The 142,831-nt window shown below is 37.4% G+C and overlaps 15 protein-coding genes and 1 long non-coding RNA gene across 17 annotated transcripts; 4 read left to right on the plus strand and 12 right to left on the minus strand.

The window, feature by feature from the left end:
* The first annotated feature begins 14,585 nt into the window (after positions 1-14,585).
* Positions 14,586-15,606, plus strand: LOC137722035 (uncharacterized). Its single transcript, XM_068461037.1, has 2 exons — positions 14,586-14,897; positions 15,286-15,606. Exons 1-2 carry the CDS (start codon positions 14,586-14,588, stop codon positions 15,604-15,606), a joined length of 633 nt encoding a protein of 210 aa, XP_068317138.1.
* Positions 15,607-23,677: 8,071 nt separating this feature from the next.
* LOC137723385 (ATP-dependent zinc metalloprotease FTSH 10, mitochondrial-like) lies at positions 23,678-28,533 on the minus strand. The gene is made up of 8 exons (XM_068462576.1): positions 28,244-28,533; positions 27,902-28,142; positions 27,719-27,790; positions 27,486-27,619; positions 26,672-27,145; positions 25,784-26,551; positions 25,312-25,539; positions 23,678-24,395 (listed from the first exon to the last, which is right to left on the minus strand). The coding sequence occupies exons 1-8, from the start codon at positions 28,301-28,303 to the stop codon at positions 23,925-23,927; spliced, it is 2,448 nt and encodes an 815-aa protein (XP_068318677.1). The 5' UTR covers positions 28,304-28,533; the 3' UTR covers positions 23,678-23,924.
* A 14,314-nt stretch (positions 28,534-42,847) lies between these two features.
* LOC137722258 (probable WRKY transcription factor 49) lies at positions 42,848-44,767 on the minus strand. Its single transcript, XM_068461227.1, has 3 exons — positions 44,514-44,767; positions 44,240-44,386; positions 42,848-43,340 (listed from the first exon to the last, which is right to left on the minus strand). Exons 1-3 carry the CDS (start codon positions 44,765-44,767, stop codon positions 42,848-42,850), a joined length of 894 nt encoding a protein of 297 aa, XP_068317328.1.
* Positions 44,768-49,931: 5,164 nt separating this feature from the next.
* On the plus strand, positions 49,932-50,279 carry LOC137722036 (cyclin-dependent protein kinase inhibitor SMR4-like). Its single transcript, XM_068461038.1, has one exon. The coding sequence runs from the start codon at positions 49,932-49,934 to the stop codon at positions 50,118-50,120; it is 189 nt and encodes a 62-aa protein (XP_068317139.1). The 3' UTR covers positions 50,121-50,279.
* A 2,126-nt stretch (positions 50,280-52,405) lies between these two features.
* On the minus strand, positions 52,406-53,455 carry LOC137722037 (uncharacterized). The gene is made up of 2 exons (XM_068461039.1): positions 53,431-53,455; positions 52,406-53,022 (listed from the first exon to the last, which is right to left on the minus strand). The coding sequence occupies exons 1-2, from the start codon at positions 53,453-53,455 to the stop codon at positions 52,406-52,408; spliced, it is 642 nt and encodes a 213-aa protein (XP_068317140.1).
* Positions 53,456-54,276: 821 nt separating this feature from the next.
* On the plus strand, positions 54,277-57,663 carry LOC137723318 (laccase-17-like). Its single transcript, XM_068462481.1, has 6 exons — positions 54,277-54,396; positions 54,548-54,699; positions 55,876-56,120; positions 56,227-56,355; positions 56,481-57,464; positions 57,533-57,663. Exons 1-6 carry the CDS (start codon positions 54,277-54,279, stop codon positions 57,661-57,663), a joined length of 1,761 nt encoding a protein of 586 aa, XP_068318582.1.
* Positions 57,664-58,204: 541 nt separating this feature from the next.
* LOC137721773 (protein FAR-RED ELONGATED HYPOCOTYL 1-like) lies at positions 58,205-60,022 on the minus strand. The gene is made up of 3 exons (XM_068460792.1): positions 59,882-60,022; positions 58,482-59,092; positions 58,205-58,358 (listed from the first exon to the last, which is right to left on the minus strand). The coding sequence occupies exons 1-3, from the start codon at positions 59,923-59,925 to the stop codon at positions 58,279-58,281; spliced, it is 735 nt and encodes a 244-aa protein (XP_068316893.1). The 5' UTR covers positions 59,926-60,022; the 3' UTR covers positions 58,205-58,278.
* A 4,486-nt stretch (positions 60,023-64,508) lies between these two features.
* LOC137723035 (probable protein S-acyltransferase 16) lies at positions 64,509-69,388 on the minus strand. Of its 2 annotated transcripts, none has more exons than XM_068462187.1 (7): positions 68,921-69,388; positions 66,412-66,504; positions 66,231-66,332; positions 65,887-65,964; positions 65,709-65,813; positions 65,503-65,598; positions 64,509-65,194 (listed from the first exon to the last, which is right to left on the minus strand). In XM_068462187.1, the coding sequence occupies exons 1-7, from the start codon at positions 69,386-69,388 to the stop codon at positions 65,081-65,083; spliced, it is 1,056 nt and encodes a 351-aa protein (XP_068318288.1). In that variant the 3' UTR covers positions 64,509-65,080. The 2 variants fall into 2 exon arrangements, with proteins under 2 accessions (XP_068318288.1, XP_068318289.1); XM_068462188.1 differs by having other exon boundaries at positions 64,523-65,194; positions 65,709-65,807; positions 68,921-69,330.
* Positions 69,389-70,038: 650 nt separating this feature from the next.
* Positions 70,039-77,780, minus strand: LOC137722038 (laccase-17-like). Its single transcript, XM_068461040.1, has 10 exons — positions 77,643-77,780; positions 77,422-77,485; positions 77,172-77,340; positions 76,554-76,667; positions 74,555-74,705; positions 72,277-72,428; positions 71,945-72,189; positions 71,627-71,755; positions 70,559-71,527; positions 70,039-70,322 (listed from the first exon to the last, which is right to left on the minus strand). Exons 1-10 carry the CDS (start codon positions 77,778-77,780, stop codon positions 70,192-70,194), a joined length of 2,262 nt encoding a protein of 753 aa, XP_068317141.1. The 3' UTR covers positions 70,039-70,191.
* Positions 77,781-83,933: 6,153 nt separating this feature from the next.
* On the minus strand, positions 83,934-85,814 carry LOC137721757 (aspartic proteinase PCS1-like). The gene has a single exon (XM_068460779.1). The coding sequence runs from the start codon at positions 85,743-85,745 to the stop codon at positions 84,411-84,413; it is 1,335 nt and encodes a 444-aa protein (XP_068316880.1). The 5' UTR covers positions 85,746-85,814; the 3' UTR covers positions 83,934-84,410.
* A 3,390-nt stretch (positions 85,815-89,204) lies between these two features.
* LOC137722269 (uncharacterized) lies at positions 89,205-90,366 on the minus strand. The gene is made up of 4 exons (XR_011066750.1): positions 90,098-90,366; positions 89,854-89,897; positions 89,680-89,740; positions 89,205-89,577 (listed from the first exon to the last, which is right to left on the minus strand). It is a non-coding gene; the product is annotated as an uncharacterized lncRNA (long non-coding RNA).
* Positions 90,367-93,381: 3,015 nt separating this feature from the next.
* Positions 93,382-94,098, minus strand: LOC137722268 (uncharacterized). The gene is made up of 2 exons (XM_068461234.1): positions 93,784-94,098; positions 93,382-93,675 (listed from the first exon to the last, which is right to left on the minus strand). Exons 1-2 carry the CDS (start codon positions 94,020-94,022, stop codon positions 93,534-93,536), a joined length of 381 nt encoding a protein of 126 aa, XP_068317335.1. The 5' UTR covers positions 94,023-94,098; the 3' UTR covers positions 93,382-93,533.
* Positions 94,099-95,292: 1,194 nt separating this feature from the next.
* LOC137722267 (probable E3 ubiquitin-protein ligase RHC2A) lies at positions 95,293-97,021 on the minus strand. The gene has a single exon (XM_068461233.1). The coding sequence runs from the start codon at positions 96,756-96,758 to the stop codon at positions 95,691-95,693; it is 1,068 nt and encodes a 355-aa protein (XP_068317334.1). The 5' UTR covers positions 96,759-97,021; the 3' UTR covers positions 95,293-95,690.
* A 1,930-nt stretch (positions 97,022-98,951) lies between these two features.
* On the plus strand, positions 98,952-101,278 carry LOC137722915 (uncharacterized). The gene is made up of 6 exons (XM_068462034.1): positions 98,952-99,281; positions 99,372-99,514; positions 99,638-99,688; positions 99,866-100,087; positions 100,218-100,320; positions 100,509-101,278. The coding sequence occupies exons 1-6, from the start codon at positions 99,196-99,198 to the stop codon at positions 101,086-101,088; spliced, it is 1,185 nt and encodes a 394-aa protein (XP_068318135.1). The 5' UTR covers positions 98,952-99,195; the 3' UTR covers positions 101,089-101,278.
* A 452-nt stretch (positions 101,279-101,730) lies between these two features.
* LOC137722039 (protein LATERAL BRANCHING OXIDOREDUCTASE 1-like) lies at positions 101,731-102,197 on the minus strand. Its single transcript, XM_068461041.1, has 2 exons — positions 102,060-102,197; positions 101,731-101,970 (listed from the first exon to the last, which is right to left on the minus strand). Exons 1-2 carry the CDS (start codon positions 102,195-102,197, stop codon positions 101,731-101,733), a joined length of 378 nt encoding a protein of 125 aa, XP_068317142.1.
* Positions 102,198-105,664: 3,467 nt separating this feature from the next.
* Positions 105,665-109,682, minus strand: LOC137723526 (protein LATERAL BRANCHING OXIDOREDUCTASE 1-like). The gene is made up of 4 exons (XM_068462730.1): positions 109,399-109,682; positions 108,934-109,181; positions 106,293-106,617; positions 105,665-106,186 (listed from the first exon to the last, which is right to left on the minus strand). Exons 1-4 carry the CDS (start codon positions 109,624-109,626, stop codon positions 105,935-105,937), a joined length of 1,053 nt encoding a protein of 350 aa, XP_068318831.1. The 5' UTR covers positions 109,627-109,682; the 3' UTR covers positions 105,665-105,934.
* Positions 109,683-142,831: the final 33,149 nt, after the last annotated feature.

A 142,831-nucleotide genomic window follows, 5' to 3' on the forward strand; every position in this document is an offset into this window, starting at 1 on the left:
ATTTGAAAATTAAGAAATGGCACCTATACCTACTTCGACACATGCCTAAACCGCCTAGGCACCCCGCCTAACCCGCCTAAACTCTCGCCTAGGCAACTATTAGTTAGATAGAAAATAGATAACTTTATTTTTGCATTATATTCTAATACTTTATAATCTATATGTCATTCTATTTTGCAATTTAGGTATCCCAATTCAATTATGTATTTTTTTTTAAGTAAAACTAGGCACTTATGTATCTGATATATAATAATTTTTCTTAAATCCACCTAGTCTGCCTAGGCTCCCTCCTAGCCACCTAGGTGCTAGGCCTCAGTCCACCACCCAACTAGCATCTAGCGTCTTTTAGAACCTTGCACGACACAATCCGTTAAAATATCGGGTATGTCATGAAAATGACATGAACACAGCAAACACGACACAGTCATCATGTTGCACTTACCTACAAGGACCTAAGGTGGTCCTCTTTCTCTATCCCAAGCTGTGATTCACAAATTTTTATTATGCACATGTTATAATATGAAATGTTCATTTTCATAAATATCATTTAAAGATCACTTCTAAAAAGAAAATTGTTTTGTCCTCCCCAGAAGGTAATTTTAATGTGGTCGGTTTCCCCTCTTTTGCAATCAGTTTCGCTATAGCACCTGCTGCTCTAGCTAATTGCCCACCCTTTTCAAGTGTGATTTCTATGTTATGTATGGCCGTGCCTAAGGGCATATTGGTTGAAGTAGATTCTTCTTTTTAATCAATCAAAATCCCTTCCAAATCAATCAAACTAAAAATTGTTTAATAATCTATATGTATGAACAAATCAATGGTTTTGCAACATTTAAGATCTTTATAATGAACCAACCATTTTTTTTTATACATATGAATGACTACACAATCTCAAATTTAATTGATTTTTTTTCAAAGATGCTCTTCAAAAGATGTGTAAGAAAACGAGCAGTTATAATTATGAGATTTATATGATGCAAATTTGTTAATTACAAGTACGGCTTATGATATTAATTACAAAGTACTTGGGCCGTCTCCAGTGATATTCGTATATTTAGCCCCTATTCCTAAATATGGTACACCAAAAATATAATATTTATAGGAATTGTGCCGGACTATAATTTTTCATCTCCGATAGTGCTAACTCACACATCAACTACTATGTATTGGTTAGCATGTTCATCTCTTTAGTGCTATCTTTGAGGTATTGATGGTAAGCCTTGCAAAAAGCTCGATCATCATTTCATGTCCAATTTTGACCCTTTGTAGTGCCATCCATGTTTCAAGCAAAGTGGAGTATGACCCTTTGTAGTGCCATCCATGTTTCAAGCAATGTGGAGAATGAAATGACGGAGGAGAAAAAATAAAAAGAAAGTGTTTGAAGGAAAGAGTGAATGTGAAAAAAAAAATTTCTTTTTTTTTTGGGTGCAAATGTGTGAATTTGTTAGATAGCAAGGTGGCTATTTATAGATTTTTATTTGGGAATTTTTTAAATCAAACGGCATATTACATGTGGTTGCAAGATTTTAAGGTGGGATCATTGCAGCCCATTTTCTCTCCAACGTCAACACATGTGTGTGCACCATAAACAGTGTTGGCGTGGGAATGAAATGGGCTATGTTCGTTTAGCATGTACCTTATTGCCTACCCTATTGTGATGATCAATTCTTGATGTAAACATGTCATATCACACCGTTATTAGCACTTAGAAGCATCATCCTACACTTTTTGGTTACAAAGTTGTAACCATGAATTTGTAGTTGGAGCACGCTTAAGGTACTAATAACAATTATTTAGTTAATTAAATTAGATTGTAACAAAAGAAAATTGGGCTTGCTTGATTTATTTGGTACCCAATAATCTATTTGCTCTGGACACAGGTTGCGTCTAGGTGAATCTCTATCTTATTTGGATCACTGTATGCGGAGCCTACAAGTCAAATAATCTCGACCATTGAAACTAATCCTGGGGCTAGAAAGCAATTTCAACGTTCAGAATAAAATTCATGCAAAACAAGGCAAAAGTTGAGCAACAACTCCGTCTTCTTCCCCCATTGGCCGATGTGCTGCACTGTACGATGATCATGGGGTCGATCCCAGATCCTGCCAAGTTGACTCCGCCGAGCTTCGACCAATTCCAGCGGCGGACCTCTCTCATGACTAGCTGCACTCTCCTCTAGTTTGAAGGAGCTCTACGACCACTTTCTTCCCTCCAGCTGAACCTCCTGAAGAAATCCGAGACCATCAAGCTTAAAATCAGAGGCCACCAAGGGATCGCTCGACGAGTTACAAATAACTGGAAGGAGCCATGGATCCATGGAAGAACAGAAGAGAAGATAACAGTGATAGCTTGAAAAAATAAAATTAAAAATTAAAAAAAAAAAAAAAAAAAAAAAAACTAATGAAAATAGTTTGAAAATTTTGAATTTTAATTATAAGGATAAAATAAAAATTAAAATGAATAGTACCATAATTGATTTTTTACTTTAAAATTTTGATTTTTCGTTAATGTGAACAGTAACAAAAACTTTTCTTTATAGTTGCCATATAAACTAGAAAAAAAATAAAAATTCAAAAAAATTTCTGATCACGTACAGTAAATGGCTAAGATTAAATCATCCCTACAGGATTCGCAGAGACGGATCCTGATAAGAACTGGTCCGTCTCTTTCATTCTCCACCTTCACTCGTCACAGCTTTAATTTTTACCAAAACAAACTGGTGCACAAGCTACAGTTATGAGCCTGGAAACGTCATTGCATATGATTTCATATTTTCGCTTCTCTTTTTTTCGTTGGAAGAAGGCCAATTTCAACAAGGCAAATCATACGTGAAATAGATTAACTTTAGGTCAATAAGAAAACTGATTATTACATTAAATGGTTTAATTTTACCCTTTAATTAATTATTATATTTGTGGTTGAAAATGCAGCTAAATTTCCAGCATTTGTGGTATGCATAAAATAATGTTGGTTAAATTAACGTGTAACACATTTTCCACGCCCCCAACGAATAGTGAACCTGTCTAATCCTAATTTATTTTTAATATAATGATAGATATTTACGCTAAGTAAGGATTTTAAGTTAAATTAGATAATGTATTAGTAGTCATAATAATTTAGTATCAAAGTTGTCAATAGCTGAAGCTGAACATAAATCTTTTTATTTACAAGTGAAAAAATAATAACACTAAACCAAAATATAAATGACTCCCGAACCCTAACTTTAAGTTTAAAGCAAACCATTGCGTCATCTACTTGAGGAACACGCACTAGCTTTGCATATGCCACAAATATAAACACTTCAATAACTTGTATGATATGGATCAAATATTGCCCAAAATTCAGTGGATTGTGGAAGAGGTGTCTGTATCTTCGATATGTATGAATTATATATCATAATTTTGAGTGCCTAACCTCCATAATTGGAGGATGGTGGGGAAAGTCGTATCCAAATATCTTTTAAATAATTATAGAGGAGATATAGCCTTGCGATCTATCATCATATACATAATTGTATGAATAATTGTTCAAATTAACCCTTAAATAATACAGGTGTCACTACAACGTAGGAGATATACGCGATCGATTTGGAATAGTTTGCATGCCCTTAGCTAGTTGCCAACGCAAGATATATTGGATTACTTTGTTATCTACCTTGCTTCCATTAAATTGATCGAGATACATTATTGATAGCCTATTACGAGACTCAATCCACTCTTCCATCCCCTTAGATCATCTCTAACCCTTAGGTATAAAGCTTAAAATTTTAAATCATAAAATTTTAAGTCATAATCCAAAAACTGCAATGGTTATTTAGATTATTAAATAATTATTGGAAGAGACGTTATGGCCTAAAAAAAAAATATTGAAATATGACAATTTGGTGGGTCTAAAATAATTTAAGCTAGGCTTAATTTCTGGAAAGAATCTTGCCCAAATATATATTTTCTCTCCAAGGCATATTTTAGCCCAATAGTTGGAGATGTTTTTTTGGGGGAGGGGGCTAAAGCTTTATCCTATGTGTTGGAGATAATCTTTGTATAAATAATATCATTTGTTCTAAAAAGCAAAAGTGTTAATTAATTAATGATTTAATAACTATACTTATTTTGGTGCACTCTAGAATGTATTCATATGCTAGACTGTTTTGGCACTAGCATATGGGCACACACAAAGTGTGTGAGAAAATTTATTGTTTTTGTTTTTGAAATAGAAGGAGAGAGGAAGGGAGTGATAGAGAACATGGGAGTGGGAAGTTTTTTATTATTATTTTATTATTTATAATTAGAGATATGTTAGGATTACATGCAGATGAGGCTTTGAAAAAAATAGCAAAATTTGGTTGTGTGAAATTACATTTCTGCCCCATATTTCTTATTCATGTTCTCTTTTAATTAGAGGGTTAAACTGATAATTTCATAGAGTTTTGGTTGACAATGAGTGTTTTATTAATTAGTAGAGATTTATATGATTATATTTGTGAAAATTTACCGAAATTGAAAATACGTACGTTATCCATTTTATAATTATTATGAATATCGTCAAGTTTACTAATACTATGTTCGCCTATTAATTAGTTAACATAACGACTTTGTAATCAAGTAGTGATATTTTGCAGAGCTGATATTTCAATGAGGATCTACAACTTAGACACACGATTTGATCATATAATCACTTGAATGCCATCAGATTTACTGAAGATACTTTGTTCGCCTATAAATTAAAAAATTGAACGATATTTTAATCCAGTAATGAAGTTTATTAGGGTTGATATTTCAGTGACAACTTAAACTTAAACATGCGATTTGGATCAGTATGATTCATCATGGAATAATCGGAAACGAGTAATTAATACCGTGTTAATTTATTAATTCGTTTGCGCTTGAATGCTACTATATAACTATGCGTGTGTTATGCGTGACATCAATAGACGTTTTCTAAATTGGCTTGATTGAACTTTTATGTTATTTTATTTTAATATGATGTATTTGTATGTACAGACATGTATCCAAGATAAAAAATACCACATAGAATTCAAGTTTGTGCCGCCACTGACACTTGCAAATGCCACCACAACTTATAGAGTGCCATGACACATGAGCCTTGCTTTTTTTTCTTTTTTGTTTAATGTGCCAAGAGGAAATGATTGGAGGCCAAATATTACATGAGAGAGGAAGGTACAAGACAGACTAGATGAAAAGGGCTATAAAGGGAAAAAGAGTAGACCCTTGTTAAGTCATTCTTTCCCATTCACTAAATCATCAAAATAAAGGGCAAGATAGCTACAACTTTTATACATACATATATATGTATATATATATATTCATTGGAAGGAGGTATAAATGGGCCAAACAACAAATTTAGGAAACAGATCTTTTAGATCTCTATTTTATTTTTTATTTTTTTATTTTATTTTTTGAATTCTCTAATATTGCATCGTAATCTTTTTTCGTATATACCTTTATTTTTATCTTAATTATCTTCCCTAAGTGGATTACCTTGAGTCAAGCATATATTGCGTCAAGTTAAGAATATGTAACTAGTCAATGATGGTCTTCCATGGATTCGCATATATAAGTCGCAGCTAAGGTTGCAAAAATAAGAGCTTGAATACCGCTTGTAAATAATCTAAGGAACATGATAGGTGTATGAACTACTGAAGATACTAAAGAAACAAGAACAAGACCTACTAATTCATCAGCTAAAATATTTCCGAAAAGTCGAAAACTAAGCAATAAGGGCTTTGTGAAATCTTCTAAGATGTAAGCTTGTCTGAGGAACACTTAGACGATATATTCTATGTTGTGCTTTAACGATCAAATCGTTCATATTTCTTAGGTCTTCTTTCAAAGATTATCTTGGTAAAAAATTTAGCAAACTGAAAATCATATGGTCATTGGATTAAACAGTAGCTATTTTAATGTTTTTTAAAGCACCATATATTCATCTATTTTCTTTGCCACAATATGTATTGGATTTGTATAAATTTTTGTAAAAATGATGTAGGAATTGGTTAAGTCATCTATATGAAAAAAATATTGAAGAACTTGGTGGTGGCTTACAACCAGATGGGTCTTATGAAAGCAGCATTTCTGACTCTTTCCCCCCTCAATTATTTGAACTGCCTGGGCTGGCGATGACCACGACCCTTGTATTGTTGTTATTACTTCTAATATACTATGATTTAAAATAGTATTATTATTTGGACTCCTAGCCTCCAGTTGGTGAGGTTGTTTAATTAGGAGAAAGCTACACCAACGGAGAGTTGTAAGAATCATGATCTGGCAGTCAATATTTTACTGTTGCATTCGTTTCTATGCACTCGAACCAGGAGTTGTTAGGATTTTTAGATTTTTAATTTGTCAGTTTTTTTTTTTTTGCATAAAGTCAAACATGGTTCGCAGAGTTTTTTGTTCCTCGACATATAATTTGGTCTCGTCACTAAATTTGAGAGAAACGTTTAATAACTTTTTCTATTACGTGAGAATACGCATAACAAAACTTTGATAGTGCAAAATGACAAAACAATCTAATTAAATTGCACGGTAGACACAATTCCCATTTAAATATATGTCCTCTTTATACATTAAGATAAATATAGTGTATGAACGTATAAACGCAATAACGGTAGCATACGCAAAAATATCTTGGGATTAGGTAGTGGATTTATTGGCCTTACATCAAATGCAAGTTCTGTACGGCAACATCAATACCAAAAGGCCTTGCATTCCCAAAGTAGTTTATTGATTTCTTTAAGTAAAAAAGTGGGAGTTTAATATTTGATTTAGCAAGAGAATTTCTTTGGCAGAATGGAGAAGTAACATCGGGGTCTAGTTTGTACTATATATATAACCAATTGGAAGAGCAGCTAGCATAATAACGATCTTTTAAACACAAAAAAAAAAAAGTGCCAATTAAACAATAGAAACTCACTTATTTAAATCCTCCAATTATTATGAGAGTTTTAGAAGTGCTAAACTTTGATGCGTGGCCGGGGTTTGGTTGATCATATATATAATCAAATATGTTTTGGGCAACTGCGAGCATAATGTGATGGTACACGCCATAAACTCTACGATGTGCTCCGATCCATGACATGATGCGATCACCGGAAACCCTAGGATGTGCCCCTTGACTATTAATTATGATCTCAACCATTCAATTTTCTCAAGATACCATCATTTAATCCAAGATATGTTCACTAGCACTATTGCCTTGTAGAAATTGTGTTCATTCATGTAAGATGTCATAAGTTTGACTCTCATGAATAACAAGTTCATTATCGATTATTGATAGGCCATTGTGTGACTAGTTCCATCCCTACACTAATACCATTGTATCAAAACTTCGGATGCGATTATCTTGTATATATAAACTCTTTAATAAGCTCTTAATTAATTTGATAATTAATAGCTGATCACAATAATTTATGTAATAAGTACAAATCAACAATCATGCATGTACGTAATTGAGTAACGTGATTCATTAGTCTCAAATCATATATCGACAACTCAGAAAAGATCGAAACTGACATACAATTACATGATATGTCATATTGTCAATATGACTAGTCTATCCCCACAAATTAATTATTGGTGATGAAATATCTCATCACCATCCTTGTTTGCTTTCCAACAAGGAGGCCATTGGGGTTTGGATTTTGATGAGGCTGTTTTTTAGGCTAAAAAAGCTGTAGTAGTTTGTCCGTTTTGATTCACTAGGTAGCCAATCAACAGCCTACATTCCATCTAAAATCCCTAGAAAAATTCAAGTCCCACAAAACAGCTATCATGCATATATAGATTATGGAGTACCATCCTACTCAAAAACAAATGCAGTACTATCGTTCTCTGATTCCCATTTTCACATTCTTTGCTTAAAAAGAAAGAGATTCCCTCACTGACTTTATTTATTTACTAATCTAGGTCAAATATATGCAACTAATTTTCCTTATTCAGAATCCCAATGAAATGTATGTTCATTGTTAGAAGAGCCAAATCAGAATCATATTTAGAAAAAAATCAGATAATTGTTTAAGTTGGGAGACTGGTAAGTCTAAGTACTCGTAGCATTAACGTGTCAATAGATCAGAGTCATTTGATTTTAATTAAAAGATCTTATTTGGTATACAAATTGGATTGAAATTCGTAAAGATTACGTAAAAGATATATTTAAAAATACTACAGCGAGCCGCATATTTGTAAATTTACCATCAAACTTTAGAACTTAGTGAAAGGTCCAAAGCAAAAATATAAACAGCTGTATGAGACACACTTTTGTTATATTGTATGTGAGCTCAACATCACAGTCTACACGTAAAGTCAGTTCCCCCAAGTAATTTAAAAAAGGCATTTGTCCATTTCTCCACCAAATAAAGGAGAAAGCAACTAAGTCCTATATGGTCAGAATCATCACACATTCACTACAGAACACGCGTGAAATTGTTTGCCCTCTCATGCGGAAGAAAAGAACAAAGCAAAAAAAAACAAAACGTAGCCCGTCGCTCGTCCTCTATTGAACTCAAGGTCCATACCTGGATTAGCAGCTTCTGACTTCTAATCCAAGTGTCAAGTCCTAAACCATAGATATAAAGCCACGAAGTTCTCATTCATATAAGCTTTACGACGAGTATAACTCATCATGATCCATGACCCTTTTCAACCCAAAAATAAAAAAAAATCACGTGCATGAGGGCACGAGTTCAACGATCGGAGTCCAAGGGCTTCAAGTCATGACTAAATGCTTTTAACCACATCAATTATAAATAATTTGTCAAGAATTCAAATATTTTGGTATTACTTTTGGGTGGTTCTATGGCTACCCCCAATCTATCAAAGGAGAAGGTCTTGAGTGTGGCTACCATTGGTAAGGTGCCCCCCACCCGGCATTATGTGAGAGAGGGTGGGACCCAATGGGGCCTGGTGAACCCGGAAAAATCGAAAAAAGGATCCTCGCAAGATCATTTTTCTAGGGATTTTAGGAATCCTGTGATCTCACCCGTTCATCGTACATCGTGCGGTAAAAAATTATTTCAAAATTTAAAATTTAAAATTAAATATGAATAGTACCTAACGAAAATTGATCACACAATATACAATGAACGGCTAAAATCGCAGAATCCCTAGAAAAAGAATCCGGCGAGTAACCTTTCCAGAAAAATCAGGGCTAAGGTAGGGTAAGGATGATTGTGTGTGTGGGGATATGGCCACCTGGTCCGGTCTGTATGCCAAAAAACTTCTCCTATTAAAGACACTCCTTACAATATTAATAAGAAGATACTTGTTTTCTCTAACATGACTTGACTATGGAGGTCATCATGAGTCGCATTATTAGCTAGAAACCATCTGAAATTATGTAATAATTTAGTAGCCAGCAATAGAAAATCTTCAAAAGATTTGGTTGATCTCCTTTAATACTAGAAGTCCATCATTAGTCATGGAATTCGGTAGCAACTAATCAAAAACTGTGCACATGTTGAGTAGCTAGAAGCTTAATATCCTCACCTAGTTTCTATTGCTCTCTATGAAACACATTTTCAGTGGTTAGCACCATTGTCACCATAAGTCGTCGTGATCTCCAACGTCGTCTTCGTTCACAATGGAGGATTTTTTAGGTTTAGGTAGCGGTTCACGAGCTAAGTACTAAAGTTGTTGTATAATGTAATTTATTTATTTTACCATGGTGAGTGGATAGTCTCTAAGGGCCTTTTGGGTAAGTTGAGCGGGTGATTTTAGTTAATACATGAATTTAAGTGTACTTGGAAAGTATAAATGGTGGATTGCTCTAGTGATTATGGCATCCTTTTCAACCTATGTGTCTCGGGTTCAAACATTTCCTTCTTTTCTAGTGTAAACTGACATAGTAATATCATTTGCATTGTAAATATTTTAATTTTTTTAAATTGAAGTTATGTGGAAGGTGTTTAGTATGGAGCTTTACCTATAGAGAAAAAAACATAAAATATATTTCATAGAACTCCACTAGTTTTGCAACATTTCAAGGAGAAACAAAAACACAAACCACAACAAGCCTAGCCAAAAAATAAGCAAACCAAAACGTCAAAATTTCAGCCATGCCCCTAGTAGACTTGTTACTTAACCAAGCCAAAACTATAAACCAATACTATCTATAAAAACTTCAAACTGATTTTAAATCCATAAAAATTAATTTCTACACATCTGCAAAATCAGTTTCACAACTCATGCACTTCTCCTACATTAGTTTCAAATTTTGTGCACTTATGATTAGTTTCAAAATTCTAGCACTTCAGCAAAATCAATTTCAAAATCGCAATACTTCTAGATCAGTTTCAAAATTCCAACATTTCTATAAGTACATTTCAAAAAATTCTGCTCTTTTGCAAGATCAATTTCAAAATTCCATCACTTTTGCAAGATCAGTTTCAAAATTCTTCTTGCACTTCTAGAAGATCAATTTCAAATGCATCAAAATCAATCAAAACCTCAAAATCAACTTTCAAAAAATGCTACCATAAAAAATCAAAATTCTAAAATCTCAATCGTTCTTAGAAAGAAGAAGAAAAAGAAGAAGACTTTTGCAAGATTAGTTTCAAAATTCTTCTTGCACTTCTAGAAGATCAATTTCAAATGCATCAAAATCAATCAAAACCTCAAAATCAACTTTCAAAAAATGCTACCATAAAAAACCAAAATTCTAAAATCTCAATCATTCTTAGAAAGAAGAAGAAGAAGAAGAAGAAGAAGAAGAAGAAGAAGAAGAAGAGAGAATGACGAAGAAGGAGGAGTAAAGAGAGAAAGGTAGGAAGAAGGAGGAGAGAGAAAAAAGGACGAAGAAGAAAGATGAGAAACAACAAAGAAGAAGAAGAAGAAGAAGAAGAAGAAGAAGAAGAAGAAGAAGAAGAAGAAGAAGACGAAGAAATATGAGAGAGAATGACGAAGAAGGAGGAGCAAAGAGAGAAAGGTAGGAAAAATGAGGAGAGAGAAAAAAGAACGAAGAAGAAAGATGAGAAACAGCGAGAAAGAAGGCCGATGAAGAAGGAGGAGAGAGAGAGACACACACACATAGGTAGGATGGAGAATGAATATAAAGAAAATGACGAAGAAAAAAGATGAGATAGAACGAAACAGTACGAATAAGGAGATAAAGACTCCATCTTTCAATTACATGGAATAAATTGTAAATGTAAATGCAATTACAAAAATAATCATGACATCACCTGCCACATGAATAAGTTATGTCCTCTCTGAAATAAGTAAAAAAACTTAGTCTCTCCTCAAAATATAGTCTTACGATTTGAATGTATGGATAATTGTGTTGCAGTCATATTTAGAATATGAATGTGATTGTGTAAATCTTAGGGAATCTGGGAAAGTATTATATATTCCTATTAGGATTAGATTACCTATTAAATGTTGTAATTCTAAAGGAAAAGGTTTTGCCCTTTCTACTACTATAAATCAAGGCACAATGGGGTGAATCAAACACACCTCACAATTAAATCAATCTCTCTTCTCTCTCAATATTGCCAAACCCCTCTCTCTCTCTCTCTAAACCCTAGATCGTTCAACCAAATAAGCCTACAACACATTATCAGCACGCTCTTGCCAGAAGCTGAGGAATTGAGGCATCGTACGAGGAGGCTATCATCCACCACATTCAAAGCTTGTTCGTTTTCTGCTAATCAGGTATGCTTAAAATAAAGGAAGATATTTGAAACGTCCACGAAGTATGAAAACATTCTCTATGATACATGAGCCCCCCTATGTTTACATTTTCCTTCCGATATATATTGTATATGTTCATATATTTTTCAATATATATATATATATATTTGTTTCATGCATCGCTCAATTAAATTGTTATGTAGAAATTGTGAGTCAAATTATATAAAATAAATTAGAAGCATATTTAGGGTTTCCTAACCCTAAGGCTTTTTTTTTTTCGAAAAAAAAAAAAAGGGAAATTGGACATTGGATGGCCTTACCCCTACAGCACAACATCGGTAACAGCCCTCTGGGCTTTGCTACACCAACTTGGACCCACAGGCCTTCGGCCTGATTGATTAGAATAGGCTTGTAGCCCTAGTTCTATCACTAAGGAGGCCCGCAACCTTTATGGATCCAAACCAAACCCACGACAAGCCTTGCTTGCTGGGTCCTTGTCCTGCACGCATCCAGGCCCACAAACCTGCTCTCTCTGGTGCCAGCCCACTCGATTGGGCCTTGTTTCCTTGCGGCTCGTAGCATAGGAAGGCAGTTTATGCGGCTGGGCTCTCATTCGAACCCACACACCAACCCATAGGGCTAGGTTTTGTTCCCCAGTGCATCACCCACGAGGCTAGCACATACTGGGCCTTGTCCCATGCACCCCCTTCAGCCCAAATTGAAACCCAGCCGCAGTTGGGGCTTCTTCCTCACCTATGTGGCCTGCAGTCCACCCCTGAGGTCTTTTGGGCCTTGCCTTATACTTAAGGCACCCAAACCCATGTCACTTAACCCACGGCACCAAGCCCAATATTATTTTGGGGCTATATTTCCGATCCAATAATATTATTTTAATATTATTTTGCTTCTACAATCGACCCGGTATGGCTCGATTTATTGAATTAATTAAAAGTGACATGCAGTCCATTAATCTGATAATGAATCCAAAAACATTGACCTGAATATCACTTTTGGACATTAACGATTCAATAATTTATTTTTATACTTTGAACCGTCACATACTTTCGTAGTAACGAAGCTCTTACACTTGAGTTCTCAAAGAAACTCAAATCCACTGTACTTAAATCAGCATATTGCATTATATGTTTCTTGCAGGAACCTCTCATTATGAACTAATTGTTCATAAAAACTAAATTGAACCTGTAGTTTCAAATTTAGTGCCTTTGAAACCTGAAGTTTTCATTCAAAACATACCTCATGAAACCCATAGTTTTCATGCATAAATTAAACCACTACATGTCTATAGAACATGTATGTTTTACGATATATGTTTATGGCTTACTATATGACTAATCACATTTTCTCCCTCTATTTTAGGGACATGTCGAACTTGAACAAACTCGATTTCTTAGCTCTAGAAGTCTCTGGAAGAAACTATCTAAAGTAGGTACAAGACATGAAGCTTCATCTCACTGCAAAGGGCATTAGAGCCACCATCAAGGCACCTATCGCCGACAAACCTGTTGACGAAGCTCAGAAGACTACTGCAATGATCTTCATTTGAAGACACATCCATGATGCACTGCAGATTGAGTATCTCGCTGAGGCCCACCGCTACTCAACCACATTCACTGTTATAGTTGGTCACTGGATACGAGCCTGACGTCTTGCATTTACTGGTGTTTGGGTGCGCCATTTATGTGCCAATAGCGCCACCACTACGTACTAAAATGGGTCATCAGAGAAAAATGAGAATCTATGTCGGTTATGATTTGCCATCAATTGTTCAATACTTAGAACCCTTGACAGGATATCTCTTTACTGCATGTTTTGCGGATTGTCATTGTGATGAGACAGTCTTCCCGTCGTTAAAGGAGATAAGCATGCTAACGTTCCCGTAGAACGCCGCGAATTGTCATGGTATGCTCCCACTATGTTTTATTTAAATCCCCGCACTGCCCAGTCTGAAACTGAGGTGCAATGAATTATAGATCTTCAGAGCATTGCTCAAAGCATGTCGGATGCTTTTAATGATCTAGCAAAGGTGACAAGATCACATATACCTGCTGCAAACACACCTGCAAGAATAAATGTACCCCGCGTACGTCAATTGCTCGTCTGGGAAGACCAGACCATCCCCGAAGGTAAGGAGGCCGTACCCTCCACACGGCAAGGTATATTGGCGGCTAGCCAATCATCTGCTCTGACCCTAAAGCATGGCAGACCCCTTAGTTCAAAGGATTCACAACCTCGAAAGAGGAAAATGGCACCAACTAGTGACCCGTTTGAATCCGACCATCTTTCACTCATCCGTTCCAACGTATGAGGTTATTCTAGATTACGGTGATGCTTTAGACGAAACATGCCAGCCTCCTGAGAATTGCGAGATTTCGGTCCACTACACAGTATTGGATAAGATTTGGAATACGAAAGAGATGATCGTCGACGATGCATTCTCATACTCAGTAACTACTAACATCCTGCTTAGCGATGACATTGAACCACGTTCCGTCGATGAATGCTGACATAGAATGGATTGGTCAAACTGGAAACAAGCAATCCAGGTAGAACTCAATTCGCTCGTGAAATGTAAAGTGTTTGGACCTATCGTTCCTACACCACCACGTGTAAAGCCTGTTGGCTATAAGTGAGTTTTCGTGAGGAAGCGTAATGAGAAGAATGAAATAGTGCGATACAAAGCATGCCTCATAGCACAAGGCTTCTCTTAGCTCTCTGGGATTGATTACGAAGAGACATATTCCCTCGTAATAGACGTTATAACGTTCCGCTACCTAATCAGTTTGGTAGTTTCCGAAAAACTGAATATACATCTTATGGACATGATAACCGCGTATCTCTATGGGAATCTAGATATGGAAATATACATGAAAGTTCCAGAAAGACTTCCTTTGATTGGTTTAAATAATTTATGTCGATGACATGAACCTCATTGGGACTCCCGCAGAGCTTGAGGAAATTGCTGCACACTTGAAATCGAAAATTGAGATGAAGGATCTTGGGAAAACTCGATATTATCTCGGCCTGGAGATTGAGCATTATTCAGATGGAATCCTAGTACATCAATCGAACTACACCCAAAAGGTGTTGCGTTGTTTTAATGAGGATAAAGTGAAGCTTTCGAGTACACCCATGGTCGTTCGGACTTTAGATGCTAAACGAAATCCCTTCTGTCCAAAGGAAGATGAGGAAGAGATTTTGGAACCCGAAATTCCTTACCTAAGTGTAATTGGGGTACTCAGCTCAGTGCACTACACCCGACATCTTCTTCGTTGTGAATTTTTTGGCTAGATATAGCAATGCGCCCACACGCAGACACTGGAATGGTGTTAAAGATATTTTTCGCTACCTCAAAGGTACTATAGATTTTGGCTTGTTCTATTCTCTCGAATCTCTAAGTGATGCGACGTCCTATGGCCTTCAGATTGATTCTCGCCTTGTTGGTTACGTAAATGCTGGATATCTGTCTGACCCACATATAGTACGTTCTCAAACGGGTTATGTCTTTACCGTTTAAGACACCGCTATATCTTGGAGGTCTACCAAGCAACCGCTAATTGCATCTTCGTCTAACCATGTTGAGATTCTCACCCTCCATGAAGCATCGCGTGATTGTGTTTAGCTGAAAGAAGTTATGGGACATATTCGAAGCACTAATGGTCTTACATCAGTCGTTGACTTTCCTACGATGATCTTTGAAGACAATGCAGCATGTATCGACCAGCTAAAGAAGGGATACATCAAGGGAGACAACACCAAGCACATAGCGCCAAAGTTCTTTTACTTGCACCAGCAGCATCAACATCAGAACATTAAAGTCAAGCAAATCCATTCCCAAGACAACTTGGCCGATATCTTTACTAAGTCATTGCCCGAGTCTACATTTCAGAAGCTCGTCCAAGGAATCGGTATGCGTAAATTATCTGAGTTGAATCGTTTGTAATTCCCTTATTTAGAAGTTATGTCTAACTTAGGGGGAGTGTCTTGAAGCATACTCACATGATATTAATGTACTCTTTTTCCCTACGATTAGGAGCATTTTTCGCTATTGGGTTTTTGCTACCTAACTAGGTTTTAATGAGGCACCCATCCCAAGATGATCATACTCCGTTGAGTTCACTACCTTCGTTTAGTTTGACGAGCATTTTAGACATTATGCATATTTTCTTACTTTTCTTCTTAGTTTATGGGTTTTCTCCATTCCTTGGGTTTTACGATAGCAAGGTTTTTGTGTGTTTTTACAAATGCATACTTCAAAGTAAATTTGAGATTCGCGACCACCCGTTGTGCCGATAACTTCATCAACTATTCTACCTTATCTGCTGAAGATCTGATGTGATGGTTTGTTGAGTATTTACACACTCAAGGGGGAGTGTTGCAGTTATATTTAGAATAGAAATGTGATTGTGTAAATCCTAGGAAATCTAGCAAAGTATTATATATTCCTATTAGCATTAGATTACCTATTAAATGTTGTAATCATAAAAGGAAAGGTTTTACCTTTTCTACTACTATAAATAAGAGCACAATGGGGTAAATCAAACACACATCACAATTAAATCAATATCTCTTCTCTGTCAATATTGCCGAACCCCTCTCTTTCTAAATCCTAGATCGTTCAATCAAATAAGATTACAACAAATTGTTGTTTTTTAGTAAGGAATGTCTTCAATAGGTTTTTTATTTTATTTTTTATTATTGGTCAACGGATACCTTCATTAGACTGAGGGTAATAGAACCAAACTATTTTACTTCCAGTTTAATCTGTTTCTAGTAAAGACGATTGCCTAGAGAAAACCAAATTTTGCCTATAGAGACATGTTATAAAATCAACGGTGTGTGTGCAGTGGAATAAATAAAACAAGACACAAAATATACGAGGTTCCTCTACAGTCAGTGTGACTGGAGTACATCCTCGGGCAGCAGTGATGCTTTCATTATAATTTGGAATAATAGGAGTACAAGGATAACTCTATTTATTCTCTCCTCTCCTCTTCCTCTCTTTCTTTCTCTTCCCTCATCTCTTTCTCTCTTTGCTCTGTATTGAAAGCATACGAAGTGCTCTATTTATAAAGGCGCAACTCCAAGCACACATCTTTGACAATATGATCTTCCTTCATCTCCCAAATCAAGATTAATTTTATGGGTATTGAAAATCTATCCAATGTCTTCAGTTTCTATGTGGGCATTCATTACCCACTATTATTTTCAACACTCCCTCTTGGATGCCCATATATCAACATTAGTTACCTCGTTAAAATCTTGATCTATTTTTGGATGCTCCCCCTTGATGAGTATCTCCCCTTGATTTCAAATTATTTAGGCTGATCATTGATCATGCTGCTTTAGTCTATTAGCGATGATATTTGCCAAATGAGGTGTTTTACTTGTTGTTAACTTTCCACAGGCTTGTTCTTGAACTAGGTTGGAGGGACTTCTGCTAGACTTTCTCCAAAGGTCTGAATTTACCTATTTTATCTGGAACAGAATTTGATTCAAGTGTGGTGGACACTTGATCTTGAATCGGACTTGTGATTTCTTCAAAGGTTGTCTAGGCTTGATCTTGAATAAAATTGGACCATGAGAAGCTTCATGTGACAAGTGATCTTAGACTTTGTCGATGATGAACTGACATATGTTTGTTGTGCTTGTCTCCACATGTCTTATTTGTTCTCCTTGCAAAAGTGGTATATTCCCTAGTTTTTCCCCATGCATGTATGACATCTTCTCTTATAGTAGTTGCTCACTGATGCAGGAGTTAAATGCAAACCTTGCATTTGAATGGGCCATCACTTCTTAGTGGCAGCAAAAGTTTGAGTGGAGGTTTTGACATATTGCTTTCTCTATCCTTGTCTTGGCAGGTAAGAGTAAGGGCAAAAGAAATGACAGGGAGATTGCATGATATGAGATACTCTTACTCTCGTCCCTCATGATATGAGATACTCTTGCTCTGGTGTGACATGTTTGTAGAGGTATTCTCGGAGAGGAAGAAAACTGAGTATTTCGAGATACTTTGTGAAAGATGCATTCTCGGAGATGAGGAAGAGTTAGATATTTTTCAATTTTGCCTTGCCATGGAGGACAGAGGTTGACATATATAGAGATTTTCCAATATAAGGTAGTAGTGCTCTACCTTTACTCTTGTCAGCAACTGTAGTGTAATTAGAACAGTAAGATTCACGCGTTTTCAACTTTATCAGAGATCTTTGATAAAGTTGCACGTGATATCCAAGAGCTGAGATTGTGTCTGAGAAATGTTGACAGACGTCATGCAGGGAAATCCAGCTTTTGAAATTCGAAAACCGGTGTCTCTTCGATTTTTGAATAAGTGGCCATGTTGCCTCTCTTTTTATAGAGATATCAATTTTGTTCAAAAACACTCAGAAAATTGTTGCTTGCACAAATTTTCCTTTCTTGCACTTCTGAGATTTTATCTGACTTCCTTCATCATTTCTGAAAATGGTTTGCCCATCTAATATTTGCTTAGATTTGAGTTTCAGGAATGATACAGACGAGCAGCGTCAGGCTAACATATGGCGCTCATCCTTCTCATCTTCTTATGGTTCTCTTACGGTTGGGGATTCTGTGATGAAGAATAACATAACCGCTACAGTGGTAGACAGGAATCTTCTCACTCCAAAGGATAACAGAATCCTTTCAAACCGGTCTGATGAGGCGGCCGTTCAAGACTCATTGGCTCTCAGTTTTCAATATGCAGGCTCTGTATCTAATATGGGCCAGCGCCTACTTACTCCAACTCACCAAGTTAAATCATTAATGGCTGAGGTGGCAAGTCTTAAACAAGATATTATAGGGCTTAAGCATGAAAATAAAATGTTACACATGCTTGCAAACAATTACTCTACGAGCATGAAAAGAAAGCTCGACCAGCTACTGGAATCCGAAGGTCGGACTCAAAATGACAATCAGGGGTTCGAGTCTTTATTCCAAAGACATCCATTGTCTCAGTTGTCTAGAGTTCCACCAAGTATTGAGACTCCAAATAATCAATCTATGGTGTCTCCCCCTTCTAGGGTACTTCCGAGTACTGAGGCTTCACATGAGCAACCTTTGTGAAGGTTCCCTCTTATTTGTTTGTTTTAACTCATGTGTATGTAATTTCTCAGAGATATTAATAAATAAGTTTTATTTCATTCAGTGTATTGTGTTAAATACAATAAAACATATATTTCACTAAGATATGGTATTTATGGACCAAATATCAATTTATCTTTACCCTCGCGAAGATAAATGATCATTCTTAGTGTCTAAATTATTTGAGCATTCAACTCATAATCTTCAATTCATATGATTCTTTAATATATAAACATTATGGATAAGATTTGTGTTGGCATATTGTTTGATTCTGCAGTTCAAGACAATATTTCTCTCAACACTTTATAATCTTTCTTGACTCTTCAGGAGTCCCAATTTAATATCATTAACTCTTGCAAGAGATTTTAGTATGTTGCAACAATATCATAATGAAAGTACTCACTAAGGCAATTTATAACATCCATTGGTATTGAGTACATATTTTATACTTTACCTTTTGGAGGCTTTCTTCAAGCAATTTGAATCCTTCAGGGATTTTCTACACTTCATGACACATTTTCCCTTAGAATTTATACAGAGCAATTCACTTCCATGTATATTTGAGGGATTTACTAATGGAGATATGATGTGGGCGACTCATAACCCTTCATATATAATTCTCCATTCATATGAACTCCTTTACAACCTTGTGTCATATCATGTGAGTGTATTTCACGGTATTACAAATGCCTATATGTAACCTTCTAGGCTCAACATCCTTTGGCTATTTGTATTGTATTCAAATATATAGGTTTATTTTTCAACATTCTTACAAAATTGTAATGGAATTGCCTTTCTCTATTTTGGCTAATAACTTTGTTGATAGAAAACGAACGGGATTCAATATCAACACAGCTCATTAATGAATTTAGTAGATACTTGTAAAAACCAAAATTACCATAGGTTATCATCAATCTGTGATCCCATATTCTCATGTACATGCGCATGCATAAAAGCTTTTCATTTCTTTTGGATATCCATTGCCTCTTCAAGGACATTACACTATCTCTTCCAGGATAGTCATAATTTAGAGAATGCGGATTATAACTACCTCTTGAGCGTTATAGAGCTTGGATTGTAATCTTCACTTTTGGGATTTGAGTCATTGGAACCTATAAGTCTATCATGCTTCATGCATGAGATATCAACATTCCCATGTCCGCAGATTGTCCTTTTTGGGACGTGTATCCATGCGGCAATTGTCATGCTTCTGGCATGCAACAATTATGCTTCGGGAATGCAATAGCTCAGTAGTGTCATATTCTTCTTCTTTTGAATGACTGAACCTTTTAAGTCTAAGGGTCTGCCATGCTTCAGGTATGCAACAAATAAATCATTTACTGCATCACTATATTTTATCCAACAGGAACATTAATTCTTGTAAGCACATTTGCAGCAAATATATGTGATTTTATCACTTTCGTTGCATCATTCAATTATTCTCAATTCGTTTTTATATTGATTACTTCATGAATCAAAATAAGACAAATTCTCTTCGTTCTTTTGAAACGGACTTTTCTCATCATTCTTCTGGAATGATATTTTCTCATCGTTCTTGTGGAAAGATGTTATTTTCTCCCCCTAATGGTTGGAAAATTGTCTTATCAAGATGACAGTCTGCAAACCATGCGGTAAACATATCCCCAGTCAAGGGTTCTAAATATTGAATGATAGATGATGTTCAACATCAATGCCTAATCCGCAATGATGCTTCATTTCAGTATGTTGTGGCAGTGCAATAGACACATAAATAACACAACCAAAAACTCGTAAATGTATAATGTTTGGCTGGCTCCCAAACACAAATTGTACTGAGAAATATTGATGGTTGGCAACATGTCTCAACCGAATTAATAATGCATCATGCAAAATAGCATGTACCCATGTAAAAACTGGCAATTTTGTTTTCATGAGCAGAGCACTGGTAATCTATTTCATCCGCTTAATAAATACTTCTATTAAACCATTTTTTAGTATAGACATAAGGAACTTTTGGTTCTTATTTAATAGTCTGTAGACTGAGACTCTTATGGCTTTTATTACAGTGAAGTTGAGACACTGCAGCACTTCAAACTTATTGTACTCATCAAGGAATTTTATGTCCTGATCTTGAAGATTAAGGGACTTCATGCCCGATATTTTTGTATGATGGAACTTTGGGTCCAATCATTTTTATATGATAAGGATCAAGAAACTTCATGTTCTGATCTGATCAATGAACTTCCGGTCCAGTACGTACTCATCGTAACAAAAAGAAGTACAATAAATAAATTAAAGCAATAGACAGTAATTCCAGCCATAGTGAATAAATTGCATTTAAATAAATAAAGTTTGTGACAAGGACTTTAATTCAGCACCATTCACATAAATCAAAACTTAAAGCAGTAGGCGGTAAAACTGTCCATGATAAATAAATTGCTTTAAAGTAAATAGAACTTATGAAAGAGTTTTAAACCAACACCAATTCACATAAATAACAAGAAGTATCATACCTTCTTTTATTTATTATTTTTCTTTCTTTTGTTAGCACTTATTCAAACCTTATTATTATTATTTTTCTTATTTCTGCAGCATGATGCCATGCACCAACAGAAACCTTTATATTATTTTGACCAAATGGTGTTGTGCACCATTCAAATCCCTTTATATTTTTTTTTCCCTCTTCACAGGTGCCTTACCATTCCATCAATCCCCTTTTTCTGTTATTTTTCTTCCTTCTCTGTCTCTGCCAGTCTCAAAACGCAGGGCCAACTGGGTAGTTGTGGAGGTTGTCCAAATTCAATTCAATCCAAAAGGCTACTAGAGACTGGCGTTGTTCTTGCATGACCCAGGGAACATGGCATCGTTAAGCAAGAACCTCCCTACAGAGACATAGATGACAGTAGGGTTGACGAAGGCACAAAAGAGGGAGGCCTGTGTGGATTCATTCTTGCCATCACCATCTCAAACAACCAAGTATTCATGGGAGTTCTCAAGATTCGTCGAAAATAACGTGATCTGGATTTCCAAGTCTGATGAGATTTTTTTGGATCTCTGGAAACCAGTTATCAGGTACGAGTTTTCTCATCTCGTGACGATTTCAAGTCGTAAATTTCAATTCTCATCGGAATTCGATGAGGCACTTCTAGCGTAGTGGGAGAGACGAAAAATTGACATATCTTTTATTCTGTGAGATTTTAGATGACGGAGGTGAGAGGTAGATAGTGCTTCACCGGATTTATGGCGTTGTGCTTTCCACTGACATGAGAGCTTCTCGTGCTGATAACGTGTTATAAAATCAACGATGTGTGTGCAGTGGAATAAATAAAGCAAGATACAAAATTTACGAGGTTTCTCTACAGTCAGTGTGACTGGAGTACGTCCTCGGGCAGCAATGGTGCTTTCATTATAATTTGGAATAATAGGAGTACAAAGATAACTCTATTTATTCTCTCCTCTCCTCTTCCTCTCTTTTTTTTCTCTTCCCTCCTCTCTTTCTCTCTTTGCTCTGTATTGAAAGTATACGGAGTGCTCTATTTATGGAGGCACAACTCCAAGCACACATCTTTGACAATATGATCTTCCTTCATCTCCCAAGTCAAGATTAATTTTATGGGGATTGAAAATCTATCCAATGTTTTCAGTTTCTATGTGGGCATTCGTTACCCACTATTATTTTCAACAAGACATGTTTTTAGTTACAACTCACATCTGGGCTGTCCTATTTTTCAGTTGTCCCCAAAATATCCAAAAAGTTACATTTAATTGCCTAGTGAGTTATGACGACTTTATAAAAATCTTTCGAGACCAAAGAGTTATTCTTGTCATGTCCCTCCATGTCAGGCTCCATTTCTAGAATTTTTTTAGAAGACTTATTTACATTAGCACCCCTGAGATTATTCTTGGTTCAAAATTCCTTGCGCTTTCAAAATTTACACTACCACCCACTAGAGTTTTGAAATTGTTTTCACGAAAACCCCTTTTGCTAAAATTTGGTCAAAAAATGATCTAATGACAAGGTTAACTGTAAGTTGATTACATGTTTTCGCACAACCCCTGAGGTTTTGAACCTTAGGGTCCCGTAAAGGTTTAACATGCTTTCATATGACGCTTTAACTCAAAAATAAAGTGATAATTTGTATAATGACAAAAAGTAATCTAGCAAAGGTTAAACCTCCTTTTTTTTTTTTTTAAAGGTTAAACCTCCTTTTTTTTTTTTTTTTTTTTTTTTTACAGTAATATGCTAGCTTACTCCTTGAATTATATTATCCGAGTGAAAATTAGGTTAGGTCCCAAAACTATTTTTTTTTTCCAAAAAAGTAATCCTTTAAATAATTACAATATGTCAATTACATTCCTAATATTAAATTCGAAGAAATTCTATTCAATTTTTCATCGATTTAAGTCACATGATTTACATGTGATACACTTTCGAAGTAGATTGGTAGTTTTCTATGAGTTTAAGAACTTTGTTATTTTTTTTTGGAAAAAGAGTGAGCGGAGTTAGCCTTGGAGGTAATTAGAAACTAGATTTGCAACCAATATCCAACATCAAGGACTTATAGGCTAGTAAATAACAGTATTACCCTCCAAAATGTATCACGTGCAAGTCACGTAACTTAATTTTATGAAAAACTAAATAGAATAACTTTGAATGTCATTGTTTGGATAAAATTAGCAATTTTTAATAAATATAGGAACTTATTTTACCAAAAAAAAAACACAAACAATAGTTTAGAGACCTAATTTTCACTCATATAACAATTTCGAAGACTAAATTAGCAATAATAAACAAGATCTTAAGAATTTTTTTAATTCACAACATTCTATATTTTTTTCCATTTTACGAATGAGTTATTTGAAAACTTTGCAAATCCTCGGGAGGTTCTTTGAAAATATAAAGACCTCAGACAGTTAATGTGTACGTTAAAATTTGTTCCTGTAGAAAATCTACAATGGCATTGGCAATTTCTGAAAGAAAAACTCAAGGACTGTTGGTGTAAATAACTCTTTTCTAAAACCGATCCAACCAGACGTTCCTAAACGAAATCAACAAGAAATCGTAGGCGAAACCAGACCGCACCTATGAGATATACAGAGCAGTTTTACAATCACTTCCGGCGAACGACGTAGGCTTTGACCGGATTCATTTTATATAAACACATAATCCCATGAAATCACTATGCATTATGCAGGCACAACGACATCCGGTTGAATAGGTGGCGACCGACCATCCTTCGCATTGGTCTCTTTAGCCTCCTTATCTTCTTCTTGGAACCCTTCCTTGAATCTGTCATAGTTTGTGGGCTCATTCGACTTGAATGGGCGTTCTCCCAGTACTCGAATCAAATCCTCTTGGTGAAGGACTTCCTTTTCCAGCAACAGCTCTGCAATCTGTCCTACATGCTCTTTGTGCTCCTCTATCAACTGGACAGTGCGGAAGTATGCTTTACCCACCCATTCTCTAACTTCACTGTCAATTATTGCACCGGTTTTGCTACTGTATGGCTTGGTCATCTCAAATGAATCCTCCCTCTGAGGAAACGAAAGAAGACCTACCTTGTCGCTGAAGCCATACACTGCAACTTGAGCATAAGTCATTTTGGTCACTTTCTCCAAGTCGTTCTGCGCTCCAGTTGAAATCTTCCCCAACAAAACCTACTCCAAGAATACCAACGCAGTTAATGACAGTTGAAAAAAGTCTCATAAGCTGCAAAGACGCCTTTTGTTATAAAATTAAATTGTGGTGCCATCATGCCATCATAGCAATACCCCGACTTCAGCTTTCTACATACAGGAGCATGATCATGCAAACCAGCCACAATTTTTGTTTCTCTAGTAAACTAAGATCTACTTCACAGAAATTAGGAACTTTAATTTTCTTTTCAATCTAATGATGAGTCTCCAAAAAATATTATGCCAAAACTGAAATTCGAAATATTAACCCATAGGTATTGACGAATGGAAGTACTACTAAAAATTGCGTGCACAAATTACTTCAACACATCCGGTGCACACGCACACACATGTACAAGCTAATGGAAGTTGGTGACAATTCAAAAATGTGAACACCATTACCCCCTTTGTTTTTGGGAGCTACAAAATACCCCTTGACGTGTTTTCTTTTCACCTTTTGAGTCTGAAGCATTGCGCTTGATCAATTTAAAACAATTAAGTTATTGTGAAATAAAACAAGACTATCTGCAGTCACAAACTATATGAACAATGCAACACAACATAAATATTACTATCTAAAGATTTAAAGGACAAAAGGCATCATGTACTTTTGCCATTTATTAGAAGTTTTCTTTGTTGCCAAGATGACATTCTTAAAATTTTAAACAATGTTATATTTCAGTTAAATTCGTCATACTTCAATGAGTGATAGACCACACTAAGTTCCTTTGTAATGTTGAAGAGTTGAGGCTAAATACTAAATTCAGTCTCAATGAGTTAGGAGGGGGTGGAAGCATACAAGTACCACTCTTTAATAAATCAAGATTTTCCTTCTTAATCATGTGATTCTATCCCTACTTGCTTATTTAGTAATTTTGGGAAAGAAAGAGAGCTTCACCTGCTCAGCAGCTCGGCCACCAAGGGTCATGCATGTCATATCAAAAAGCTGCTCTTTGGTCATAAGAAGATTTTCATTGGGCACATACTGAGCAAACCCCAGTGCTGCAGTGCCACGCGGAACAATAGTTACTTTAAGCAAAGGTTCTGCGTGTTCCAGGAACCAACCCGCAACAGCATGACCAGATTCATGGTAAGCAACAGTCCGTCTTTCCAGCTTGCTTATAACCTGCATAAAGACCACTAAACAGTGAAATATCTTGGTAAAAAAACATTTAGCAAGTCTCTCATGATCAAACAGTTGTTTACACCACTATTTTAGGTTGCACAGGTACAAACTTAGATTAATGATGCCAAATTAAATTATCTCACTTTTGCAGGTTCATCAAAAATCTTCTAATTCTCAGCTATTAATTGTTGAATCATAAAGGAGTCGTCAACTGCACAGATTACCATGCAGTGGCAACAGATACCTTGTTCTTCTTTTCTAGGCCGCCTATCACCCTGTCTATAGCCGCTTCAAAATGTTTCATGGTGATCTTTGGACTCTCATTTCTTGCAGCAATCAAGGCAGCTTCATTGCAGACGTTTGCTATGTCTGCTCCAGCAAATCCAGGAGTGAGAGCAGCAAGCCTCTCGGAGTAAAATGATGGTTCCAGATCCAGCTTGAGCTTGCTCAGATATATTTGAAAAATCTGGTTACGACCCTTGATGTCTGGTTTATCAATAGTAATTTGACGGTCAAACCGGCCTGGCCTCAAGAGAGCTTTATCCAGAATATCAGGCCTATTAGTGCCAGCAAGTACAACAACTCCAGCAGTGGTTCCAAATCCATCCATTTCTACAAGCAATTGATTGAGAGTACTTTCACGCTCGTCATGGCCACCTGAAAAGCCTCCACGCCCTCTTGCCCGGCCAATTGCATCAATCTCATCAATAAATATTATACTGGGTGCGCACTGTCTTGCCTCTTGAAATAAGCTTCGAACCCTTGACGGACCAACACCAACAAACATTTCCATAAAATCTGACCCAGATATAGATAGAAAAGGCACCCCAGATTCACCAGCAGTTGCCTTTGCAAGAAGCGTCTTTCCTGTTCCAGGAGGGCCAACAAGAAGAGCACCTTTTGGAATTTTTGCTCCCAATTCCTCATATTTCTTAGGATTTTTTAGAAAGTGCACAAACTCCATTATTTCTTGCTTAGCCTCATCACAGCCAGCTACATCTTTAAAGTAAACCTGATTCAAAAAATGGACACTAATGAATTGTTATGTAAATAACTGCATCTATGTTTCACTTTATTGCTAAGATAAGAAACATGATAAAGGCAACACTAGGAAATGAAATGCATATTTAACCTTGTTTTTGGCATTCTTGTCCAACTTCGTGATCTGTGCTTTACCTATGTTGAATATTCCTCGGCCACCTGTTCCACCTGGACCACCAATGTTAGGCATTTTTCGGCTCATGAACCAAAGGGCTCCCAGAAGCAATACTGTTGGCCCATACCTTAACAACTCTTGCAACCACATTACTTGGGATGCATAAATTACAGGAACAAAATCATGACGGTCAATCCCTAAAGCTTCTTGAGCTTCCTCCAACTTTTCTTCAAAAGATTCAACACTCCCAATGTTAAAATAATATTTATACTGGGTTACATTTCCTTCGGAAGGAGAACCTTTAACAGGACTACTAACAGAATCATCACTATGAACTTTTTCGCGTGGGGAGCTCCTCACATACACTTTTGCAACTGATTTGTTTGCCACTTCAATGTGATCAACCAACCCAGGTTCCAGTAGCTTGTTTTTAAATTCTTGGAAACTTATCTGGGAAACAAGTCAGCTTGAGCAGAAACTACTAATGAAAGCAAAATGGGAAAAAATAAGCCGAACAACATTGATGTATAACAATTAACTAGAGCTTAGACACATATAGGTATAGAGGAGAAGACACAGAGGCCTCAGGGAGGAACATCTGTTTATTCCATCATTCAAGGCTCCCTCTACCGAACTATAAAGCCTCTATTATAAAGACCTTTTTGCTAGAAACACCGAAAGTAAAACCTATTCAACATGAAAGTACTTTTTTGGTCGAAAACAGGACGGTAATCTCAATCCTACTCAAAAGCAATCTAAATAAACAAGTTTCTCTAAGCATAGTGATTACCTCCTTCGCTTGATGAGGATTAAGGAATAATGATGTGACAATAAAGCAAATGAACATTAAAGGAGCAATTAAATCTTGAATCTGCTTCGAAAACTGTCCCTGGGCATTCCCCTGACCACCTGCACTTGAGCCCTCTGAAGAAAACTGATACTAGTAAGCTTACTTAAACAATGTTGCACTTACCCAAAACACATCAATTTCTAAAAAACTAAAACAACCAGAAAGTGGCACACCTTTGGACTCCGTTTTCTGTTCTCCCCCTTTCGGAATTTCCTTCTTATTTTTCGGATAATAATTTTCGTAATCTATAATAAGAACAAACCGTTGCAAAAAATCAAGCATAAACACATTAAAGCTAAGCATCAAAAATCATCAAACCAAACAAAATTTCATAACTTTTGGGTAGAAAGCCTTACTTTTCTTCTCGGGACCTTGGCTGGAGAACAAGCGACGAATTCCAGGGATTCCGAAAACAGACTTCACATTCGACATGTATGCTTTTGAAATGAGCTGCTTCCCAGCTCCATTGTCAGCTATATATCCCCTCAGAATCCCTACGCCGCCATCAACGCACGCATTACCGAGCAGCGTCGACAACTGCGGAAAGGAATCGTGCAGCAGCGTGTTCCTCCTGTTGTAAGTACCCGAAATCACATTCTGCGCAGAAAAATATCAAATTTATCAACCAACTAAAAAAAAAAAAGAGAAATTGAGATAAAAATTTCAAAAATTAGAATTTTTCGTGTTACAATTCGTACTCTTTTGAATTTGGAACGAGCCGAGTGGGTGATCGAGCGTCCGATGCTTGAGAAAATCATTGTATCGAGCCGTGGGAATCGTTTGAGGTGGAGAATGGTACTTACGAAACCCTAGAAAGAGCTATACGGGTCCGCTTGGTTGCCGAGAAAATTTCAGGTGGGAAAGTTTCTAGGGTTTGGAAATGGAGAGAGAGAGAGAGAGAGAGAGCGAGAGAGAGAGAAGTAACCGGAATTCGGTGGTGGGAAAGAGCAGGGGCGGAGAAAGGGAATGGATTCCTGTCCAAAATCAGAAACCGGCGAATTACGTTTTTCACCTTTTCTAAGGGACGATGGGAGGTGGGTGGAGTAAGGTTAATTTGGTCATTCTGTAGTGTTTCTTCAAGGTTTTAGAGCCTGAAAATTAGTACAATATGTATGGTTAAATTGGAACATTACATTTTTTTTTTTTTTCTGTCAAATGATAAATTTTATTACATTAGATGTTAGATTAGTTAGTTTTCAGGTTTACATTCACATCGTCATGTAAGAGCTCAACTCATTTCCACCATGTGCAGTATTTTTTCAAGGTTTTAGAGCCTAAAAATTGATAGCAATATGTATGATTAAATTGGAACATTTCATTTCCTGTTGAAAAGAATTTTTTTTTTCTTTTTGTTTTTTTACAAACTACAGTTTGACGTGCGCATATAAAAGAGATTTTAAATACAAATAATAAAAATCTTGTACACATATCGCATTATTATATGTTGCTTGAAAAGAACAATGTTTAAAGCCACAGAGCTAGGTATTTCCTAAAGAAAAAAGAGAAATAATAGATGCGCCTTAACTTGTTACATTTTCTCGTAACTCACACATGAATGCATTCAGCTAACATTGTGTGTTCTTGTGTTTTGTAGTCTTTGTAGAGAGTTTTCGTTAAGCCTGCTTTTTGGGTATGGATCTGTCGGCATAAGCCGATTTGCGCCAATATGTACTGGCGAAAGGTATCAATTTGGTAGTTGAATCGAGTGCCTAATTTTTTATTTTTTATTTTTTATTTTTATTGTTTGTGGTTTTGTTAGACCATACTGAAATATTACAAAACCCTATATCATGATTTGGTCAAGTGTATAGAGATTACTTGAAGAAAGTCATCACAACGGCAAGGGAAAAAGAGTCTTCTACTCACTCTAGTGATAGTTCTAGTAATCTGAGAAAGCGTTTCTTTTGTTAGCAGAGATCTTTCTTGAATGTTGGAAAATATTAGTATTGATGGTTATTTGATTATTTGAGTTTGCTTCTTAGTTGGTATATCGGCTTAGCCTATCCGAATTAGGTTTTCTAGGTTTTGCTCTTTATGAATATAGTTTATAGTTTAGTATGAAATTAAGTTAGTCACAATGTAGTTTCTTGCGGTTTTGTAACCATTTTGGCATTCTCGTTTGTTTAATAATATTCCTATTAGTTTGTAGTCTTAATTGTCATACTCCATTATTCAACTAAATATAAAAATAACAAACTTCCACCTATCATGGAGAATTGACTAGTAACCCATGTATTAGTTTCAAAAATAGTGGGGAAGTGCACAACTCATATCACGTCTGAATTGATAAACTTTAGCAAGCAAATACTCAATGTGCTTAGATTGAGATACAAACAAGCATAGAGAATAATATAATCTACATACATAAGTTTTACAATATATTGACGTGTTTATAGTGTTTCACAAACAGTGAAGGATCTACGGCTGAAGCTTTGAAACCATACAATACTTATGTAATCAAGATAGCTGAATATGTTTTAAGAAGAGAGGTAGAGGAGATGAGAGAGTTGTATCAGTAGAGAATGTTTTTCTTCATTAGGAAACCATACGATTTACATAGTTCATTTATATAGAAGTTTGCCAAACTTGCAGAGCAAGTACTCCTCTTTAACTACCTCCTTATACCAACTAATTCACTCTAACAAGATTCTAACTAACCAACTATATGTATAACAACCTATTTAATCTTTTGACAAGTGGCTTTGTTTTGGCCATTGATAACTTCCTCACATGGATCACACTTTTGAACTTTTATTCTTCTTACATCCCCCCTCAAGCTGATGCTCGAGAACACTAAGCATCAGATTGTTGCAATGGTGTTGAAATAATGGTGCAGACAAGCCCTTTGTTAGGATATCCGCGGATTGGTCTGTCGAAGACGCATGTTGAACTTGAAGATCATCCCGAGTGACTCTCTCACGGACAAAATGGTAGTCGATCTCAATGTGTTTGGATTTGGCATGGAACACAGGATTTGTAGAGAGGGCAATAGCTGAGACATTGTCACAATATATCAGCGGAGAGGAATGTAAAGGTATATGCATATCACAGAATAGTTGTCGAATCCAGGCAAGTTCTGCAGCCGTGATTGCCAAAGCTCGATACTCAGCTTCTGTGGATGATCGGGATACCGTGTGTTGCTTCTTTGATGCCCATGACATGGGGTTGGAACCAAGAAAAACAACAAAGCCTGAAGTGGATCTGCGATTATTTGGATCACCTGCCCAATCTGCATCACTATAAGATTGCAGATGCAATGGTCTGGGTTTAAAATGAATGCCATAAGTGGATGTCCCTTTGAGATAACAGAGGATTCGCTTAACTGCAATAACATGAGAAATCATAGGATTGTGCATAAACTGACAAGCTTGATTGACAGAGAATGCTATGTCAGGTCTTGTGAAAGTAAGATACTGTAGAGCGCCAACAACACTTCTATATTGATCCGGACTGTGATACGGCTTCCCATCATCCTTGAGAAGTCTGTGATATGGGAGACATGGTGTAGCACAGGGTTTAGAGTCCTGGAGGTCAACTTTATCAACTAACTCATTAATATACTTTGCTTGAGACACAAACAATCCTTCTGAGGTGTAACTGATCTGCAATCCCAGGAAGTAGTGCAGAAAACCCAAGTCCTTCATTTCAAATTCTGCAGTGAGAGCTGTGATCACTTGGTTGATCAATGGAGAACTGCTACCTGTGAGAATGACATCATCAACATACAAAAGCAATAACATCGTGCCCTTGGAAGACTGTTGTATAAACAGCGAGGGATCAGCCTGTGAAACTTGAAATCCCAAGCTTGGTAAGAAACTGGTGAACCTTTCATTCCAGGCTCGAGGAGCCTGTTTGAGACTATATAATGATTTGTGAAGTTTGCAAACATAGTGTGAAGGATGTGTGACACTCGCAAACCCCGGAGGCTGTGCCATATATACTTCCTCTTGAAGAATGCCATGTAAGAAGACATTTTTGACATCTAGCTGCCTAAGAGACCACTTGAATTGAGCAGCTAAGGCAAAGATCAGCCTTATAGTTTTAGGTTTTACCACACGGCTGAAGGTCTCCAAATAATCGACACCCTCTTCTTGACTATACCCTTGTGCCACAAGTCGGGCTTTGTACCTTGCCACAGACCGATCTGCATGTTTTTTTATTTTGTAGATCCATTTGCACCCAACTAAATTCTTATTAGGTGGTAATGGAACTAAAGACCAAGTATGTTGAGAATGAAGAGCCTCTATTTCCTCTTGCATGGCAATCTGCCATTCAGACACTTGGGAAACAGTTTTGAAAGTTTTTGGTTCAGAAGCAATTGTAGCTAACAAAGCCTTCTTTTTCAACACCCCATTCTTGGACCTTGTTTGCATAGGATGCATATTCATTGGGATAGGCAGAACCACATTGAGTCTCTCAGGGTGGAAATCAGGATCCACAGGGATAGGGTGCTGTGGACTGGAGCTAGGTGAAGGTAACTGCTGTAAGGAAGAGGCACAGGGTATGTGTAATGCAGGTGTGTTATGTGCAGGGAGAGAATCAAACTCTGGAGCACAAGATGCACCGGGTTCCAAGGATTCTGAGGTTCGAGATGCAGAAGAAGATTCTGAAGCACTGGATGAATGCATAGACAATGACTCTGTGGTGGAAGATGAGATGGAATGAAATGAGGGTGTGACTGCTTGATTTGTTGATGTGATGAATGGAGATAACATGGGTGGATGCAATGTAATAGGTGATGCAGAAGATAATTTTGAAGTGTGTGACACTGTGAAGGTTGAGTATGGAAAACTGGCTTCATCAAATAAAACATGTCTGGACACTCGAATTTTCCCAGTGGCAATATCTAGACATAGGAACCCCTTGTATTGACTGGCATATCCCAAAAACACACAAGTTGCTGTCTTAGGTTGAAGTTTAGAAGAAGTATATGGTTTGAGCAAAGGAAAACATGCACAGCCAAAAACCTTGAGATGGTTAACTCAGGAATAGTGTTATATAGCATTTGAAAAGGGGACTTCATGTGTAAAGAAGCACAAGGCATCCTATTTATCAAGTAAGTAGCCGTAGCACAAGCATGAACCCAAAATTGGTTAAGGAGTTTGGCAGTTTGAAGAAGGGTGACTGCTGTTTCTACAATATGCATGTGTTTTCTCTCTGCTAAACCATTCTGTTTAGGTGTATAGGGACATGATTTGTGATGTAAAATCCCATGTTGTGCTAAAAATTGGTGAAACTTGGTACTTGTATACTCACCACCACCATCACTTTGAAATATTTTAACTATAGCAGAAAATTGTGTACTCAAATAGGCATGAAAATGAACAAAAGTGGCAAACACTTCTGATTTATTTCTTAATGGAAAAATCCATGTGTAACGAGTACAATCATCTATGAAGGTTACGTAATACCTAAATCCTTCATAGGATAGTAAAGGGGCAAGTCCCCATACATCACTGTGGATTTTTTCTAAAGGATGTACAGATCTGTTTACAGGGAATTGAAATGGTAATTTGGTGAACTTGCCCTCTAAACATGGTGTACAAATGGATGAACATGTGTCTAGTGATGCAGGTACTTGAGATTGATGTAGAATTGCAGAAGTAATTGCATTGGATGTGTGCCCTAGCCTTTTGTGCCATATGCTTGAGTGAACTGGTTTTGCAAGGAAACATGAATGAGATGTAGGTGATGAAGCTTGCTTCTGTGAAATGGTGAATGGTATAGGATAGTAACTAGCTCTACACAGCCCCTTGAGTAGGATTGTCCCTGTGGATTTGTCCTGAACCCAAAAAGACACATCATCACAAATGAATCTGCACCTATTGTCTTTGCATAGTTGATAAACGGATAACAAATGCTGAGAAAGCTTTGGAACATGTAATACATTCTTAAGAGTGAGGGAATGATGAGGAACAACCAATTTAGACGTGCCAATATTGGAAATATGCAAACCTGCACCACTTGCAATGGTAATTGTATCAGTTCCTTGATATGAAGTAAAGAGGTCCAAATTTGCCAAGTCAGATGTCATGTGTGATGTAGCACCAGTGTCTGCAAGCCAAAATTGGTCAAATGATGCTGAAGCTTGATGATTGGCATGCATAGCACTGAGATTAGTGGTTGGAGGCCTCCCTTGATACGCAAAATTACTTCTGTGATAGCATTGAAGGGCTGAGTGTCCATATTCCAACAGATCTGACATTGAATAGGAGAGCTCGAGGCAATGTTGGTATGTCTTTTAAAGCAATCTGCAGCAACATGACCCTTTTTGTTGCATATTTGACAAGTAGGAATCTCAGAAGGGTGATCCAAGCAGTGAGATTGATATGGCTTTGGAGTACCAAGAATACCAGGATTACCATTGGAAAATCTAGGACCTGAATTGTATTGGAATCTGCCTCTCCCTTTGCCCCTGAAATTGTTACCCTTAAAGTTGCCAAAGTTGTGGTAACTCCTAGTGTTGTAAGATCCAGTAGTATGATTGGAATTAGGAAGACTGGATCCTCCATTGTGCCTGAAAGATGGATCAGAGGAGGATCGTGGTTGATCTTGATCAAGAACAAGTTTTTTCCCTTTGTCAGATTGAATTCCAGCAACCATGGCACTACCAAAGGACAATCCAGAAAAACTGTCAAAAGACTGATCAATGATAGCTTCTTCAGCCAGGAGTTGAGACCTGAAGTCTTTGAGCGATATCTCATTCTCCCTTCCTCTGATCACACATCAAAATGTGTTAAAGTCTGCAGGTAGTCCTTTTAATGCAAGAATTATAATATCGTCATCATCAAAAATTACTCCAGCTGCAGCAAGTTGATCTCTTGCATCCTTAATCTTTTGGAGATAAACAGAAACCGATTCTGACCCTTTCTTGATATTCTGAAGTTCTGTCTTCATCTGAAAGATCGTTGCTTTTGTCACAGCAGAGAATCGCTCAGTGAGATTCAACCACATCTCGGCAGAACTGCTGCATCCAATGACGCAGGAAATGGCAGTGGTTGATAATGTGGCAATGAGCAACTGCATTAGTGCACGATCGTGCATTTTCCAAACCAGGTAGTCATCATTTTCAACCCCTTCAACTTTAGAATTGTTGTTGAACCGTGGAGGGCACTTTCTTGAACGATCAAGAAATCCCATAATTCCATGGCTTTCCAGAAGCAATCGGACCTGAAAGCTCCAAGTAAGATAATTGGAATCATCAAGCTTTACTGTAACAGAAGTGGAGACAATGGAGAGAAGACTGGTAATCGGCGACTGAATAATCTGTAACTGAGTTGCAGTGACCATGTTGCAGATTTCGTGAACAATCGTTGGTTGAGACGTTTGATCAAACAGTTGGTGGGCAAACGAGAAGAAACCAACTTTCTGAGCGACTGGTTTGTTTTCCGTCGCCAAAAATATCACAGAGAGATGCAAACTAGAGGGTAGAGAAGAGAAAAAAATGTTTTAGAGGTTGAGCGGAAGCACCGGATCGGCCGGCGATGATACCATATCAAGATAGCTGAAATATGTTTTAAGAAGAGAGGTAGAGGAGATGAGAGAGAGTTGTATCAATAGAGAATGTTTTTCTTCATTAGGAAACCATACGATTTACATAGTTCATTTATATAGAAGTTTGCCAAACTTGCAGAGCAAGTACTCCTCTTTAACTACCTCCTTATACCAACTAATTCACTTTAACAAGATTCTAACTAACCAACTATATGTATAACAACCTATTTAATCTTTTGACAAGTGGCTTTGTTTTGGCCATTGATAACTTCCTCACATGGATCACACTTTTGAACTTTTATTCTTCTTACAATCTGTAGACATTACCATGATGCTTTATACCATTTTTGCAGCAAGCCATGAAGGATTTTTGACATCTAACTGTCGTAAGGACCGATTGAAATAATTAGCAAGGGCTAGATTAATCTCATTGTTGTTGGTTTAAAACATGAAGAATTTCAAATAAACTATGAGAATTTACAAAGAAATTTTGATACGAATTACTGTCGAACATTTAGTGTAGGATTCTAACTTTTAAATCTTCACTAAATTTGAAGAACTTAAGATATCGAATCGAAAGGTTGAGTGAGTTAAAGAAAAAAAGATGCAAAAATAGTGAAGACCGTGTCAGAGTTAGACATCAATGCTCTTAATACCATGTTAAGATGAAGAAGCGAAAGAAGGAAAGGAAGCAAAAGGAAATGAGAGAATACAATCGTGTATCAAAAATAGCTCAAATGATTAAAATACGATTCTAAGAGATTATAAGATTAAATATAAGTCTAAGTTCCTTATAATCTCTTAGGTACATGAAGGCATAACCACTCTTCTAACAATGACTACCAATTGGCTACTGTGTGTTTGCCACTAGTAGTCAGCTAGCTATACTTTTTCACTTCCTTCTCTCAATAGAAAACGAGTGAAATTCTCTCTGGTTTCCTAACCTGCAATCATCCTTGCCTCCGGCCTTAGCCTTTGGCTTGGGTGTGGGTGGCACCTTGTCAATTCTCCTTCCTCTTTCCCTCCTTCTTTCCTTTCTCTCTTTTTCAATTTTCCCCTGAGATTTTTCTCAGCTTCCTTGAGCTTTGTCTCCAATTTTCTCGTGAGTTTGTCTCATGTTTGGACTTCATGTTCCTCATTTCCTCTCTTCTGGCCGTTACTTTCCAAACCCAAAACTCCACCTCCCCTCACATTTTCCCTCTACCTCTCTTCCTCTTATTTCATCCCCACCCTATCCTTTGCTCTAATATGCGAACTCCTAGCCAGATATCGTTGCCAAATTTAATTTTGTTCCTCACTTTCCCTACCCTAACCGGTATGTCGGATTTCCTTCAAGACCAAGTGTTATGAGGCTATGGCCAAAGTAAAGGTATTTTACATAACCCCTTTGTCACACCCCGATCCTGACATACGTCCATGATCGACACATGACGTCACCATATACTTGTATATCTAACATACCCCGCCTCATAGTAATTTTTCGTATACTTTATGGCTGCATCTAACCTCCTCGTTAGACTACCTATGTACCCTAAGAAGAGATCAAGGCATTTGTATTTCACCATTCGCTGCAATTAGACATATATCATAGTCTGTTCATGCCGAAAGGCATAACATTCCTCAATCAATCAATTGGACTTAACAAGCATGAATTATTCGATTCAAGCTATATAACGAACCACATGACAATCAAGGTTTCCATTTCATCCATTATATAAATCACTATGTTTCAACATAAAATCGTAATTCATAGCACATAATAGATCAAAGAATCAACAAAGCACAATAGTAACCTCTAGTCACATTGATCAACTAATCTAATCGTATTAATAACATTCATATCCAACATCATTACACAATCACTTCAAGTAACCAATTCCACGAATCAAGGAGGCACGATATTGACATTTAATTACGTTAATCAGTCAACAAGATCACATATCAATGCCCGTAATTTAATAAAGGAATTCTACATAATTCCCTGCCTAGATTCCAAGTAATAACATGGTAATTCTAATTTACAGACATAACGTCTACTGTGAGCAATTCCTACTCACTCGAATCTAGGGTCAAACTAACTTTATGGAAACGAGCAAGAGTAGGGATTCCGAACCACTCAATGGAATCCAACCTGAAATACAATCGTATATCGAAATGTACCAAGTACAACTAATCCTCATCGTGCAGGTAGTGATTACCTAATGCGGATATATGAAGTATGATCACCCCTGAAATACGTATGGTCCCCCAATGCAGATATACCAAGCATAACTATATGCATAGTCTAATAATGTAGGCAGTGATCACCCAACGCGGATATACCAAAGCATGATCACCCCTGACAGTCCCCCAATGTGGATATACCAAGCAGGACTGTATCTTATAGCTCTAGGTAATGATCACCCAACGCAGATATACCAAGCATGATCACTCCTAGAATATGTATGGTCCCCCAACGCGGATATACCAAGCATAACCATAGCATAATCTCATTATGCAAGTAGTGATCAACCAATGCGGATATACCAAGCATGATCACCCCTGAAATACGTATGGTCCCCCAATGCGGATATACCAAGCAGGACCATCCATGTACCACTACTACATGGTGCAATAAATTCAACACACAACCTATCCACAACTCAACCCCTATGAGTTTCAACGTAGTCACCTATATCATTAACTTCTCATGGCCACCAACTAATATATCACACAAGCATATAAGTTATACAAAATACAACTAATAAGATTCTAAGATCACATTGTCATAACATTTATCGTACTTATCATTCACATTATTAAGAAGATAAATAAGCACATATATATATATATCACAATATGGCGTCCCATACACGTAAACCGATGTATATATTATCTGGGATAACTCACTAGCCAATATAGGCCCACTAAGCCCTACATAGTTTCTAGTAATACTGATTTTTAATATTTAAGATCAATTCATAGCATGTTGACCAAAAGTAAGCAGTAATTAGATTAATACATATAAGGTTTCCCAGAACCCCCTACCTTGAATTCAATTAATTTTGTTCCTTTGAAGAACCTAATCGGAACATAAAAGTACAATCAAAAGTATAAATACAAGTAACACACATTAATAACCAAACTAAGTGTTTAATCACAAAATCAATATTATCTAAAGAAAGTACATTGATTCTGTAATCTTACCACTCACATAGTAGTAAAGAATATTAGAAAGGAATCTGGAAAAGAAAATAGGTGTGGCAAAATAGTACTCTGCTTCTTCACCAAATCTGCAGAAATACAGCACTATTGGACCAAGTTTAGGCTCCCTTTGGAACATTCAAAACTAAACCAAATCGTGTAATATTATATGGGTTTTGAAGCTTGTGTTCTGTACTTTAAAAGCATATAAAGTTTGTAGAAACGGATCTCTAAATTGGAAGCTATGCCAAAAAGAAAAATGGACTCATGAAATTGGAAACCCAGTTTTCTGCTGCTGTTTGGCAGCTCGCGACCCAAGTTTAAATAAGGTTTGATCAACCAAAACTCAACGAAACTGAGTGAAAACAATTGGGTTATGATCATGAACATATGTACTTTAAACACACTAAAAATTTTCTCCAAAGGAGCACACAAAGACCTAGAAATTAAGAGCCAAAGAAGACTACTCGAAACTTGAGTTTTCTTTGCAAAGAAATGGTCCACTTCCAATTCATATAACAAAAATACTTCCAGGTAGTCCAGAAGTCATGTATACAACATCCAAAACTAACATGACTCAAAATTAACAAGAACTTGACCTTTTGAACCAAAACCTTGATCAAGAAATTTGATTTACACACCCAATCCAAATTACCCAACTCTAATTCATGTTCAAATTGGTTCATTGAATGATAGAAAACCTTATAAAACTAAGAACTCCAAATATATAATAGCAGTTTCAATTCAACTTAAGGAAATTAAATTCGAAAATCAAGATAGTCAAGGAACAAGGAATTTACCATTCAAATCTTTGAATCCTTCCTTCACAATCACATTCTCTAACTCTCAATTTCTATGCCCCCTTTTCTATTTCTGATGTTTTGCCCCTTCTCTGCAGCCCCTTTAACCCCTTTTATAGTTACTCTGATCCTACTCAATCCTATCACAAGATTTCGTCACCTTTCTCCGATTTTTCACTGAAGAAAGAAGAACTTCTTCCAAAAGCTATGGAAGAGCCACCTCCTCCCTGTTTCTTTCTTTTTTTTTCCCTCAAGAGAAAGGAAGAATGTGAAAGAACGTTCCTCTCCTTTTCTCCCTTCCTGATTGGCCTCACACTTCCTCTCATTTATCTGATTGGTCCCTTATCTAACATATATGATTGGTCACTTAAACAATAATCTGATTGGGGCCTCTTTCCCACAAGGTGGAAGTTTATTTAATTTATAATCCATAGTTTAGTAAAACAACTTTAAATGTCCGTAACTATACCATTTTAATCCGGACACGCAAACAGTTTTCGCTTATGCGCTCATGGTTTCGAGATCTATTTGAAAACATTAATTGTGACTTCGGAAGGTTAACGAATTTTAAAAATTAATTACGAAAATTCAAACCTGATGATTTAATTCCTAAAATTAACAGAATTAAAATTAACTAATAAAGATAACGTAAACGTGAAATACGAACTTAAATAACGAGATACGTAATGAATAGTGAAATTCCGAGGACGGGATTTCACACCCTTAGCTTCACCTTCTATCCATGTGTTACTTTGTTTGTATATATTTGCAAGGACTAGTGAATGAGTTTTGGATCCGATGACTATCTTTTGGTCCAACATCTTTGGTGAAGAAATCTGGATGTGGCGTGCTTTTGGTTATGGGTTTGGTACTTTTGTGCAACGATGTCTTGGTCGGTTTCACCACTCGGTTGTTTTCTTTAGTGTTAAAGCTTCATCAGCTACTAGCATGACTTTGTGGTGGTGACCGTGGCGGACACTGCTTTCTGCAATTGGACATTAAGGATTTCGGTTTTCCTTTTCACTTATTTAATTGGGTTGGCCTTTTATGTATCTGGTTCCCCAATTGTATTTGGGTTATTTCTGTTGGCTGATAAACTCATATTTATATATATTTTACATCAAATTCACTTGTCTTTTCTTAGTTAGTTCCTTATATTTTTGAGCTATTTACTTTGTTTTTTTATTTTGTAGGATTTGTCAAGCAAAGAAAAGAAAAATAGCACAAGTGGGGTTTTAAGTGACAACTTCGTCAAAACTGCCTGTGCAAGTCAGCTGACTTTGGAAGCAAGTTGCAGACAGCTCAGACTGAATTAGAAAATGAGCCTTATATGCTTAGAAATCTATGGATGTCTATTTTCTGGAGCATTTCGTGAATTGCTAATATTATGTTTCTAGAAGAAGTTATGGCCATTTTAACACTGAAAGGTTCCTAAGAGGCTGAGCAATTTGTAACTGACAATAAAACATTGAAAGCAATAAATCCAATAAAACTAGCAGCCAAAACTGATGCAGCCAAGAATAAGCCAGCTGACACCTATTCAAATATCAGATGAAATGGAATTAAAGATGAGGATTAAATGGGAGTAATTGGCATAAAGGTTGCCCAAAAAGTTACAATTGTTTTACCATTTTCTCTCACTTATTGTCATCACTAAATGGCTGTTAGTGGGGTGAGTTATGGAGAAGAAAATGTGGCAGCAAGCAAGAAGAAAAAGGATGCAGGTTGCAACGGCAAAGAGAGAGAAAACAAAAAGATAGAAAAAAGGGAAGAAAATGAAGGAAAAAAAGGCAAAGCTTCTGCGTTGGGGAAGGAAGGAAAGGAATGAGGAAGTCTTGGCATTCTCTTCTTTCGGTTTTATCTTCTCAAACTCATGTCTTTCTTTTGGTTTTATTTGAGAATAATGTGTAACTAAATTTTTAGTAGTTAGGGGTTGTTTTGCAAGTTTATTATGACATTTTGTTTGAATTACTTTTATGAATAGATGAAAATCGGTTCACTACTTGTCTCATTGATGAATTCTTTATGTGTTTTCTACGGATACATACTTAGTAACCATATCTAGGATTCTAATGCTATGAATATGTGTGTGTCTGCCCTTGTCGAATGAGGACCTACATATGTTCTAGAGTAGTACTTGTTAATTGCGATTAACATGTGAATCAATTTCTAGGATAAGTAAGACAATGCTAGTACTTACGATGCCTTGTGATGACTCAAACTTTTTTCGTTCTTAATGATTTCTACTTGTTAAATCTATAAACACGTCATTCTAGATTGTATGATAGGGACTAAGTTAAGTTGAAAACGTCATTCTCTTAACATATCGCATAAGAAAGAGTAATAGGTTGAGTTCTAACATTGAGCCAACTTGAGCATCTTCATCCGAAAATGAAAGGAATTTGAATGAAACATAACATGTTTGTATGATTATTTGGTGGTGGATAGCAATTCCCCTAACTCGTTTTTCTTAATTTGTGAACTACTTAAAATCTGTTTCTGTTCTGTTTTTTTTTTCGATTTAATTTAAACAGAAAATCAACTCCAAAAATCCCAAAATTTTGTGTGAGTGTAGCTCTGTGTATCTAGTGTCTGTATATAAAATTTTGTAGACATTAGATCAGTATAAGTCGGTCTAATAATTATTTTTCGGTGGCTGGTTAGTAGGGACAGTAACCCATTTTTTGTGACATTTTAAATAGTTAGATAAAATAATTTTCTGCGGGAAAGATCCTTATTTTCATATGCTACAATTGACAAATCTTAGTGTTAATAAGGAAATTCAATAGGACATTTGTGAGCTACTTTGTGGTATGCTTTTAATCCTATCATTGGCATGAACCTTCTTTTGATTTAATGAAGTTTACTTTTCGAGTAAATTGTAGCAATGGTCCCTCAACTAAAAATCCATTACCATTGGTCCCTCAACTTATCAAAATGTGTAGCTATAGTAATTTTCATCAATTTCGTCAAAATTTTGTCAATATAAATTATGTTGGAATGACCATTTATACAATTAGGGTCTTTCAATTCATCAAGGTGTGTAATTATGGTCCTTTTCGTCAACTACGTCAAAATTTTTGTCAATACGAGTTATGTTGGAAGAACCATTACTACAATTAGGTTAAAGTTAAGGAACCATTTTTCCAGTTGAATTAAAGTTGAGGCACCAATGGTAATGGATTTTTAGTTGAGGGAGCATAGCTGCACGTTTTGATGAGTTGAGGGACCATTGCTCTAATTGAGTTAAAAGTTAAGGGACCATAGCTACAATTTACGCTTACTTTTCAGTTCAAAAAAAAAAACCCCACAACAACAACAATGACTAACAATTTCTCTAAGGGTGATGCTATTAGCACACCCCTTGTTAATTTCTGTCATTTGATTATCTTCAATACATTCAATTCGACGCCCGAAAATTGATAAGGATGTAAAGAAGATAAAAATGGGTTTGTCAATAGCACCACCATTTCTCTAATAGACTAAGAATTCTCATACAATTATCTTATGACAAGTGTCATAATCTTAGCTTTGTATATCCTCAGTTTAAGAATAATATTTGAGATTGATTGTTCACCATAAAACAATTTGTGAGAACATTACTAAGTAAACTTTCATTCAAATTGTTGACATAAGAGCAAAATAACTTATCTACTATCGTGTGGCTTCAAATATTTTATTGCCTCCTTATATTGACAAATAAAATCTACATCGCATTTTTAACATACATATCGTTATTGTTCAACATTTTATAGTTCACATATATATATATAATAACAAACTAGATTAATCATTAGGGTTTAACCCACAGAGATATCTATAGATTCATCCAAAACTATGATTTATGCCAACGTCAAGATAGGAAGTGGCCCATGATAGAGAAGAAGGAGACGTTGGAGATGAACGATAAGGGGAACATGAAGAGTTTGAAGAAGCACTTGTTGGTTTAGGGTTCCTAATCATGAATGGCACCATATCTTGAAGCAACCCTTGTGAGCTTCTCTCTTCTTCCACAAACTCTTGATGCTGGTCCGGAAACGGGCCGGGCGGCAGATCCGGAACTGGATCGGGAGTAACACTTCGCGGGCTCTCTTGCGCTTCTCGTTCTTGGTCTTCGGGTTGGGGATCCGAGGTTTTCTTCTTGGTCTTCTTCATTGGTGGAGTGGAGTTTTGGGCCTGGTTGTTGAGGTTGAAAAATGGGTATGTAAAGTGTAAATGGAGCCCTTCATAGGTGATGATGAGTGTGTCTGGGTCCTCACTGGACCTCTCTACTTGCTTTTTGGCACTGCATCTTGGATTTGTGCACCGGTAGTAGCTCCTGTATCACAATCCAGAAAAAGAGCTGGGTGACAGATGTAAATTAAAAGATAAAAGAAAATAAATCGTTTGAAAGTTTTTTTTTTTTTTTAAAACAAGCGATATTATTACTTCAGACTACAATAAAAGGAGGATGAATGGTTTGAACGTAGAATTCAGTGAGTTGAAGAGGAAGGTCTTATCCACCAGAATAATCCTCCGGCCACATGCAGTTGAAAGTTTAATGAACTTGTGTGATTGTAGCAATATGTCAACCTTTGTCTAATGCCCTATTACTAGGGTTAGACCTCATTTAGGCTATAAGGTACTGGCGTTGGTAGGCATATTTAAGGATAATCTACTTGCTTAAGGTGTTGAATAGGGTGGTTGGCTTCATGCTGCAGTACTAACTAGAGAGCATTTCGTGAACTAATCTACTTAATTAGTATTAAAGTCGTCCGAGTCACGCCGATTAATTTCGACTCTTAGACGCATAAGATAATGAAGTGGTTTGGGATGCTTATAGATTTTTCAATGCAAAGTTGAATTGTTTAGGTGCCTAATACACAAATGATTTGACAATGTTCAACAATTATCATTTCAAGTTAATTAATAATATATAGATTTGGACGTGTTATCTTTTATGAAAGGTAGCGTTATTCATACTTTTCTTATATTTTGCCTTGCATTATTCTTTGCAAGAGCTTATGAACAATGAGATTTCTTTCATATACAAGCGATATAAAAAGGTGGAGAATCGATGCCCTTAGGTGTAGAACTGAGTGCTCGTAACTGCTTGAGCTACGCACACTCATAGGGCTGCAATAATATCAATACCCTAAAGCTTTTAAAAACACTTAACTCCAGATAAAGGGGAAGAAGAAGGAGATATATATATATATATATATAGTAAATAGTTACCTAGGATTAGGGCTATTCTTAATGGATTTCTGGCCATACTTCCTCCATTTATAACCATCATCAGCCATTATTCCATTTCCACAGCTTTTGATCTTCAGAGTGTACTTATGCTCAACCTTACTCAGACCCCTTTCTAGCAATGACAGCCTGCAAAATAAGAAAATGCATTTATAACAAACTACATAAAAATTAAATAAAAAATAAAAAAACCCCAATTAATTAACAATTCTATAAAAATGGTGAACTTAAAATTATTGAAACATAATATACAAACCTGGCGTTTGGAAGTTCTTGGGGTTGGACTGTTCCAGTTGTGACAGATAAAGCAGCCTCGATATCTTGGATCGTTGGACCCGAATAGACGTTAGGGATGAATCGGTTGATAGCCTCTTTGCCGAAAACACTAGCCGCTCGGGACTGCACAGCCTCCTCCGGTAGCACAAAGAGTGGTGAATCATTGTCCAGAAGCTCCCTCACCAGCTCTTCCTCCGACCAGTCCGACCACGTAGCAGCCATTGATTCCTCCATTGTTAACAGAAGAAGAAGGAGAAGCTGAGAGGAAACGAGTTGATAAGATGAGAATTATAGAGAGTGTATTATCTGGTGAGGAAATAAAAGAAGGGAAAAGGTGGAGCAGATGAAGAGGGGAAGTTGTCACGTCTACGTGTTTGCCTCTTGACTTTTAAAGTAAGAGGGTTTTGGTTTTGTATGCATTGTACTTTGACTTAACGAAGAATTCTATTCAACAGTAAACATATTTGGTAAACTGCACAACCCTAGCTACGGGCACTTTAAAAAATATGGGGTCATTTTCCTTGTGCATATATATATATATATGCTAGGGTAATTTCAATGCCTTGCCTACACAGATCAAATTTAAGAACAATAATTTTCACGACTGCATGAAATTAAAAAACAATTCCGGTGTGCAACACACTGGCTTCATGATCTTAATTTACCAGGAAAAAGTTCGTGAGGTAAATTGAGACTGCTTTTTTGGTTGTACACATCTGTTTAATATTTTTACCATTGGATTGGATAAATGAAAAGAAAATTAATGAACATAATTAAATAAAGGTGTGCACAAAGATAATCTAAATTGCAAAGATGAGATTCAAACTCTACCTGCACATAAAGAAATACATCCGCTCTAACTAATTTAGCTAGATCCATATCTGAGAAATCGCATGATAGTCGGGTGAAAAATCATTTACTTTCTTTTGTTGCTTTGCAGCATTTTCTGTTTTCATTTAGTGTGTCCTTTGTCTTGTTATAATGTGTGTTTTGATGAGAGAAAATTTTGAATTATAGAGGCATCAAAGGTGGACCAATGCTACCTGAACCATGACCCAATTTTCAACCCAAAGCAAGAGTCAACCACTAAAGAATCAATAAAAAAAATACCTTTTCATTATTTCAAAGAGATTACATTCTCCTCTTTCTTTAAAAAAACAGATTAAAGACTTGAACTTCATTATCACTTCTTTCTAAATTCTTTAAGGAAGCATATAATTGGCTAGCTGGATAGTTACTTTATAAAAGGAGTAGATGTGAACTGTGATGACCTTTTAATTAACAAAATTAAAACTGCCTAATCTCATGTCATCAATTCATCACACTATTTCACCTCCCAAAAAGTAGCCTTTGTGGATCCTTTGATTACATAGTTCAACTGATAATCAGGCTGCCGTCGTTCACCAAGAAATATTTTGGTCGTTTTTGACGGATTGCTTACTACTAGGTTGGATTGAATGTCAACATGTGGAGGCGTATGCCTTGTGACCGCAGTAGAACTTTGGGTTTTATACCATGGCTACGCAGGCGGCAAGAGAACTTTCCATCATTGGAAAACTGGCGGGTGCATTCCAGCAAGTCGCTTGTTGACACATCGAAGTTTGTACAGGACAAGATTAAGATTGTAGCAATCTAAGTGCAAGTTTATTAAAAGAATGGTTAACTTTTTTGAACACATCACAAATATTTATTAAATGAGTGTCGTTGATTGCAAGAGAGGATCTAATCTCTAATTAGACTGATAAAAGTATGAAACCCTACTTTAATTCTTCCCCCAACTTTTTCTTTTCCAACTCTCCCAAGTCTCGATCAAGTGAGATGACTAGCATGCAAAAAGAAGATAAAACATAATTAGAGCCTCCTGTAATTAAGGTTTATATATACTCATACAAGACTAAGCATGCGTGTTAATTGAATATTTCCAGAATACCGACCCACATTAAATCCAAGAGATCAACATCTTGCAGTTTCCAAATCTCTACGCTTTCATTATTTTAGATTTTAGAGAGATTTGGTTGTGCTTTTGATGGCTGGCGGTGCAAACAGTCAGTGCCAATGTCTAACAACATAATGGTACACACACATATATGCATGCATGCCTCGATCTTTCTCACAAGAAAGAAAACAAAATTAATTATTGCAACTAATTGTCCACCCAAATTCATCAATTAGGAGACTATTCGAAGAGAATAGTATTTTGTTAATCTTGACAACAATTCAAACAAAATACACGTGATCAATGATATAGTTTGAAAGAAACAAAGCTATGTATATATGTACAACCACGTATATCGGCACTCCACCACGAGTACTTGAAAATTTTAATTCATGACACTAAAATACAATTAAGCAGTATATATAAGTTTACATGTTACAGGATTAATCGACGATAAGTCTTTGTTTTACAATGTAGTATATAATAGTAAGTAATCGCGCTATGGAATCTTCACCGTGTCGGGAGACCAAGCAGGGCATAGCTAGTGGCATAGGAATCGACTCGGCGTCAGCGGCTTCGTGCCGTACTGGAGTGATCCAATATGTCATTAGTTGTTTATCACACAAACTGTGTTTCAGTACCGCTCAATAGATTAGTTTTTAGCACGCAAAATGATGTAGAAAATGGGCAACAGAAAAATTGAAAAAAAACAAAAATAAAATTCTAGGGTGGTATTATTCAACCACCATCACCATAGCTTATATATATATATATATATATATATATATATATTCAGAAAGTTTATCTTGAAACACAAGGGGAGCCGAGTGGTTGCTTCAAAGTGAGGGCAGGTTTTGGCGGTTTGTGGCTTTGACTTTTGTTAATCCGAGAAACATAAACAGAGGGTGCGTGCTATCTCCCTCTCTTGCTACCCTACCCGCTTAAAAACACAAAACTAGGGTTGACCGTCAGACAATGGGGGAGGGAGAGAGAGAGAGAGAGAGAGAGAGAGAGAGGCGTCGGTTAGCGGATGAGGGAGGTGGAGTGGGCGCAGCCGCGCAGGTTAAGAACCAAAACAAACCAACTTATCTTTGGTTGGAAAAAAAATTGGACGTGTTCGCCAAAGTCAACCCCTTTCGATGCGGGGCCATGTGGGGACACGTGTGATTGGTAGTGTCCCACTGGTGTCGAGCTTCACGAGTGAAAGGGAACGGGTGGGTCGAGCTGTCGACGTCTGTGGTATCGGAGGAGGAGGAGGGGATTGATCCGAGAAGTGACGCTAGCTGTAAGTAATCTTTTGGGGTTAAAACAAAGAAGAGAAGGAAGGGGGTCCTAGAAAAGAAGGGCAAATGTCCTAATCTATCGTCCTTTGCAGGGGCATCTTCCTCTAGTGCTAGCAGTCAAAAGACTCAAAACCTAGTCTTCTAGATGCGGTGGCTACAGGTGGGAAACTGCCACCACTGTGTATCCCACAGCGAGACCGTGCTAAGGACAAATGCCCACGCCAGAGCGGAGTGGTTGATACATTTTGAGACCTTAACGGCTAGAAGTACTTACCTTGACACATTAGATGGACTTACATTAAGAAATCGCCCACACGCTCAAGGTAGCATTTTCCATTCCACTATTCTGAGAAGAACTATGTTGTTGACAAGATGGCTAATTTGGAGTAATTTTTTGTATGACTGTTTAAACTGCTAGAGTTACGTAGTGTTACTAATCAACTCATGTTCTAAAATGTGTATTTTATTCATTAGATAGTATATATTGTCTATGACATATAAAATATTATGTGAGTTTTTATATCCGATCGCCACATGATGTTCACATAACATTTTAACATACCTGGACAACATGGTTAATATTAAGGAAGTTGAATTTCTAACATAAAAGAAAAGGGGGCAATATGGTGATGAGTACATCTCCTCGTAAACATACATGCAAAGTTCTCTACCCAATGTGAGAATCATAATCTCAACAAGTTCCCGAATTGAGATGAATTTTCAAATCTAATACGCGAACAACACAACTACACAAGTTAGGTGACTTAGAGGTTATGTGACTGCTGGGCTTCACTCGTGTGGAACAACCTGTTCTGATATCTTGAAGGAATTGTTCTATGTAAAACCAATTGGCAAATGAGAGTAGCCCAACTCCTTTTAAGTAAGTACAAGATCTCTTAGTTCTCCAATATGGAATTCATACTCTCATAAGTATGTCATGAACATAAAGTATAGTCATATTTGTAAAGATAAGTGTAATTGTAATACCAATGGAATAGGAGCACGACGTACCAATGTAAAGATCGCATTGAAAAATTACTTTATGATTTATCAATCATGTTGTCCACTTATATTTGCATAAATTGGTAAAACAATAGGGCAGGTTTTTTCACACTAAAATTAAAATTTCTTGTGAATTGGATTATGGACTGTGTTAGTTTTCCCCTCATTCATATGAAGATGTGAAGAATGTTTTTCATCAATAATTAAGAAAGCTTGCAAAAGTTTATAAGAAGTGCTGGGTCACTCTCTTGATTGCCAATTGATTGTGGGGTGTGGAACCTCAATTCTTTCATTGTATGTAGGTAAGTTAGCAAAATACATGACAAAAGTCATTTTGTCACATATGTTCATATCATGATGTTAAAATTGTCGATGTTTTAGACTTAAAATTTCACCATAGGAGACTAGCAGACATCAAATAGTATTGAAACCCACCAAGGTTCTAAAAGCCACTAGGCGTTAGTAGGGCGGCGGGCAGGCTAGGCAGGTGTCGTGCACTCTCGTTGCTTCAGAGGAGTGAGGAGTCATTTCTCACATGTCTAGACGTCATTTCTTAATTTTTCAAACACTAAATGATTAGTTGAGTGGTGACCAGCCGCCTAAATGACACTAGGCGAGGATAACCCACTGTGTTTTGGAAACATAGCGATTTGTATCTTTCTATTGGGCCTTACATTGTCAAGATAAAGGTAATTGATGATTCAACTCTAGGTCTCCAAGCCCATCCTCTCTTAAATCTGTTTTATGCATAGTGGGCCCAGAGACTGAAAAAGCAAAACAACTACACTTTTTAAGCTGGACATGGCCGATTAGCCGTATAGGCTACGGCCTAACAAATTCCACTTGGACCACAAAAATTCAAGTTAAATTTCAGCCCAACTAAAAGACATTCAAACGGATTAATTTTCCCGCGCAAACCAACCGACTCAAAGTTAGCACCGACATTAAAAATAGAAAAATATACAAAATCCGCTGGATTCGGGCCACGTGGAAACGCACGTAGTTAGAAACCCCCAGTAACAATCTGACACGTCGTCCCTCCCGCTCATGCTTAGCTGTCATTTCCATTTTCGAATGATTATTTTCAAATTTGAAATTTTACAGGCCGCGCGCGAGCTCCATGTGCTGCTATATATAAGTAAAGTGATCGAAGGTGTGAGGGGAAGCTGGATTGGGAATGGAGGAGGGTTGCGCGACACCCAAGCGGCGAGAGTGCAGGATATCGGAGGCGAACATGTGTCCACCGCCTCCGAGGAAGAAGGCGGTTGGGGAGACGAAGCGGGAGCAGCCGAAGAAGGGGTATTTCCAGCCGCCTGACCTTGATACTCTGTTTTCTCTGCCTCCGAGAAGTCAAGCGTGTGCGTAGCAAGCTCTATTTGTTATACAAGATGATTTTATTTGTTGGTTTTCCACTGTATATAGTTTTGATTGTTTTTGGAATAATTTCCCTCCTTTTTTCTTGAATTTTTGCCTATATTGTGATGATATCGGAGTGAGTGGAGGGAAAAAGGTGGAATGCCCAAAAGAGGAAAAAATAAAATAAAATTTTACAGTCTTTTCAAATACCCAATCACGTGAAAATAAACAAGTTACATGTTTTGGTTGGAGAATTTGTTCTAGAATCAAAATGTAGCTTGTCTTCTTACATTTACGATGAATGTTGTAAACACAAAGATATATACAGTGAGAGCCACATGTAGGCTTTCGGAATATACTTCTGGTAATAGAGACTTTTATTTTAAAGAAAACATAGAGGAAGTTGACAGAATTGCCTGATTAGCCTAATCACTAATATTCCAATTATGTATACTTCTTTTTACGTTACTATAAAGGAAAGTAATTGAGGAAAAGATGCATACGATGTAATCTTTTCCAAAATATATTATGAAAAGTATTTTCTTTGCCAGTGAAAATGAAGCAAAATCTAGCTTAGATTTAAGAGAACTTTAACGAAAAATCCCGGTATTGTTCATTTTAACGAAAAACCATATTTTAACACTAAAAAATCAATCTTAGTGTTATTTACTTTATTTTTTATTTTGTTCTTATCATTAAAACTTCAAGTTTTCAAGTCATTTTCATTAATTTTTTTTAAATTTAATTGTGAACAGCTTGATATGGACTTAGTTTCAATGTGACAAGCAAAGAAATTCATATTTGGTGTTAGGGGCCAAATATGAATTAATGGGTCCTAAATGTTAGAAAATTAGAAATCAAAGAAATTTATGTTGGGTGTTAGACAGGGGTGGAGCCATAAAGGGACTAGAATGGTTCTGGGCTTACCTGGACAATTTTTTTTTTTTTTTTACAGAGAAAAAATTACAGTTATTGTTTTGATTTCCAAAGGTTTTTCAGGGGATTAGGGCCCCCAACCTAAGGGGAGAAAGAGGAAGTTGGCGAGAAAACTGTTTCATTTAGAGTTTAATCTTTTTCACATGGTGTTAGTGGTTGTTGGCAAACTTGAATTATGCTTCCATCCATGTGCGATTTTCATGTTCTCGTTACATTTTTTGTAAGGTTGTTTTCTTTGCCAATTAACATGGCTCCCAACTGATCGGAACATAATAATGAAATGGAGTGAAATTAAAAAATCAACACCAGCGTCACTGAGTAAGCAAACATCAAAATGAGGAGTAAAGTAGTGGTTAAGATGATGACCAGACAATTAATGAGATAATAGATTTGCGAGTGTGAGAGAGGGATTCAAGAGTGAATTGCAGTGTTGTTTTAGAGCTGGCATTGTTGGTGGTGTTACAGTGTTTTTTTTTTTTTAATTTTTTTTTATTACCTTTGTGAGAGGCCCCTTCTAATCTAAAATTCCAACTCTGCCATTGCACTACATATAAGTACAACTAGAACATCTAATACTTGTACATATTAGATCATACTGGTGATTTTCAAAGGTGGCATTAGATCGGGCGGGCCATCACTCTCATCGTACGATTTGAACATTACATAATTTGAATGTTTTGTTCCTTAGATTCCAAGACAGAACAGTTGTGGACAGGCCCAAATAAAGATTGCAAATAAAGGGAAACATATGATAAGCAGGTTGGGAGACTTGAGCTTGAGCATGCGTACAAAAGTAATTCTTACTTAGTTTTCTGCGACCTCACCCACCTTACCTATCAAGCCACAATTATCATTAGGGTTTGACGTTTGGGGGTAAGTCTTAGGACGTTGACCATTTGCCTGTTGATGAGTAAGAGATGCGGACCTCTTAAAATTCTCTCCCGTCTGAATGTTAGTATGGATTGAATCGTTTCTCTAACGTGATATTATTTTGTTATGCAAATATTATAATTGAAATTATTTATTTTCTTTATCATCATGTAAAGATTATTTATGAAAAATTCATTCAATTTGAATATCAAATAAATCAATTTAAGAGATAACTCCTAGTAATGCCAAATTGCCAATGGCTCTTTATGGATTTCGTCAAAAATGTGTTATTGGTCATCCGACCATATATGGTATGGTTTGGGGTTGAGGTGATTTAAAAAAAAAAAACGGGTTTAAAAAAAAGCTGGGAAAGTTTTTGGTGTTTAGTAAACACCCCAAATCAGCTTTTTTTTTCAAAGTTTCAGATGAAAAAAGCTAAAAAGTGGAAGTTACAAAAAGTGGCTTATTTTCAAAGTTTCTCCTGATTCCTCACACTTTTAGGAGGAAGAACAACGTTACCACGTCACGACGACCCAGCTTTAAGCCGTTGATCAAGAATTGCAAATCGACGGCCCAATCGTCCATTTCTTCATCGCCGCCTTTCTCCTCCCCTTCATTCTCTGTCGCCATCTCTGCCTCTAGCTCTGTCATCAGAAATGGTGAATTTCTCAGGTTGGAGCGCACAATTTCAGAAACCCTAGTTCCGTAAGTTCCATTAAACCCTAATTTGAAGGTGGAGTGAGAGGAGGAGGAGAAAATGAGGATTGAGGCGATCCGATTGAGGCCGAAGAGGGAGCGAGCGTTGTTGTCATCGCCGGAGAACAAATCGTCGTCTAAGGTTCCGACGCGGGTGAGGTGAAGAAATGTGTAGTGTCGGCGGCGGAGAGAGATTGGAGAAGGGGACTTGGCTGGAGATCTAGGAGAGCAGTGGTTGGTATTGTTGGCACCAGCAAGGTAGAGGCAGGGGAGGAGGGATTTAAGAGAAGGGTCGCAGTCGACGAAGGAGGTGAGGAGGTGGGTCCCATTTTCGACGACCTTGCGGAAGGAGAAGATGAGGAGGGAGAGGAGGACGAAGGTGAAGAGGTTGCCAGCGAATGACGTCGTGGCTTGTCATAGCACATCTAGTATTATACTTTTTTGGTTATTTCACACAATCACAGCTGTTGTACATAAAAGTTTACCAAACATTATCATACTGCTTTTTTTTTTTCCAAAAGTACTTTTACAAAAAAAATTTGCCAAACACTCTGCTGCTTTATTTCACAGTTGCTTATTTTTACAGCACAGCAGAAACAGTTTTTTTTTCAAAACACAACAATACCAAACTAGTCCTAAGTCGGTACATAATAGAATTTCGCACTCAAACTTAATTTACAAAGTTTGTTTGATTGTGTCATTTGTCGTCCACCCCTGTAAGCCTGTCCATAAGAAATAATATGACTCAAACATTAAGTTACGAATTTCGTCCAAATGCGTTAACAATCACTGGTCCCAATAGGCCGTTCAACTTAAACCACTTTTTTCAATTTCCTTCTCCATTTTATGATCCCATCCTTGAAAGGGTTAATTATTTTACTGCATAGATGAGAAATGAAAAAAATTCACACTATCAGTCGGCTATACTTGTACGAAAGACGGGTTATTACCGTCCCGATAAAAAGCGGACTATTGGATACATATTCAAAACAATAAACTATATATTATTTTTTATTATACGGTATAAATTCACAAATTAACAATATAACCTGTCAAGTTTCACAAGTATCGAATTTCATTGCAACAACTTCAATTACATTGACATCGTGTTAGTCGTATTAGTTGAAAACAATGACCTTAGAAAGAAAAACAGCATTGTGTTGTGTAGTTCAGATTTGAAGACCTAAAAGAAAAAGAAGGATACTCACTTCCTATAACGCCGTGACATCTAGAAACACTAATTTTACAATTTGTACGCTAAGTATTACAACATGAATTAATTGACTGTTTAACTGCTTAATCATTGAAAATTTGGCAACTTCTAGACCACAACATGAGCTTTTGCTTGTGCTTAATATCCCTCCAATAAAATAAGATCAGAAGGTAATTATGTTAATCGGAGATTAGTACTGATGCAACAGGTAAAATCTTACTTAATCCACACTCTAAAGTTCAGCTCGACCAACACCAAAGCGGAGCAGACAAGTAGAAACCATCTCAATATTGAAGTTTAATGAACAATTATATTTTCGCGCCATCTCTATCTATGCTCTCCTATATTATGATGCCTTGACCTCTTTAGTTTACACTTACTCTCATTGTATCAATCTAGAGAGAGAGAGAGAGAGAGAGAGAGAGAGAGAGAGAGAGAGAGAGAGAGAATAATGGGTTCTTCTCATTTGCCTTGTTCTACTTCAATGGCAGCTTTTCTGTTCAGTTTTTGTGTTGTGGCATTGTTGACGCCGGAGTTTGCTTCCGGCATAACAAGACACTACACTTTCAATGTACAATTTTTCATCACATCTTGAGAGCCTCAATATTCTTCTTTGAACTACTTCATCTTTTTTCTTTTACTATCGCGTAGTGTTGCCGATAACAGCTTCTTAAATTAACTTCACTAGTTTCTAACTGTTTTCTTTTATTTATCATATACAGATTAAGTATCATAATGTGACTAGATTGTGCAACACAAGGAGCATTGTAAGTGTGAACAAAAAATTCCCAGGTCCTAGGTTGGTGGCAAGGGAGGGTGACAAAGTCCTCATCAAAGTGATCAATCATGTCTCAAACAATGTCACCATTCACTGGTATGCAATCTATTTTATTTATTTGTTTATTAACAAGTGATATATAATAAATAGAAAATTATATATTGATGCCTTGACATTTATTTCTTTGAACTACTTCAATTTTCGTCCCTCAATATTTAATCATCTCATTTATTAATTATATATTGATGTTTTATTTCTCTTTTTCTTTCTTATTTTAATGTATTAATTCCATTCATTATAACATATTTTGTTGTAGACATTTGGTTAAACTATATATATATATATATATATATATATATATAATATCCCGATACAATTTGTATGATCTGTATTTGAGTACATTAATTTATTTGATATATTTCGGTCTATCCAACAATACAAAAATTTAGGTACATTAGTTCAATATAATATATTTCGATACATGCATTTTGGCACACACATTTCACTATTTACATTAAGTTTATTAATTCAATATAATACATTTCAGTACATACATTTCGGTACGTACATTTTGGTACATAGATTTCGGTATTGACATTTAGGTACATTAATTAAATATAATACATTTTGGTATATTACATTCTAGGTTCATTATAGTATTTCGGTACAAACATTTAGGTACATGCATTTCGGTACAAAGAAGTTAATTTAATATATTTCGGTATGGTCATTTTTGTACACTTATATTTTACATATTTCCACTAATTTCTTTTAGTATTTTTTTCATTTAGGTTCATTTATAATTGAAAGAACTAATATGTGAATATTAACAAAATCAAAATTTCAATGTGGAGTCTTTAAATAAAAATACACATTACATAACAAAAACTGAATATAAATTCTGATAAAACTATACTTCAAGGGATTAAATTGAAACGTAATCTAACACCAAAACATTTTTTTAAATTTTAATCTTTTTCAAAGACTAATATTTAAAAACCCCTATATTCAACTTGGGACTTCAGATGTATGTTTAAATGACTCATTCACTGATATAAAATATATTTATTCTTTTTAACAAAGGGGTGTATTAAACTACTCTAATCTATAAAGGAGATACAAACTACACTGTAAAAACACGAACATACTATTCTGACCAAGTAGCTCGTATCTACGTCCAGAATCTATAAGTCTAAATTAGCAAATGTGGTGATTGAAAGGAAGAAACACAGCTACTATTCATGTATGTGTTTGTTTTGTGCGTGAGAGCAGGCATGGGGTTAAACAACTTAGAAGTGGATGGGCAGATGGTCCAGCTTACATTACCCAATGCCCTATACAGATGGGTCAGTCATACACATATAACTTTACCATCCAAGGGCAGAGAGGGACTCTGCTATGGCATGCTCACATCTCATGGCTGAGATCTACCATCTATGGACCTATCATCATTCTCCCAAAGCGCAACGAGTGTTACCCTTTTGTGAAACCCTACAAGGAGGTCCCCATTATTCTTGGTAATTAAGTATAGCAAGCTAGCTAGAATTAATGACAATTTTGAAAATTTGGACATTAATGTTTTTGGAAATTGTCTTGATTTGCATGGATTTGGGTTTGTTGCAGGAGAGTGGTTTAATGTAGACCCTGAGGCTGTGATTAATCAGGCTCTTCAGACCGGGGCAGGACCCAACGTTTCGGACGCATTCACCATTAACGGTCTTCCAGGCCCCTTGTACAACTGTTCATCTAAAGGTAGTGTGTTTATGACATATTGTTATGTTATCAGACTATAAATGAGAATGCAAAGATGTCAAACTGTTTGACAACGTAACAAAATAAATTGTAATGCTTTTGTGTGAGCGGGTGGATTTTTGCAGATGTATTCAAGTTAAAGGTGAAACCAGGGAAGACATACCTTCTCCGGTTGATCAACGCCGCTCTCAATGATGAGCTATTCTTTAGCATAGCCAACCACACTCTCACGGTGGTTGAAGCCGATGCTGTCTACATCAAACCCTTTGAAACCGATACGCTTCTCATCACCCCAGGACAAACCACAAACGTCCTCCTCAAAACCAAGCCCAATTCTCCCAATGCCACATTCCTCATCCTGGCAAGTCCTTACTTCACCGGGGGTGGAACCCTAGACAATACCACCACGGCTGGAATCCTCGAATACGAGCACCCGATAACCACTCTTCAATCTTCCATCAAAACCCTTCCTCTCTTCAAACCAAGTCTTCCACCTTTCAATGCCACCAAGTTTGTCAATGTTACCCAATTCGTCCAAAACTTGGCCAAAAAATTCCGTAGCTTGGCTTCCAAGAAATTCCCCGCCAACGTTCCCCAAACCGTTGACAAAAAATTCTTCTTTACCGTAGGTCTTGGAACAGCCCCTTGTCCCCAAAATTCAACTTGCCAAGGACCCAATGGCCTGAAATTTGCAGCGTCTGTTAACAATTTCTCTTTTGCCCTTCCATCAACAGCAATGCTTCAAGCACATTTTTCTGGACAGTCCAATGGAGTTTACACCACAGATTTTCCAGCCAATCCTCTTGTGACATTTAACTATACCGGAACGCCGCCAAATGACACAAATGTGGCCAATGGTACAAAGGCATTGGTGCTGCCATTCAACACAAGTGTGGAGCTGGTGCTGCAGGACACTAGCATTCTTGGTGCCGAGAGCCACCCTCTCCATTTACACGGTTTTAATTTCTTTGTAGTTGGACAAGGGTTTGGGAACTACGATCCTAACAAGGACCCTGCTAAGTTTAATCTGGTGGACCCCATCGAGAGGAACACGGGTGGTGTTCCGGCTGGTGGGTGGATTGCGGTTCGTTTTTTAGCAGACAATCCAGGTATGCTCAACTCACAGTTCAGCAACATAACAGAACGAATTTGTAACATTTAATGATATGTTTTTCAGGGGTGTGGCTTATGCACTGTCATTTGGATATCCATACAAGTTGGGGGCTGAGGATGGCGTGGATCGTCCAGGATGGACCGCAAGCGAATCAAAAGCTGCCACCTCCGCCATCCGATCTTCCGAAGTGTTGATTTTGAGTCACCATCTGTCCGGATTTCCCTTTTTCTTGAGTGAACTTGTAATGATACTTCCCCCTTTTCGCATCAACTTAATATTCATAATATGATTAATTATGATCATATTATTTTGCTACATTAACATCTCCTGAGTCATGAAAAGAATATTACGGATTTTCTTTCTCCGGGGAGATGTTTTGTGTACATAATTCGTGGTGTATTTTTTTTTTTTTTGGAGTGATAGTTTTCGCTCATATGGTTGATGAATGTAAAGTTTTACACCGGAAATCAAACTGAATTAAACACAATTCAAGTTAAATGATTTGACTAGGAAATCAAACTGAATTAAACACAATTTAAGTTAAATGGTTTGACTAGCATGTGCATCGAGGTTTTTTTTTTTTTGTATAAAATCCCACTCATTGGATCGCACATGCGGTTAAGTTGGAGGCCGATCATCCTTGTAAATATCTTATCGTTTATTTGAAAAAAGAGTTGGGACTCCCTAGTGTGCGAGAACCAAAACTCTTTCAACATTAATCCAGGTCAACATATTATAACTTTTTTTTTTTTGTTTTTTTTTTTTTTAAGAAAATACAGATTTATTGTTTCACATTGGAGCAATTAGTTCTACAGCATTAGCGAGGAAAAATACTGCTCGAATTCTTGATCAATGGTTGGCTTCCTGCTGCTGCCTGCTGATTGACCCTCTGCAAACACGAGCACGAAAATTCTATGCCGATCAGTAAATGGTAAAAACAAAGATAAATTCCCCATGTAAAGGCAAATAGAAATTCCTTAAACAGAAACTTTCAATAGGACACCTGAATTACCTTGGTCGACACTCCATCTTCCGGATGAAAGTACATATGTGTTCGGCTTCAAACCGTTGGGGTAGATGAGATCTTCGCAACCTGTGTCCATACATTGCTCAATGCAGTCATCTCCGTATTCTGCGAAAATGTAATCCATCCGGTTTCCAAATTCCTGGATGTGTTCTTCAAGATTCTGAAATTCTTGTATTTCGCCGTGTGGATGCATAGGTTGATGGTCTCCATTCACATATTTTAGTTCATCTGCACTATGGCTGATGCCGTTCCCAGATGAAGTGGAAGGCCTATCGTATTGGCATGTCTGTGCATACACGGGTCCGACTTTAGAATCACCATAAACCAACGTTGCATAACCAGAATCTCCGGCGAAACTATTGCTGCCTCCTCCGGATTCAGGTTCAGACCTGTCATCCAGGGATGCCCCGTCTATCTTTCTGTTCAGCGTCTGTTTTTGCATATTCTTTATTTCATGGTTTCCATCAAACATGGAGACGGATTCATCAGATGGAAATACTCGTGCCCAGCACCTGTGCTTTGGTGTTGGCAAGCCCAATTGTTCCTCGTGAAATTTTCTTTTCTTCATCGGACTTATAACATTGATGACAGGGAAGCTGTTTAAGACATTAATAGCAGAACAAAGATGAGAAAAGCTGCAATTACCAATAAAACTTGGACAATCAGAACTAGTAACTATTTCAAGTTTCCTAGACTTTTGACAAAAAAACAAAAAAAGAGGGATTAGGTCAACATGGGGCCGCTTTAGGACTGCTTCTGGAAAAAAAAGGCTTTCTGACAACCAAAAACTTTACTGATTACATTTGACTGAAAAACTTAAAAAAGCTTCAGGATCATAGAAGCACTTTCTGAAGAGACACCAGCAAGATTCTGGATTTCTACTCGTTTTTTTTTACATGATCTATTAAAAGCACTTCTAGCAAAAGTGGTTATAAGCTTATGTGCTTCTTAAAGAAGAAGTCCCAAACAGGCCTCCCATTGAGTCTCATCTAAAGTAAAGTGGAATATTGCTCCAATAAAAAATATTCAACCTTGAGTTTGAATCATTGACCAAGGGCTGGTTTGCTGAGCTCAGGGAAGCAACAATTGGACATTGAATTCATCTCTACCTCAAAAAATGCATCCCTTAAACCCAAAAAATTATCCTAAAAATGACAATTAATTAACAACACGCTCTAAATTTGGCTACTTGCAGCTGAACTCAGCAGTAACAATTAATCCGCTCGTCAAATTTAGCTACTTGATTAAGTCAAACAGTTAACAAACAAAGAGCTAGTGATCTGAAAAAATGATTAAAATAAAAGATTAAAAAGGTTGAAAGTACGCACAAAAAAAAAAAATAATAAAATAAAATAAAAAGAAAAAAGAAACCCAGGAACCAAAACCTGTGGATCTCAGATGGGTTCTCTTTGAATCCTTCCATCTCCATATCGATCCAGAGAAACGAACTGGACGAGTTAACTCAACTCAGCTCAACTCAGTGAGACGAAGGAAAATGATACAGACTGGGCTCCGAGGATCGCTACCTGCAATGCATATGGGAGAGAAACATGGATATTCCTGTCCCTGTCTCTGTCTCACTCAACGGTTACAAGGTAGCGCGTGTACTGCAGGCAAGGAGATTTAGTCTCGCGCGTGTTGCGATTTGCATGGGAGCCGCGTGGTGAATGATGAGTCGGATAGAGCCATTGGGAGTCCACGTGGTGTGGCACGAAGATCCTTGGTTCAATCAGCGACCCATCAAGTTGGCACAGAGTCGAATGTACACAAACGCATCAGTTTTTTTACGAGAGTTTTAAAGAAATACTTTAAGTACTTTTTATCTTATAATACTATTTACTTACAATATATTTTTATTATTTTATTTAAATTTTAAAGTTTTCAAATTTTTTTCATTAATTTTTTTTTCTTTATTTTTATATTCGAATCATCATTTGAAACCAAAAATTTTCTTCTATTATATTTGTCTTCCTTTTTTTTTCTTCTTGTATGAGACTTTATTGTGCGCATCATGTATTCGATGAAATACTTTAGTTCAAAAGTCTTGGCTATCTTTAACATTACTACACAGTATCTTACATCGACCCTTGATAAGCCTCTACAAAAAATAGTAATTGTTAACATATGTTGGCACAAACTTTCTAATAATTTTGACAAGAATTGACATATGCCTATTAGGTGCTCGATGAAATGGCCTAATGAAGTTTTTTTGATGATATTATGACCTCATTATTTGAAAATCCTGATTACAACCCTGCATACACCTAACATAAAAACAAAGATTTTTCAGTGTTCTTGAAACATGGCCCAACACACCAAGTGTAACAATACAATTAGTTGAAAACTTGTAAAAAAAATTTGTAACTACTGTATTATGACCAAGGTTCTAAAATATGTTAGGCGCTAGTCAGGCGCCTAGGCTAACTAGGCAGATTTAATTAAATCTATTATATTCCGTATAAATAAGTATCTATTTATACTTAAAATATTTATAATTTCATTATAAACTGAAAAAATATAATGATATATATATATATATATAATGAGCTATTGGAACATAATGAAAACATGGGAAACAAGCATATAATGTGTGTTCATTCAAGTTTCAACAAGTCTCTTACAATTTATTGGAAAAAAATAAAATGTAAAATGAAAGTTATCTATTTTATGTCTAAGTGAGTCGCAACTTAGGCGGGTGCCTAGGCAGGTTTGGACGGGTTAGGCGAGTGCCTAGGCAGTCTAGGCAAGCACCTCAGCAGGACTAGCTTCATTTCTTAATTTTCAAACGTCTAGGCATTAATTGAAGCAGTGGCCAATCACCTAGCGCCTAGGCAGGAATTTTTAGAATAATGATTATGGCACTAATATACTGGATCGTGTTTCTGGCACACTGAAAATTTTCTCCACAAAAGTGAGTGTCATTTTAATGTCACTTACCACCAGTCTTTAAAATATCGTTATCAGTGAAAATATCAATATCGATATTGGTTGTCTTCGATCGAAATAATGAAAATTTGCTTAAAAATGTGAAAATTTAAAATGAAACTTTAGAGAATGTCATATGACAGTTTGTCAATATTTAACATATATGTCGAAATATCAACGAAATCTATCGATTTTGGCTGAAAATAGTTTCTTTGATAGGGGTGAAGCCTCCATATTTTTCTTTGTTTTTTCTGATATTTCCAATGAAATATCGACCATATCAAAAAAATTTCAAAGGTTGCTTACCAGTCATTCTCAGTGATACAAATGTTTTAGTTTTAATTAAATTGTTAAATTTGATTTTCTATTTTCTATGTGAGATTTTTTTTATTTGATTTTTAAAATTGTTAAATTTAAAAGTAAAGCAAAACTAAAAAATCACAAAGATAAATTTAGTTAAATAAGATCCAAAGCAGCGACGTAAAAAACGTTATATTAAAGAAAAATTACACAAAAAATTATTTATATTTTTTTTACTGGGGATTTTATTTGCACTCATAAAAGTCAGCCTTCACTCATTCAATTAATCTTCCCTTAGAGCAACCCCAGCGTGGGCTGGTGCTCGGGGGACAAGGGACGAAATAGGGCCAGATAGCTTGGCCTTGAAGCTCCAGCGTGGACAGCCCGAAGGAAAGTGGAGGCCCGAGCTCTGGGCTTGTGAGGAATTGCTAGCCCGAGAACCCGAGTGGATGTGACGCCAGAGCCAACATCATCCCGGTGTTAGCCCAATTTTATATTTTTTTTGTCAGGCGCGTAGGGGCACGTCAGCCGACAGTTTTTCAGAGTATGGGGCCCACGTAGCAGTCTGCCAAGGTTACCGTTGGCAAGCCACTTGGCTTCCCACGTCCGTTTGGTCTCAACGGCTCTTTAAATTGGACCGTCCGATTTGCAAAGGTAATAAAAATAAAAAAAATCTTATTTAAAATCAACCGTTGGATCTGAGATCAACGGTTGATATTATTCTGTTTTATAAATAAATAAATAAAAAGAAAAAATAGTTTTAAAATTAAGAAAAGTTATCGTTGTGACACGTGGCACAATCTAGAGTGTTGGAATTCAATTTTTTTTTAAAATCTAACTGCAGAGATTAATTAGTTCAATAAAAAATTGTAAAAAAATTGTAAAAAATTGGAAAAAAAAAATCTGAATTTTTTTAAAAAAAATTGTTTTTACTTTTCTATAAATACCTTCTCATTATCATTTACCATACACCACAATTTCATATTTTCTCAACTACTGTCAATCAAATTCCTATCTTTTTCTCAAAGTTTCAATCCAATTTTTTTTTCAACAAAATGACTACTGATGCAGGTATGAATTGGATGCTTCTTGAAGATATTGCGTTGTGTACTAGCTGGGTTGAAGTTACTCATAGTTCCCTTACGGGTAATGAGATGCAGTTGCGAGAAATGTGGAGTCTTATTCATACCAATTATCTTGAGAAAATGGGTGGGAAAAGAATCAAAGAATCGATATCCAGTCGTTGGAAATTACTTAGCCAATCGTTTAGTACATGGAGAGACGTCTTGACACAAGCCAGTAATAATATTCGAAGTGGGGTAAATTATGCGGATCAGGTAACAATATATTATTTATTTGTTACCTACTTTCATTATAATTATTTGTTTGTATTATTTATTTGTTAACTACTTTTATTATAATTATTTGTTTGTATTATTTATTTGTTGACTACTTTCATTATAATTATTTGTTTTTAGGTTGTAGATAATACCACGTGGCATGCGTCATTAGTTAAAAATCTGATGGAAATCTATCCTCAAAGATTGTAAACAGATTATGACACATGACGCGACGTGATTGGTTAATAATCTTATCGGAAATCCATCACCAATAATTGTATTTTCGGTTAATGACACGTGACACAACGAGTACAATTAAAAATCTTATCGGAAATTCATCACCAATAATTGTCTTTTCGGATTCTATGATAAGTGGCGCAACGAGAACGATTAAAAATCTTATCCAAAATTGCAAATAAAATTATTTTGTATTATTTTATAACTTTTCAGATAATAACACGTAACACAACGAGAACGATTAAAAATCTTATCCGAAATTACAAATAAAATTATTTTGTATTATTTTATAAATAAATAAAATACTAATATTTTATTGCCTATTGCCAGGGCTATTGAAGTGTAACGATGAAGCTGCAAAATGCGATTACTGTTCATTAAGGGCAGTTACTGTTCACTAAGGGCAGTTACTGTTCACTGGGTGGATAACATAGTGTATTACCTAGGGAAAGGATTCCCACGCTGGAACTGCTCTTTATAACAAACAATAAAGAAAGTGGGATGCTAGGTATGAGTTACTTTGAGGGGTAAAATGAAAAAAATTGTACATATTGTTGTACAACTTTGCCCTTCGATAACTATGTACATATAAAGTTCATTTGGTGTCGAAGATTAGCATATGATAGATCACTTGTAATATTGAAGGTGTGGTTGAATAGTCTGTTATTTTAAAAGATCGGAATAAGATTAAGATGCGAAGTAAACTGATCTCTTTAAATCTTCTCATTTGGGAGGATTAAAATTGATAAGTTTTTGACTGAACAATCTATCATATCGTTTGACCTGTATGAAGACCGAGTCCCATCTTAGTTGGTTCATATCAATCAGATTGCCCGAGTTTGCTTTTACAGTGAGTTGAACGAAGTCTGTTGACTATTGAATCTATTCGAATATTCCTACCTAGGCCCATACCTTCATTTTGCTTGTAGTGATTGGTTTAAGGTAGGATTGTGCCAATGTCAATCCTTTTTATTCGATTTATTCACAACGACTCTCTTTTACTTCGCATCTGTCTGATCGTATACATTCTCTGCCATGCTTCCTCAATCATTATGAAAGGCGGAAATTATAAAATTATTTTTGTGGGATCGACTGTATGCATTCCAAGTTGGTCACAATTGTTTTCGTTTCTTCCTTCTAACATACCTTACTTATAGCGGATCATCCATCGCCATCCAATCTAGACACCAAACGAACCCAAAAAAGCAACTACGGAATTAAAAATGCTAGCAGTTTCAATTGAACAAAGGATTTTCAGTAAAAGAAGAAAAAGTGAACCACCATTTCTCTTATTTCTTTAACGTTACAAAGGATTACAATTCTTCCAAGTTACACAAACACCCCGCTGTCTCTACAAAAGGTGCCCTGGCTGGTAAAAGCTGGGATGCTGATTCTCCTCTCTGTACAAAACCCTATCAACTGAAGGCCATGCCGTAAAACTGTAAAACTATGGTTCAACGTAACTACCCGACGACAAGCGAAAAAACAAACTCACATCCTGCGCCTAGTTTCTCAGAGACCGATTAGTTTCGGCTATTGACAAGGACCCTATAATCAATTGTTTCCCCTAAAATCGTTTCGTTGAAACAGTTTCAGGAACTCCTAGACAATGAATTCCATTAGCAGGAGACAAGGAAAAGTCCTTTTGCTTCTTTTGGAGCGACTCGTAGGGGGACACTGGAAAAGGACTGCCAGACATCATCACAAGACAGGTCTGTCCAACCCGACCACGCTGGTAAGTCTTGTGGGAATGAAAATCAAGATCATGAACCCGGGAAAAATTCATTCTGACATTGATGCTCCAGAAGGGTAATCATAGGCTGTACGAAAGTGAAGTCCGGATCCAATATGTCCCGATGTGGGGAGTGCCCAACTGCAGATATTTGATCCCAATACCTACAGCAGTCAAATATGACTTGAATGTAATGGATTTGTAAAATAAAGTAAAAATCACAATCTACCATAAGACTGAAAAGTAGATTCAGATTGCACCGTTGGTGCTTCAATTTGGATTGGTCACACTTCTGGCCTAGTAAACAATCATTCTAGTTTCTAGCTGTTAGGTTGAGCAGAGCAGAGAAGCATTATAGGCTAAATATGATCCGAGTTGCCACTGGAGAAACTAAAACTTTAAACCGCGAAAACAACATTAATGAAGAGTTTACATAGTTTTAACCACCAAATAAAAGTGGGAGGGAAAATACCGTTGTCAAATTTTCATAGGCACCACGATCATATGGATGGGAATATATTTGCCCTCCTTTCTCTGCAAGCCACATACCTCTCACTCCTTCATGGTACTGCCAGAAAGAAGGAAAAAGAAGTGCTATGAAATAGCGGTCCAGATATCTAAATCAGATTTGCCGCCAAAAAAAGAACAATAATATACAATTTGTTAATTCCTAATAACCTCAATTGTGGTCTTGTTTTGCAAAGTGAGGTAGATATGCCAACCTAAAAGAACACTCAGTGCCACACATAAGGGAACTAGCAACAGCCCAGAAATGACCTGAAACTTGAAAAGAGAAAATGATAAGCAAGCTGTCTTGTATCCAAGTATCAAACATAAACCCAACACTTAACCTTACATATGCAGTTTGAAAAGAGTCTCCAGGCTCCTGGTCTTCTTTTTCGGGATCATAAGTTAGGCTACCCACAAGCAAAACCTGAAAGTTTAACCGCAGATCCAATGTTAAACAGGATGAAATAAATAAAAGAAAAGAAAGAAAATTATATCTTAAGCATTCACCATCTTTTCACTACAAAGAGAGTCACCTTCTATGGCTACAAAACTAATGTATGATCAAAAGGAAACAGGCATATTTTCTACATGAAGAAAGGAAAACAAATTCCCAGCGGTCAATGCATGCAATTACAGCAGTCAGGAAAAAAATGCCAATGTCCAGTTGGGTTTAGTAACTTAATAACTTACCAGGGAATAGAGGCATGCTATTACAGCATACACAACAAAGATGAAAAAGACCTTATAGTTTGCATGGCCAACGCAGTTATTAATCCATATGCAATGATGATCCTTTACAACCAAGAGGCAGCACGTTAACACATTATCCAGGAAATACAAGGCATCAAAGAATAAGATGGATAAAGCATACCATGCGCAAAACACATCTTTTGCATACACGACAATGATGTGCACGAGCTGGCTTATAGTGAGAACACTTTTGGCAATATCTTAAATCCCCTCCCTGCAAAATCATTCACCCAACAATTATCCAAAACACAAAGACTCCCACTTTCTATAATATATCCTGCAGCCTGCTCCAAGTAAAGAGCCATTGCTTCTACGTTTATTTCTCTTTTTTAAATAACAATATTAAAAATAACTTCGGATAGCCGATTCAGATGAAACCTTTATCAAACAAAATAGAAAGAAGGCAATATACTAACATTCTCAGTTTCTTTCCACATGATACAGAACGTAACTTAAAAATCTAAAGGAGTGAAATGCAAGAACAGTAAATTCTTATTAATGTATTCTCAGTTTCTTTCCACATGATACAGAACGTAACTTAAAAATCTAAAGGAGTGAAATGCAAGAACAGTAAATTCTTATTAAAACATTTAATAATATTGTTTTAGAAACACTTCAAAAGCGCAATGTCAGGGGGAATAAAACTCAACTATCCACTTATCGTGTTCTAATTGATTCTTAATTGTGGTGCCCTTCTTTCATTGCAAGGCAAGAAGGGTGTTTCTAAAATATTAGGTTTTGTTACGATTTTGGCTTGTCAAAGTTAATGTCCTATTGCCAGATACATCAAAGAGCAAGATCCAGAGAGTCAGAATTATTAACAAGTTTTAGGTCTTTTTCTCTAAGTATAATCTCATCAAGAGCTTGTATGTGAAAAGCCTTTCACAAAAGAAAGATATTAACCCAGGGCCTACCTCCTCCTCAACCCACCCCATCCTGTGTCATCTTAGCTAATGCCTAAGAATTACTGATCGTAAGAATACAATCAGGCACAAGTACATGTGGCAACATAACAATGCTCTAGCTTTAAAACAGCATACTATCCAGAATAAAATAACAATTAAGTTTAGACGTTTCGTTCACCCAATAGGGAAATCACACCAAACATCTTGACGTCCGGTAAAGCTATTTCTACCTATGAGAATTGGCATTTTATGCAACAAACTGCGAGGTTAAAATTAAAAAATGAACCTTGGTGGATAAATCGGTTAGGGTTTCCAGATATAGATTTTCCATTTGATGCATGCACATCTATACGAAGATCACACCCCATGAGTATCTGTGCTCGAGCATACTGGGAAACATGTAAGTAAAGGAAAGTTGGCATTTTCTGCAAAATTGACTGATTAGGTGATGCTGCTAAGTTTGAATAACAAAATCTGGGAGGTCTAGATTTAGAGAGGTGGTTAGTTTTCCAAATGTAGATTTGCCATTGATTTCGGTGCAGTACACAAAGATCATAGCCTGCGAGTATCAGCATTGGGGCATACTGACAAACACGAGTTGGCCCCACTCAATCATGTGAGAACATTGTTTAGTTGTGAGGGCTACTGAACATTATGATACAAGAGGAATGGTAGATGAAAAGGGGCAAGCAAACCCTATTGGATTGGTTCTAGTTCCGGCTTACTTAACATTGTATATTGATATAGGAGACTTAAGATCACGACATGCAATCGTAATCTTGTTTCTCAACTTTCCTTTTTGAAAATAAAAACTGAGGTAAGACAATGCCAATCAGAGATAGTAGAAACAACAAGTATTGGAAGTTGGAACCACATGTCCATCTCAGCTTAGCAATTATTAAAAGCACAGCTTTCACTAGTATATGGAAAGGCATTATAATTAATGACACTTCTGTATAATTGCAATGACAATAGAAACCATGACATCGATTTACTGCAAAACACAAAGGGTGACTCAAAGCAAGGAGCATACGCGCCAAGTTATCTACTTGCTCATTATCTACAAGTTCCTTGGCCTATTGGGCAGCTTCATTACAAGTTTAAAAGATCAAACATTTTTACTGTTTCAGGAACAACGGTTCATTCACTGTATATCAAAATTATATCTTTCCTTTTAAATCCATCCTAATTGTTATCATTCTTTCGCAAAAACAAAACTATGTAAGCAATTGTTACAAAGTTTTACTAAATCAGGATCAAAGTGACTCGATGACGTTACACGAATTGCATACTACAAAGATGTTATTTTTCTAATTCCCCGACAACTCGAAATCAGCTCAGCTAAATTAAGCACCAATGCACCTCCTATAAGCTCTTATATCATTATCTCCTCCCTAGTTTCTACAATGTCTAACAAGTTAACCCAAACTAAAGCATCCTGCTTTCGATTTTCCGGCCAAAGAAATAAAGCCCTCTAATTTCCCAAAACATATTATTAACATATTTAATCAAAATCAATTTACAATTTCAAAATATATGCAAGAAAATTGGCTTCACCAATCGGTGGCTAATCTAACATCTAATCTAACAAAATATATTGTTTGACAACAAAAAAAAAAAAATCATAAAATTCCAATTTTACAGAAATTATTGAAATGAGCAAGAGAAATCGATTCTACATTAAACGACACAGCTTTGAGATAGAAAACAGCACGAATTCGATACCTTGCGCTTGATCTCGTGCATAGGGTTACCCGAATCTTCAACGTCGGGCATGTACGTGGAGGGAACCCGACCCGGATCCCTGAAGACGGAAGCCGAGTAATTGAAGACGCACATGACGGCCACGCCGGTGAAAACGACGGCGTTCATCAAGCCCGGCGACGACATGAGACCGAACCAACGGTCTATGAAAATGAAGACCGTGGAGAAGTAAATGTATGCGATTGCCAAAACGACGACGGTTACGGGCAGGGAGAAGCCGAGGCTTCGCGTCATTGTGTCTGGAATATTCTCCGGCGGTGGAGGAGGGCCTGGAGGAGGCACCGGCGTCAAAACGACGGCGTCTCCCGGGGATTGGGTGTCGTTTTCAGCTGGCAGAATGCGAGGATTTGGAGGTTGGTGAGTCGGCGACCGAGTTTGCAAAATCAAAGATGGTGCCGGTCGTTTCTGATTTAAGGTATTACCCTTCATATTTTATATTTCTTACATATAAGTCCTTGTTTAATATATTATTGGATCATTGATCAATTGTTTTTCTTTTTTAGGTAAATAAATGCTTTGTTAAACAAACAAACAAACACAAAAGGGGCCACACTAACAAACAAGGAAACCATTACCAAACCACAAATTGGGTAATTAAGCAACAAATAGACTATTACCCAACCAACAATCTAACGTTTTACAAAACTCCACTAAACCATACCAAATACTAAGTGAGGAGCTAATAAGAAAAACCTGCTTATGTTTATAAAATAATAAAAACAAGTGGCAGTATGACTGTTAAACTAAATAAACTTTTCAATAGTAACTTCGTCTCGCATAGTACTAATGTTTGTGCAAAAATGTTGATACTCAATAAACAAAATCAAAACACAAATGACGTTTTATCGCAGTGGCAAAAAGTAATCATGCATATGCATCTTTATATGGATTCGATCCGCATTCATTTTCCTTCTCCCTAACAACTAACAATTCATTAATTAAATAATATTTGTAGGAGATGCATGAATGAAGTATAAACTTGAGCTGGAAAGCGTTCCAGAGTTCATGATTGAGACAAATACTGCTCAAAAAGTAAAAGGAGATATTCTATTACATTTCGATATTACAATAATTGAATGGCCTTACAAGTCAAAAACCTAACCCAAATCTTTCACAGGAAGGGATACTACTACTAAACCATAACCCTTTTCCACTAATCCCCTTTTTCTGGGGAGCAACTGGACAAAAAGAATGAAATGGAAGCACAAGAAATCTATGAGCGAAGCGTGAAACTAACACTTGGGAAGATCGGACGGTGGAGGAGGAAGCTTTTGGTTGCGTCTTTTTCCATCCAAGACCACCCAAGCCATCTTCAAGCCCCAGCTGGTGTGCACTTCTAGGTGGCAATGCATGAACCAAACACCTATTTTGCAAATCACCATGTACAAGAGAAGAAACAAATCAGATTGCTAAACCCTAATTCCATTCCAAATTTCTCACCAAGGCTAAAGATATTTGATAACAAATGTTAAACCTTTATGAATCAAGTGACCAACTTGATTAACCTTGTCAACAAATAAAGAAGAAAAAAATCCTAAGAAAAGTGTGGGCTATGATGATATTGTGTCAAATTTATATTAATGAGGATTTACTGTTTACCTGGATTATCGGCGAGGAATCGAATGGCAACCCAGCCACCAGAAGGCACACCAACGGTGTTCCTCTCAGCAGGGTCAACAAGGTTGTACTTTTTAGGGTCATTTTTGGGATCAAAGTTCCCAGAACCCAAACCCAGCACAAAGAAATTAAACCCATGGAGGTGAAGTGGGTGGCTCTCCGCCCCAATAATGCTAGTGTCCTGCAAAACAACCTCCACAGTAGTGTTGAAAGGCAGCACCACCACCTTAGTTCCACTGCTCACGGCAATGTTGCTGGGTGGACTGCCTGTGTAGTTGAACTTGAATGCTGGGTTTGCAGGGAAATCTGTGGTGTACACACCTTTTGATTGGTTGAAGAAATGAGCTTGCAGAAGAGCTGTATTGGGTTGGACAAATGTCACGTTGTTAATGGCTGCTGCTAACCTAGTATTATTTGATCCTTGGCATGTCTGATTTTTTGAGCATGGGAGAACTCCAAGCCCTACAGTGAAGAAGAATTGCTTTTGAACAGTTTTCGGAACATTTGCCGCCGGGAATTTGGGATTGGCCAGGCTGAGAATTTTCTTGTTGTATTTCATGGAAAACAATGTGTCATTGAGCTTTGGAAGGACTGGTGTGAAAAGCTGCTTTTTCTTGTTCTTGTTGTTGGTTGAGGAAGAAGCAACTTCGTATTCTAGTAATCCTGTGGTTGTGGAGTTGTCAAAAGCAGCTGGGCCGGACACATAAGGCCGAGCTGCCATGACAAATTTGGCATTTGGGGACTTAGATTTGGTCCTCAGAAGCACATTTGTGGTCTGTCCTGGTGTGATTAAAACTGTTTGGGTTTTGAAAGGCTTCACATAAACAGCATCTGCTTCGACCACAGTGAGGGTGTGATTGGCAATGCTGAAGAAGAGCTCGTCGTTGAGCGCAGCATTGATCAACCGCAGCAGATATGTTTTCCCCGGCTTCACCTTGAGCTTGTATGTATCTAGTTCAAATATATTAAACATTGTTTATTTACAATACATAAAACAAATTAATGCTCTAACTTTGAACTAGGAAATGTTGATTACTTATTAGCCAATACCTTTTGCTGAGCAGTTGTATAAAGGACCTGGAAGACCATTGATGGTATAGGCATCAGAAACATTTGGTCCCAACCCTGTTTGTAAGGCTTGACTGATTACTGTTTCTGTGTCTGCTTTCCACCATTCTCCTGCAATTCAATATAAATTTCACTGTTTAGAAATTCTTTGTGCATGGCGTTAAAGAAGAATGGGCACACATCGATATTGTTAAAAATTTATCGATAACATGTCAACATGTTTTGCTGTCAACAGCGATATGGACACATTATCCATAACATCAATAATAAATAACATAAATATATGCAAAACTAACGTACCGAAAATGATGGGAACTTCTTTCAAAGGTTGAGGGAAAGGGTAAGGCACGTGTCTTTTAGGGAGGATGACAATAGGTCCATATACAGTTGCCCTAAGCCAGGAGATGTGGGCATGCCAAAACAATGTGCCTCTTTGACCAGTAATGGTGAAGTTATAGACATAACTCTGCCCTATCTGAATTGGGCACTGTGTGATATAAGCAGGTCCATCTGCCCATCCACTCCTCGTTTGCCTGACTCCATGCCTGCAAATTTCTCCAAATTTTAAGCATTAAAGTTTGAAGTTTAAAAAACATTATCCAAACAACCAAAGCTAAGCAGAAGAATTGTACCAATGGAGGGTGAGATTGTGCTGAACATGGTTGACCACCTTGATCACAAGCCTGTCACCTTCTCTTGCGATGATCCGAGGCCCCGGAAACTGCCCGTTGACAGTTACAATGCTCTTGGTTTGACAAAGCCTTGTCACATTTTGTAACTTGATCTGTGCAATGCAATAAACATGGACAATATTTTTTAAAGAGTAATATATAAAAGATAGAACGCATTTTCAACAAAAAATTAAATTATGGGGGCACTAAACATGTCATAAGCCGTATATAATTCACGGTATAGTGATCATTTATTATCTATTTAACGTTCCTCTAGTTCTTTTCTAATTAAAACTTTGACACCGGTTCAATTTATACATGTGATATTATAAATGAAGTACGCGTAATTACATACATCGAACTTGTAATGCCTAGTAAACCTAGCATGTTTTGCAAATGCAGGCTCAGGAAACATGCACAAAAATGCACAAACTACAAAGAAGATGGCCAATGAGAAGGCTGTTGATGAAGGAAGACTAAAACCCATCTCTCTGATCTCACTGGTCACTCAATCTGCTGAATTGTTTTCAAATGCTGATGCAAGAAAGATTAAGATAATCAAGCATTTTATAGGGTTTTTTAATTAATAAAAGTCAGTGACATTTGGTTGCAGTTGCCTTCAGCAACAAATTTCATGTTCAAAATCAGACCAGACTTGAGTAGATAGAGCTGCTGGTCAAGTTTTACTTTAGAGTGCTGCTAAAGCCTGATTATTATGGTTATAATAATTGATTAATATCTCCCTAACAGTGTCACATGGTGTTCCTGTAATGCCCCTTTCACTTTACAATCTTAATTTAACAGATACATGCTACTTACGTGGGTATTTATGTCAAATTAAGATGAAAGCAAATAGCAATGACTGTCGTTTTTGGTAGAAGACAAAATAACAGATTGATCTGAGAAAATATGGGGCTTCAATTGCATGGTTGCTTGGTAGACTTCAACCTCCTACCGTTGATGCTTACTAGTAAAGAAAAAAGGAAGGTGTTAACACCATCTTGTTGGCTGTCGTTTGTTATATATTTATCCTTACAATCCTAACAGCTTTGATGTTAATGGTTTTGTATTATAATATTAATCCTTTCAAAGTCTCCTTTCAGATAATTCACATCTGGTTTTGCCACCAAGCCAACAATTGAAATTAATCATCCACAGGAAACTAAATATCAATTGATTAAGAGCAGTTTCCCTTGACATGGATTCATCCCTCTTCAAATATCGCTTGTATATAAATAAAATAAAATATAAATGAAAGTAGAACGCTCTTTTCACAATAATTGGTTACGTGACCAACTTGTGATAGGATAATGTGATTTGTGTGCACTCAATGTTTGCAACAAAACTTTAAATGGGTAAATTTGTTTTGGGGAAACAATAATTATATACCATATCTATGCTCTCTCGTATCCATGTTTGATTATTTTCACTGTTTTTATTTGATGTATTCAATCCGATGACCATAAATCATGGGTCAATGAGAAACTAAAAATAGTGTGACAAAATCACCTTCTACTCTCTAGCTAGTAGGGTTGCAACTCGGGTGGGTTCGATGGTAAATTCAATCCTAACAATCATTTACAATTCAGAACTGGATCTGGACTATGGTTTCATTGAGCCGAAAAAAATATGAATCCAACCTAACTCAGGGTGAATTCAGGTTAATGCCAGTAGGGTCCGGGTTTACTAGAACATCAGCAATGAAAGACAACTAACATTAGGTTGGTGAGATATAATGTAGTGAAGCAAGATTAGTTCTTAGATTTCGTAGCCCATGTTTGAAAATTAAAGTGAGCTCGCTGACATATCACTCCATGTATTTTGCTCTCATTTGCATGAAAGAGCAAAAAAGAATGATTCATTTAGATAAATCTCAATCGTTCACTCGTGAAAAAAATAAATATTAAGAGGAAGGCCTCCATTACTAGAAACTTGAAAAATGATCCGTAACCAAGAAAAGTCATGGATGTACGAGGCCAATGAGATTAACCACAGTGGAGCCACATATCACGTCCTTATCCTCCTCATTTTTTGGATTTCAGCTCTGCTTACAAGAAATTAGTGACCTGTTTCTTTTCTTTTTTTTTTTTTTTTTTCCCAAAGAAATTAATGAGATGTTTTCCACATGGAATTGATCTATTAAAACTTGAAAATTTGATGATTAATCTGCAATGCTCGGGCCAGACGGAGATTGGCCCTCGAGTGCAAAGGCAGAAGCGAACTTGACTGCAAGACTCACCAGTCGAGCAGGGACGAAAGTCGGTCTTACGTATATAACAAGAACAAGAAAAGGTTCACCAAAGAATAATAAAAATGGGCACAACAGAACTGAACTCGAAGTAGTACGTGCTTGCTCTTCCTTCACATGGTCTAGCTGATCATTCATGGACCTGCAGGGGTATAGTCACCATGGGAGCACAGCTAATGGGAACAAGTGCATGCCTTTTATACCTTCCGCACCTAATCTTTGTTGGAAATTATATATTATAATTAATATTATAATATTTAATATTTATATGAATGAAAATAAAAGTCATGTGTCATAGTTGAATTCAAATTCATGAGTTAAGTCTGTTCATTAGAACTTTAGGCAGCAGTCACAATGTTTTAAAAATGGTGGCTTTAGTTCTATATAAACTCAAGCATCCCACCTATCTAATAGAATTAAGAGAAGAGTTTTCTCCAAAGTCTTAGTAAAAATCCAAGTCGTGTCTTGAGAGTACGGAATATATGAAGTTCGCCAGAGTCCAAAGATTGAAGTGTTTTGACTTCGGATTATAGATTGTTGCATCCTGGAAGACGGACGCCTACCGAACTACAAGCACAAGAGTAGGACCGAAATTCTGTCTTTAGGACATTGCATTTATACAAGCCTCAATCTCCAAGTTTGTCAGTTTTTCTAATTTTCTCTCTAGTTGTTTATATTAATCTCATATATAATTGATCTTGTGAATTTCTTTGTAATTATTATGTTTGGAATTATATTGTTATTTTTCATATTTTCTAATATTGTTCCAACAACCTTGACCCCAATCCCCTACTGATATTCCACATGACAATGTCTCCGTCATAATTAACTCATAAGATACAAATTATCCTCATCATTTGGATCGAAAGCTACCATCTCAAGTTCATCATCTGGGAAAAAATTGGGGTGCAGAAAATAACGCGGTGTCTGTTTCGTACACAATTTCTGAGCTCCTCTCTCTTCAGTGTGATCACCATTTCTCCACGTCCTGAAGTTAGTTTTGTTAATAGTGTTTAATGAAAATATGGCATAAACTGAAATATAGGTATGAAATTAGTGTTTGGATTCCTTTGTGTGTACATTAACACCTACCTAATCTAACAAAGTTAAGTTTCCGAAAAAATAAAAAATAAAAAAAAGAAAAAGAAGAAATCTGGAAAAATCAAACAGCGACAACCTGACAAGCCCTAGAGGAGCCAAACTCAAACCTCGACAAACAAACAATGAAATTGGGTATAAAAAAATTTGACGCCTGAAATTAGTACTTTGAAAGATTCTTATAATGATACTAATCCATAAAATTGAAAAATAATGGAAAAATTATTATCGTTCTTTAATGTACCTCTGGTAAATTATCGATTCGATGTTTGAACACATTTGACAATGGAGAGTTAGAACCATCTTCCTCTTCATCTTGGCCCTTTAAAACTAGCTTTCTTTTTATTTTTTTTATTTTTTTATTTTTTATTTTTCATCAATGAGAACCAAACCTTAGGCAAACTAGATCAAATTTGACTTGTTTGTAATTGTGCACAAACAAACTTAGTCTTGGATTTTTTTTATACATAAAGTGGACGGCTCTAGAATGAGTTTTGAAAATAAACTTGGATTAAATCTGTGTGTGAAATTCAGTTTTGGAAAATAATTTTTGGACTTATGTTTTCTCTTTTTACACTCCTTTATTTTTATCTCTTAAATTTTATTTTGGATTTATTTAATCCAAGAGCTAAAGAAAAACAAATTGCAAAGGAATAAAATAAGTGCGAAAACCACTTATCTTCCAAAGAAAGAATGCTTTTCAATGATATTGTATTCATATCATTCAAAGGTATATATACAATCCTATCATAATAAAGGAAAGAATAATCACATCCTAAACTAGAAAACCAAATATGGTAGGAATCCCACAATTGTAGGAATCCTAATGCAAGTCAACACTCCCCCTCAAGTTGGTGCATAGATGTTGCATATGCCCAACTTGTCTAGAAACCTCGAGAACTTGTCACTAGAAACCGCCTTAGTGAGAATATCTGCTACTTGGTCTTCAATTTCTTTGGGAGGAACCTCGATTACTTTGCTTTCCAGCTTCTCTTTAATAAAGAACCTGTCAACCTTCACATGCTTGGTTCAATCATGCTGCACAGGATTATGAGTGATATCACGAGCAGCTTTATTGTCACACAATAACTTCATCGACTGACCATGTTTGACCCCCAAGTCTTCTAACAGAAACTTAAGCCATAAGATTTCATAAATACCAAGTGTCATACCTCTAAATTCAGCTTCCACGCTTGACCTTGCTACGACATTTTGCTTATTGTTTCTCCACGTTACTAAATTTCCCCCAACAAAGGTGAAATACTTAGATGTCGAGCGCCTATCATCCGTCGATCTTGCCTAGTCAGCATCTATATAGCACTCAATTTTGAAATGCCCATTTTGCCGAAACAAAATTCCTTTACCAGGGCTTCCTTTCAAGTAACTCAATATTCTCATAACGGCACTCATGTGTTGTTCTCCTAGATTATGCATATATTAACTAACTACACTTAATGCATGAGCAAGATTTGGCCTAGTATGGGCCAAGTACATTAATCTTCCTACTAACCTTTGGTACCTCCCCTTATCAACCGGGTCTTGGTTCTGATTGATACCCAACTTCATTCCTTCAGCTAATGGAGTAGATATCGGCTTACATGCCGACATACCGGTTTCTTCTAACAGGTCAAAAACATACTTCCTTTGTGATAGAAATATCCCAGACTTGCATCTTGACACTTCAATCCCAAGGAAATATTTTAAAGAACCCAGATCTTTCATTTAGGTAGAAAAATACTTTTTCAAGGCTGCTTATTCACCAGGGTCGTTACCGATCACCATGATGTCATCCACATATACAATGAAAGTTGTAACCTTTTCGTTCTGGCATTTCAAGAATAACGTGTGATCCTAATTACTTTGCCTATAACCGAATGCTCTCATGGACTTGGTAAATCCACCAAACCAACCTCTCGAAAACTGCTTCAACCCATACAATGATTTACATACCTTTTGTTTCTATATATCCGGATCATTTCACCCTGGTGGAAAAGTCCATGTAAATCTCCTCGGTTAGATCTCCACGGAGGAATGCATTTTTTATGTTGAATTGTTGCAAAGGCCAATTTAGGTTTGCTGTGATGGATGGTAGAACACGAATTGTATTGATCTTTGCCATTGGTGTGAACGTATCGGTGTAGTCGATGTCATATTTCTATGTATATCCTTTTGCCACCAATCTTGCTTTAAAGCGATCCACCATTCCATCTGCTTTGTATTTCACTGTATAGACCCATTTGCTCCCATAAATTTCTTTCTAGCTGGTAAGTCAATAATTTCCCAGGTAGCATTCTTCTTTAACGATTTCAATTCCTCGTTCATTGCATCTTTCCAGCGAGAATCTGCTAAGGCCTCCTGTACATTGTTAGGAATAGATACAGTAGATAATTGATATACAAATGACTTATTTGATTCTAACAGGTGACAGGTAGACACATAATTGTTTAATGGATATCTCACTCTTGAATCCGAATTTGGTTCATTCACGGAATACTTATGTTTACACTTAGGATTTGCCTCATAAATGGATTTCGGAATACCTCGGCTAATACGCTTTGGAAGATGGCTAAGTAGAGGTGCATCTGATGTAGAAGACGATTGGTTATGAGAATTACAGAAGACGAGTTCATACATTGACCTGATATAACATATAGAGAAAGATTCTGTGATAGTTGCTGCTCGGTTCTATTGACACTAGTGGGCTGTTGCGACTCAATTCCATCAAAAACAGTGGGTTGCAGCTCACTTTCAAGCCCAAAACCCGTATGACCCGAAGGCTGGTCTTCCATATACCTTTCAAGCCCAACACCTGTGGAACCCGTGGGTTGGACAATATCCTAATTTGTTGGTTGTTGTTCGGTATCCTGCTGATCACCTACAATTGTGCGCTGCTGCTCTTCATGTGCCATGGGCTCCAAATATGAAGGCTGCAATTGATGCTCTTCATGCAGCTCATTGCTAACCATGGGAAAGTAATCAAGGGTTAGAACTTCATTATCTCGATACTCCCTCTGAAGTGATGACTCAGAGGATCCAAAAACCATGTCCTTCTTATGGAAAATCATATCCTGATTGATAAACATTTTCTTGCTCAGAGGATGATAACAATGATATCCTTTCTAAGTAGTGGCATAACCCAAAAACACACAAGGGAAGGTTCGAGGCTCAAGTTTATTGTTTCGTTGAGGAAGATGATGGTGAACAAAAACAACACACCCTAAGACCTAGGGGGGAAGATTTGGAGTCAGTGGACAGCTCGTCTGAGACATGAGAACCTGAAATGGCTTATGGAATTTGATAGTACGAGAAGGAAGACGATTAATAAGATAGGTCGCGGACGTAAGTGCTTCACCCCAATAATGTAGAGGCAGATGTGCCTCAATGAGCGAAGCATGAACCATCTCTAACAAGTGTCTATTTTTACGTTCGACAACCCCATTCTGTTAAGGAGTATGCTGACACGTGGTTTGATGAACAATACCATGCAGTTCAAAGAAGGAACGAAGTTCCATATTAACATATTCACCCCTATTGTCACTTCTAAGAACCTGGATATTCATGTTGTACTGCACAACAACCATTTTATGGAACTTTTGAAAAGCCAAACTAACTTCACTTTTTGACTTTAACAAACTAACCCAAGTCATTCTTGTACAATCGTCAAAAAAAGTGACAAACCAATGAGCACCACCAAGAGTAGCTATTTTCGACGGACCCTATACATCATAATGCACAAGGAACAAAACTTTTATTTAAACTAGGAGGAAAGGGAGTTCGATGGCTCTTAGCAATTTCACAAACATCACATTTAAACTGAGAAACATCATTCTTGACAAACAAACTAGGAAATAACTTATGCAGATAACCAAAACAAGCATATCCAAGGTGTCGGTGCCACATCCAAATGTCTAACACTTTATTATTATCGCCTTGAGAATCATCAACGGAAAGAGCTTGAGTCAGCAAGCCAGAAGTTTTGGTTGTCAACTCCAAGTAATAAATTAAGTTTCCCTCGTTTAATACCATAACCAATTGTCTTCCGTGTCCGGATGTCGTTAAAAACACAAAAATAGGGCCAAAAAAATAACCAAACAATGTAAGGCAAGGGTTGTTTGGGCAACAGATAACAAATTATAATTTAGAGAGGGAACCACAAGAACAGTGTCAAGTTTCATGGTGTTAGAAAGGGAAATAGTGTCTTCCCCAATAACAGGGATGACATTACCATTAGCGATGTTGACTACGATTTGTGTGGAGGTTTTTAATGATGAAACCTGTCTAGAATCACAAGTCATAAGTTCAATAACTCCAGAATCAATTATCCGTTTATTATTTGTAACAGAAGTAGAGGTGGTTAGTGCCTTACCATCACTACCTACCGCATCAATTATGGCAGATGCCTTGTCCGCTATCTGGTCGGAATCACTCTTGGTTTCTGCAATGGAAGCTCGAGATTTGTTGCACTGAGGATCATGAGTCTTATCCAATTCTAGGGATATCTAATTAGCTTAAAACAGCGACTCTTGGAATGTCCTGTCATGCCACAGTGTAGGCACTTACCTTGGGACGATCCCGGCTTGTTTGGTAAGGGCGAGTTGGTCCTGGTCGGTTTTGTGACCCATCTTGGTTCGACTAAGAGGATGATCCACGGGCCTTTACTGCCATGGCAGCTGGTTCACTTTTGTCAACTTCCATCTTCATTGCTTCCTTCCGATCAGCTTCTCGATGAACATATGCATAAGAAGCCTGAAGCCCAAGCAGGGAATCTTTCCGCAACACTTTTCCACGAACCTGATCAAACATATCATCGAGACCACAAAGAAACACATAGACTCGTTGTCTCTCAGTGGATTTGTGAAACACTTTGATGTTGTTTTCACACTCCATGGATACTTTATTAAAGTGATCCAATTCTTGGAAAATCTCAGTTAGCTCCCCGAAATAGGTAGCCAACTGTCGGCCATTCTGACGAAGACATGATGCTTTCTGATTCAACGAATAAATTCTAGCCTCGTCATTCTCATCAAAGTAGGCTGCCTTAAGAGACTCCCAAATTTCCTTTGAAGTAGACAACTGAATGTACTGTTTCATAATCTCTGGCTTCATTGACGACATAAGCCAACTCTTAATTTTTTGATCTTCAGAGAACCAATCATCATATTTAGGATTGTCTTCATTAGGTGCCTTGATAGACCCACGAAGATATCCCATCTTCTTCCTTCCGGCAATATGGATTTGAATGAGAGGAGCCCATGAATCATAGTTCTTCCCATCCAATACCATACCAATATTAAAGCTTGAATTCTCTGACTGCACCATAATTGGAGCAGCCACTAGAACAATCCTAGAATCGGCCCTTTTTTCTTCAGCCATCAATCTTGTTGTTGGTATAACCTAAAACCTGCAGCGCTGTGATGGGAATTTGGAACATAGTAACAGACTGATAAGGTAGCGTTGTGGTGGGAATCTAGAACTGTGCGAACGGACTGACAGAACGGGGTAGCAACAACTCTCAGTTGCTCGTTGCAATTGATCAAAGACACGGGTAGCAACAACTCTAAGTTGCTCGCTGCAATTGATCAGGGACATGACAAATACAAACCCAGTTAGGGTTCAATGTTTTCCTTTTTTTTTTCTCCTAACTCGGCTCTAGTGCCAAGAAGAAAGAATGCTTTTCAATGATATTGTATTCATCTCATTCAAAGGTATATATACAATCATATACAATCCTATCATAATAAAGGAAAGAATAATTACATCCTAAACTAGGAAACCAAATATGGTAGGAATCCCACAATTGTAGGAATCCTAATACAAGTCAACATCTACGACGTTTAATTAGTTTCCTTTTCCTCCAGACATATTTGCGAAGTATACCTTGGCCATTATTGTTCTCCAAAATTTTTAAGCATTAATATTTGAAGTTTTGAAAAAAATATTATACAAAAAAACCAAAGCCAAGTTCACAAGACAAGAACTGGGTACCAATGGACTGTGACATTGTGGTGAGTATTATAATTCACAGTCAAAATGCTCTTTGTTTGACAAAGCCTTGTGAATCTTTGTCTGAACAATGCAACAAACAGAGAAACGATTAAGTTAATATTAAGCAGAAGCAGTCACAAACTTTTAATGAAGAATAGAACTAGAACACTAAACAAGCACTACTGTATATAATTCACAGTTTAGTGACCCTTTATTGTTTGTTTATTGGTATCCTAGAGTTTTATTTTTTATTTTTCAAAACTTTGTCATTGTTTCTATATATGCATCATTGGGTTGGGATGCCACGTGGCGCTTAACATGTTTCATGTAAGTTGTTCTGCTTTCCTAGAGTGAATTCAGGTTCCCTCGGATTGCTCTAACGTTATTTTGTTTTATCTTTTATTTTATTTTTCAAATTATTTATTTATTTTTTAGTTTTTATCACAAATGGTTACTTACATTTAAATCAATTAATGATGGTCTCCATGTTTGTCTATCCACATCAATATGGTCCATGTTGTTCAAATGCACCATATATATATATTGTCTGCTAGTGTGATTTTCTTTGACAAGAAACGATAGTGAGATTTCATTGATCAATCAACACAATTATAAGGAGGTGTCAATTGATGTATTCTCAAATGGTCAATAATTTGATTCGGAGATAATTTGCCCAAACATACAAAGAGAGTAAGGGCTGGTTTAGTATTGCTGTGCTTTGAAAAAAAGATGATTCTGCTGTGCTGTGAGAATAAGAGGCTGTGAAATAAAGCAGCAGGGTGTTTGGTAAACTTTTTTGTAAAAGTGCTTTTGAAAAAAAAAAAACAGTATTATAGTGTTTGGTAAACTTTTATGTAAAACATATGTGGAAAAAAATCAATTTTTCAAAGCTGGGTTTTGCAGCTTCTTGTTTTTGGCTTTTTTTCACCCAAAACTGTGAAAAAAAGCTGAAGCTGAATGTTTACCAAACACAAAAACAGCTCCTAGCTTTTTTTTATACCAATTTTTTTCAGAATCACCTCAGTATCAAACCATGTCTAAAACTCTTAAATGGCCACCGCACGAACAAGAACCATTGGGAACTATTGGTACATATGTGCCATAATAACTACAATAACTGCAGACATGACAGATCAATACCAAGAAACACACAAAGTCGTAACCAATAAAATGACACAAACAACTACAATAAAATTAAACTAATCTAACTCGAGAAAGAACGAATTGACCAATCAGCTCCATCTTCATAGTGAAAGTTTTTCTACACATGCGATCAGCTATATCATTTCGAGAGGACACGCATTTCTTGACGTTCTTATGTTCTCGCAATGTTTTTCCGCCCTCGTATGTCCTCTCTCTCGTTTTCCAGAAAAGGCACCCTCTAGACAATCTTTGCAAAAATTATAAGCACGTGGCATGGTAACTGAAATAATCTTACCTTCTAACACATGTGACAATGTAAAAATCTAAAAATGTGAAATTTTGGCTTTGAATCTTCCGTAACCAAATCGATATTTGTCACCTCTAATATTGGACACATGCAAGTATTTAACACCTAATTTAACAAAAGAAAAAGTTTGGGAAAAAAAAAAAAACAAAAGAAGAGGTCGAAAATCTAACGTAGTTAAATTTCAAAAATTAATTAAAATAAAAAATAAATAAAAATTGGCAGAATCAAACAACTACAACCCACCAAACCCAAGCACCGCACCATGTCTAAGAAGTCAAGTGAACTTAATGATGGTTCAGATGGGAAACCTGATCTGGTCAAGCTGAACCTGGAAAAATCAACAAGAAGTAATTGCAAGAGAGAGAAACCGATTCACAAGAGAAAGAAGTTTAACAATGAACTTGCATTCATCGTCAAATTTCCTTCACTTATGAGTCAACTTCTCTGAATTGCAATTATTTATACCGTCAATTTGCTTCACACATTTAAGGTATAAACAAATTTCAATTCGAATAAGTTTTTGTAGGATGATCTTGAAATGAAGATTTATAAAATTGAATATTTTTGATCTTGAAATTTAAAAGGCAAAGATATGTTATTCGCAACACTTGAGATACGTGCATTCCTTATATCGTAAATTTATTTTAAGATTCAAATGACTAAACAATCTCTTATTCGAATGATTTTTTTTATTTATTTATAAAATAACCTTCAAATGATGATTGAAAAGCTAAACAATTTCGATTATAAAATTTGAAAAGTGCAAATAAATTATTCTCAAGAAATGTGACATATGTATTGACCCACATGTGAGATGCAAATATTAACCGTATAAAAATATAATTACACAAATATAGGAAAACATTACATTTTCCCATTACATCCGAAATTCACAAAAATTAAACTTTCTCCATTACACATTATTGGCAAAAACAAGTTTGTGCAACAAAACCAATCCTTATCATACTATCTATATATACTCTACTCTCATCCTCCAATCAAAATGGTCCATGCATCTAACAAGTAACCATCATGATTGAGCTATGATAGTAAGACGACAACGCTACCGAGGGACCATTGTAAATACAATGGTCCTCAGCTACACAATAAATCTACATGGTCCAATTGAAAACCTTCGATGCCTGAGAAGAAATTATGAACCGTACTAACCGCTACATAGTGTTGGGTCCAAAATGTTATGGCACATGAAAAAAAATTTACCCCTAGCATAAAATTATTGGAGCAAAATGAGACAGTAACGATTAAAGCGTTGCTCTTATAGTGCGTAAGGCCAAGACAATCGAAGCGATGGAGCTATACAGTGAGACCAAATCTCTGTCCCACCAAATCACACTGCACCTCAGCCAGTCCAATCCTTGAATTTCGGAGGTCGAATTCCATCCACACGTTTTGCTGATGATGGTGACCAATCACGTACGCCTCCACGCCCAAAAGATCAGAGTTTCCGAATGTGAAGCAATGCAGGGAATCATTTCCCTTAGCCTGATCCGGAACGCGATACAGCAGCCGGGTATCCGATACCTTCATCTCGGCCCCCCGAAACATTAAACTGACCGAAGGCAACGGGGGCAGTTTCGGTTGACCCTGTGGGACCCAGTAACACAAATCCATGGCTCCTTGGAAGACAAAGTTCGGATCGTCCGAGACTTTCAAAATGCCGGATGTTTGGTTCAGGAACTCGGTTCTCAAGGCCGTGTAAGCCGGGCCGAGAAGGAAGGTGAACTGGGTGCCCGAGTCGACCATTGTCTGACCCGCCCCGGTGTGGTCCGGTATGAAAACCGATTTCGGTATCGGCAGCAACTTGTCCGAAACTTTAATACCCTCCAGCTGGACGGTGTACGCGACGCGGTCGAAGTACGGTAACGGCGTTGAGATTTGGATCAACGGCGTGTAATTTAATGGCGCGATCCATGAGAAATTGGAGTCCCCGAGAAGTAAGAGACCCGAGAAATTGGAACCCGAAATGCAGTACGAGAATTTCGAAAAACCCATTTGGGAAACGAAAGAGAGCGACCCGCGGTTCATGCCCATTAACCCGGTTGTCTTCGCGTCTTCGTCGGAGTTGGAGCTAAATGTTGAATCCATGCACCCGAATACTAAACCCGGAATTCCGGAGCTGCCGATGTAGAACGTATCAGCGGCGAGATTGCCTTCGGAGGACGAGGCGTCGGCGTAGGAGAGCATGGCGTGGCAGAGCTTGTTGGAGTCGCAAGAAGCGGGTATGGTGAGGTCTTGGGTCCGGTTCGTGCAGGTGGCTGAGGAGCATGGGACGGGGGAGTAGGATGTGGACTGGGTCGGATCGAATGTGTTGTTATAGTCCCGGGTTTTGTTGCAGTGAAGCCAGGAGAGCTCGCTTCCGGTGTCGATGACCATCGAAACGTTCTGCGGCGGAGTTCCGACTGCGACGGTGACTGTGAGGGTGACATTGTGGTGGAAAGGAAGCCTGTTTGGGGACTTTGGGAGGGACCCAGATGGAATTTGTTGGGTTCTGAGGGGTAGAATGAGTGGTGGAGTTTGGAGTTTGGATTCGGTGAAGCAAATGAGGAGAGTGGCTGAGAAGATTAAGAGAAAAGATTGGAACTTTAGAGATGGGTTTTGGATGGAGTTGCAGAATGTGCAGACTTTCATGGTGGAATTAATAGAGTTGATGGCGGTAGAACTGGAATAGTATAAGGGATGCAGAATGTAGAAGATGGCGTTTTGGGTGGAAGGAGTGGGAGTGAAAGGTATCTATAAAATGAGGTTGAATGTGGAGTGTCCTGTGTTTTGGGGACAGCAAAGAAGCTTCACTTTCTCAGTTTTATAAGTGTCGAACAAAGAGAAATTTACCGGTAAATGTCACGGTCACGGTAACGAAATTCTAAACTAATCGGTAATGTGTTTTTTAATTTTATTAACATGTTAATTCGTGATAGTAAGTGATTGACTTTAAATAATATATTATGATCTTGACATTTTGATTGCATCCGAGGCTTCTCCATGTAATGAGATCTACAAGTCAGGAGGATCCTCGTTGGATCCTCTTTGTGATAATCTTGATGATTCTTCAATCATATCAGTTTATCGTACATCATATGGTAAGAAATCATTGTAAATTTTTATTATTTAAAATTGAATATAAACAGTATCTGATAAAAACTGACCACACGATATATGATGAACGGATGTGATTGGAGTATCCTGGATCCTCACTCATCTACAGAGTAGGATTCTCTCCCATTTTTTTTCCCCCTTCCCTTCATTCCTCTCCTATTTGAACAGTCACGATTAAGCCACGTCAACATCTTATATTAATTTTTTATAACAAGAGAAAGACAAAATAAGAGAATGTGAGAGAAAATTATGGAAGAAGATAGAAAGAGGAGGGAAGAGAATTCTAGTCTCTCATCTACAAGGTATATCAGAGGACAGAGCCCAATGATGTCGTTTGGCATGGTTACAACGTAATTGCCTCACACTTGAACCCAACAAGATTTTGCTTAGTTTGCTTTGGTACACATATCATTTACTTGAATAAGTCTTTAATAGTCGGAATTATTGGGTAACCTGGTTTTATATCTATTATATTGTCAAGAAAATAAAAATTGTATTTTTGAATCCCAATTGTTCACTTTTTGTACTACTGAATAGTTCAAACTATTAAAGAAAAATTACATTTTTTTTCTACTCTTTTACATGGTTAGATCTTTATGTAAATTCGAAGAAGCCTTCTATTCCATGGTTCATTGGCGTCTGTCGCTTTAACCAAGATATTTATTTACAGCTAAAGTGACTAAAATTTTAAAGCCATGCATTCTATAAAGTTGGTTTGAAGAGACCCGAAAATCGATTGCCCTTATAAAAAGTTACCACTGCCAAATCATGCACCAGATGATTACGGTAAAATTTTCAGATAGCTTTTAAAGTGATTTAAATTCATTAGATGATTCTACCCAATTAAAGTCCCATGATTCATCTCTCAAAACGAGAGATTCTTTAAAATGGTTAAATGCGGATTTGAATCATACTATTACTAGTCCATTGTAAAGTTCAGTCCACTCTCTCATCTTTTAATGTAGATAATAATATTTTGTTTAAAATAAAAATAAAAATCACCACACCAATGTAACCCTCTATGACAAGGTAAAATATGCCATTTTTATGAGAAAAAAAACTTACTTACATCTAAAATATTACAGCATCAATATTCTAAATTAATAATGTTTTACATTGTTTTACACATAAAAATACATAATTAACTTGGGATATTTATGACATTCTGAAAATTATTATACTCAAATAATAAAAAAGGGTGCCATAATTCACATGGGAGGCCGACTTGACTCTATATAGTTCATCTACCCTTTAAAATGTGCTTTTGTTTACTTAGGTTTTTAATTATTATTTTTTTAATTAAAAGGGTTTACTACTAGGTTTAATATTAATGCGCATAGAGGGAGAATAATTGAATGGTATTTGATGATGGCATCCTCGTGCTAAAAGTATGGACAACCTTTTCTTTTTGTTGGTTGGACTCTGAATTTATTTTTTGAGGGTTTTGCACGTGACCCATGAGTGATTGCTCTCCTCCTGGGGACGGGAGTATAGGCCGTTGTGTGAGGCTGTGCAATGGACAGCTATCACATGACACAAAATCCCTGAGGCCCCCAAGTCAATTCTTGCGGTTTAAGGGTCTTTTCGTTTTAGGGTTTGGTCCTACAAATAGGGAGAGGATTCTCTCGTGATGTACTTGTGGGGATTCTAGAATTTTCACATCTTAATCATTTATTGTACATCGTGCGATCAGTTTTCGGCAAGTAATATTTTTGTTTAATTTTAAATAAAAAAAAGTCAAATGATTTTTTAATGTACGATGCATAATGAATGATTAAAATGTGAAGATTCTCACAATTTGGATCCAGATGAGATCCAAATCCCTACAAATATAAGGACTTCAAACAATATGACATATCTTTTCTTTTTTTTTTTTGTCAAAAAACAATATGACGTATCTTAGTGGATTCGAAATGATGATCAAATTATGGATGCATGCCAAAGAGAAACTTACTTATCAAATGTTGTACACTCATTTTGTAACGAACAAAACAGAACGAACCGTAGACAATTTGTTTATGAGTGTTTCTCTTTGATTGCTTGCAAGAGGAGAAAAACTTATTTGTCACATATTGTATACTCATTTTGTAACGAGCGAGACAGAACGAAACATATAAACATGTTTTATGAGAGATTCTCCCCAATTGCGGCCTTGCAAGCTTCACCATGATCATAATATAATATAGAGTTAAACAGGTATTCTCTTTTAGAAAAGAGAGAAATATTTAGGCCTACGTTTGTTGATGTTAAATTGTGAGATCCAATATGCATGGGTGGTGAGGCAGCCAATGTGCAAACCAATGTGTAATTGTGAATACTACAAACATAATGTTCAGGGCGGTTGCACATGTTATGCTGAATTGTTCGAGGGGCAGGACCAGGACTCATGTTTTTTCTTGCATGATTAGTCTCCATTTCTCCAAATGGATTGCTCCTGGTCCTATTTGGCTCGTGAATCAGAAAACTGGAATCAAATGAAACCCATTATTGAGCAAGTACAAGGACCAAGTTAGTTGCATGTGTAGAATAAAGCCATCTGCGTGGGAAGGCCAGAAAAAAACTTACTTACAAGAGTAATGCTATTAATACTATATTTTTGTACCACATTTTCATACCACGTTAGATGACATTTGATATGGACAGCCACATCATTTGAATTAATCAGATTTTTAAATTTAGTTTATTATTTAATAAACTAATAATTAAGAAAAACTAATTAATTAAATGATGATTGTGGTATACGAGGAGTCTTTCTCCTTTATTCCTTTGGGTTTTGTAAAATTTTCAAATGATGTGACTGTCCACATCAAATGCCGCCTAAGATGGTATAGAAATGTGGTATAAAAACATGGTAGGAATAAAATTACTCTACTTACAATTAAAATATCACAGTAACAATATCTTAACCTAAATCAAGTAGTGCTTTGTTTCAGATACCACCCGAGTTATAATAAAATTTATCTCTTGTTGTTTCCATTTGTATTAAGTCCTAATGAAGTACAACAATTTGTATTACATGGTCGAACAAACCAATAATAGAATGACACGTATTCGTTATCTCAGCTAGCTATCCCGTAGCGAAGCCCTTTCTGTATATTAGGCTGTGTTAACTAAGGAAGAAATATTCCTGAAAGAATTAAGACCCCAGTTGAAAGTTGTAAAGCTGATCGGTAGTTACATGAATGGGCACATCTTGAGATAATTAATTCTCACTAATCATGATTTGTAAATTTGTATACAGGTGGGACTCGAAATTCTTCCTTCTATTTCACTCCACAAATTGTTGAGCTATTCTTGAAATTGCAGAATATGTTCCAATAATGGAGCACACCACCCCGACAATGACAATCATAATGCAGGTTGCAACCTGAAAATTAGAACAAGAAACCTTTGTGAAAACCATTTTATAACACAAGATTTCCGGTAATTAAATTTCATTTAGTACAATGATGGTTTGCTTCTTAATTACCTGCAATTTTGTTAATCTACCCGAGTAGCATGAGATAACTCACGCATGGGAAGACAACAGCCTGCCAAGGAACACAAGAAAAACTAAATTAATTGATCAACTGCACCCAGTAGTACTGTAGGGTAGGGTTATGCACATATATATAAGAAAGAAAATAAGAAAGAAGTTACTCACCACTAGCATTGCTACAAAGGATCCAATCAATGCCATCACAGAGCCTTCATTCCAATTCACAAAAATGAATTTATATTTAGAGTTTGGCCTTATCTTATTATTCCAAAAGTAAATGCTAGTTTGATATGCTATGTCACTCGATTGTCAATTAAAACTCAACCAGATAAACTTTGTTAGTAGTTGATATTGACAGTCCAACAACATAACATGACATGGTTAGAACAAAAAGTTTTCAACAACTTACCGAAGTAAAGAAAATTCATGGCCACAGCCAAAGTTGATAGAACTAGAAGTGTTCGAACGAAGATCGAAACCAAGTAAGATCCCATCCAAGCTTCGGGAAGGAGTTCCTCGAAACTCCAGTCCACCGGCGTCATCGTCAAGGCGTACTTTGTCACTGGGTTCACAACCTGTATAATCGAGAAAATAAAACATGATGAAAATGCAATTCGAAACTAGGGCATACTTCGATAGTTTGGATTCATATATGAATAGGAACCAAGTTTCTTGAACCATACTGTTGTCCACACTGCAATTTCAGAAGCAACAAACTGTTTGGGCATGTTTAGAGTGAACTGAGAGTGGATTGAGTCTCCAAACATCATAAAGCCACATACCGCTACGCCAGTGTATATGAAGAAGCAAAAAATAACACTGCAGCACAAGATAAATGTAAATTACTATGTCACGTCCATTTTTGAAACCTTGAAAATAGAATGTCAAGTCTTAAACATAACTGCGCAATGTGTTCGAGTATTTTGAAATGGAAGCAGTAAGCTATTGAGGATAAGGTACACATAATCAAGGAGAGAAGAACTGAGAATGATAAGAAAATTGCAGAGAATGAAGAGGAATTTCTAGAAAAACTTGCAGAGAGGCTATGACCTCACTATTCCATTCAATTCACACGAAATGTGTGTGAGAGGGAATGAGCCAATCACAAGCTCAATTCCCTAACGGTTACATAGAGCGGGATTATCCCAACATTACATCATCCAATCCTAGTCATTCATCTTATCAGCGTACGAGGTTAAGACACACGACATTTTTATACAACAATGGCTATTACACAGGTATTATCACAATTCAAAGGAGTTGCTTCAGTTTGAAACTCACGAAAATCCTCCAGAACAAACCTTAGCCATGTTGCTTGTGCATTAGCCCTTGAAGCACTGATGTACTCAGCCTCAGCAATGGATAAAGCCACATGTTGTTGCTTAACCAAAGCCTACGAACACTCCACTGCCAAATGTGAATGCACAACCAGAAGTGTTTCTCGTGTCATTCTCAGAACCACTCTAATCCCTGCAACAGTAGCCAATCAACACACTTCCTTTCCCTTTTTCATATTCCAAGCCATAATCTAGTTTTCCTTGCACATATCTCAAGATTCTTTTGGCAGTTCTAAAATGCTTATTAGTTGGACAGTGCATAAACATTGCCAACACGAATGCATCATACATTATATTTGGCCTTGTTGTTATGAGGTACAAGAAGCTCCCTACAATCCTTTTATGCTGAGCTGATCAGCAACACCACTCCCATCATCCTTTCTTAATTCATCATTTGGAACAAGTGGAATACACACCAAACTTCTTGAGCAAAGAAGTAGCATATTTTTTCTGGTGTATAAATATACTTGATTCAGTATGCATAACCCCTAGTCCAAGGAAATGGTGTACAAGGCCCAAATCTGTCATTTCATATTTGCTTATCATATCAACCTTGAATTCTTCCATCAAACTTTGATCACTTCTAGTATAGACAATATCATCTACATAAATTGCTACAATGATGATTCCTGCAGTACCTTTGGTTTTACTGTAAAGAGTTGCCTCACTGATACTCTTTTGAAAACCACATTGAGCAAAATATGAATCAATCCCCCATACCATGCTCTTGGAGCTTGTTTCAACCCATACAATGCCTTGTGCAATGTATAAACCTTCTCTTCTTATACCTCTTCTTTCGATACTCGATTTAGACATGCAGAATTTACATCTAGCTGAAATAATCTCTCTTTCTTTTGCAGCTAGTGCAATGAGAGCCATTGGAGCAAAGGTCTCATTGTAGTCCACTCCTGACTTTTGTGCATATCCTTTTGCCACTAGCCTAGCCTTTGTTCTTTTGAATTGACTCATCCAGATTTGTACACCCATTTGACACCAATCACTGGCTTGTCATATGACATGTTCACCAATTCCCATGTGTTATTTTTTTTATCTTAGAAATCTCCTCACTCATAGCTTTTCTCATGACTCATCTACTGAGGCATCCTCAAAGTTCTCAGGCTCAACAATGCACATGTTGCATTTTCGTATACTTCGCTCAGGCTTTTCCATCTCAAATGTGTTGAATCAAGGTTCTCAAAATCAATTGGACCACAATGAGAACTTGTTGCAGTGACATGTTGATTCTGAGAGCTTAGCAATGCTCAGACTGAGGAGTAGGAAATTCACTTGCAAAGATTTCCTCCCCTAAGTCATCTTCTTTAATGATCTCATTTGAAATGAGTAGAACACACACCTCTTCCAACTTGCCCTTCTCCCAATCCCATTTGCCATTTTCATCAAAGATTACATCTCTTGATATTGTCACCTTCAGTGTTTTAGGATTGAGGATTCTGTAGCCCTTCTCACATGTGCTATAACCAATGAAAATGCCTCTGGCACTAGTCTCCTCAAGCTGCGCCTCTAAGTTATTTGGTATGAGTGAGCAGTACACTGAACCAAATGCCTTGGGACCTTGCCATTTTCACAACCGTTCTATTCTTCCCTTTCGCCACTCCATTTTGTTAAGGAGTATAGACAACAGTTAATTGTGTTTCCAGGACAAAACTTTCACAGAACTCAGTGAACTCATTTGATGTGATTCACCTCCCTTATCACTTACGAGGCCTCTTCAATTTAAAACCACTTTGAAGTTCCACCATTGCCTTGTACTTCTTGAACACTTGAAATACTTCAAACTTGTTTCTCAATAAGTAAATCTAGCATATTCCTAAATGATCATCAATAAATGTGAGGAAATATTTGTTGCCACTAAGTGTTGGAATTTGCATAGGACCACGCACATCTGAGTGTCCTAACTCAAGTGGTTCGTTTTGCTCTCAATGCTTGATTCTTGGGAAATGAGTCTATGTAATGCTTGACTATAGTGCAACCATGACATACTTCACTTGTTTCTTGGATTTTCAGGCAGCCTAGAAATGCTATTTGCAAGATGTAATCTATGCTGTTGTGCATGATAACATACATTAGAGATATTATATCGATATTATAAATTACATTATTGATAACATGTTGGTACCTTTTGTTAGCTACAATGATGTCAACACAATATTAAGAATATATTAGCAGTTATCTAATAAAAATGTGAAGGATGCAATGCCCTTTGTATGTGAGTGATACGCCATCAATATTATCAATACATTATTGATAACATGGCAATACATTTCATTGGCTACAATGATATCAACAGAATATCGATGACACATCAACAATCCATTTTATAAACGGACTATATATCTAACAGCCAACGTATATGGCGTGGTGATGATTAACCAAAAGTTTTATGCGACAGTGTTGAAGAGAAATCTTGTTTTTAAGCTTTGACAGCAGGTGAGATTAAAGTTACAAAACAGAGAAGGATGTGAAGGGAAGGAAGAGGCATAGAGTATTCTATCTTTTGTCTACTTGGTTGAGCTTGCCAAGGCCATTGCAACGAGCACAGACGATCTGAGCCTCGTCCTTCCTCGCTGCATTTGCTCTCAAAGTTGCCCCTCCCTTCCGAACAAAACCTGCTCCGTCGCATTCTGGACACCTAAAGAATCAACACAGCAAGCACATTTCAAGCTTCCATTTAAATGGAATCATGCTTAGCAAACAAGGAAACCAATCAAATGCAAGAGGGGTAGTCATGAGTAATTACAGATCCTTCCGGGAGAAGAGGATTGGAAACGCAGTTCCAAGCAAAGCAACAGCAGCAGCACCAGCAATCAGGTAAGGGGTGCCATTAGCTGATACATCTCCAATAGCAGCAGCCACCGTTGAAGGTTTCTTCTTTTCAAAGTGCATTCTGAAGAGGGAGGGGCTCCGGCCGACCGCCACTGCCGACTGTTTCAGTGGTTGTGGAGAAATCATTGTCAGAGGAGAAGACATTGATCCCATCTCGAAGATAATTTGGTAATTTGAGTTTCTTAGGGTGGAAGAGGAAAGGTTATGGTTTGTGTTCAAGGTCTATCGCTCTATGGATATTGGTTAATTTTAAATGGATAGGGCCACATCAGCACAACTCAAAGATTTCTGTCGTTTTTGAGATAAGGCTGGGTCCACGCCATTGCTGCCAACTTCACAGATTCAATAGATAAGTTTCGAGCATTTATCTGCATCGGAGATCCTGAGTTCGAATCCCACCTTCAAACACCGCTTGTACAAAAAGGAAAATAAAACATAGAGGTCCAAGCGGCCCCTTGCTTCTCTCCTTTTCCTCAATCTTGTGGAGGCCTAGTCACTAACTGATGGTTGGAAGTAAACGAACGGTTGTGTGACTTGTGAAAGCAATGAAGTAAAAACTTGCCAGCAGGCTGTGGCAGCGACTGAGAGGCAGCACCTTGTGGGCAGTGGCACATTAAGATCCAGGGGGTGCATTGATGTGGATGAGCAGGATAATTGGCAATGAGGGCGATGGGACGAGACTAGCATTGCGATGGCTCAGCATCTACTGTCCATACGGTCAATTAGACATTAAATGGAAGCGCAGAACAGACTCTCAGAGTGTAACCAATTGTATTATTGTATACAATCACGTGTTTATCTTGTTGATACGGAAAATTTTCTCCAACTCATGAGATAGCTACTTGGCCTTTACACGTAAAGGTTTGGTATTGCAGACCAAGAGTCATCCACTAGTCTACTTTTCACACAGAAGTCAATACCCCCATCCAACACAAGAAACTTGCTAAAAAAGGAATGGCCATGGAGAAATACTTGTTCTACAAGCAAACATTATAGACCACATAAATGTCTTGTCGCTATAGCCTATAGCAGTAATTCAATTCATGTTTGTAGGTTGGGAATAAAATCTGTGGTAACATCAATGATGTTTAGCCAGGAAGATATTCATGAGTGGCATTACTCAGATAGAACAAGTGCTCATTGAAACATTGATCGAGAGTCGGTAATACTACCTTTGTTGGTGTTCTGAATTTCGACTGGAATGGATAACCCGCTATGTTCAAGAAGAAATGAAAAAATTGCGTCCAACTTGAAGGTAGAAGAATTACTCAATAAGAAAACTTATCCATTTCAATCCCCACAGAATGATAGGATTAGAGGAAATAGTTTCCTTCACGCTCTAATCATGCTGGCAACTGGCAAGGATTGAAACAGAGTTTGCTTTAGATGAACATAAAAATGCAACTCAACAGCATCAAACAAGTGAAGCAGCAATCACTTTCGACTAAAACAATGCTAAAAGTACAACAATGGACCAAAAACAGCCATCACCTTCTAAGTCACTTCACTGCAAATCTGCAACACGTGACGGCCGAAAATCCTAACAGTAATACAAATAATAGCACAAAGCCTAGTACCTCCGTTAACTAACTTCCCAAGTCCATGCCAACCGCACACTCCTCCTCCTCCTCCTCCCACATGAGGGGAAACTAATTCCTAGTCTCTACCAATTCAAAAATTCCATCTCTTCTTCGGAGTCTCGATTTCAATTCCCCGTCATGTATTGCTATTTACACCAAACAAACAACAAATGTACAAACTTTGCCTTCCGACATTAATATAGAAGAACCCGAAAAATAAAAACAATACACTAAACCTCAATCAGTTGTCTTCCAAAGCCCAACGCTGGCTCCTCCGCCGCGATGATCTACTGAACACATTACCAGACCGACTTCTCGAGCTTCTCAGCCTCCCGAAAAAAGAGAAGAAATTGCGAAAAGCCTGAGCAAATCCCCCACTCTCTCTGGCCCTTCTTCTAGATGCCCATGAAATCCTCCTAGGAGCACCCGCCGTATTGAACCCACCATCCATCTCGGTGTAAACAACTGGGAGCTCACGCTCTGCGGCTCTTCTGCCTCCAGTGAACCTCCCCACGGCAAATCCACCACCGGGCAATCTCCAAATAGTCAACCCCACTGGCTCTTCTTCTCCAACCACGCCATTGTTCTCCGGCGATGCTCTGCCACTGCCGCGAGGGCCTCTCACATCAGTCGGGAGCTGGTGCCGGCAAACCGGGCATGAATTGCGGATTGAAAGCCACGGGAAGATACAATCTGAGTGGTAGATGTGCTTACACGGCATCTCGCGAGCTTCCGAGTCGAGCTCGAATGCCTCTTTGCAAACGGCACAGTGCGACTCCGTCGAGACGTGGCTGTCGGCGATTTTAATGACGGGCATGGACTCGATTGCGGCTTTGGATGCCGGAGGGTGGTCCAGCCGCGCGACGCCATTTTCCAATTGGGTCAACTGGTGGAGCAACCGGTCGAAACCCGACCCCATTAAGATATCCGACATGGACGACGGAAGCGGGCGGAGGCCTAACCCGGCTCCGTCATCGTAGAACAGCTCGAAGCTTCCCGGGTCAGATTCAGTATCAGGTGGGCCCCGGAGAACGATGACCGGGTTAAACGGGGACCGATCGCGGCCGCTTCTCTGATTCCGGCGAAGTCTAGGCGGGCTCGGGCTCTGAGAAACCGGGGCGCTGTCGAGGAACATCGCGGCGGTGGGAAATGGGTGGTGTAGCGGAGAAGATCGGGTCGGGGTCGGGATCTCTTCAATAAACCCAGCTCCGCAATCGGGGCAGAGGATCGAATCTTGAGTCCGAACCCGAACTTGAATCGATCGGTTACACGTGTAGCACCAGTAGGAGGATGCTGCCATGGAAGCCATATGAAGGTATCGGAAACCCTAGAAATTGCAGAGAAAGAGGGAAAGATGCTTTCTCTCCTCCGTTTTCGAAATTGGGAAAAGATTGAATCTTTGCTGGATTGGAATCGATGCTCGGCGACCCAGATGAATGCAATTGAAATCTGGGGGGTTCAGATCGTCGAGTGGGATTGGAGGCCCAGTGAAGCAAGAGCGAAGAGGAGAGAGGTAGAGAGAGAGAAGGAGAGAGGAGCGTGAGCAATGAGAAAACAAAGGTTTCAAAGGGGGTGAAGCGAAACGGAGCGCGTTGTTCGTTTTAAAAGCGTGGTATTTACGCTGGCATTGGCCCAAAGCGAAAATTAATTTTAATTAAATTAAAATATGAAAGATATAAAGCTTTAACTACAACTTTACCCCTATATATAAGTGGTTGTTCTATTTTAGTCCTCGACTTTTGTTTTTTACGGTTCCAAGTTAGTGCTTAAACTTTAAACATTATGTCTAAATGAAAACACTATTTTAAACTTTAAACATTGTGTATAAAAAAATCGACATAATTAATGATTAACAAAATTTTATCTAGATTTTTTTTTTTCTTATTTCGACCACCTCTTAACGATCATTAATTTTTAAATTGTAAAAAGAGATCAGATGTATAGAGAGAGTTATTAGTTATGTGAGATACTGATATATAATAAGAAGGGCTTAGAATTCTAGGTCCAATATGGTGTTCTATGACAGATTGAAACACTAAACAATCTCTTATCGCCAATTGTTTTGTTAACTCAATTACCATAAATACTCATCCAATGAAAAAAAGTCACGTGTTAAGAGATGGAGGGCATTATGATAGTAGACATGCCATTATGTCATCTTTTGTGCAAAATCACTTTATGTAATTTTTTTGGATACAATGTTTTACTTTAAACTAATATGAAATACAAGAATAAGAATTCAAACTTGAGTTCATGAAAAAAGTGCATACGATCTAGTAAATGTGGCTACACTTGCGTCTGCACTTTATGTCTTTACTCAAACACTTGAAAAACTTAAGTACCAACTTGAGACCAAAGTATGGTTAAGGACCACACTGAAACCCCCAAACACTTTAGAGGCAAAGTGTAAAAAAAGGGGAAAGTGCTCAATAAGGAAAATAATTGGTACGTGAGAGTAATATACGCAACTGCATACGCAAAGGGGTATGTCGACTGTCGTGGGGATTGGGCCACACAAAGACGACATGTCGTGTGGAATTTCTTTTAACATGTTACAGCTCACCGAAGAGAAAGAGTAGCAGTGGCTCTCCCACCACACACCAAAAGACGAACATATTATCATGGGAGATAGAATAATCCACGTTTCCCCCATATATATATATAATTATTTAATAAGTGTGAGGCAAATGCAAATCTCATTTCACAAGACTATATGTATATCCTTAACGTCACATGATTTCTTAAGTAATAAGGCGATAGACATATAGTTGTAATGTACGTATTGTAAGTTTGATATGCATTAGCGGTTTGCTATTTTAAAGTTTAAACTTTTCAAGTTAGTCGTTATCTAATATAGGTTGAGCACAATGGATATATGAGTTCATTTTCTAAATCTCAACCAATGGAATCTTCAAACGTTGAGTTTAGAGCTTTTTTTGGCTTATAGGAATAGATCGTAATGAATAACTCACTACACTTAAAGTATATTGAAGGATTAAATGACAAAAATTGAGTTCAACTTGAAGGTAGAATATGCATTGCTTATTAAGAAAATTTATTCGTTCAAATCCTCATAAAAACAATAGGATTATAAGGGATAAAGTTTCATTCATGTCTAGTCTCCTTCTAATCCTCCCAATGAGGAAAATTATTCCTATCTACTTTCAACATACCTTAAATTTGTTTCTACTTTCAACATACCTGGAATTGGCCGAGTTATGACACAACCAGTCTAGTGATTGGTTCCATATCTGGTTATTGGAGCTTTCTTTGTAAGTGACCATGAAATTAAAAAAAACAAGTTCTCTCTTCTTTGTTAGTTCGCAATATATTTGTGACTGGGGTAATTTGGTCTCGTTAGATACAGATGATTGATTAGACTGGATAATACTCGATATTCAAGACATATTTGAAGGCATATGAGAATGATTTTTCATTTTGAAAGAATTAGACGTAAATAGGGCGAACTCCTAGTTGACAAATCATTGGGCCTCAAAATCCCAGCCCACCTAATCTTACTAGCAGCTCTCAAGCCGGCAAGGCCCAGCAACTCGTTGCCCTCCACCTCGTGTCTTCTTTTCGGTCGTAGAGCAACTCAAACAATCCAGAACCTACCGGACGTTTCAGGAACCTCTGAAGTCAGGAGTCCGAGCGGTACCCTACGTCCTTGATTCTTCCTATATAACTCTGCTGCTGCTTTAATCTCTCTCCTTTATAATTTCTTGTTCCTCCAAGACGAAGCAACAATGGCGGACGGCGGACCCAACTGGGAAGGACTGCTCAAATGGAGCCTTGCCCACTCCGATGGCACTCACCCCAATCGCAATTTGAGGTAATTATCCCTCTCGCACCCAAAATAATACTAATTACGCAAATAAGTTAAGTTAATTGAAATTAAATTGATTGGGTTGTGTTTTAATAGCGAGGAGGATCGGAAGTGGTTTATGGAAGCGGTGCAGTCGCAGACCATCGACGTTGTGAAGCGGATGAAGGAGATAACCCTTGTAATGCAAACTCCTGAGCAGGTTTTGGAAGCTCAAGGAGTTACTCCTGCTGATATTGAAGGTTTTTTCCTTCCCTTTTTTTCAATTTAATTGGTAAAGTTTTCGTTTTTCTTTGTTTTCCGAGGAGTTTTCGACGAATTTGTTAACTTTTTTGTTTATGGTAATTCTTTTGGGCTTGTGGCAGATTTGTTGGATGAGTTGCAGGAGCATGTTGAGTCCATCGATATGGCCAATGGTAACATTTCTTAGCCTTTTTCCTGATCGTTTTGTTTTAATTCGAGCGATATTCTAATCTAGTCTAATTTACAGCGAGGGGAGTTTTGTGTATTGAATATTTGGGTTCTTTACTAGCATAATGGTAATTGCAATTTGTAATCTGGCGTCTCATTGGATGTTGATGTATGTGTTTTAGATCTTCATTCCATTGGCGGTTTGGTCCCGCTTCTTGGTCACCTAAAGAATCCCCATGCTAATATCCGCGCCAAGGCTGCAGAAGTTGTGACAACTATTGTTCAGAACAACCCCAAGAGCCAGCAACTGGTTATGGAAGCGAATGGCATGGAATATCTGTTTACTAATCTCGCATCTGACCCTGATGTCACAGTTCGAACCAAAGCTCTCGGCGCAATTTCCTGTATGTGCTTATTCTGGTGTTATGATGAATTGTGTTTGCTGTTTAGTCATGCAAACTGTTTTGTTTAAGTTGTGCGCTTTCTTCTCAAGGATGTTAATGTAGGGTTTGCTTGCAAATATTTACTTTTCAGCTTTGATCCGGCACAACAAACCCGGTATCACTGCATTTCGTCTGGCAAATGGATATGCAGCCTTAAGAGATGCTTTGGCTTCTGAAAACGTGAGATTCCAGAGGTAATGGTGTGTTACAAGGATTTTCGTTATATCTTCACTTGGAGCTATTTACTTATTTTTTGAAGGAATTAAAACATGTTGAGAAACCGTATTAAATTATATATTTTGGAAATCTTCCCTTGTTTATGACTTAATTTATTCATCTTTTGGTACCTCCAATATTGAATTTCTTGAAAATCATTTTTCAGGAAAGCCCTGAACTTGATTCAGTTCCTACTGCACGAGAATAGTTCTGATTGCAACGTAGTAACTGAGCTAGGATTTCGCCGCATAATGTTGCACCTTGCCTCTAGCAAAGATCTAGAAGTACGAGAAGCTGCACTTCGGGGCCTTCTTGCGCTTGCCCAAGACAAAACTGATGGGGCCAATAGTAGGTTAGCTGATGAAGATGAGAAGTTGAAGCAACTTCTTCAAGGACGAATTGAAAGCATCAGTTCAATGTCTCCTGAGGATCTCGGTGCAGCTAGAGAGGAGAGGCAGCTAGTGGACTCCCTGTGGAATACCTGCTACAACGAGCCATCTTCTCTTCGTGAAAAGGGGCTTCTTGTTCTCCCTGGAGAAGATGCACCGCCACCTGATGTAGCTAGCAAGCTTTTTGAACCTCGTCTTAGAGCTTTTTCTCCAAATCCTGCTGATACAAAACTCGCTACTGAAAAGAAAGAAGCTCCTCCTTTGCTGCTAGGATTAGGTCCTCCATCCGACGCAGCAAACACTCACGGTAATTCCGGTGCCGGAGATGATACCAATGGCAGCTCACAGACGAATTAATAACATAGCCATGGCCGTTTATGTTGGCTGTATTTAGCTCGCTCAGGGAAACTTGTTTTAGTGTATCAAACCTTTTTGCTGTAATTTCGTTCACTCTCCCTCACCCTTACACTTGTATATCGTTTGGATTCACTGGAAGTTTTGCTTGCATAATTATAAAATTACGTCCTACGCTATTCCTTAAACAAAATGGGGGCTGTTATTGACATCTTAAAAATTTTAATATGCAATCTTCGTGAGCCTTATTTTTTTTCTCCTAAATATAGAAAGTTGGACGCGCCAACAAGAGTCCCAAAAAATAAAAAATTTCGTTGTGTTTGGCCCTCCATTTCCGAAGACGGCCCTGATTATTTTACATGGCTTTTGTTGGCAAGGGATTATTTCACTTGGCTTGATTATTTTACATGGCTAATAGAAGAGGAAAGTACATCTTCGTAACCAAAACCAAAGGAAAGTACATATTTTTTTTTTCGGTGAAGAAGGAAAAAGTACATGTTCAAACCAATACAAATGATGCTTATGATTCAGTTTTTTAACAAGCCTACTCAAAGTCATCACTTGCACTTGGAGACCCGATTTATTTTAGGTTTCTGTCCTCTGGGTTTTGACAATGTCAACATTTTTCGTAACTTTCAGTCTTTGCTATTTCAGTGTGTCCCCTGAGGGGACTCCCCTCCCCTTATAATCCCCACTCAAGGAAGTCATCAGATAATCACCATATTTGACTTTCTTGTACATTCTTGGTGTGTCTACCATTTGATCTAACGGTTCAATTTCCACATCAAAATGTGGACAAATAAACGATGCATAAGATATTCTCGCCTTCCTTTCGTTTGCGATGACTCTATGTTCAATGCTCTTGTACTTCCCATTACTCCATATCTGTCATGACAACAAGAAAAAAAAAATGAAGCTTAAACGAAGTTATTGTACTCCTTATTAATTTGGTGCATTTCAATTACCATATTTACCTCAGTAATATCTCCCACATTCACAACGAAAGCGTTCAGAATCGGCGTCACGGGCACCCATTTGCCATTTTTCGAATCTGTAATCCGTTTACGTTGAGCATGCTTATGGTGCCTGGGTCCGAGTGTGGTCTTAGACATAGGACTTTATCAGGCATGCAGCAAGGAGGAATGTAGTTCAAACGCAGGGTTTGGTGCAACTCTTTGTGTAGACCAAGAAGAGTGTCCTTCCCCATCCCCATATTTATAGAAAAGGACTCTAGGAGCTCCTCCCCAATTCTTTTAACTTCACTTGAATATGCGTCAAAAGTATCCCTTCATTGTAATCAACACAACATTTATCTTTTTTTTTTATTTTTTATGAAAACACAACATTTATTAATAGATTGGAAGTGATAGAGTTTGCTAACTTCACTTCAACGTGTGGTTAATTTTTAACATCGTTGATGAATGTGACGTTGTATTGACGGTCACATTTGTGGAGCAAAAAATAATCAAGAGACGACACGTGGATTTTTAGATTGTAAGGATAAAATTACCCTTGAGAAGCACAGGAATTCGCACGCGCGAGCAGTGAGCAATCATCTCACAATCAAGTCAAAAGTGCCCAAAATAGGTATTTATTCAAAACCTATTCCATTCATCTTCTTCACAAGGTAACCCCCAAAACATTCATTTTTAAATTATGTTGATTAGCTAATTAATAGATTTATTACCTAATTAATCTATTAATGGCTAATTAAACTACCAATTAACTACAAAATACACTAAAAAACACCACAAAGGGCCGGCCACCTTCTCCCCTCATGCCCTATATATACTACCCCATTTTCTCTAAAAACCTAGGTCTACACTCTTGCTAAATACTCAAAATTCTCCAAACACTTTTTCTCTCAAAATTCTAACTTTGGCATCAGAGGTTCTTCAGCCAAAGCCCTATCCCCCCCCCCCCCCCCAAAAAAAATCATTATGGGCGCGTGAGGCTCTTGGCCTTGACCTAAGGTGTTATTTGTTTTGTAGGTGCAATTTTGTCCAAAAACAAGGAGAAAGAAATTAGCATCCACAACGCTCATTGACATTGCTTAGTTATTTATCTTCTTGTCGCGCTGCACTTTCTTTTATATTATAATTAATTAATTTGTTGTGTGTAAATGATTATGTCCTTATTATTTACAAAAGCGGTCAAATAGTTTTTTCATTTAAAATACTAAAAAGTTGTTGAGAAAAATATAAAAATAAGTTTGGTATATAGATATAGTGCTAATAATGACTCAATTTGTATTCCATTAAATTTATTTTAATATGTGTAAAGTTTATATGATAAGGTCAAAATAATAGTTAATAAACTGAAGAGCAAACCCTCGAGTACAATCGTTCCTTATAGAATCAAAATGAAGAGCATGAAGAGTAAATAAAGAAATACAATGATCCCAAATATGACAATTAGTAATAAGAAGGCCTTGGCCAGCGAAGGCATCTGCTACAAAGTTAGCCTATCTATAAATATGCTTTGGGGTCCATATATTTTGCTTTATGCTTACTATGTAAGTAACCTCATGTGTATATTTACTTTGATGATGTCCTTTGTTGGCTTTTGCCCTAAAATGCCATTTCTAGTTTATATATAAAAAATAATTGAATAAAGGGACAAACAAAAGCTTTATTTTTACTCACTTGAAATAGAAAGGGCATAACAAGAAGTTTACACTAAGAGGTCGATGAATAAATTGGTTGTCAACTCGTCATTTCTTAGATTCAAACTTAAGTCTTCTCACTTATAAGTGAGAAAAAAAATTATTAAACCGTAGTACTAAAACCATCTCAAATGAAGATAGTAAAGAGTTAAAAAGCCAAAGTATGGTCTGAATTGGACAAAATTCATCTCCAACAAAAAATTAGGCTAAAAATTAATGGAGGCCACAAGTCAAAACATAGCTGAATGGCTATTAGTCTGGCTAAAGTAGGCCTGATGCCCAGTCTATTTGCTAGGGCCCGTCGTTTGCTACGTCCAAGACTTCTCTTTGTGTGAATGGTCATATGGGATTTTGGGGTTTAAACGAATTTAATATTTGTTAACTAGCACAGTCTTTGTCATTTTCTGAGGGGCCCAGGTGAGAAGATTTCTATATATCTCTAGCTCGTTTTTAGAGAGATGGATGATACACCACAAACTTTTTTTCTCTTCACTATGAGAGACCTCCGGAGCGAACGATTTTCTCTCTGTTGTGAGAGTCCAAGCACGGCTGTGCATTTCAACCTCAGGTTAGTGAGTTTGTGTTTTAGGGTGTTGGTTATCAAAGGAGCAGAATAAAGACACGTGTTTGGAATTTCGATATGAAAGACTGCAGGATTTTTGCTATCGATGTGGGAAACTAGGTCATGCAAACATTGAATGTTCTTTTGCTGCTCTGAGGGGCGACTTTGCTGGCATTTGAGAATCGATGAGGGCAGCTCCGATAAGGGAAGTTATGGAACCTCCCAAACAGCTTACCATAGGGATGAGGGAAAGAAGATTTGCAGGTGTTGTTCGACAATGCCGGATGGGAGACATGCAGGGAGATATCGGCGCAATTTAGCAAGGTATTAGTGGGGATAGTGGTAGCAGTTCCATGAGTAGGATTGAGCATGGTTTTCCATCGGCTCCTAGTAAGGAACGTAAGCAATGGCATCGGTTGACAAGGGCAATGGTGGAGCGAGAGTCACTTAGGTCTCAGGGGACGGTGATAGAAGGATCCTCGGAACCGGTTTAACATGCTTCCGAGAGTTTTTGGTTGGACTCCTCAATGCAGGAGCACATATAGACTATTCAACGTAGTTATAGGCGAATTCCATCAGTGATCATTGAAGAAATTCAAGTGGGCGAGGATACGGGGGAGCATGAGGAACTTTACCTTAAGGGGGAGGCTGAGGGTAGTCAAATGAAAAGGGGAGCTGATTCTGAGGCCATGGAGATTATTTAGTCTCCTTAGAAGAAGTTTAAGAATATTGAAAGTAATGAGAACCAGAAGTGAAGAACGGCTGAACGCTTACGGAAAATGAGTATCAAGGAGTGCTGCTTGATGGTGGAGCGAGCCATATATGCTAAGGAAGACCTCCAGGAAATCCCTTTTGAGTACCAAGATATGTGGGAGTATATGGAGTTGATATTTGAGCAAGAAAAGGAAGCACTATTAGCACGTGAGGAAGGTAAGTCAATGCATGGTGGTGGCGACTGGCCTACAACAGCCGCACGTTCACCATGAGTTACATTTTCTGGAACTGCTGTGGTCTGGGGTCGAAGAGGGCCTAAGTGGCACAAAAGATTTTATTAATCAATAGTATATATAGACTTCTTTTTTTATTTTATTTGCATATATGGAAAACTTTTTTCTTAGAGAATAAGAATTTTGAGGAATAATATTAATATGACACAATTGTTAATATATTAGATTATTCATTAAACAAAATTAGCTTAAGATTTAGCCCACCCCATTTCTAATCCTGGTAATATTAATATGACACAATTGCTAATATATTAGATTATTCATTAAACAAAATTAGCTTAAGATTTAGCCCACCCCATTTCTAATCCTGGTTTCGTCCTTATATATATATAGATATTTGCCCACATCACTTTAATTAATATATTTCATATCCAAATAAAAGAGGAAATATATAGAATTTCTTACAGCAACAGAGAAATCAAAATCAACATCACGTATAATACGAAAATAACAATATCTCACTAAAATAATAATGGGAAGCCAATCAATTGTTCAGTACTTATTCAATTTCAATGAATTGAAAAGATAGCCAAGCCCATTTTGGAAATATATGGTTTTAGAAAATGCCTTTCATATTATCACCAGCATTTATTTGATTAATTTTTTTTCTTCTGTTCAACTTCCAATCTTCGCCGTTTCAATGTGTGATTTCCCCTTAAGTTTCCCCTTCTTCAAGGAACTACCCAGATAATCTCCGTACTTGACCTTCTTGTACTTCTGGGACCCAGATAACTCCACTATATGACCAAAAGGTTCAACTTCCACCTCTGCGTGTGGCAAAATGAATGATGCATAAGATATCCTCGACTTGCTTTCGGTTGTCACAGCTCTATGTTCAATGCTCCTGTACTTCCCATTACTCCATATCTGTCACAGCCAAAAGAAAATTGAAGCTTAAAGAATATTTTGTACTCCTTATGTTATAGTTCAACGAGAAATTTTAGGTGAGTGTTGTTGGCATTGCTTAGTTTACCTCCATAACATCTCCAACATTAACAACGAAAGCGTTTGGAATTGGCTTCACGGGCACCCATTCACCTTCTTTTCGAATTTGTAATCCGGTTACATTGTCTTCTTGCATGAGAATGGTTATGGTGCTTGTGTCCGAGTGCGGAGAAAGACCTAGTACTTTATCAGGCATTTTGCATGGAGGATAGTAGTTTGCGCGCAAAACTTGGATCACTTCTTGATGAAGACTAAGAAGAGCATCCTTTTCCATCCCCAGAGTTGAAGATAGACACCTTAGGAGCTCATCTCTAATTCTTTTGACTCCGCTTGAATATGCCTCAATATTTTCCCTTCATCAACCACATGACATTTACCAATTCAATGAAAGTTATATGTTAAAATAGAGTTTAGCTATACAGCTGCACTGTCACTTGTACGTGGTGACTTCTAATTGTTGATGTGTACAAGATCGCGTGCATGTTGGGTGTGAGATTCACAACGTTTGGGTGATTGATGGGTGGCTATAGCTATGACACTTACAAGTACGTACTTAAATTTTCTACTCCCATTAACGGTGATTAATTAGTCACCCCTCTTTGTTTCTATGTTAATTAACACTTCTTTTGTGTAACAACTCGTATGTATTGCTTACACATAACCCAAAATAATAATCTTTTACAAGATACTCAGATTGTTTAACTTTGATTATAAGATCTACAGCCTACTTTTACCTTTTACATAATTACTGACCCAAAATCATTGGGTTAAACGCAATGGTTTAGAGTCAAAAGTAGGTGTACATTTTAAACTACTTTAAATTTAAGAAAAACATAGTGATTTTTATTTTAGTTCCTTATTAAAGTTAGTAATTCTTTTTTCAATGGTTAATTTAGATATTGCATATAGAGATCTAATGGATCTTGCAACTGTTAGATCTTGCATAACCCATACCACTGAGTGAAATATAACATTGTAGCCATACTCCAAAGTTATAAAATTTTAACATAATGAAACTCAATTTCATTATGATTGAACATATGATGGGAATCTCTCATTTTGATTCATTAAAGCATCTCCAAGAAAAGATCTAAATTTTTGTTAATCTAGCAAGTGAATAAGGTCAAAAAACTATTTTAGCTACTCAGTTTAACTTTTCATCTTTTAGCAACACTCTCTATTTCAACAAACTTTGAATATTTTATTATTAACAATTCAAACTCAACCCACTCCTTTTCTAAAACATCGTTGTCTCTTCCTTTTCTCTTTGCCCAAGGGTCCATCTTGAGTTTTATTTTTTATTTTTTAATATTTAGCAAGTAAACAGTTGCTCCCTAAATTTAAAGCGGGATGTTTCATTTTGCTATAATAGAGAATCTTTTACAGCTAGGGGTGGTTTTGGTACATTACTGTACCAAAACCTCTGTACCAATTACCATACCAAATATTTGGTATGGCAAAATCTATTACCATTACCATAGTAAATTTTTGGTATACCGAACATCGATATACCAAATAGTTTGGTTGGTATGGTATGCCAATGGTAATTGCCACTTTGTTTTACGCCACTTAGTTTGCCCAAAATCTAATATTTTTAATTAATGTAGAAGTCTAAAAAATATATGAACGCTCGTAATGACAAGCTTTACCACTTTTGTGAAGAGCTTAACTTTGAAATTCGCCATTAAAATCATATAAATCATAAATCAAAATTTAACCGTTGATTATTGTGTACCTTTACGCTTCATTTTTCTCATCAAATTTTGTTTTTTTCGGATTTTCTTTTTTGAAAACATGATCCATTAGAGGATGTAGGAAAATGAACGGTTTGGATCGTTAATATTATGTTCAGAGTTTTACGGTTAGTGAAAATATTGCTTGATGTTTATAAAGTTTCTACAAACTATATGGCATCGACTCATATTTCAGTTAACCATAAATATCAAAACGTGATATCAAAGATCTGAATCGTTCATCTTCTTACATCCGCCAGATGATCATGTTTTCAAAAAAGAAAATTTAAAAAATGAAATTCAGTAAGAAGAATAAAGTGTAAATGACAATCGACTGTTAAATATAAATTTAAGGTTTATGGATTATAGTGTTGGATTTTGAAGCTGACCTCTTCATGAAAGTTGTAAAGCTTGTCACTATGAGTGATTGTATATATTTTTTTCACATTTTTTACACTTTTACAATAATTATTATTAATTTTATTAATTTTGCCCTCAAATAATTATATGAATAAATACATAATATAATATTAATAATATTGGTAGGTATGGTATACCACCGGTACTAGTTTTGGATACCAGTACCGTACCGAAACAGTATGGTACGGTACAAATACCGTACCATTACCAATTGGTACAAATTTTTGGTAATAATTTGGTATGGTATGGTTAGTAGGGCGGTTGGTATGGTAATTTGGTAAAAATTTCCGCCCCTATTTATAGCATCTTTTTTAGATAATTTTTTTTAACTTGGTTCTTTATAACAGAGTGTTAGTTATTTTAGGGCATCTCTTGCTCTTAGATCTCTTTATTTTCTTTTAAAGCACTCATTATATCACATTCCTATTAAAGTACATCAACATCCACTAGTGTTTTCAAATTTCTTGAAACATTGGGTAGTCTCCATTTTTCCCTAAATTAAGTTTAGAAACATACTTGAATCCCTCTGGTGCGGTTGGCCATAAGTTAGGCCTTCTGTACTGTGTTGGATAAATACTGAGAAACAGTGCATCGGACCAGTCCAGTGTCTGCCCTTGTGTAACCGCATAGGCTCGCCCGTAGCCTTGAAAGTCATCTGGTGGCATACGAATTTTGTTCTTCTCTTCCAACGGAAGTTCAAAGAACTTGGCCGTAGCATCCTTCATTTCCTGCAACACTTCTGTTGCCACGCCATGATTTATCACCTGCGCACAAAACGTTCCATTATATTGTAGCATGAACTTAAGTGTCCATTACTTCCCGAGAAATGTTCTCTTATCAGACAGTTGAACATTATGTTGCCAAATGTGATTATTGATAGACTCATTTTTTCAGGAACTTGCATGCTTCATATTTAGGTCTGACAACATAAACACGACTCTGACCCAAAAGAAAATGAAAATCCAAGTATACGATGATCACCTGAAAGAACCCCCATTCTTCACAAGCCTTGTCCAGTTTGTGAAGCTCCTCCTCACTTCCTCTCGAGAGGAGAGAAAGATCAATGATTGGGATCTCAGAAGAAGGATTATATTTGTCGGTAGTGCTCTGTAGCTTGTCTTCTTCTTCCTCATTCCCGATAAGGAAACTTTCAGGGACCTGCAGAGGATCATTCCTTACCAGTTCTTGAACATTTGGTACAGATTCCATATCAGAAAACCAAACTCTTGTTTCACAGAGGCTGGCTTCAATGTTGGTGGAGGATAATGAAATGAGGGGTTATGATATTGTGTTGTGAAGATGGCAATTTATGGAACATGTCTTGTGTCACTGTGCTGCGTTAGGTAGAAATGCTTAGACACCACTCAATTTGTTGTAGGATTAGTTTGGTACTGTTGTGTTTTTTTTCCTATGAGAATAAACAGCTGTAAAATAAAATTGTTGAGTGTTTGGTAAACTTTTTTTTTTTGTAAAAGTGATTTTAAAAAAAGCAGTATCTGAATGTTTGGTAAACTTTTATATAAAATGCTTTGAATATGATAAATGACTAAAAAGAGTATGATATTTAATGTGATATAATAATTGTCAAAAACAATAATGTAAGGTAAATATATTTTGTAAAACATGTGGGGGTATACTTGTCAGTTGAAAATTTCATTAAAGAGCATTGATTATTATGCAGCATGGTAGACTATGCTGTTTTTTTTCTATGTTTGTTTTTACTTTCATTGACAATAGTTTTTTTAAAAACACTTTTTTTTTGTTTTATCAAACACATTTAATATTTCATATTTTTTAATAAACTGTTTATTTTTTAAAGCACCGCAACCACAGACCAACCTGTTTTGGCTAAAATATGAAGATATTCTTGATTGAAAGATGTTTTTCATCTTTTAGCCTTTTGTCTATTCTAAACAAATTAAAACGTGGGTTTTCATTACAAATAATTTCTGAAATAAAATTATTTAAAATAGTTAGCTAAGTTTTATTAGAAAATTGTTATTAGTATTCTAGAAATCTTATCTGATATTTCAAATTTTTTATAATTAGAAAATTAAAATACACCTGTGAAAAGTGTAGAATGAAAATTTTGAAATGCTAATAACATTTTATTTTTATTATTGCACATCAATGTTGTCCCTATTATACATCTAATATTATCAAATAATTTTGGTGGCTCGTGGAAAGGTAGGGAGGAGGTGGATGGTGTCCAATGCGTGGCCAGTGGTAGGGTTAGTGGCTGCAGGACCGTTCCAAGCTTTCGGTGGATCGAGACGGAAAGTCGATGGGACCTTATGACACATTGTCTTCACATGACTGTTTTGTGGTTGCATTGCATATATGCTCCTTTTTCTCTCAAACATAATAGTTTCATTAAAATAATAGGATAACACGAGATGAATTAAATTTAAACTAGTAAATTAAATGATATGGAAGTTGATGATTGAATTATTACTAAGTGTTGACTAACGTAATTATTTTTTTATTGATAACACATCATTTAGTTTGTAAATTTTATTGAAAATTTGACATTACTCCTTGAAACTATATTTTCCTTAACTAAAACTCATCTCCTTTTGTTTTCTTGACTAAAGTCCATTGAGTAGGCTCCAACTAAGCAATTCTTTAATTAAATTTGACTTTTTAAATTGTGTATTTTTTGAATGCCTAAACTACCCTTATTAATACTTGAACTGGGTTTTTGAATCAGCTACTTGTTATATCCATTTAATTAATTATATTTCTTTTACAAAATATTTCATGTCATTCATTGTCTATTCAAAGTATTAACTTCCAAATTGTTATAAGGTGCCGACTGGAAAATAATAAAACTAATTTCGTGATTTTGTGCATTAAATATACAAGTTAATTGACCTACAAACATAACAATAGGCCTAAAACAGCTTCAGTTATTGCATATATACTCCAATCCCTAATGCACAAAACAAAAGCTATATGTTCCACGCAAACAAAATAGTCTAATTTACCTATATGATTTATATGCATTAGATTTCAAGTTTATTTAATTGCCTACAAGCACAAACCCACAACATTCAAACATTATCTAATATCAGTAACTTTTTTTTTTTAATTTTTTTTTTTTGGAATAGGTAAATTAGTATAATATTTTATAAGTAGGTATATTAATTTCTATGTAGGTAATTACATGATTCAAACAATATTAATTTTTTTCCGTACAAGATATGTCTATTTTTTTAATCTGGTAAATTAATTTATATATATGTTACTAATATTTATGATACAAGAAAGGTAAATATCCATATGGGTTTAATTGCTCATTATAATTAGGATAAGTAATAACATTTATTGACCAAATTAGGAATTTATGGCATAAGTTGTAAATGTGTTGTAATAATTGGTTACATATTTGTCTACATGGCAGTCTATTTGAAATTTGGGTTTTATTTGAATGTTTAAAATTAGGTGGGTTGTTATTTGAAAAATAGGAGTTTCAAGAGCCTATATCAAAAAAACCCTAAATTTTATCTACAAATTTAGTCTCTCTAACACTATCCTTCATATTAACAAAAGAATTTCCTGGATCGAAACTCAAATGTTTTCCAGTAAAGTAATAGAACAAGTTAAGAAGTAAAAAAAGAAAATAGAAGTTAGGGAACCTTTTTACCCTTTTAGGCCTTGTTGTGACTTGTGGAGCGGAACGAAGATTCACCAACATACTTATAACTAGCAACCATTACCTTATTTCCCATTGCTCCATATCTAAAATGTAAATATACGAAAGCTTAAAGAAAATATTGCTCTCTATTAAGTGTTCATTTTTCATTTAAATCCAATGAAATTTTGTATCCCGTTTCTTTTTACTTCCAACGTTCACGAGGAGCGCACTTGAAATTGGCTTCACCGAAACTCATTGTGCTCCTTGTCGAATCTGTAACCATGTCAGTGTCACGTACTCCACACTTCAGCGCTCAGAAGTGAGCTCATTCTGCATTTCAAGCTTCGTTATAATATAGTTTTTACTTTAGCTAGAAACCATTTTTTTCAAAATTTTATAATATTATAATTTTGGAGGTTTATTTGTTCATCTCATTCTGCATTTCATTGGAAATTCAATGACTGATATTCATCCCATGATTTTGAAGGTTTAAATAATGTCCACATGGGATGATATTTTCTTACAGATTCCTTGATTTGATTGATATTCATCCCATGATTTTAAAGGTTTAAATAATGTCCACATGGGATGATATTTTCTTACAGATTCCTTGATTTGTTGTCAAGTATTGTCTCCCCTTCCTTCCGAAACACACGCGCGCGCACATATATATAGAGAGGGGGAGAGAGATGCCAGCAGAAGAAGCCAGAGAATCATCTGAAACATTTCGAATGAAAGGTGGAGATGGCCCAAACAGTAATGCCAAGAACTCAACGTTCCAGGTTCTCGTACAGAATCCATTCTTCGAAACATCGACAATAGTCATCTTATAGAGATTAGATTACATGCACCTAGTTCGACTCGTTTTTTTTTAATCCTTGATCTGAAAGATATATTCTGAAATCACAATAATAAGACATTAGGATCACGAATATAATGAATTGAATTACTATAAAATAGAATTGAATTACTTATATTAAACTTATCTGTAGAATATGGAAGACATGACTTTTGCTAATGACAAAAAAATCGGTGTGTTTGGGTTAATATTTGAACTTCGGGCTGCAAGTGTGTGGAACACGTCCCGATCCCAATATTCCTCGAATACGAGGATAGGCATGTGTTGGCTGACACCCGAAGGCGACGAAAGCCATTTATTGAGTGCAAATGCTAAAAACAAGGGGTAGATAAGACTTATAAATATAAAAGAATAAAGAATATGCATTTAAGGAACGTGTTAACTAACTAGAACGCTAAAAGAAATAATATAAAATTGAATGAAACAAAGGATGGATCCTACACCGAGAGGACTCGAAGATGCCGATGCAGAAGTGTCTGGACATCGAGATTGTATGCCTTAATTCTAAGTCCTGAAGGGGGCGCAAAACAAACATGAGTGGACCAAGTTGATATATATATATATATATATAATAAAACAGTTATCAACATACTAACCCCCATATTTTATGAAAACACATATATCATGATAAAATAGGTTTTCCGAAACCTAGCATGCCGTGCAATGTCTCAATCATAACTCATATATATAATACTCACTAGTAAATGTCTAATATCCGTCCAGGCCCCATGCCAGCTCTCCGTCTTTGAGCAAACAGTCAGAAGAAAATATCCTTTCAGACCCCGTTCTAGTTCCCTGTCCCTGTGCTAATAGCCAGAGGAAAACCACTTCAGGCCCTATGCCAACACCATAACCGTCGTCCGAGATGGACCAGAATCTATCTCTCGTCTTGTAACGGAATTGGGACCACTAGTTAAGTACAAAACCATTGAACATATATATATTTGAAAAACAACTTCATAGTATAAAGTCATCTATCATCTATATTATAAAGAAGTGTTCTAAACGTGTTCTAAATATCATATCGTCATCTATCAGAAATTTTATAAGAACACGGGTTATAGGAAAAATAGTAATAATTCAAACTAGCCTCAATAAGCATGTTATCTCACAAAATGTAGTCATCAAATCATGCTTTTCATGTATGCATTTCTACTATTAAAACATGCATTTTAGAAGGGATCCACTCACAGTACTTCGTTGTCGAAAAGCCACGCACTAGCGGAGACAGAACGCCACAATAAATTGCCCCTAAGCACATAAAGGGTACATTTAGTCAAACTCTACTCAAACGACTTATTTTGGGAAAACGGACATTAAAAACGGGTTCAAGACGTCAAAATTAGCGTAGGAGGGGTCCCGGGCTTGGGTCCAAAAGGTTTTGGGCTTAAGGCCCGGCCTAAAAGGGAAAAAGGGTTTAGGGTTTTGAGATAAATGAAAATAAAAAGGTTATTGGGTTTGGGCTTAAAGAGGTTAACGGGCTGGAGGCCCTGGGGTTTAGGCTTAAATGCAAAGGCCCGAAGGCCAACTCCTACACGACCCTAAGGCCTAAGCCTCTAAAGGTTTTGGGTTTGGTCCTAACGAGCCTTAGGCTGAAGGCTTGGCCCAGCAGCCATTTGGGTTTTTATAAAACTAAATAAATAAATATAAATAGATTAAAGGATTTGGGTTGGGTTTAAAAAGATAATGAGCCTAAGGCTCAACTTCTAAAGAGCTTGGATTAGTAAAGAAGGCTGGCACTAAAGGCCTAAAGGCTTGGTGTGGTTGCTGCTCACCGGAGCTAACCCTAGAAGAACACCAAAATTTGAGGTTTTTGGTCGGAAAACTAAGCTAACTTTAAACATCTATAACTTTGTCAAAACTCAACGAAATCAAGTGAGACAAAAACGAATGTTGTATTACTCAACAAGACAAAGAGAATGGTACCTCACACGACATCTAACTTGCCGTGATTTGACCAAAAAACTCCTCGAAAGCCTCAGAGGTCGCTGGAAACTACATAAGATTCAAATTGACATAACTTCTTCAATACTCAAGGAAATTGGGTGATTCAAAAAGGAAAGTTGTACTACTCAGCAAGATGAAGAGATTGATACCTTGCACGCGGCCAACTCGCAGTGGTTTGGCCGTCGGACCTCGCTGCAAAATCTGGAAAACGTTTTCCCGAGCTATTTTGGTGTTTAAACCGTGCCACAACAACTCAAATACTACTTAAACACAATAATAAGCACGATCTAAGGAGATTTAGGTGTGCTTTGCACTTACCTCATCGAAGATCTCGTGCACAATGATTGTGCGTAGTGCCGTGATGGATTTTGAAGGTAAAGGAGAGAAAGATGAAGCTCAGAAGATGAAGATGATAGTCAAGTCCTCATGATGGCTGTGTGTGTATATATATGGGCGTGTGTGTGTGTTCTTGTCGGAGAGAAGAGTACCTAGAGGGAAAGAGATAGAAATGAGACATAGAAATGAGATAGAGAGAGAGCTCGGGGAGAAGGAGAGAAGAGAGAGAAGTGAAAGACTTGGGCCCGGGGAACAACAAACAAAAGGTGGGCACCTTGGGCACACCTATTAAGACCCAAAATTTTTTTTAAAAGAGAAATATCTAGCCCAAGGTGCAAATTTCACGAAAATACCCCATTTGTTTCGATAAAATCGGGACGGGTTGTTATAGAAGCCTAAAAACACCAAGTAAAGGAAGACTTGCCCGAAGCCCAACATCAAGCCCACAAACAAATTGGTGCCTTCCCATTAATACATAGGTCATGTGCCTATGATTTAAGTGTCAAGTGATGGGGACTAACTCACAATCAGCCAAAAAACACTTTTCGATGGCAATACAAGTAAAAAGATGATGACTCACTACCCTTTAATAGTTTTCGAGCAAGAGTAAAGCTACTACAGTCGGGCTAATCTACCTATAAAATGAGGAAGAGGCATCATAGACAAGGACACTCAACCAATCAAACAAACATACAAACTCTGCTTTCAAGCCAAATTTGCATCTAAAAGTTGTAATCAGCCTAGATCTCAATCCTTTTCAGGATCATTCCCCACAATAGCCATCTTTTGTCTAGTTTAGAAGCTCTGCTATCACCTCTAGTGGCATAGTATCGATTCCCTCGTGTAAACTTGTTTACCATCCATCCATCCTTAGCATATAAACCCCGTATACTCAAAAGAGAAGTGATTGCAAGACGTTTAGCCTTGCCCAACAATGTGAAATCTTGCTTAAAGTTCTTTGTTTGTTTTATAAGTTAATAGATCTACTACTTAATGTATTCTCCAGCATGTATTCAAGTCATATCCATATGTTTTCCTACTTTAAGAGTCTCATTTGTGCCTAGATCTGGTCACCTTAATGAATACGCCTTCATTTAAAACCAATCAAGAACTAAGTAGATGACTTAAGGGAATCTCGACTCCCCTCACTCGAACATACAAGACTATGAACTGAAAGTCCTCGGTCACAAGGCAAGAAAAAGAACTTAACGTGGACTTAACCCATCGACGACAATCCTTTGATAACAAGAAGTCCGAGTAACTTGGGGCGCAAGTAATTGCCTAAACACACTTGTTCTACATATGCTATACTAAGATAGTAGTGGCACGCCTAACACTCGTTAGTTTTGATTGCGCACCTCAAGGCCTACACCTAAGGCCCTACAAAGGCACCTTTCAAAAAGAACTTTATCTCTTCTTGTAGCACATCAGCAAGCAAGAGCCCGACTACATATCCAAAGTGTCAATCCCTTGGGGAGCTGTGTTGAGAGTTAATAAGCCCTCTCCGAAGCAATCTTCGCCCTAACATAGTTTTGGCATGCCCGGTGGGATCACATTAGTCTTGTATACCAAGAAAAAGAATGAAGGAGAAAACCTTCAGGTGAAACGGAGAGTACATGCTACCCCAGTCTCTACTAAAATCAAACATGACAGACCGCCCAGAGGACGTTCCCTCCTTACAAGGACCAACTGTTTTGAGAAGCCCGACCTCATCAGAGAAGTCAAGGGGAATGGTAACCAATGAGGACTTGCAAGCCACCATGGTGCAAGTGTTAAGGAGCATGGAGAAGATTTCCTTGGAAACAAGGGGAGAAGTAAGCAGACTTTGTTCTTTAACGGGGAGTTTGCAAAGAAGACTAGATCTGGAGTATTGTACTCCAAAAAATGGTTATGTGAGAGAATTGAACCCCGAAGAAGAACCAGTTATTCCATTATTTCCTTTGCTTGAGGAGAAGAATGGTAAAGATAAAAACAATGAAGAATTTGGCACCAGTGGGCCAGTGTTGGAGGAAAATCCTAGAAGCGGAGTTGCTCGACCCCTCACTATTTCCACTTAATAGTAGGGGCAGAGCGGGCAAGAAAGAACGAAGCATGGGATGCCCCAATTGATCGGGGAATCCAATGGAAAAGGTGGGCCTACCAAGCCAGACAAACCTCTTCTTTATAGGCCCCTACCATTGGCCAGTAAGGGAGGGGATGCCAAGTGGAAGAAACCCGAGCCAAGAAAAGAGACTTTTGGGGCAATGATCGTAACCCGAAATAGGAATCTCCTCATACTCTTCCTGATAATACAGCTCACCAACAGCTTAGGGATGAGTTAGCCGAGTTAAGGAGGATGGTGTCCCAGAATGCTCAGCCACAAACCTGCCCACTGTTTAGGATCACTTATCAGAAGCCTTATCCTGAGTACAGTGACGAGCAGAACCCTTTTCCAGTCAACTTCAAGATGCCCACATTCCTAACATTCAGCGGAGAAGATGGCAATGTGTCTTCCAAATATCACATTTTCAAGTTCTCTAATCACTGTATGGCATTTGAAGACAATCCCAACTACAAGTTGAGATTGTTAGGGAACTCCTTGGTGGGCTTAGCATCTCAGTGGTATTCTTTGTTGCCCCCTAATTCTATTGCCAACTGGGGGCAAATGGAGATGGCCTTCCATGAGCAGTTTTACAGGGTCGAGCCCGAAATGTCTATGAATGACCTTGTTAAGGTGAAGAAATACGAGCATAAGTCTACAAAAAACTTCATGATGAGGTTCAGAGGGACGAGGATGAGGTGCCAGTTCCCTATAAATCATGCACAACTCATATCTATCACTCAGAAGGCGTTGAGATTGCCTTTGAGGAAGAAGTTTTATGACGTGTAATTCAATGAGCTGTAGGAGTTGGTAATTACGGCTACCAAGTATGAGAAGCTGTTGCTGGAGAAGCAGCAAGTAAAGTACTTATCTAAGGTGCCTCCTTTCTACAAAAGCAAAGCTGCCATTCACAAGTGGAGTTTGAAAGAGAGCCAGAAAAGAATAATGGCCATGAAGGAGAGAGAATGGACGTATGCACAGCGGAGATGATTACCCCCTTCAAACCATTGACTGTAAAGGGGTTAATCCAGCCAATTAAGGACCAGAAAGTGGTCATAAACAAAGTTCTAAAAAACGCTAGGCGCTAGTCAGAGTTATGTATATTTATTATATATATTATAAAGTATTCTATATTTGTAAAATTTTTGGGCTTTTTATGTTAGTTTTATAACATTTACTCAGCCCAAATATTTTAATTATTATTAGACTTTGCTTATCATTTAATTAACAACCTTATTTTTTATATATAAAAATAATTTTTTTATTCCTTAATGGCAGACAAAAAATGATAAAAAAAAAAATTGACATAGACGTGGCAAACAGCCACATCTCAATTCCCACAACTCTCTTCCCACTTTATTTCTTATCTACCCGTGAACCATATCACAAAATCCCAGGAATATCATCGCTTTTCCCACTTTATTTCTTATCAACCCGTGATCCATATCACAAAATCCTGGAAATCTCTCTCTCTCATTCTCTTTCTCACTATCCAGAAACCTCTCGCAAAGCAACCTCCATGGCTATCTCTCTTTCTCTCATTATTTTTCCAGAAACCTCTAGCAAAGCAATGGCTATATTCAAATGTGGACACAGATGAGAGTTTCGATGCAGATGCGAGAGTTAGAGTTGCAGATCCGATGAGAGTTCGAAATGGCAAAAGTTGCAGAGCCTTCAATGCTGGCAAGAATTCCAAACCACCTTGAGCACCGCCTAGCACTGCCTAAAGCACCTAGCGAACGCCTACGCGGCCGCCTAGATACCCACCGACTTTTGTAATGATTTCCCCCAAATCGCATCGAAAGACCATCACCGAACGCCTAGGCGCCGCCTAGGGCGTTTTTTAGAACACTGGTCATAAATGATGGTGGAGAAAGTGGTCATAAATGATGGTGGATTTGTCCCCATGAAACCCCCCAAGTACCAGAGTTATTCCTTTGACTTAACCAAGGTCGCGGAGATCTATGAGGAGCTAGTTTGGGCAGGAGTGATTGTGCCCGACAGAGGCAAAAAATTGCCCAAGCCCGAATAATTGAGAAAGAAGAAATATTACAAGCTGCATTACACTTCCAATCACTTCATAACCAACTATGTCCAGTTCAGGGACTGGATACAAGACCTTATAATAAAGGGAAAGTTGTTGCTAGAGAAACCGCAAGCCAACATGATGATTGACACTGACCCTTTCTTAGAAGTCTCATTAAACATGATTAACCTAACGTAGGCTGAGAAGGAGAAAGGAAAAGCTACATGGGAGGTGAAAGCAGAAATGAGACAAGTTGATAGGCGAACTGAGGGAGCCATGAAGTTGCCCGAGAAACCCAAAGTGGCCATAATCAAATGAGTGGTATTGTGCAGTAGATGCCAATGTGAGTGTGAACTGGAAATCCTAGCATTAGGAGCCATTATTGATTAGGTGCTGATCAAGAGAAGAGAGAAAAAAAAGCAAGAAGCCTACAGAAATGTCATGTGGATAACTGAAAGAGAGACATCTAGGAATGTTTTCCAAAGGTTGAGAGGAGACTCCCAACCAAAAGGCTTATCAAAAGTATCCAGAAATTATGAAGTTTCTGAAGAGGTGGGGGACAGAGAGGGCAAGGTGCCAAGATAAGTGGATGTGAGGCCACCCCAACCAAGCTATGCTGGTGGAGATGTCAGAGTTAAGGGGAGAACCGTGAATCCAGTCACAAAGAAGAATCCTGCCCGACTCGGGCAGAAATGGTATATGGTCAGAAAAGATGGGAAACCTGTTAAATAAATAGGAGCCTTCATGATTTGGAGAGTCCAGAGGCAACATAAAGCCCACATGAATTCATTAAAAGTCCTCGCTGCCTCAAAAACCTCTTAGAATGTGAAGTTTAAGAAAGTACCCGATGGGGGAAGAAATTAACTCTATTAGAGAACCAAGAATGAGGTATAGAAGGATAATAGCAAGAACGAAAGGGAAGAAGACCATGTGCCGCAGAGCCCTCATCCTGGAAAATACAGAATCTTGAGGAGAGCTCAAGAGGATATAGTGATGATGACAACCCCAAGATGAAGCCCAGAACCAATATGCTTTGGAATTATCTCACCTGAGAGGGGGTTGCCTGCACCATCGTTAGTTGATACTCTCTGCGAGGTTCCAGGACAGATGCCAAACTTTGGAATAACCCGTGAAGAAAGGGTGTCCGAGCTGATGCTGCCAGAAGAAGCATAAGCTTGGTTAGATGAGTTCATAAACCACATCGGGGGCAAAAATGAGGACTTATCTGGTCTTACCAACTTCCACGTAAACATGACATATGTTTTATCTGCCATGTTTTGTGCTGAATATGATCAACCTGCCATAATGGAGGGTGACTACTTAGCAACAGAACCTATGATGACACATGTTAGTGTTGAAGATACGGGAAAAGAGGAGTTAGGCAGAGTAGATTTGCCCGAGGCCACAAAGAGAGAACCCAAGAGAGTATACACAGACAAGATGATCTTCAATTGTTCAAATTTGACCCTAGTCAACCATCTCAAACCCATTTATGTAACTGTTAATCTGGATGGAGTACCCTTCAAAAGGGTTTTGATTGATGGAGGAATTGCGATCAATGTGTTGCCTTTCAAGCAGATGAAGAGAGCATGTAGAAGTGAAGAGGACCTCATCCCTACGGACTTAACAGTTTCCAGTTTCTTTGGAGCCATCACCAAAACTCATAGGATATTGCCATTGGAGGTTGACTTGGGTTCCAAGCATATCATGTTAGCTTTCTTCATTGTGGATAGTACTTCCACATATGGAGCTTTACTAGGCCGAGATTAAATTCATCAGAGTCTTTCAGTATCATCTACCCTACATCAACAAATGGTAGTTTACCACGAAGAATGAGCTACGGGACCTGGATTTTGGGAGATGATGGAGGCCGAGTCACGACCATTCATTCCTACTGGTAATGTGGCAGAAGCCAAGTTTTATAATCCTAGCTGTGGGATTCTCCAGTGTTTGGAGCTGATAAGAACGGTCGCCCGACTAAGGCGATGGCCCAAAAGCTTTTGGAACAAGGGTTGTTCCTTACAAGGGAAGAATGGGACCGACTTCATATTGTCCTAACTCCCCAACACTAGTAATGTTAGAGTAAAGAATAAAGGACCAAGTAGTTGTAGTCAGGTTTTTAATCAAAAGATATTGGTGTATGGAAGAGAAATGAAGCAAGAAAGGGAGAGCTTGGCCGAAAAGCACCATAAGGAAACCTTAAGTAGCCAGAGCGGAGAAGACTTTTTTGGAAAAGAGTTGGAAGTCCCATACAAATGGCTGAATGTATATACGACCTAGACGGGCCAGCAGACTTGCTCGAGAGTCTAGAGTTAGTTGAATTCTTATGCGCAGAACCTGACAAACCACTACCAGAAGTACGACCCCTTAGAAACCATTGATTTGGGAACTAAGGAAGATCCAAGGCCTATCCAGATCAGTGGCTTATTAGAAACGGAGGATTGGGCAAAGGTAGTTAGCCTTCTGCATAAGTTCAAAGACTGTTTTGATTGGCATTACACTGAAATGCCAGGTTTAGATTCAACCTTAGTAGAACACATAATGCCTATTAAGAAGGGGTATAACCTGTCAAGCAATCACCATAGAGAATGTCAAAGGAGATCGAGGAAAAGGTCAAGGAAGAGATTGAAAGGCTGGATTTATTATGCTTGCCAAGTATGTCGAGTGGTTGGTCAACATTGTACCTGCATTAAAAGTTATAATTAAGGCAGTTTGATGTTGTGTTGACTATAGGAACATTAATGGAGCCATGCTAAAAGATAAATATCCAATGCTCATGGCTGACTTATCCATAGATGCAGTTGCCAAACACAAAGTCTTATCTTTCATGGATTGGAATGCCAGTTATAATCAGATCAAAATGGCTAAAGAAGATATACACAAAATAGCTTTTAGATGCCCAGGTCAAGTTGGAGCATATGAATACTTGGTAATGCCATTCGGGCTAAAAAATGCTGAAACGACCTATCAAATAGCGATGAATACCATTTTTCATGACTTGATCGGCCATAGCATGAAAGTATACATTGATGACATCATGGTGAAATCTAAAAATGAAGAGCAGCACTTGGTAGACCTTAGACAAGCCTTAACAAGAATGAGGGTCTATAAGCTAAAAATGAATCCAAAGAAATGTGCTTTTGGAGTAAGGTTATGCAACTTCTTGGGATTCCTTGTTCATCAAAAACGTGTAGAGGTTGACAAGAACAAAGCTCGGGGCAATCATAGAATCACCTCATCCCATCAATAAAGTACAATTACAGAGGCTACTAGGAAAGATCAACTTTTTAAAGAGATTCATCGCCAACTTGGAGGGCAAGATTCAGCTGCTAATTCCTCTACTAAAATTGAAAGACAAGGAAGAATTTGAGTGAGGCCCACCACATCAAGAAGCTTTCAACAACATAAAGGCTTACTTGGCCTCTCCACTTGTGCTCATACCACCTCAGGGAGGGAAGCCTTTAAAGCTTTATATTTCTGCCTCTGAGAAATCAATAGAAAACTTGTTGGCTAGGAACAATGAAGGCAGGAAAGAACAAGCAATCTATTACCTCAGTAAAATCCTTACTGAAGTAGAGACAAAATATACACCAGTGGAGAGGTTATGTCTGGCTCTATACTTCACAACATGCAAACTAAGGAATTACATGTTACCTTAACATATCCACATTATTGCCAAGACTGACGTAATCAAATATATGTTGTCAAAGCCAATGCTAACTGGGAGGATTAGAAAGTGGCTTCTAGGGCTTTCAGAGTTCAACTTTCAATATGTGCCTCAGAGAACGATCAAGGGGCAAGCAATTGCAGACTTCTTGGCTGAGCACCAAGAATCCCAAGATGAGATTATCAATATCCTGGGAACTTTGGAGGTAGCCAGTGTGTGGATCCCCTCGAGCAAAGCCTTCTCGGGCAAAGAAGAATGGATCCAGCAAGAGATAAATAGAATAGCTAGTTTCTGGATCATTCATTGGAAACTGTATTTTGATGGTTCTTGCACTCAAACTGCCGCAAGAGCTGGGATTGTTATCATTAATCTCAATGGTGCTTATCATTATTATTCATTCCTCTTAAACAATCAAGAGACTACCAACAATCGGGCAGAGTACGAGGCATTAATAATTGGCTTGGAGATCTTGATAGAATTGGGGGCAACTGAAGTTGAAGTATTTGGTGATTCAAAGTTGGTGATTAATCAACTAAATAGGGAGTACAAGTGTAGACACATCACCATGGCAGGTTACACAACTATTAAGCTATTGGGTCACTGAGATATCAGTCAACCATATCCCTAGAGGATCAAATGCAATTGCCAATGAGATGGCACAATTGGCTTCTGGAGCGCAGATCCAAGAAAGAAAGTATGAAGAGGATATAGAGGTTCTTAAAAGAAATCTCTCTTCTATCTTTGAAAGGGGATTTAGCCTAGATGTAATGACTGAAGAAATGAAGGTTGAAGATTGAAGGACACATATTCTTCATTATTTAAAAGATCCATCATTCCCCACAAGTAAGAAAAATAGACAACAAGAAACTAAGTATGTTTTGTGGGGGGGAAAATCTACTGAGAAAAACTTCAGATGGACTAATGTTGAAATGCTTAGGCTAGGAAGAATCAATGAGGCTAATGGCCGAAGTACATGAAGGGATCTATGGAGCACATTAGGTGGGAACTAAGATGAGGTGGCTAATTAGGAGATATGGTTAGTTCTGGCCTGAGATGGAGAAAGATTGCAAAGCTTATGCCCGAGGATGTGAAGAATGTCAAAGACATGGACCTCTCCAACATGTGCCCTCAATACTCGTAAACCCCGTGGCCAAGCCTTAGCCTTTAAGAGGATGGGCAATGGACTTCATCGGGCAAATTCATCCAGCTTCTAGCAAAGGGCACACGTTCATAATTGTGGCAATAGACTACTTCACCAAATGGGTAGAAGCTTCAGCGGTAAAGACCATAATCGTAAATGCGGTCAAGAAATTCATTGAAACCAAGATCTTACACAGATATAGGGTGCCCGAGACAATTGTTACATACCGCGGGCCGTGTTTTATTTCAAAGGAAGTAGAAGAATTTGCAAGTAAGTTCAAGATTAAGATGATCCAATGTAGTCCTTACTACCCTCAGTTAAATGGTCAAGCAGAAGCTAGCAACAAAGTCTTGGTGAACATTATTAAAAGGATGGTGGTAGATAGTCCAGAAAAGTGGCATGAGAAGTTAGGAGATATTTTATGGGCTTACAGAACTTCCAAGAGGGCAGGAACTAGAACTACTCCTTATGCATTGATCTTCAGGGAAGATGTTATGCTCCCCGTGGAGATAAATGTGAGTTATGTTAGAATTCAAAATCAATTTGGGTTGCATAGTGAAGAATATATTCAGGCTATGTGTCAAAGAGTTGAAGATCCAGATGTAGCCCGAATCGAAGCTCTAATTAGAATTCAATAGTGGAAGAGAGAGGGTTCTTTCATTATCAACCAAGTATTAGACAAATGGGGATATTATTTGGCAGATTTGGAAGGAAGTTTGCAGAGCATCTAATTAATGCTAAGTTTTTTAAGAAGTATTACCCAACCTTATGGGATGTTAGGGATTGCTACATTGAAGAGGTGTCAACATTGCGAAAAGTTTAAATTCAACTTATTTACTGATAGGAGCATATTCATGCGACTTAATTAGCTTGTTCTCGTGCATTTATGTTGTGTTTACTTAGCTATTTTAGTGTTTAAGGCCACTTTTGTGTATTTTCAGATTATAAGGCCAAAGTTTGCAAGAAGATGCAAATTGGAGTATTTTGGAGCGAAAGAGGAATGAATGAGTTGAAGACTTGAAGAAACGACGAATTCCTACTCCAACGATGAATTCCTACCAAAACGAGGAATCCTACTCAAACAAGGTTTCCTACTTGATGTAGGAAAGTTAACCCTAGGTTTCCTGTTTTGGTAACCTTTTCTAAACTTAAACGTCCATATTTTCTAGCCACTTTGAAGGCCTCGTAGGCACTTTAGGACACAAAACCAAGGCCCTAGCCCAATTACACAACCTTGTCGTGCCTTAACCCTAATTCCCTTCCCTTGCCGTGCAAGGGGGGGCACTTTTGTCCAATGTTGTGCAATTAAACCCTATTTCCCTCTCCTAACCTAACCCTAGCCGCACCTTTTAATTATTCCCTCTTTAATTTCTGATTTTATTTCCTACATTCTAGCAGCCTTTAGGTGAATTTTAGTTAATAAAAATAAACTAGGGTTTAATTTTCTAAAACCCTAGGGTTTCCACCAATTAGCCGCAAATCCCATTTTTTTTCTCACATCATTCAGCCACAAAACCTATTTTGCCTTTCTAGCCGTGGCTCCCATTAATAATGGACCCTAATAAACCAAAAAGGAATCTAAGCCGCACCTAATGTTGACCCTAGGGATTTCAGCCATTCACCCTAATAATCCCATTATTCTAATCAGCCGCACCTTTTTCCTAATCCTAGTGCAATATTGATTCATCTCACACACATCATGCAGCCACCTAAAAAAAAACCTAATTAAATCCCTCTTGCCGCAGCAACATATTCCATTATTCTTCTAAGCCATATCCTCCCTAGCCGTCACGGACATCAATATTTTTCACCCTAATTCTTCAATCCGCAGGATCCATCCCATGCTCCCATTATTCTATTATTAAACCTAATACTCCCATAAGCCGCAGCCAATATATTATTATTTTCTCCATTCTCCATTTGATATTGGGGGGAGCCACCTAAAAACCTAATTAATTTTTCCCTTAAACAGCCGCATCCCACCATTCCATAATTCGAGTTTTTTCCCATCTTGCCGCAGCCTTCCTCCACCTTCCTACACCACCCCATAACCTTGCCGCACCACCCAACCTCCTTAAATCCATCCCCAACCCAAAATAACATCCAAATCATCCATTTAACCTCACTGCCGCATCAAGGAGAAGAGGAAAGAGGACTTAGACGCGCAGAAATTCAAGTGGATTCGTTGGGCGTTCTAGGTGTAATCCATCCTTTGTTCTTTATGTTTAAATTCAATTTTATTTTTCTTGTTGTGAACATGAGAGGCTAAACCCCTATTTAGCTAGGGGGTGATTCGAAACCATGTTTATGCTTGCAATATGATTTGATTACTTTTGGTTGGAATTTCATGAATGGTGAAGTCAATTTGTTTAACTGCTTGATCGATAACTTATTTATGTATGTTTATTGAGAGTGCACGCTTAATTTTCGTGCATGAATATGACGCTAGAATATAAGTGAGTTTCACCTAATAGTTATGAATTTATATTCACAAGTAGTGGAGGTTGCTTATAAACAATCGCGTTAAATGAATTCTTGGCACTAGTTTCATGCTCATCATAGTAACGAATGCCTCGTCAACACTTATAGTTTTCATGATGCTTAATGATCTTTGATTGTATCTTTATTGTGCTTTTCACGTAAAGGACTTTTGGAGAATGTTTTGAATTGCGTTGCGCTAACCCAACCAATTCATTACTTTAAGGAAAACTTGACGGTTAATTTAAGCGGACCTAATTAACCCGGGGTGTTGAGTTTCATAATTCATCGAAAGACCAACTGAAAATCATCTTGTATGCAAGTGTAACATGTGTGGAGAAGAACCTTCTAGCTAGCATTCATCCATATTTTCATCACATCCATATTTACATTTTGCCTTTTAATTACAATTCGTGCATTTAGTTTAATTTCGTCAAAACCTCAATCCCCCTTTACTTTAGTGTCTAATTTAGTTAGGAAGTGTCTTAGTTTGTCTTTATAATTGTTTTGTATTCTTTGAGTCTTTTGATTTGTTTTAGTGTTTATTTGTTTAGTTTTGCATTCTTTGAGTCTAGTTTAGTGTTTTTAACGTTTGTTTTACGTTTTTGAGTCAGTTTCCAAGTGATTTAGTAATCCCTCCTAATCCCCGGTCTAGAACGATCCCTACTTGCATCTTTACTACAATTGTCAAAAGAGGGTTTTAATTTGTGTGTTAAGTTAATTTTCACATCAAATTTTTGGCGCCGTTGCCGGGGATTAGCAACTTTGCTAATCCCTTGGATTGTTACTTTCTGTTTAATTTAGTTTTTGTTAAGAATTCTGACCTTGTTTTGTTTTCCTTGTTTTAGGTACTAGTGCATGACTCGGAGTTCTCAACCGATTCGTGAGCATATCTCGGATTTTGACAGCGATTTTGAGAGGACTTTGAGACGGACGAGGAAGCAACACGAACCAAATCCACCAAGCCCGGAATCTGACCTCGAGGAACAAGTCCTAGAGGAGGAGGAGGAACCCACGGCAGGGATTTTTGAGGAACCACAAGTCATGGCCGTGGACACCCGGACACTCAAGCAGCTTGCAGCTTCGGGATTGGGTAATGCAGCACCTTTGTGTATCCAATATCCCACACCTGCCGAAGGGAAGACAGAGGAGTTCGAGTTGAAGTCAAGCTTGCTCCACCATATTCCGAAATACCATGGGTTGGCCATGGAGGATCCGAACAAGCACCTGAAGGAATTCGAGGTGGTGTGTTCAAGCATGACTCCCGTCAACGTCGACGGAAGCATTTTGAAGATGAAGGCTTTTTCATTCTCTTTAATGGACAAAGCCAAGGATTGGTTGTATGATTTAGCTCCCGGAACCGTCACATCATGGGAGAGCATGAAGAGGGCATTTCTGGAGAAGTTTTTCCCAACTTCTCGAATCATCCTTTTGCGTAAAAGGATAAGTAGCATTCAGCAAGAAGATGGTGAGTCTTTTCCTACGTATTACGAACGTTTTAAATCTCTTGTTGTTTCTTGTCCACAGCATCAGATGAAGGAGGAGTTACTTCTGCAATACTTCTATGAGGGGCTCCTACCAATCGAACGTCAAATGCTCGATGCCTCGGCGGGTGGAGCATTGGTGGACAAGACGCCCATGGATGCCAAGGTCTTGATCGCTAACCGAGCGTTGAACGCTCAACAATACGAAGGAGTAGGCCAAAGAGGACCCCCACGGCAACAAGTGCATGAGGTAAGTTCCACACCCGATATTCATTCACAGTTAGCTAATCTTACTTCCATTGTGTCTCAGATGGCCGAAGGAATGAGGGTGCAAGGACCGATTGTATGCGGGGTGTGTTCGATCCAAGGACATGCTTCTGAGAAGTGCCCACAACTCATAGGAAATGGTGGATGGGAAAGCGCCAATGCAATTGGATTTCAGGGCCAAAACCAACCAAGGAACGATCCGTACTCGAACACTTATAATCCAGGTTGGAGAGACCACCCGAACTTCAAATGGAGAGAGCCCCAACAACCACAACAACAAGGAGGCTTTAGGCAACAACCCCCGGGCTTCTTCACCAAGCCATTCGCACCCACACAAGCACCTCCACAATCTGCCCAAACAAGTTCAGGTAACACTTTAGATAATGATACACTTCTTAAGTTACTAACGAATTTGTCTCAGGGGCAAGAAAATCAAGCCAAAGCCATGCAAAACCAAGATAAGAGGGTGGAGCAATTGGAGAGACAAATTGGGCAAATTGCAGATTTTGTAGGGAAGTTTCGTGAGCAAGGCCAACTTCCTAGTTCAACCATTCCAAACCCAAAGGGAGGGTTTGAAACGGCCAACGCAATCACCTTGAGAAGTGGAAAAGAAGTTGGCATTACATCCAAACCATCACCATCAATCCCCGAAGAGGAGGAAAAACTGAGAATCGAAGAGGAGGAGATAGGCCAACCCACGGCAAAGGTGGAAACACCTTTGCCGCAAGTTTGTATTGATCCAAAAGTGTCTAATTCGGCTAAAAAGGGTAAGAATGTGTCAAATTCGGTTCCTACTAATGTTTTTCCTTTCAATGTGCCTTTTCCTAGTAGGTTCATGCAAACAAAGAAGGAGGAGCAGGAGAAAGACATTCTGGAGACGTTTAGGAAGGTCCAAGTAAACATTCCTTTACTTGATGCCATTAAGCAAGTGCCCAGGTATGCAAAGTTTTTAAAAGAATTATGCACAACTAGGAAAAGAATTTCAAACAAAGAAGTTGTGAAAGTGAGTGAAAATGTATCAGCGGTTTTGCAACGAAAGTTGCCTCCAAAATGTAAGGATCCAGGGAGCTTTACTATCCCATGCACAATTGGAAACACTAGATTTAAACAATGCATGTTAGATTTAGGTGCTTCTATTAATGTCATGCCATATTCCATTTATGCATCTATGAACCTGGGTGAGTTAAAACAAGATGGCGTTATAATTCAATTGGCCGATCGTTCTAATGTTTATCCCAAGGGAGTCCTTGAGGATGTTTTAGTGCAGGTCAATCATCTCATCTTTCCTGCAGATTTTTATGTCTTAGAAATGGAGGATTCGAGCGATGCTCCATCATTGCCACTCTTGCTAGGCCGTCCGTTCATGAAAACGGCCCAAACCAAGATTGATGTGGCCAAAGGAGCACTAACAATGGAGTTTGGTGGTGATATAATTAAATTTAATGTTTATGACTCTATTAAGAATCCTAACGATTGCCATTCTTGCTTTGTCATAGATGTGCGTAAGGACATGGGGCCGAAAGGATCCATACCTATCAAGAAGGATGTATCGGGAACCACCGCTGGAGAAGAACTTGGAGTGATTGGTCTACAACCACCCAATATGGCCGAAAGTAGCCATAGTAACATTGTTGAAAGGGCTGCCATTTTTGAGCCCTCACCACATTATGATTGTAAGTCTTCAATTCCAACCTCAATTCCTATTTCAACTAATAGGTTGTTACCGTCGTTGGTGCAGGTGACCAACCGATATAAAGATGGTGGGAGCATTTATATGGATTGTCGGAACCAAAACACTACCATCAGGGAGGATTATTATCCCCGCCCATTCATTGAGCCGTATTATGGAAGTGTTGAAGGGCATGTTGTGGGGAGGATCCCATTCCATGCCGTGAGCCCTAGTGGAGATTAAAAGAAGGTTTCGTCCGGCTGGAAGACGTTAAAGCAAGCGCTACTTGGGAGGCAACCCATGCAATCAACAAAGGAAGAACTTGGGAATCGCTCCACACTCAGATTTGCGTCCCTAAACCCTTTCCTTTGTTGCTTACTTTATGTTATGTGTAATGTGTTTAATTGTGTCTAAAACATTGAGGACAATGTTTAGTTTAAGTGTGGGGGGGTAACATTCTGTTTTGAGATATTTTTGCATGAAATTCGTAGGGTTTTACCACCTAACATGTCTAAACTTGTTTCCCACTGTTTTTAAGTGTTTTTAAGTTATTTTAGAGTGTTTTAGAGTATGTTGACTTAAAAATCCGAAAATCCCATAAAAATTTGAAAAATTGCTTTGAAAAACCCAAAAAGAGTTGTTTTTGTGTGTTTGTTTGTGTCGTAGGTTACCTTCCAACGCAATGATGAGGATTTGGTTTTTAATTGCATGATGGTTAAAGAAAGTTACAAACATGGATGGACATTTGATATACTCTTTGGTTTATGCTTGTTTGTAGTTATAGTTTACGAATTCACATGTAATCACAAATGATAAAAATCAGTTTTTGTAACATGCTTGAAGGAATGAACTCAAACTAACGCTACATCCCAGTGAGACTTGAGCCTAAACGTTATTGGGAGAGTTAAAATCTGTGCATTATTGTTTTTTTTAAAAGTCGTTGCATGATCTCATTATTCATTGCTTGGTTACTACTTAGAAGGTGTTTTCATCACTTAGTTCCAAATGCTAGAACTCATGCCCATTTCATTCAAAGCATGTCATTGATTTGCATAACACGTATTCAAGATGAAGTTGTGTAGTGACCACCACCAAAAGCCAAATAGCCATGTGTCCTTAACTCATTTTGTGTTTAAGTTTAACCCCATTGAGCCATGTTAGCCCATGTTCTTTGTTAACCCACATTATCCTCACCTAGCCTAGATTAGGACCATCCGTACCCTTGCTCTTGAAGCATAGTAAGCATGAATGAATTCCTTTTGATTATGGTGTTGCAGAAAATAAGTGTGGGGGAAAGAGTATTTATGTGAGTTGATGTGCCATAGGCACAGCTAGAAAAAGAAAAAAAAAAGAAAAAAAAAAGAAAAAGAAAAAGAAGTGAAAAAGAGTTGAAAAGTATTGTTTGTTGAAGTAAGGGCCCAAAACAATGAATTAGGCCCTAAGAGTTGTTTGAATCTCCCTTGTCTGTCTAAAAGTTGATTTCTGCATTCTAAGGGAACTCTAGGTCTTAATTTCATTACTTTGCTTGCTATTGCTTAAAGAACTTTTGTTTATCCCTATCTTTCCTTGTTAGCCAAAACCCCAAGCCCTGTTACAACCCTTGACTTCTATCTTGAGTATTGTGCATTTCAATGGTGGAGTTTGAATTTGGTATGAGCATATGGTGTCACTGGTTCTCGCATCTAAGTAGTAGCATTCCATTCATGAGATCATATCTAAACACGTTCAATTACTCCAGAAATTGCGTTCTTTGTTATAACATATGTGAGTACTAGTTTTTCATGTTTACATCAATCTTCTCACATATAACTAGTGTAGGGTGTGTAGTCAGAAAATCTGAGTGAAAATAGAGTGCATAACTAGTGAGGAATTGAGGGAATTCTCTAAGGCAGGTTACTACATTCAAAATGTGTTTTAATTGATTAAATGCGAACCAGTGAATGGTGACTATGATTAAGTATGTGCTTGGGGGAAAGGAAGACTAAAGGCTATGTGAGTAATGATCTTGGACATGTCATGTTTCATTGGAAATCCCTGAGGCAATCGTTGGAAGGTTTAGGTTATGTTTTGTTTGTTTTGTTTCGTTTTGTTTAGTTTAGTTGTTTTGTTTTGCTCGAGGACTAGCAAAAGTTAAGTGTGGGGGAATTTGATAGGAGCATATTCATGCGACTTAATTAGCTTGTTCTCGTGCATTTATGTTGTGTTTACTTAGCTATTTTAGTGTTTAAGGCCACTTTTGTGTATTTTCAGATTATAAGGCCAAAGTGTGCAAGAAGATGCAAATTGGAGTATTTTGGAGCGAAAGAGGAATGAATGAGTTGAAGACTTGAAGAAACGACGAATTCCTACTCCAACGATGAATTCCTACCAAAACGAGGAATCCTACTCAAACAAGGTTTCCTACTTGATGTAGGAAAGTTAACCCTAGGTTTCCCGTTTTGGTAACCTTTTCTAAACTTAAACGTCCGTATTTTCTAGCCACTTTGAAGGCCTCGTAGGCACTTTAGGACACAAAACCAAGGCCCTAGCCCAATTACACAACCTTGTCGTGCCTTAACCCTAATTCCCTTCCCTTGCCGTGCAAGGGGGGGCACTTTTGTCCAATGTTGTGCAATTAAACCCTATTTCCCTCTCCTAACCTAACCCTAGCCGCACCTTTTAATTATTCCCTCTTTAATTTCTGATTTTATTTCCTACATTCTAGCAGCCTTTAGGTGAATTTTAGTTAATAAAAATAAACTAGGGTTTAATTTTCTAAAACCCTAGGGTTTCCACCAATTAGCCGCAAATCCCATTTTTTTTCTCACATCATTCAGCCACAAAACCTATTTTGCCTTTCTAGCCGTGGCTCCCATTAATAATGGACCCTAATAAACCAAAAAGGAATCTAAGCCGCACCTAATGTTGACCCTAGGGATTTCAGCCATTCACCCTAATAATCCCATTATTCTAATCAGCCGTACCTTTTTCCTAATCCTAGTGCAATATTGATTCATCTCACACACATCATGCAGCCACCTAAAAAAAAACCTAATTAAATCCCTCTTGCCCCAGCAACATATTCCATTATTCTTCTAAGCCATATCCTCCCTAGCCGTCACGGACATCAATATTTTTCACCCTAATTCTTCAATCCGCAGGATCCATCCCATGCTCCCATTATTCTATTATTAAACCTAATACTCCCATAAGCCGCAGCCAATATATTATTATTTTCTCCATTCTCCATTTGATATTGGGGGGAGCCACCTAAAAACCTAATTAATTTTTCCCTTAAACAGCCGCATCCCACCATTCCATAATTCGAGTTTTTTCCCATCTTGCCGCAGCCTTCCTCCACCTTCCTACACCACCCCATAACCTTGCCGCACCACCCAACCTCCTTAAATCCATCCCCAACCCAAAATAACATCCAAATCATCCATTTAACCTCACTGCCGCATCAAGGAGAAGAGGAAAGAGGACTTAGACGCGCAGAAATTCAAGTGGATTCGTTGGGCGTTCTAGGTGTAATCCATCCTTTGTTCTTTATGTTTAAATTCAATTTTATTTTTCTTGTTGTGAACATGAGAGGCTAAACCCCTATTTAGCTAGGGGGTGATTCGAAACCATGTTTATGCTTGCAATATGATTTGATTACTTTTGGTTGGAATTTCATGAATGGTGAAGTCAATTTGTTTAACTGCTTGATCGATAACTTATTTATGTATGTTTATTGAGAGTGCACGCTTAATTTTCGTGCATGAATATGACGCTAGAATATAAGTGAGTTTCACCTAATAGTTATGAATTTATATTCACAAGTAGTGGAGGTTGCTTATAAACAATCGCGTTAAATGAATTCTTGGCACTAGTTTCATGCTCATCATAGTAACGAATGCCTCGTCAACACTTATAGTTTTCATGATGCTTAATGATCTTTGATTGTATCTTTATTGTGCTTTTCACGTAAAGGACTTTTGGAGAATGTTTTGAATTGCGTTGCGCTAACCCAACCAATTCATTACTTTAAGGAAAACTTGACGGTTAATTTAAGCGGACCTAATTAACCCGGGGTGTTGAGTTTCATAATTCATCGAAAGACCAACTGAAAATCATCTTGTATGCAAGTGTAACATGTGTGGAGAAGAACCTTCTAGCTAGCATTCATCCATATTTTCATCACATCCATATTTACATTTTGCCTTTTAATTACAATTCGTGCATTTAGTTTAATTTCGTCAAAACCTCAATCCCCCTTTACTTTAGTGTCTAATTTAGTTAGGAAGTGTCTTAGTTTGTCTTTATAATTGTTTTGTATTCTTTGAGTCTTTTGATTTGTTTTAGTGTTTATTTGTTTAGTTTTGCATTCTTTGAGTCTAGTTTAGTGTTTTTAACGTTTGTTTTACGTTTTTGAGTCAGTTTCCAAGTGATTTAGTAATCCCTCCTAATCCCCGGTCTAGAACGATCCCTACTTGCATCTTTACTACAATTGTCAAAAGAGGGTTTTAATTTGTGTGCTTAATTATTTCGCATCTAATTAATGCTAAGTTTTTTAAGAAGTATTACCCAACCTTATGGGATGTTAGGGATTGCTACATTGAAGAGGTGTCAACATTGCGAAAAGTTTAAATTCAACTTATTTACCCATCACAGTTAGGTTTCAAGAGAGAAATGCAAACCAAAGTGGATTAAAGAAATCATTTTCATTTCATTGAATGTTGAAGTTACATCAGAATTAGTTCAATAGTTCTACATCCTTGACTAAGGCAACTATCCTAGAATATTACTATTAGCTAAGCTATACTTCAGCATCTTCAGACTTCAACATTTACTTTCTTGATCTTTTCAATTTTCTGATGAAGTTGATTGGCAGAAGATCATGCTAAATGGCTACTGGCAGGCACTGCCACTTTCATGTATAAGCCCAACGGTCGAATCAGTGATGAGCCTTCTTCCATAAGTTTTACCAAAGTATTTGACATTATCATGGTAGTTGATCTCGAAGCATACACCTATGATGATGAAGTGATTAAGGAATCATAAGCTATAGGGAAGTCTGGGCTTATGGATATTAGTGCGAGGAAGGTCAGCTATGTATCCACATGTAGGATCAACTAATACGATTAAAGTTGCTCGGCTACCCTACAATGCCATAGAAATCCTGAAACTGAAGTTGGAAGCAGTGCGTCTTTCTGAAGATGATGAGGAAGCTAATAACTGAAAAGTCCATGCAGGTCCCAAGGAGTGCATTCATCCCTCCTTGAAGAAGAGTTCAATGTGCAGGTCTGCCCGAGGGCGATGAAGGCCGTTAAGAAGAATGTGCTTGGTAGAAATCCCCTCACCAGTCTCACAGAGAGATTAAGTTCGAGCAACTATGGGTACCATTATGAATTTTTAGGAAAAGATAGAAAGAAATTCGGAGCCAATAGGGAAGAGTTGAACTCTGGGAATTATGAGGAGTTTTGAAAGTTGAAAGACTTGAAATGACTAGAATGTTTTGCCAAAGAGATTAAGTGAGGATTATATAGAGGAATGGTTAAGTAACGGTGGCGTTCGTGGATAAGTACAAAGGGTTTCAAATAAACCAATGGTTGCTTTAAAATGGCACAAGTTCCGAGTAGAGGCGTGCGACGATTATTTAATCATTATTAGCGCCTGGGATTGCAGCCTCAACAATTATTAAAGGGGGTACTGTTTGGGTTAATATTTGAACTTTGGGCTATAAGTGTGTGGAAGCCCAAAAACACCAAGTGAAGGAAGACTTGCTCGAAGCCTAGCATTAAGCCTAGAGACAAATTGGCATTTTCCCATTAATACATAGGCCATATGCCTATGATTAAGTGTCAAGTGAAGGGGACTAACTCACAATCATCCAAAAACCACTTCTCAATGGCAATACAAGTAAAAAGATGATGACTTACTACCCTTCAATAGCTTTCAGGCAAGAGTAAAGCTACTGTAGTCGGGCTAATCTGCCTATAAAAAGAAAAAGAGGCCCCATAGACAAGGACACTCAACCAATCAAACAAACAAATATACAAACTCTGCTCTCAAGCCAGATTTGCATCTAAAAGCTGTAATCAGCCCATATCTCAATCCTTTCTAGGATCATTCCCCATAAAAGCCATCTTTTGTCTAGTTTAGAAGCTCTGCTATCACCCCTAATGGCGTAGTATCAATTCTCTCTTGTAAACTTGTTTACCATCCATCCATTCTTCGCATATAGACTTTGTAAACTCAAAAGATAAGTGATTGCAAGAAGTTCAACCTTGCCCGACAAGATGAAATCTTGGTCAAAGCTCTTTGTTTGTTTTATAAGTTAATAGATCTGCTGCTTGATGTATTCTCCAGCATGTATTCAAGTCATATCCATCTGTTTTCCTACTTTAAGAGTCTTATTTATGCCTGGATCTGGTCACCTTAATGAATATGCCTTCATTTAAAACCAATCAAGAACTGAGTAGATGACTTAAAGGGATCTGGACTCCCCTCACTCGAACATACAAGACTATGAACTGAAAGTCCTTGGTCACAAGGTAAGAAAAAAAACTTAATATGGACTTAACCCATCTACGACAATCATTTGATAACAAGAAGTCCGAGTAACTTAGGGCGTAAGTAATCGACTAAACACACTTGTTCTACAGCTGCTATACTGAGATAGCAATGGCACGCCTAGCACTTAGTTAATTTTGATTGCGTGCCTTAAGGCCTACACCTAAGGCCCTACAAAGGTATCTTTCAAAACTAACTTTATCCTCTTCTTGCAGCATATCAGCAAGCAAGAGCCCGACTACATATCCAAAGTGCCAATCTCTTGGGGAGCTGTGTTGAAAGCTGAAGAGCCCTCTCCGGAAAAATCTTCGCCCGAACATAGTGTATGCATAAGAATGTCGTCTACTCCCTCCATACAATATGTTCTTGCTATGAATAGGTTTTAGCACATAATAGAACGATCAATATAGTGTTGCTAGGATATTAGGGGTGCAACTTGGGTTGGGCCAATCCGAACCCCATCTTTGTCCAACCCAATTTCAACCCGTTCATTGATTGGGTTGAGTTGGGTTGATCATTTGCCGGTCCATCCTCAACCCAACCCAACCCGACTAACCAAACTCAATCTAACCAGATTGTAACCCATATCAATTAATGTTCATACTACACCTAAGTGAGCCAAGTCCAAAAACCAACGCCCTTTCTATTATTTTTTAATAAATTACATAATTACTTAAGCTTTTAAGGAATAAGAGAAATAAACTTTGATTAGTCAGCACATATTCGAAGTCTCTAAATCCTAAAGCTTTATAGTAGATTGATTTATGAAATTAATGTTAGCTAGCTTTGATGCTACTTGGCTTAATTGTTTTAGGAATTCTTGGAAACTAAGTTATTACAAAATTAAACTTGAAAAAGTTAGGCAACACGAACCCAACCCAAGAAACCTTAACCCAATTAAACCCGAGCCCAAATGAACCCGAATGAAATCCAACCCGAACTCGAGCCTGAATTGTAAAAATTAGGTTAAGATTGGGTTGACATTCCAACCCGTCCAACCCGCCCGAGTTGCACCCTATAGGATATCCCTTAGTTAAGCTTATTATTAAATGAGAGATACTCATAATCACAATTATATATTTTATCTCTCCATTTTTTCAGAAAGGCCCAAAACATACCATCTTGGACTCCAAAAAGCCCAAATAAGCCCAAAACGTCGTTTAGATAACTTCACGCCCTGGTCCTTTATTTCATCACCATAAAATAATCACTTGGTAGAAAAATCTAAAACTTTGATATGAACAAGCTAAGAAACTCACAAACATCCTTCAATTGGAATCACTCAAAAATTTGTCTGTTTGATCACTTTTTGCTTAAGCAATACAAGTCTTACGTTGAAAATATAAATCAAAGTATCAAAATTTTGCCAAAATAAATACCAAAATACACTAAGAATAGGATTAAATATATCATATAAAATCAACTCATCAATAAGCGAATTCCTTCAGCATTGTTGGCCAATATATGAGCTTTCTATATTGAGATGGATAAACAATAAGACACGATAAGTCAAACCAGTCCAGGACCTGCTCTTCCAAAACCACATACACATGCGCGTAGCCTTGTATATCATCGGATGTCATAAGCAACCTTTTCTACCCTTCACTTCTAATGGAAGGTGAAAAAACATTTCAGTAGCATCCTTCATACCTTGCAGCACTTCTGAAGCCACTCAATTATTTACCATCTGCAATGGATTAACTATGAAAAGTTATGTTTTGTTTGTTATTGTTGTCAAGAGTCAAATTATAATATCAAGTAATGCTAGAGTTACCAAATTTGTTCACCAAATGTCGGCGTCATACTTGTTCGGAATAATAGAGAATCAACATGGACTCATATTAGAATAAAATGAAACATTTTGGCATATAACAAAATTTGGTAAATACGTAGTAGAAATCATTGTTGATCAATCAAAATCCAATTCTTTGCATTCCAGGTCCAGTTTGGCGAGCTCCTCCTTGTACCCTCTTGAGAGCAAAGAGAAATCAATGGTAAGAATCTTCGAAGAAAGCTGACACATATGACCCTCTCTCTTTGGCATGTCCTCTTGATTCTTAATAAGGTATCTTTGAGGGACTTGCAAAGGGTCACTATACGCTATTTCCTGAACATTTGGTGTTGACAGAGAGGTGTCATAAGTCGGTAAGACTACAAATGTAAAGAAAGACAATATTCCAAACTCCACAGTCTTGATTCTCAATTAGTGTAGACTCCACATTAGCCCAAGACTTACAACCAACAATATAGAAAAAGAATGGAACTCAATGAAGATGGATCAACTTTCACTAACAAAGAAATAAGCTTACAAGTTACAACACTCTCACCAAGAGCATGAACAATACAACTAAAAGGAAAGATGAAAAACTAACTCAAAAGGATAAGCAACAGCTAGTTATCAATACAATTAAAACTATTGTCTGGAAAGAAAACTAAAACATAAAGGAGTGCCATTGCATTATGAAAACATGTGGGTTCCCAAGGCACCCACAATTAAGGAATTAATATAAGTTGTTAGGTATATAGGAAGTCGTTCTAGAAAAACCATTTTAATTTTAACACTCCCCCTTAAAGTGATTTTCTAGATATTAAACCAAGATGCGCACAGAAGCCTTCAGACGATCATTCGGAGAATGATTTTGTAAAGATGTCAGCAATGTTTGCATTGCTTCGAACTTCAGAAACTTTGACTCTTCCTTTAAGCACACATTCACGAATATAGTGATGCTCAGTCTCATTGTGCTTGGTCCTCGCATGAAACACTGGATTTGTTGCAAGCTTTATAGCACTTTGGTTGTCACCATGTATAACCGTAAGACTGTAGATTGGTGAATCAACATTCCCAATCATCCGACGCAACCAAACACATTCTTGAGCAGCAAAAGAATAGCCTTTATATTCAGCCTCAGTAGTCTTATTTTTTACTGCACCAAGAAATACATGTTGATCCACAAAAGAAAACATAACCAGACATCGATCTTCGATCATCTAAATCACCAGCAAAATTAGCATCTGTAAAACCATACAGCTTAAGATCAACATCTTTCTTGAACATAAGTCCCATGTCAAGAGTTGCATAAACATATTTCAATATTCGCTTTGCTGCATCAAGATGAGGTTTTTGAGGATTCTGCATAAATCGGCTAATAAGCCCAACCACAAATGATATATGTGGCCTTGTGATGGTCAAGTAAATAAGGTTACCAACCAATGCACGATACGGTCGAGAATCTGGAAGAAGCTTGCCTTGATTTTGCCTTCACTTCAAATTTGCATCCAGTGGAGTGGAACACTTTTTGCTTATAGATAATCCAAACTTTTCAACAAGATTTCTAGCATAGCTCTTTTGAGATATAAAAAATCCATCAAATTTTCCACTTCCAACCCAAGAAAGTGACTTAGTTCACCCAAATCTTTCATTGCGAACCGAATTGAGAGTTTGGATCGAAGTTTTGCAATTTCCTTCTCATCATTGCCACTCACAATTATGTCATCCACATACAAGAAAACTACAATGTGTGAGCTCTCATTCTGCTTAACAGATAGGCTTGCATCAGAATCTGAAGCAACATAACCACATAATAGTAAGAATTTAGCAATCTTACCATGCCAAGCTCTCGAAGCTTGTTTCAAGCCATATAGCGCTTTCTTAAGCTTGCAAACAAAATTTGGATGCTCTTATGATACATACCCAGCCTAGTTGTATCATATATATCTCTTTGTCAATCTCGCCATACAAGAATGCATTTTTGACGTCGAGCTACCATAATTTCCATCCTCTACAAGCTGCCAATGATATCATAATTCGAACTGAAATTAACTTTGCAACGGGGCTGAAAGTTTCTTCATAATCTTCCCTATAATTTTGAGAGAAACCGCGGGCAACAAGTCTTGCTTTAAACCTGTCAATACTTCCATCTGTTTTTCACTTTATTTTATAAACCCATTTGCATGTCACTGGATCTACACCTTGGGGTTTTAGAACAAGTTCCCAAGTCTTATTTTTTAAGAGCATTCATCTCCAAATCCATAGCTTCATCCCATTCCTTTTTTTTTCATGAGCTTCATCAAAGCAAGATGGCTCATTATGATCAAAATTGGTCCAGCAAAAAGACAAGAGTAAAGACTAACAAAATCTTTAAAACGAGATGGCTTCACAATTGTTCTTTGGGATCTTTTAAGAGACGATTCAGCTACAAGTTCCTCGTGGCTTTCAATTTCAACATGACAAATCTCAACTCCCCCATTTGCATGTTTCTCCATAAAAGAATCATCTTGAGTCACAGCTTCTTCACATGCTTGATCATATAATGATGGGTTGATTTCACTCACTAATGGAATAGGCAAATACTTCACCAACCCGGTTTCAACGGAAGCATCTTTCTTGTCAAAATAGGAGGAAATCTCATAAAAAAACAACATCCCTTGAAATTGTAATTTTGTAAGTATCAAGTTCCATGCACTTCCAACCCTTTTTCATTTCATTGTAACCAATGTAAATGCATTTTTTGGCTTTTGCCTTTAGCTTGGTCATTTGAGCATCTAGTATATGAACACAGCAAATGGAACCAAAAACTTTGAAGTGCTTGACATTTGGTTTTTCACCAGCCAATTAATCATATGGAGACATCAAATCAATTAGACTAAGACAAACTCGGTTAATCACGTATGATGCACAACCTATACCTTTTGCCTATAAGGCCTTTGGTAAATTTTTCGCAAATAACCAGCTCTTGCAAGTCTCCATCAAATGCCTAATCTTCCTTTCCGCCACACCATTTTGTTGCGGTGTGTGAGCACAAGTGAGCTGCTTACGAATACCATGCTTCATGCAAAATATAACTAATTCGAATGAAGTAAATTCTCCACCATTATCAGTACGGAGACACTTGATTTTCCTTTTAAGAACCCCTTCAGCATTTACTTTGAATTCCTGAAACTTGGAGAAGACCTCTGATTTTTCCTTCACAAAATATACCTAAGTAAATCTTGTAAAGTCATATACAAACAGTAGCATATACCTTCAACCTGTGTAAGAAGGTGTATTGGTTGGTCCTATAAGATTACTATAAACCAATTCCAAAGAAACCTTGCTTCTTGAATCAGATTTGTGAAATGGAAGACGATGTGCCTTCCCAAATTGACAACCTTCACAAACTTTATCACACAAAATGAGTAAACCTTTGGCAACCCATCAACCAAATTTTTCAGCACCATAGCCTTTAACTTATCCATTCTCAAATGTCCCAATCTAGCATGCCAAAGTGTAGGACTATCATTTTTACTCATGTTATCAACATAAGAACTAGCCACTTAGTACTAGGTCTAGTGGTATTCCTCTTCATTTGTAAGTGAGAGGTCTTAGGTTCAATTCTTGCCAAATACGAGTTTGAATCACATTATTGTTAGCCCATTGTGAGGCTAAGCCCACCTCTCCCTTTAGTGTAGATAATATCACTAGTTCAAAAAAAAAAAAAAAAAAAAACAAACTAGATGTAGCTGAACAACATTAGCATCTATGCATTTCAAATTTCATATAAACTTCACATTTTCAGGCCCAAAGATAACATATCTACCTGTATCAACCGTATTTGCCACCGAAAACAGATTTTTCTTTATACCCGGTACTTGAAAAACATTATTCATTGTAATGCGATCATCGTCATTGTCAATTGTAAAACTTCCCTCCTTTTTAACCGGATGAACAGAATCATCTGCTATGACAATGGCATCATTTCCTTCATATATTCAAAAGGAATAGAACATGAATCATTGCATGTGAGACGATGGCTGCAACCAGATTCAACAATCCAATCTTCTTTGAAATTAATTGAGGCCAAAGCATCTATAGTGGTAGTTTTAGCCACAAAGCATGTCACATCCCGGCCCGGGTAGGACCACTTCCCGGGCCCGACTCCACCGTAGCACGATATTGTCCGCTTTGGGCCCCCATCAAACCCTCACAGTTTTGTTTCTGGGAACTTACACGAGAACTTCCCAGTGGGTCACCCATCATGGGAGTGCTCTCGCGCGCTACTCGCTTAACTTCGGAGTTCCAACGGAACCCGAAGCCAGTGAGCTCCCAAAAAGCCTCGTGCTAGGTAGAGATGTGAATATACATTTAAGGATCACTCCCCTGGGCGATGTGGGATGTTTCAATCCACCCCTCTTAGGGGCCCGACGTCCTCGTCGGCACACTCGCGACCAGGGTTAGGCTCTGATACCAAACTGTCACATCCCGGCCTGGGTGGGACCACTTCCCGGGCCCGAGTCCACCGTAGCACCA

Source organism: Pyrus communis, chromosome 17 (assembly GCF_963583255.1).
Source record: "Pyrus communis chromosome 17, drPyrComm1.1, whole genome shotgun sequence".
Classification (NCBI taxonomy): domain Eukaryota; kingdom Viridiplantae; phylum Streptophyta; class Magnoliopsida; order Rosales; family Rosaceae; genus Pyrus; species Pyrus communis.

Coding starts and splice junctions, on each gene's coding strand:
- LOC137723035 (XM_068462187.1), bottom strand. CDS start 69,388: ATGAAGGGTAATACCTTAAATCAGAAACGACCGGCACCATCTTTGATT. Junction 66,333..66,411: donor AAAGATGTGTTTTGCGCATG/GTATGCTTTATC, acceptor TTGGTTGTAAAG/GATCATCATTGCATATGGAT. Junction 65,965..66,230: donor TAGCATGCCTCTATTCCCTG/GTAAGTTATTAA, acceptor TTAAACTTTCAG/GTTTTGCTTGTGGGTAGCCT.
- LOC137723385 (XM_068462576.1), bottom strand. CDS start 28,303: ATGATTTTCTCAAGCATCGGACGCTCGATCACCCACTCGGCTCGTTCC. Junction 28,143..28,243: donor CTCGTTCCAAATTCAAAAGA/GTACGAATTGTA, acceptor TTTTCTGCGCAG/AATGTGATTTCGGGTACTTA. Junction 27,146..27,485: donor ATCCTCATCAAGCGAAGGAG/GTAATCACTATG, acceptor CTTGTTTCCCAG/ATAAGTTTCCAAGAATTTAA.
- LOC137722035 (XM_068461037.1), top strand. CDS start 14,586: ATGAACCTCATTGGGACTCCCGCAGAGCTTGAGGAAATTGCTGCACAC. Junction 14,898..15,285: donor CTTACCTAAGTGTAATTGGG/GTACTCAGCTCA, acceptor GATTGTGTTTAG/CTGAAAGAAGTTATGGGACA.
- LOC137722915 (XM_068462034.1), top strand. CDS start 99,196: ATGGCGGACGGCGGACCCAACTGGGAAGGACTGCTCAAATGGAGCCTT. Junction 99,689..99,865: donor GTCCATCGATATGGCCAATG/GTAACATTTCTT, acceptor TATGTGTTTTAG/ATCTTCATTCCATTGGCGGT. Junction 100,088..100,217: donor AGCTCTCGGCGCAATTTCCT/GTATGTGCTTAT, acceptor TTTACTTTTCAG/CTTTGATCCGGCACAACAAA.
- LOC137722037 (XM_068461039.1), bottom strand. CDS start 53,455: ATGGAGAAGGAAATTGAAAAAAGTG. Junction 53,023..53,430: donor GAAGGAAATTGAAAAAAGTG/GTTTAAGTTGAA, acceptor TGCTATGACAAG/CCACGACGTCATTCGCTGGC.
- LOC137722039 (XM_068461041.1), bottom strand. CDS start 102,197: ATGTCTAAGACCACACTCGGACCCAGGCACCATAAGCATGCTCAACGT. Junction 101,971..102,059: donor ATGTGGGAGATATTACTGAG/GTAAATATGGTA, acceptor TTGTCATGACAG/ATATGGAGTAATGGGAAGTA.
- LOC137723526 (XM_068462730.1), bottom strand. CDS start 109,626: ATGGAATCTGTACCAAATGTTCAAGAACTGGTAAGGAATGATCCTCTG. Junction 109,182..109,398: donor AAGAATGGGGGTTCTTTCAG/GTGATCATCGTA, acceptor TTTTGTGCGCAG/GTGATAAATCATGGCGTGGC. Junction 106,187..106,292: donor ATGTTGGAGATGTTATGGAG/GTAAACTAAGCA, acceptor TGGCTGTGACAG/ATATGGAGTAATGGGAAGTA.
- LOC137722267 (XM_068461233.1), bottom strand. CDS start 96,758: ATGGCTTCCATGGCAGCATCCTCCTACTGGTGCTACACGTGTAACCGA.
- LOC137721773 (XM_068460792.1), bottom strand. CDS start 59,925: ATGGAGATGGAAGGATTCAAAGAGAACCCATCTGAGATCCACAG. Junction 59,093..59,881: donor AACCCATCTGAGATCCACAG/GTTTTGGTTCCT, acceptor TGTCTTAAACAG/CTTCCCTGTCATCAATGTTA. Junction 58,359..58,481: donor AAGATGGAGTGTCGACCAAG/GTAATTCAGGTG, acceptor TCGTGTTTGCAG/AGGGTCAATCAGCAGGCAGC.
- LOC137722036 (XM_068461038.1), top strand. CDS start 49,932: ATGGAGGAGGGTTGCGCGACACCCAAGCGGCGAGAGTGCAGGATATCG.
- LOC137722258 (XM_068461227.1), bottom strand. CDS start 44,767: ATGGAGGAATCAATGGCTGCTACGTGGTCGGACTGGTCGGAGGAAGAG. Junction 44,387..44,513: donor CAAGAACTTCCAAACGCCAG/GTTTGTATATTA, acceptor CTTATTTTGCAG/GCTGTCATTGCTAGAAAGGG. Junction 43,341..44,239: donor AAGAATAGCCCTAATCCTAG/GTAACTATTTAC, acceptor ATTGTGATACAG/GAGCTACTACCGGTGCACAA.
- LOC137723318 (XM_068462481.1), top strand. CDS start 54,277: ATGGGTTCTTCTCATTTGCCTTGTTCTACTTCAATGGCAGCTTTTCTG. Junction 54,397..54,547: donor CAAGACACTACACTTTCAAT/GTACAATTTTTC, acceptor TATCATATACAG/ATTAAGTATCATAATGTGAC. Junction 56,121..56,226: donor GGAGGTCCCCATTATTCTTG/GTAATTAAGTAT, acceptor GGTTTGTTGCAG/GAGAGTGGTTTAATGTAGAC.
- LOC137721757 (XM_068460779.1), bottom strand. CDS start 85,745: ATGAAAGTCTGCACATTCTGCAACTCCATCCAAAACCCATCTCTAAAG.
- LOC137722038 (XM_068461040.1), bottom strand. CDS start 77,780: ATGGCAAAGATCAATACAATTCGTGTTCTACCATCCATCACAGCAAAC. Junction 76,668..77,171: donor GATAAGGGGAGGTACCAAAG/GTTAGTAGGAAG, acceptor GAAGGTTGACAG/GTTCTTTATTAAAGAGAAGC. Junction 74,706..76,553: donor TCTAGTGACAAGTTCTCGAG/GTTTCTAGACAA, acceptor ATACCCCTGCAG/GTCCATGAATGATCAGCTAG.
- LOC137722268 (XM_068461234.1), bottom strand. CDS start 94,022: ATGGGATCAATGTCTTCTCCTCTGACAATGATTTCTCCACAACCACTG. Junction 93,676..93,783: donor CTCTTCTCCCGGAAGGATCT/GTAATTACTCAT, acceptor TTGATTCTTTAG/GTGTCCAGAATGCGACGGAG.